This window comes from Mauremys reevesii, linkage group 2, assembly GCF_016161935.1.
Source record: "Mauremys reevesii isolate NIE-2019 linkage group 2, ASM1616193v1, whole genome shotgun sequence".
NCBI classification, from domain to species: domain Eukaryota; kingdom Metazoa; phylum Chordata; order Testudines; family Geoemydidae; genus Mauremys; species Mauremys reevesii.
In genome coordinates, this window is record NC_052624.1 from 221452667 (window position 1) to 221587054 (window position 134388).

General features: G+C 41.7%; 3 protein-coding genes across 9 annotated transcripts; 1 reads left to right on the forward strand and 2 right to left on the reverse strand.

Moving 5' to 3' along the window:
* Window positions 1-10953: 10953 nt before the first annotated feature.
* Window positions 10954-12273, reverse strand: MOS (MOS proto-oncogene, serine/threonine kinase). Its single transcript, XM_039526767.1, has one exon. The coding sequence runs from the start codon at window positions 12185-12187 to the stop codon at window positions 11138-11140; it is 1050 nt and encodes a 349-aa protein (XP_039382701.1). The 5' UTR covers window positions 12188-12273; the 3' UTR covers window positions 10954-11137.
* A 17389-nt stretch (window positions 12274-29662) lies between these two features.
* Window positions 29663-87423, reverse strand: PLAG1 (PLAG1 zinc finger). 4 transcript variants are annotated; one of them, XM_039524075.1, is made up of 5 exons: window positions 87208-87423; window positions 51690-51806; window positions 37474-37573; window positions 34188-34546; window positions 29663-33642 (listed from the first exon to the last, which is right to left on the reverse strand). In XM_039524075.1, exons 4-5 carry the CDS (start codon window positions 34427-34429, stop codon window positions 32379-32381), a joined length of 1506 nt encoding a protein of 501 aa, XP_039380009.1. In that variant the 5' UTR covers window positions 34430-34546; window positions 37474-37573; window positions 51690-51806; window positions 87208-87423; the 3' UTR covers window positions 29663-32378. The 4 variants fall into 4 exon arrangements, with proteins under 4 accessions (XP_039380009.1, XP_039380008.1, XP_039380010.1 ...); XM_039524074.1 differs by lacking the exon at window positions 51690-51806; XM_039524076.1 differs by lacking the exons at window positions 51690-51806; window positions 87208-87423 and adding an exon at window positions 73189-73230.
* A 180-nt stretch (window positions 87424-87603) lies between these two features.
* Window positions 87604-93637, forward strand: CHCHD7 (coiled-coil-helix-coiled-coil-helix domain containing 7). 4 transcript variants are annotated; one of them, XR_005593955.1, is made up of 4 exons: window positions 87604-87761; window positions 91249-91322; window positions 92004-92134; window positions 93449-93498. XR_005593955.1 is itself a non-coding variant. In XM_039524078.1 (4 exons), exons 2-4 carry the CDS (start codon window positions 91269-91271, stop codon window positions 93551-93553), a joined length of 258 nt encoding a protein of 85 aa, XP_039380012.1. In that variant the 5' UTR covers window positions 87605-87761; window positions 91249-91268; the 3' UTR covers window positions 93554-93637. The 4 variants fall into 4 exon arrangements, 3 of the variants coding, with proteins under 3 accessions (XP_039380012.1, XP_039380013.1, XP_039380014.1); XM_039524078.1 differs by having other exon boundaries at window positions 87605-87761; window positions 92036-92134; window positions 93449-93637; XM_039524079.1 differs by lacking the exon at window positions 87604-87761 and adding an exon at window positions 88070-88251 and having other exon boundaries at window positions 92036-92134; window positions 93449-93637.
* Window positions 93638-134388: the final 40751 nt, after the last annotated feature.

Here is a 134388-nt window from a genome sequence, read left to right on the forward strand (position 1 = left end):
TGTCAGGGGTGATGGAACAGTTTTTATAGTGGGGGTGCTGAGAGCCATTGAACCAAACTATAAACCCTGTATATAATGGAAACCAAGCCAGGGGGTATAGCAGCACCCTTAATTCCAGCATCTATCTAGCTGGGGTTGGAAGGAGCTGAACCTTACTTAAGCCTCCTTATATTTCTGAAGTTTTAGAAGATTTTGCAGTGTAGAAAACAAAACTTCTAATTGCTAAAAGAAAAATAAAACAAATGAAACTGACAGGCAACCATCTCCAGGCACCTCATTGTCACACTATGTAGCTCTGCAGATGCAGTGCTCTCAGGTCCCTGTTGGTTCTTATAAGAATTTACTGTCAGGCCAGAACACTAAAAAAAATCCCCCTCCCCCAGTCCATACTCTTTGTGGAGTCTATTTATTAAGTCTCTTATGGTATTTCAAGTTAGCCTTTAGTGCCTCAAGCCCATCCTTTATTCCCCTTGACTCAGGGTTCCCACTGTCCTTTATCTGGGCCTGGATGATTCTTTGGGTAGGTTTCCCCTACTTGAATCAGTAGAGCAGGACAAGTAATGGACTTTTGTTCCCTAGCACTTCCATGGGAAAAAAGTTTTGGATCAAACCAAAAATAAAAATTTTAGCAAATCAAAAAAGGGAACAATTTTTTTTTTAAAATGAGATCACATAACTTAGCCCAGTGGTTAGGACATCTATGGGGGAGGCCTGGGTTCAATTTCTTTGTCAGGATTACTGGCTTAGTGGATGGGGAGAAGCAGTAGATCTGATATCTTGATTTTAGTGTGGGTTTTGACAATCCCACATGACGTTCTCATAAGCAGACAAGGGAAATGAGGTCAGATGAATTTACTATACGGTGAGTGCACAAGTGGTTGGAAGACAGTCAAAGAGTAGTCAATCATTTGTCAAACTGGGAGAGTCCTGGGGCACCTTATAGAATAACACGTATTGGAGCATGAGCTTTCGTGGGTGAATACCCACTTCGACAGACGCATGTGGTGGAAATTTCCAGAGGCAGGTATAAATATGTAGGCGAGAATCACTCAAAACTAGGAGTGGCCTAGCCACTGAGCTAATCTGATGGGGGTCTTTTTCAATCTCCCCCATGCACTTGTTTCACTTTGTGTACACAGTCATGGCTCTAAGGATCAGAACTAGGGTCTCCCACATTGACAGGGCCAGACATTTACTCTTTCCATGGTCCACATGACTAGTCCTTGACATTCTAAATGACTACGAAGTGCAATGAATAGGCATGTGAGGCAGAGAAAGAAAGAAAGACAGACACCCTAGGTATCCAGGTTCACAGTGCATTATCTGGGCTCATGAAGATACATTTTCACTCTACCTGCCATGGCCACCTCAGGATTTGAGCCCATGACCTCCTGCATTAGGAGCAAGAAGCCATACCCCTATGCCACCAGCAGCAAAACTGTAGGTAAGCTTATTTTTTGAGTAAATAGAAGTTTGCTGCTGGTCTCATAAGACAAGTAAAATGCTTAAGAGTTCTATGGAATGCCCATTCTTAAAGTTACCCAAGTTTCTATTTAACAGGGTACAAGATAGAATAACCAGAACAGTTTGCAGTTCTCCAGTAATTTCTTTTTGCCATATACCTATCTGCTCAGTACATGTAAGTAAGTAGTATTTTAAAATAAAGCTTTAGTATATGAGAGATGAATAGATTAGTATCCACCAACAATACCTGAATACTCTATTTTTCAGTCTGGATGTTTGTCTGATCACCATGTTGCTGAGACAGTTATCAGAGGATATTGTATCATGTTTCTTATTTTCATGATATTATAACCCTAATAAACATGGCCACAAAAATATTTTTTCTGATCAGGCAATTTTAGGGATACAGATACTCAATATTTATTTATTTTATGGTATTCCTAGAGCTTTCAAACAGGACATTTCTTTCTGGAGTCTTCTCGGTTCTGAGATTTAAAAATGAGTTTCCCCTCTCCCCAGACAAACTCAAAAGAAAAGAAAAAATACAAGTCTAGTCTTACAAAAATCCCACTACTCCTTATTTTAGTCTGTCCACTTTTACCTAGTAAGCCCACGTTTTCTTTAAAAAAAATTTTAAACAGGGAGGTAAGGAATACTCATGTTCCACAATAACCTTTCACTAGTTGTGACTGTTCTAAAGCTCTCCCAGAGTGTACTTCATTTCTTCATTGACCTCCTTTCTGAAAGCTTCCAGCAGGCACATTTCCTGTTCAAAAGAGGAGTCCCTTGTGTGCTCACATGAAGAACTGCTTTAAATATATTCCTGTTAAAAGATTCTGACTATGAGAAGAATTCTCTAGTTTTGTTCTTGAAGGCAAATATGCATACTAGACCATGTAAGGATACAAAGCTTGAGTCACCTTTTCAGATGGAAGTAGAACTTTGTAACTCTTAAAGTCCTTCTTTTATATTTATATAAATATTTATTTAAAAACTCAGTTTCATCCCCCGCCCCCTCCAACCCCATGTCCCTCAGCTGTCACCTCTCTTGGGTGGAGACCCCCAACCCCATCTCTCCCTCTCCTGATCAGGGATTTTCTGGGCTGCCCAGTACCCAGCCTACACTGTGTTACGCCCATCAAGCCAGACTGCCTAAACAGGCCAGAATCTGCATTTTACTGTCCTCCCAGAGGCTATAAATGGCATAATTGCCAGTTATAAGCTGCCACACAATTCTTTCTAAGCAAGCACGTCTATTCTAAAGGTGAAAGCTTGAGAGAAAACATTTAAAGCAATAAAAACCTACACACATACTAATAAGCTTACTAGAGATCATCCTCCCTGACCCAGAGGTCCAGAAGGGGCTCTGGTAGGCATCAGTCCTTCAACCCTCACCAAGGGATTTTCTGCAATTATGAATTCATAACAGCTTTATCTCAGAACAAACACGCCCCTGAATAGGTTAGTTTTTCCTTTATATGGCTTGGGGCTTTGATTTTTAGATTCTGGGAACAAGTAATCAGCAGACAATCATCCCCTCCTCAGGGCATAGCTGCAAAAGTCTGGGTTTTTTGCATAACTGGAAGTGGGAATCTGCATTCACCTCTACTAGAGATGCCACTAGTCAAGCATCTCTTGATCCTGTTTATCCCCAAAGTCCATTCTTGTCTGGCCCATTGATCAATACAGTCCTCTGAAGTTCATAACACTTCCCAGGGCTCACACTAATATGTAAACTTTGCATTTAATACAATGGACTCCAAAGATACTTAATTCAATAAGGTTTTTCAAGAATATTGCAGGAAATTGCCATATCTGTCACACTAGTGTCTTCTATTAATTGGATGGGCTACTTCTAGCAGTATCTGAAATTCAGGTATGGGACACCACACTCTTGCTATCCACATAAGTATAGCTTACTAATTCATTATTTCTGGCCGTTCTGATTATCCATTAATATTTTGTTTCTACTACATACATCATTATATTGCTTGTAGGTCTCACTATTAATAAGGTGCAAGCTTTACATTAATTGGAAATTTGTAATTGACCACATGAAAGAGTTAAAGTGAGATTTGCAGAAGTGCTCAGTTTTGACCTAACTTCTCCCAATGCCGATTATGGTAAAAAACCCTTAGATCCCATATGTAGGCCCTGATCCTGCCAAGACAAGAGTCTAATTTTTCTACTGTGAGTAGTCTAGTTGAAGCCAGTGGTGGTAAATTTAAGGATGTTTGTACATCTTGGCAGGACCAGGACTTCTTGTGTGCTGGTGAGGCAGTATGCATGATCAAGGAAAAATAATTTATTGTTCTTAAGCAACAGTAGATTCTTTACAAGATAAGTTTCTAGTTATGGTATTTATATCCAGGGGAACCCCCTGAAAATTGTATATTGCTTTAACATGACATGAAAAAGCAGAAGCTTAGTCCATTAATTCCAGCTGATCTTGGTTACACCACCAATGCAGATTCCAATTTTCACACTTCCATGTAAATACACCACTTGATATATTTTCCCCAAAACAAATTTGATTCTTGTATTCACAACAACTGTTAGCTCCAATCATACCCGCTGTACTTCTGCTTCACAGAAGGAACACAGGCAGGTGCATCCCCTACAGTAGTGAGCTGCACAGTATCTTAAAGTGAAAACCACATGTGGTGCAGTTAGGGTCTGTAACACATGCAGCTGTAACTTAATGATTGGATACCCCCAAAGGAACTATAGCACATGATGATTTTTCCTTTGTCACCTTGTACTAACAAAGCCAGTTTGTTGGTTTTATCTTAGACTGCAAGCTTTTGGGGCATGAAAGGTATTATCTATAGAAGGCATCATGTAAATTACAGCATTTTACCAATAAAACGTTTTAAACTATTTTAAAAGATTGTGTTTCTCTTAAGAGGAAGAGAGAAATTTAGGTTTAAAGTGTTTGTCTAAGCTTCAGATGACAAGATCCATTAGCGCAGAAGAGCATTCACAGCAGTGACTGGGGAAAGGAAGAGAAAAATATGCAGCATTAGATCTCTTAGGGATTCATAATGGAATACAGAGCCTTCCACCATTCTGCCCAGACAGTAGTGACTAAAGGCTATTACTATCTGATGGTGGTTAGGTGACCTACCTGATGCAAGTCTGTGATCTCAGTCCAATCCCCAGTAAAAAGGAGTCCAAGGAACCCAGCTGCTTGGAAGGTTTGCATAAAGACCGACTCTGTCCAATGGAAATGTACCTACCACACCCTCAAACACAATTTTAAAATTGGAATTTCTGTTAAGAACCATTCTGAACATACACTCCCAGTAGGAGAGGGTTGCTGGTTTGTGCCACCTTGTGTGACCTGGACAATTTTTTTAAAATGCTGCTTGTAATTGCAGCAATTAAACATTTTACTTTTTCAAAGTTCAGTACAAACATTACATAGTCAAACCTAAAGAATATGTTTTCCAACAAAAGTTTTGGCCTAAGAGATTTAATCCTTGTTAATAGGACTGGTTTTATTTAGTAAATTAAGAAAACCCTTTAATTTCTCACTTCATTCACTTTATTTGCAGAAGTGACATAACCAGGTGTGTTTCTGGTGAGGTATCTCGGGGACTGGTTCTTGGACGTACACTATTTAACATTGTTATCAATGACCTGGAAGACCATCAAGCTTTCAGTGATGAATTTTTAGATGACACAAACATTAAGGAAGTGGTAAATAATGAAGAAGAGAGGCCACTAATATAGACCGATCCAGATCACTTGGTACATTGGATGCACACAATATACATTTCAATAGGGTTAAATGTAAATATATACATCTAGGAACAAAGACTGTAGGCCATACTCACAGGATTGGAAACTTCATCCTTGGAAGAAGTAAGTCACTTTGAAAAGGATTTGGGGAGTGTGGTGGATAATCAGGCTGAACATGACCTCCCAGTGCAACGCTGAGGCCAAAAAGGCTAACAATCTTGGATCCATAAACAGGAGAATCTCAAGTAACAGTAGATAGATAATTTTACCTTTGTATTCGGCACTGGTGTGACCACTGCTGGAAGCCATTGTTCAGTTCTGATGTCCACAATTCTCAAGGATGTTGATAAATTGGAGAGGGTTCAGAGAAGAGTCACAAGAATGACTAAAGGATTAGAAGACATGCCATATACTGATAAGGAGCTCAATCTATTTAGGTTGAGTCTAACAAAGAGAAGGTTTTGGGGTAACAATTACAGTCTATAAGTACCTACATGGGGAACAAAGATTTGATAATGGGCTCTTCAGTCTAGCACAGAAAGGTTTAACACAACCCAATGGCTGAAAGTTGAAGCTAGACAAATTCAGACTGGAAATAAGGTGTAAATTTTTTAACAATGAGGATAATTAATCATTGGAAGAATTTACCAAGGATTGCATGGTTTAAAAATTGCCAGTGATGGAAAATCCAAGATTAGATTTTTATTTATTTATTTTAAAGATATGCTTTAGGAGTAATTTTGGGAAAGTTCTATGGCCTGTGTTATACAGCAGATCAGACTAGATCTGGCCTTGGAATCTATTAGTTTTGTTACCTTATATTGGTTACATACTTCAGTGAGATACCAGCAGACAGCTGTCAGCTGGATCTCTCTGCAGTGACACATTCAACACCACAAACTTTTTTTAAACCATTCATTTTCACTGTGGTTTAAACTGAACCACTGGAGAAAACATGCAAGGACAAGAAATTAAATGATATTTTATTACATGTTTTGCTACCAAAACCAGCTATTATTAAGAAAGCAGTTCCCACTTTATAAAGCCTCTGTTTTTAAACTCATCTTTTCAGTTGAAGTTTTCCATGTTTTTCTCTGAAGATGTTTGTTGCTGAAAGTTTAAGCATAAGTTTTTGAACTAAGCAGGAGGGAAAAAACACCTCTAAATAAATATGTAAGATTATATAATATTTCTCACATCCCTTAGTCCCCTACTCAGGAGAATAGCTTATTAACAAACAGCTGAACATTTAAATTTCCAACTTATGTACTTCATTCTTCATGGCCCTAGCACATGTGCAATAGAACAGTCTGTTAAGTTATGAAATATGCACCACATGTACTGTACCAGTGGCTCTCAACCTTTCCAGACTACTGTAGCCCTTTCAAGAGTCTGATTTGTCTTGCGTACCCCCAAGTTTCACCTCACTTAAAAACTACTTGCTTATAAAAAAAAAATCAGACAAAAATACAAGAGTGTCACAGCACACTATTACTGAAAAATTGCTTACTCTCTCATTTTACCATACAATTATAAAATAAATCAACTGGAATATAAATATTGTACTTGCATTTCAGCATACAGTATACAGAGCAGTATAAAAAAGTCATTGTATGAAATTTTAGTTTGTACTGACTTGACTAGTGCTTTTTATGTAGCCTGTTGTAAAACTAGGCAAATATCTAGATGATTTGATGTACCCCTTGGAAGACCTCTACATACCCCGAGGGGTACAGGTACCCCTGGTTGAGAACCACTGCACAAACAAGTGCAGCCATTTAACTCCTTAGCAGAACATTTGGTCCCATTTTGCTCCCTGTCAGGCCTGGCTGCTTAACAACTCAGGAATGTGTTCTGGGAAACGTAGGCTCTGAAGTTGCTTTCCCTATCAAAATACTCCATGTCTTAGATGGAGCACTAGGTTAGGAGCCAGTAGACTTTTTATTCCCACTTCTTGTCTGAACTGAAGAACAAACCAACCCCATTTCACCATGAGGCAGGATAACAGAAGCACAGCAGTGTTGAGATGTGTCCAAGATTACATAGGATATTTGTGGCAGAAACAGCTGAAATAATTTGCCTTTTAACATTTTATAAATAAAATATTCATTGTTCCCCCCACCCTAACTCCATTATTACTTCCAGTTATAATGGAAGAGTTAAAATTAGAAACCAGAACCGTGATCCTGCATACATTTTTGTACCAGCTTAACTCTAAGCATGCGAGTAGTCCAGCTGAACTCTCAAGTGATATGGAACGCTACAGAACAAAAACATGGTGCCTACCCCAAAGAGCTGATGCCTAAACTTCGTAAACATGAGTAGCAATAGCTACAGAAGAACAAGCCAAAGTAATACAAAGTGACAAAATTCACTGTATTCAGTATTGTTGTAGCCCTGTCAGCCCGAGGATATTAGAGAGACAAGGTGGGTGAGGTAATATTTATTGGACCGATTTCTGCTGGTGAGAGACAAGCTATTACTATGTGATGGCAGTTAGGTGACTTACCAAAAGCAAGTCAGTGATCGCAGTTCAATCCCCCAGTAGAAAGGAGAGCATCTCTCACCAATAGAAGTTGGTCCAGTAAAAGATATTACCTTACCCACCTTGTCTCTCAAATTCACTATAGACACTCCATTTCCAATCTGATCTCTTCTTCCATCCATTCTCATTCTCCTTACATGTTTTGTCACTGCAGTTCAAGATAACCCATGGAGCTAAAGATATATGAGTTTGTCCAATTACAGGACAAAATTGGAAACAAGTTCCATAGAGAGTCTATGAAGTGGTATTAAGATTTTGGCCCCTGTGGAATCCAGGGTTACCAAACAAGTGTATAACATCTGTTGTAATGAAGACATCTGACCAAATTTAATTGCCATTAGCATGCCAGAATTAAGTGAAAGGCTATTGTTATATCCCCAATTTATGGTTAATTATGTATTGATGATTTTGGGGCATGGCTTGGGAAGTAGATTATCGGAACAAAAGTGTTTTAAAGGATCTGCTATCTACTTGTATGGATATAGCAAGATGTGGATAAAGGAGCTAGAGCCCCACAGAAACAAAGGGTATTTGGTAAAGTAGGGTGGGAGTGGAGGGTTTCCAAAAATGAAAAGAATCTAACACAACTTTTAGCTGTTTATGTTCAAACAGTGTAAGTCTCAAACATAGCCCAGAGGATATCAGAAACAAAGTTGCAGTTGCATCACTTTGTGGTTGTGGTACAGTTTTTCCACACCAACAGAGATGGCAATAGAGGGAAATCCCCTTGAATGATCACAAGTCAAATTGCTATAAACCACCCCAAAATTTCTACAAAAGCTAGTAAAGCCCTTTTAAGTGACCAGTGGCAGCCCCTCAGGAAATGAGAGGATGGATTGAGTCACCATATGGCCTCACCACTCTGGCAAATGGAGAATAGCACCATCCTTCCTGTTGACCAAGCCCATAATTCCAAGGTCATCTCAGACTCCTTTTCCCCATGCATCCATACTGTATCTGAATCTTGTCACTTCATTCATAAGATTTCTAATATCTATCAGATCGATCTCTCTTTCTGTTCAGGCAGCCACAGCATTTGTCCAGCCCCCTCATTGTCTTGCCACACTGACTTGGAATAATTTGTGTGTGTGTGTGGTGGGGATGGGGGCAGCTGCTTACAGTCTGAAAGGTTTTTGTTTTTCAACTTGATACCTATACACCCTGGACACGTCAGTCTATATAGACAAGTCTTTTTAAAAAGACTAGTAAACATTTGTACAGTACCTACTGCAAAGGAGCCCCACTCCTGACACAAACTATCAGAAGCTACTGTAATACAAGTTGAGATCCATTAGTCTTATGACAGTCTTATGGTGTTCTGCATTCAGAACACTAGGTGTCACTTTCTTAAAATTTGATGTCTGCAGACCATTAGTCCCATATGTGGATAGTTTGGTGGGGATTATATTCTAAATTAGGTTTTACATTAAATGCACTCTGGTCAGCACATTTCCAAGACAGCCAATTGACTCAATATGGTAAACCCATGTTAAAATTCATAAGACAATCCCAATTTATAAGACATAAATTGTACTGTATTATAGGGCAAGCCACAGTGATCAGGGTATGCTGTAAATTGCCACACACAACCTCCATAAAGAAGGTTTTGAAGGAAACAAGAAGCATGAAGAAAAACCAATCTAATATTTATCTTTAGGATTTTCTAGACTTCAGTATACTTTTCAAAGCCCTCCTAATAAAATCATTTAAGATATTTAGGAGTACCTTTTAAATAGGTTCATTCTGTGATCAACAAACTACAGACGTTTTCATATTGAAGACTAGAATTTCCACCTCAAAATTCACAATCACCCCTTTCCAAGACTTCATGAGACATGAACAGATCAGTCATTTTCTGACTTGTGAAACATTAATCCTTTAAGGAATGGAGATGAGTGAGAAAAAACAAAATTGGACTGAACCATCACCACTTTCCCACTTCCAAAAAATGAGGCATAAAGGGAAGAGCTGAAAAAGCACAAGCTATAGCAGTCTAGTCTTCATAGTTCTAAATAAGAGTTACATTCTGGACAATTAGTGCTGTAATAATCAGTTACAGTGACACCAATCAAGGCTCCATTATGCTAGGCACTCCACAGACATAATTAAAGACAGTCTCTGCCCCCGAGAGCTTACAGCATAGGTTATGAAAAGACAACAGATGGATAAGATGAAGGGGAGATAACAGTAAAGCAAGGAAAACAAGTGAGATGATCTAGTGTTGGTAGTTTCTCAATTAGAATATCACTAAAAATGTTAATGTTGTTAGAACAGCTGGGAAAAAGATGCCCTAAATGTCTTCCTTAGTGACAAAACAACCCCAAGTATTTAAAAGTTGAGAGTCAGGCCCCCCTCAAGTCATGAGTTTGGCTTTTAAAATGTTGGGTTCTTTTTATTTCCTTTCAGTTTTTTGAGCCTTTAGGGTTTACCTTTTCCATGCTCTCTGCAGCATGGTGACTAGAAACAAACTATTTTTTAATATGTGAAAGCTGTGATTCTCTGATAACTCCAGGGGGTGGTGCTTTAAGTAAACCATCAAATACAGATAGATTCACCATAACAGTTGGCAACACTGCATCTTTTTCTTAACCCAATACACTTGCTAATACAGCATTTGTAGAGTCCATTTCTTACCTTGAAAACCTTAGATTGATGAAAAAGCCACCTTATTTCATTGGGAGATTGCTAAACAGGCACACAAGCTACACAATATCTTTAGTCCTAACCCATTTCACATAAAATGAAATGACGTTTGAGGAAGTGGAGGAAGAAAGATTTCAATTATACTCAATGTTTCATTGTTCTCTGTACATCTGTTCATAGGATGTATGATCAATATCTGTTTGGGGAAACTGGGAATGAAAAGGAAGGCCATTAATACACAAATATAAGAAGTGTATTTGAGACAATTTAAAATGCTGCCCCGATCTCACATTTTGGTAATAATAAGCCAGATTATTACATGACTTGCATCACTCTAGTATGAGGCATTTATAAAAATGTCTTTAAAAAAAAGACCACAAGGAGGACTTAACACACCCTTATACTTCACCCCTCAAAAAACAGAGTTCGAAACAGACTAAAAGTCCAGATTCATTCTCTAGTTTCTCCTGAGCAAGGCAGGACAGAGCCCAGTCCCAGGACAGCAGACTTATTTCGGATAGTCTTACCTCCATTCTTTTCTTCAACACTGACCAAGCTGGGTTTAATCACTTTATTTATAGAAATCTCACAACAGGTAGTTTTTTTTTTTAAACCCTTTGGGAGAAACAAGGGTCAGATCCACAACACACTAATGCAGCAACACACAAAAAAAGAAGGAGAAGGAAAAGAGTCAGCAATAAAAGGGAAAAAAAGAAAGACACTGCAGAACCTGCTACATTGCTACAGTCTATCCTGCAGGGAGTGGAGGCTTTGAAGAAGCAGTTCTGCGTTGGGACGCTCCTCTGTATCAGATCTCCAGCAGCTGCAAATGACAGTCTCAAGTCTTTGGCCCGAGGCTGACTCAGAGAAGACTGCAGCAGCCAGAGATGGACGTAAGTTATAGGCCACCACGGCATAGAGCACGTACTGGCGCTCACCCAAATAAGGCTGCTCTCGGGTAACCATTTGCCATAAGGTGATAGCAAAAGAGTAGATGTCTGCTTTGGGGGTGACCTGCTCCCCTTTCAGGAGCTCAGGGGCACGGTGGGTATATGTGCCCCCCTGCTGGTAAAGCTGGGGACCTGGAGACACACTATCCTCCAGCTTTTGGGAGCACCCAAAGTCTCCAATCTTACACACCCCCTGCTCGGTGATGAACACATTAGCAGGCTTCAGGTCCAGATGCACAATGCACTGTGAGTGGAGGAAGGCTAAGCCAGTCACAATGTCAGAGCAATAACCCAGGGACTCAGCTATGCTTAGGGGTTCTCTGCCACATCCACCCCCATCATCTTCTCCCTTTCCCTGCAGGCAGCCAGTGCCATAGATGACATGGTGCAGCGTAGTGCGGCCCGCGTATTCCATTATGATGGTGCCCAGGCTGTCTTGGCTGGCAGGGGCACATGTGCTGGCAGCTACAACACGTACCACATTGTCATGGTGTAGGCGGGCCACATTCAGCTCAGCCCAGAAACTTTGCCGTGATGCCAGCCGATTCTTGCTGCACTTCTTCACCTGTTTCACAGCCACTGTCTCCCCACGGTAGGTGGCCTTGTAGACAGACCCAAAGCCCCCAGAGCCCAGGGGCTGTAGGAAGCACAATTGATCCCAGTCTATAGAGCACCAGGCCAGGCGTGGAGGCAGCCGACGAGCCCTTGGTGAAGGAGTTCCCCCCAAGAAGAGTTTTCCACCTTTTCCAGGGAGTACCAAGGGGCTACTGCAGGGCCGCAGGTCCACAGAGGGGGAAAACTCCAGGGGCAGGAGACGATTAAGAGGGACAGGGGAAGGCATAGTGAGTTGGGAATAAGAACAGGAGCTGCATTAACAATAACAAACAAACAGAAAGACTGAGAGCCTCCTGAAAAAGAGGAGCTTAGCATTCCCCCTCTAGCCTCTTTTATGCTCTCTCTGTCTCTCCAAATGAGTTGCATCTGTCACCAGGTAGCTGAACCCCAATCAGTTTCAGCTGCCAACATTTTTCTCCAACACTGAAAACTAATTGCACTCAGGAAAACAAACCAAGGCTTTTAAAGAAAGCTCCTTGATACAAATGGGGTTTAGGCTAAAATATGTTAACTCACATTATGGGATACTTGCCTTTTGTATCATTTCTCATCACAAGATAAAATGTTATTTAAAATATCCACAACTGAATGTCATTAGAAAATATCCCAAGAGTAAATGGACCACAGTGATCAAGTAAAATATTTCTCTGTAGGCAAGAATGATAGTCACCAGGTGCATTAACTACTTGTCAGTTGTTATTGGTGGAAGCAGTTGACACTGAGAAAGCTAATATTGATTAGTTAGTTAAGAGAATGATTTGTTGCCACCTAAATATAATTGGTACAAAACAAAATTACTTGGATGCCCAAGTCAGTACAGAGAGAGACAAGGATAATATCAGGGTAAAAGCAAAATGTTGTAACGTTTCATCTATTTATAAGTAGTAAATAATAAATGAATAGTGATTCCCTCTAGTCCCCCCATAACATTTCACCCCACCCAGTCAGCTTAGTAGGAGGATAAATGTTTTATTTCTAGATCCTGTGTAGTAAATAAGTTGGAGGAGTTACTGGAGCTGCTCTGTCAGGAAAATAAAACAACACTTACGCAGAATTATAGTTAATAAATACAATAAAATGAACAAAAAACTATAATTGAAAAAGAAAAAAATCATTTATCTCAGGATACAGTTGTGCTGGCTCCCCACTCTGTGTTCTTGGGCACAAAGTCAGGAACGCCTCAAGCTCGAAGTTCTAGAACCATTGGTTTTAGCACAAGGCATCTTATATGCCCTGGAGTGCATGAAAGCATCCACAAGTGTTCCCCACTAGTTCCTTTTGGACTTTGGTGAGTGAAGGTGCTCCAGTGGGTAACTGTGACAAACTGGGACAAATATTCTGCAGTGCCTTGGGGCTTTGAATCTCTTGCTCTCATTTCTTCAGAGCATTTTGTGCCAACTGTTTCTGTTCTAGATACCAGCTATATTCACTGATGCATTGGGGCATCTAGGGCCAGATTTCCAAAGGGATTTAGGTGCCTAAAGTTGCAGCTAAGTACCTAGTGTGATTTTCAAAAATGCCTAGGTGCCTAACTCCCATTGGTTTAAATTAGGTGACTAGGTGTTTTTGGAAATCCCACTAGGCTCCTATCTGCAACTTCATGTATGTAAATACCTATGAAAATCTAGCCCCTAGTTCTTAGCACCTACTTCCTTGAAGTGCTAGTTCCTGCTTCCTCTGAGTTGGGCTTTGGCCTGCACTAACTCTGTTGACTGATGCTGCTCCAACAGTTGTTGTAGTTTTTGTGACCCTTTTTCTTTTCAGGATGCACAGGAAGCAGCCTAGTGGCTTCAAGGGACATTCAAAGTGTAGTGAAGACCACGCCTCTCTCAGACAGGTACAACCATGCATTCTCTCCCTCAGAAAGGACCATGACTGCATTTACAGATGTCCCTGTGAGCAGTTGGGTCCAGGAGGGAATGCCTGATATCCCCATTGGCCTCCTCTGACCCTACCTGAACTCTGGAGTAGCCAGCCAAGCAGGCCTCAAAGACTTCAGTCTCTGGCAACCCACAAATAAGAGCCAGCTTAGTGCTGGGACTGCACGGGTGCTGCCTGTATCAGCGTTAGTCTGTCAGGAGAGAGATCTGATTTTGGAACATCCTAGTTTCAAGCAAACATGGTGAATCTGGACCAGAGGTGAATGAGAATGGGGTTATCTCCTGGCTCTATGGAACAGCAGATTCCTACTGGGAACAGGTCAGTTGGGAGGGATTTAGACAAACTGGTTGGGATGGCACAATATGGGGTTGTATCATGTTAGTTAGACAGAAAAGAGCCAGGGATGAATGAGGCTCTTCCAGCATCTCTTGTCCCAGATGGAGCTTCCCTGGGACACAGGACCCCAGTGGCTTCCTCCCCCCACTCTCCCTCCTTCTTCTTATGACAGCCTAGCAGCAGGAGCAGCTTTGGAGTGGCTTGAGGCTACTGTTCTCAGTGCTCTTTCTAGTCCAGAATCAACACAGGGTGCAGACAGTAAGACAGGGCCTACCAGAGGGCCCCCATTACCCACCGGTCCCAGCAGCAGCTACCCAAGGCCACTGGGTACCAATGTCAGCTTCCCAAGGAGCTGGGTCCCAACTCACATCCTCTATGTGAAAACCCAGCAGCAGAAGGAGCCCTGGGGTAGCCTGAAAGCCACAGATCCCTGTGTAGCTGAGTAACCACCACCAACAGCGAGAATGGATGTTTCACCTTCCTATCCCCAGCAGTATCCTAGTGTCATCATCATTTTTCGCTTGCTGGTTGACAGACTTATTGGTTGTTTAGCTCCCATCCCGCTCTGATTCCCTCTCTATTCACTGTGATTCCTCCCACTCCCTCACCTCTGCGCTTATCTTCTTCCCTTCTCTCCCTACCCGTTTTCTATCACCTCATCAATACTCTATTCCTTTCCGCCCTCTCAGGCTCTCTCCCCACTTTTCTTCCGTACCTTTTTGAGCTTGCATAGTCCCTTTCCTCTCTTCCTATCCCACCAAGCCCCCCTTCCACAAATATCTTATTTTTAATCCTATTTTCATAAAATAAAACGGATAGTAAAACCACAACAAACAGGCCCACTTCCTCTGGGTATGGAGCTCACTACTGTGTTCCATGCCTTTGCCACCTTGCAACAGGTTCTCTGAGGAGCTATGTATTAAATCCATCGAGCCACTGAAGCTGATGTGAAAACTTGGTGGTTCACTTGAGTATCATGGATCAGCATATAACACCAGTGCTCCACATTCTGCAGATCTCTATTAGCTTCTAAATAGACTTCAAGGTGTTAGTTATGACCTATAATGGCCTAAATGGCCTGCCTATTTGTGAAATTACCTCTCCCACTGTGCCCTGCTGCCACACGTGTGGTCAGTAAAGTCACTTGAGCTCATTATAAAAGATAGGAGGCTGGGTCCACAGCGATCTCGGGGGGAGAGTTGCCTTAACTTTGGAACTTTAATTCAAAATATCCTAAAGCTATGGCCTTAGGGCATGCTGCAAAGCCTATATCTTTCCCCTGGCTTTTGGTGAGGAAGAAGAATTATGATGGTGGTGAGAGGGTGGAGTGTGTGGGGGGGATGGGAATGTGGTTTTTGTTAGGGAATAACCAATGATAATAATAGTGTCAGGGCACCCTAGAGCAATGGTTCTATGCTTTTATTTGTGTTTAAATCAAAATAAAATAAACAACAGCAGACAAATCAATCCCCCGGCAATATGTATTCGACCCCTAAAGCAAAGTCATGACCCTATAATTATAACCCTTGTCCTCCTCTTTCCCTAGCCCACTTCCTTTGAGTTTTGTTTTCACTTGTCTCATGGTGTGTTTAGCTACAGTGTAAGCTCTTTAGGGCAGGGACACATAGGTGCTGGAACTAGGGATACTGGGGGTGCTGCCACATCCCCTGGTTTGAAGTGATTTCCATTATATACGGGGTTTACAGTTTGGTTCAATTGCTCTCAGCAACCCCACTATAAAAATTGTTCCAGCACCCCTGTAGGAACTTGTCTTTTATTTTTCTGTAAAGTGCCTAGCAGACTTTGGGTGCAATTCATAAATTAGGCATAAGGCATGTTGTTACCTTCTCAGTGTTCGGGTAGTGAATGCCACCTCCTGTGCAGATACCAATTTTAGCCAAACTGAGGAGATAAGGTGGAAGAGATGTGGACAGTAAATAGAGGAATCTATAATGTAGACAGGAGACTTTAATTAATTAATTACTATTTTTCTCTTATGGCAGCCCCTACCAGCTCTAGTAATGTGTCACGGTCCCACTGTGCTGTCACCTATACAGACAGTCCCTGCTTTTGGTTCTCATGGGACTCTGGGATCTTTTAGGTGGGTGAAACCTGTTTGCTACAGATGCTTTCCAACATACCAAGACATCTTGAATGTTGGATGAGAGGTTTGAGGGGTTATATAGAGGAATATTTAAATTAAGAACATTCTCTTCCTCAAGAATGAGGATTTCCCTTTCATGTGAATTCTCCCACTCCTCTTTGTCCTCTCACCCCACCCCCATGTTTCTGTTTTTCAGAGGTACTGAGCGGCCACACCATATTGACCTCAAAGGTCACTACAGGCCAGGGGCGGCTCTAGCTTTTTGGCCGCCCCAAGCAGTCATGCGCGGGAGGCGCCCCGGAGCTGCGGGAGCAGCGGACCTCCCGCGGGCATGACTGCAGAGGGACCGCTGGTCCCGCGTGGCTCGGCTGGATCTCCTGCGGCTGCGGACGGCTCGCGGGTCCGGCGGCTCCGCTTGAGCTGCCGCAGTCATGCCTGCGGGAGGTCCAGCCGAGCCGCGGGACGAGCGCCCCCTCCGCAGTCATGACTGCGGCAGGTCCGCCGGCCCAGCCTGCCGCCCCCCCCCCGGCCGCAGGGGACGCCCCCTACATTTTGCCGCCCTAGGCACCAGCTTGTTTTGCTGGTGCCTAGAGCCGCCCCTGCTACAGGCACTCAGTACCTGTAAAATAAAATAACGTCAAGCTTCTGGTTTTTGTGCCAGGAAAAGTATTAGACTAAAGAACAGGAGGAATAAATTTAAGGGCACCAATTTCTTAAAATCAACTCATTTAAACACATTACACTTTTTGATTAAGCACCTTTCAAGTAGTACACCCTATTTTTTTCTTTTAAAAGTCCTTTTCCAAGTAATTTTATAAGGAATTTTCTGCTTGGATGCTGATGGTTCAGGTTCTTCTCCCCTCCACTCATTTATTTGATTTGCCGTCATCTTCAGTGTAATGTTAGACAATTATGATTTCCACATTGATGATGTCCATTCGTCCCCAAAACATGAACACACAGAGAAAGCAAACTGCATTATTCTCTTGGTGTCCCCTGAATTAGATTTTGGTAATGAAGAGGTATACGCTAAAGCTCTTTAGGTCCCCAAATGTATTTTCCCTTGAGGAAACTAAATCCTATGCATGACAGTAGTTTCTTGGGGGGAGGGTGCAGGGAATGAGGAGGGATCCTTGGCCTCTTTCAGTCTGAATGTAATTAAAGCAGAATTTTAGAAAGAGAACTGACTTTTAATAGCTTTGATTTTCATATAACACAGTAACATTGCACAATACATTACATAGCACATTAGTGAAGAGTGTCTTTTTTATACTTATTCCCAAACCCCTCCATTGTTTGGGCCCAGTTACCCAAGTACAGAAAAGAGAAAGAGATTGCACCCGCCTGAATATGCCTATCTATTCAAAAAAAAAAAAAACAGGAGTACTTGTGGCACCTTAAAGACTAACAAATTTAAGCATGAGCTTTCGTGAGCTACAGCTCATGCTTAAATAAATTTGTTAGTCTTTAAGGTGCCACAAGTACTCCTGGTTTTTTTTTTTTTTTTGCGGATACAGACTAACACGGCTGCTACTCTGAAACCTATCTATTCAACCATTTTCTATATCTGGTGGCATGATCCTTATTGACCAGGAGGGGGAGCACTCCCCTTTATTTAATAAAATTCCCAGTACAGCAGTTCTACTGTATCCAATGCAATTCCTCCAAAGGAGCCTTTCATAGCAACCTATGTCACCACGTTAGCGCACGTGAAGAGGAAGCACAACCAGACCAGCAACAAATGGCTTCTCTTTCTAGACTCGTGCAAAGAGAGAGGAAGCTGCATAACTGCAAAGCATCAGTGGAAGTTGTGGGTACAATTCAGCTTTAAACTCTTAAGGTGTCATAAGGAACAGATACGTAACAAGGAATTTTAAAAACAGGGTTTCATGGTTTATCTTTAAAATGACAATATTGCAATATATGTCCTATTTCATGAGAGCTGCAGTATAGTACGTGTGAAATAATCTATGGCAAAAAATTATTTACATCTGGAAGATCAACCCTTTGTTAAGTGCAATATTTCTAAAAAGTAACAACTGATACTGCATTTGGGGCACACCCGAGCCTCCCTTAGGAGTCAGGGAGAGTTCCAGTGCAAAAGGAATGCAGGATCAGCCCCAGTGAACATTGCTGTTTGCCCTCAGTCATATCTAAGGACATGTTTATATTTGTTATTACAATTAAATTCTGACAATGTGCTTGTTGCTGTACAAGAGAAAAAACAAACCATCACAGTCCCTGTCTGGAAGGGCTTACAGTCTAAACAACAGACCCAGATAAGATGTGACGCTGTAGGGAATCCATAGCAAGTTATTAGCAAACATTTTTTTAAAATGATCAATTGTTCCCTTTCTTTAGGTGGAGTTGGAATTTGATTAATGTGCACTAGTGTTTGTGGGTGTAGAGAAGTGCGTGCTTTAGATGAGTATGAAATACTTTAGGCCTCAAATGTGAAAACGAGCACAAAACTGACATTTCAAATTGATTTTACCTCAGGGAATTTAACTCTGTATAGTTTGTTGTATTTCCCTCCCCACAAGAACTCTCTGCATTTCTAATACACCCAAGCCTGTAGTATCTAGTTGCTGTATACCTTCCAAGAAGAGATTTATAGAGGTTTCTACTGAAAAGCTTTAAAATCATGCAAAATGATTCAGATTTATCATTTTAGGATTTGAATTAGGATTTCCAACTTTGTATTTGTAGAAAAATGAACACCCTTGCCTGCCCCTTCTCTGAGGCCCCACCCCCACCCCACCCCCTCCCCTTCTCCAAGGCCCCACCACCACTCAATCCACCCCCCCTCCATTGCTCGCTCTCCCCCACCCCTCACTCACTTGGTTATTTTCAGGGGGCAGGGGGTTTGGGTGCCGGGGGGGGGGAGGGCTCCTGCTGCGGGTGCAGGCTCTAGGGTGGTGCTGGGAATGAGGAATTTGGGGTGCAGGAGGGGGCGCAGGGCTGGGGCAGGGGTTGGGGTGCAGGAGGGGATGAGGGCTCTGGCTTGGGGTGCAGGCTCTGGGGTGGAGTCAGAGATTGGGGGATGGGGTGCCGGAGAAGGCTCCAGGCTGGGGCAGGATGTTGGGGTGTAAGAGTGGTGAGGGCTCTGGCTGGGGTTGCAGGCTCTGGTGTGGGGCTAAAGATGAGAGGTCGGGGTGCAGGAGAGGGCTGCAGGCTGGGGCAGGGGGTTGGGACATTGGAGGGGGTTCAGGGTGCAGGCTCCGGGTAGTGCTTACCTTAGGTAGGTCCCCAGAAGTGGCAACATCTCCTTCTGGCTCCTAAGCAGAGGTATGACCATGTGGATCTGCGTGCTGCCCATGTCTACAGACACCACCCCCTCACCTCCCATTGGCCATGGTTCCAGACCAATGGGAGCTGTTGAGCTGGCGCTGGGGCAGCGTGCAAAGCCCCCGTGGCCGCCCCTCCACGTAGGAGCCAGAGGGAGATGCTGGAAGCATCCTGGGAGTCGCATGGAGCCGGGTAGGAAGCCTGTGACCAGACAGCAAGTGTGAAAAATTGGGATCAGGGTGGGGGGTAATAGGAGCCTATATAAGAAAAAAAAAACCAAAATCAGGACTGTCTCTATAAAATCAGGACATCTGGTCACCCTAGAAGCCTGCCTGCGCCAACAACCAGACTTTTAAAAGGCCGGTCAGCAGTGCTGACTGGAGCTGCCAGGGTCCCTTTTCAACCAGGCATTCCAGTCAAAAACCGGACAGCTGGCAACCGTAACTTGAATTGCAGTTCTACTCTGAAAATCCTTTTGTAAAAATGTCTGTAAGGTTCTACATTTGTGATTCAATTATTTCTAGATCAAATTTGCTCAGTTTACAATTTAAAATACTTTTTTTTCTTCAGTCCTTGCATCCTCAGTCTGGCATTTGAAAGTCAAGCTATGTTCTTTCTGATTCATGTATCATCACCCTTAATAAAGATTTTACAGTCCAGATACTGCCCTCAGTATACAAGCTCATGGTCCTCAGATTGTACTAATTTTATAGTCATGAAATCTTTTTGCCATCAGTAGGATTGCAAAAGTGTAACTGATGGCATAATTTGAGGACAATGGAGATACACAGGTTATCTTGCAATTGAACAGTTACAATTGTTATCAAATTCTGTGGATGAACACGAGACAGTTCAGTAGTCCAGAGCTTGGGTGCTTCTGCAGGACAGATGGGATGGAGAAGCAAATAGTAAAACATTGCAAGTAGTTGTATGTGAATTTGAATGCGCTCAGTGAGCACATCTGCTACAGCTGTCACTACTTTATTTTTTAACAGCCATACTTTTTTTTTTTTTAAATCCAAAGTGGATGTTTTTCAAAAACTCATGCTCTTGTTCAAACAGAAATTAATACAGGGATGTCCTATGGCCTGTGTTGTACATTAGTCAAAACTAGATGATCCCAACTGGGTTTACAATTCATGAGTCATATATGTTGGGCCTGACTTTCAGTCAAGGTGTTGCCTAATAGATGTCTGTTTGGCTTTCTGTCTCTCTTTGTGGCACTAAATGAACACTGTGCTTACAGAAGGCTGATCCAACCCAGGTTATTCTTGGGAGCTGATGACCCTTTTTCATCATCTCCCCCTCCTAGCCTGAGAGTGGAAGAACATAAGAACACCCTTATTCATGTTCAAAAGATGACTTAGAATATTTAGCTAGCCCTTTGCTTTTCTACATTTCTAATTTATTATGTGCCACCCTGCCATGGATTGCACACCGGTCAGATTCTGTGGAGACAAGCCACAATAGTGTCAAAGCCTGTTAACGGTATGAAGATGGTATGGTGTGAAATAAGGGCATTGTATGGCAGACAAATTCAGGTAACTGTACTGGAAGATTTAACTGCTAGCCCAATGCAAATATTTGATAATGGACTCCTCAGTGTAGCAGACAAAGGTACAACAAGATCTAATGGGTGGAAGTCAAAACTGAACAAATTCAGAGCAGAAAGAACATGTAAATGTTTAGCAGTGATGGTAATTAACCCTTTGCTTATCGTAGATTCAACATCATTGGAAATTTTAAAATAGAGATTGGATGTTTTTCTAAAAGATCTGCTCTGGTTCAAACAGGAGTTATTTCAGGGCAGTTCTAAGGTCTGTGATACACCAGTCACACTAGATGATCCCTTCTGGCCTTAGAATTTATGGCCCAGATCCTCCAAGGTATTTGGCACCTAATTCCCACCAAAATCAATGTCAGCGAGGCACCTAAATACTTGGAAAGCTAATTAATAGCCCATGGGTTCCCTACTTTTCCAACAGGGCAGCTGAGAGATAAAGGGCAATGCTGGATTTTGAAGCTTGTAATTTAGGGGTAGGATCATGGTTTTCCACAGAGCTAGCTGAGTAAACATGAGACACACACTACAATGGGCTTGAGAATGATGTCAACAGGCTTCCATCACTTACTGACTGCTCCTTGTCCTAGTACAACAGTAATAATGGTGGTGACTGGGATCTGAATATTGCATTGTAGGCGAGAGGATGTTGGATAGTAATGAACAAAGTGTCACCGAGGCCTACCATCTTCCAGTCCTATGAACAACCATGAACACAGGTCCATCTCCTGCTTCAGTTCCAGCACTGTATCTGTATCACAATGAGCATGATGGCTCCCTTTAATAAATGGTACAAAGTATTTTGGGATGTCCTCTCGCAATGAGATGGAGAGGTAGGAACACTGGCTAATCCCATAATACATTACTGGCATGACAAGCATTCCACTGAAGTATAAAAAAGGAGAGCGCTTTCAGCCATCTGTGAGAGGTAGGTAAACCTGCCCAGCATAGGATTTCAGTGAGTTTAGGGTTTTATTCCATGGCTAGTTGTCTTGTGTCCATTACATTAGTGTTCAATTGAGGTACAGTCCCCTGCCCTGGCATATTTTGCTGGTCTGTTCCCACTTTAAAATTGAACACTGATTCTGTGAGAAAAGGGAGAGAGATGAAGTTACCTATAACAATATCATATAATGTCCCTTATATTTAATTTAATTATAAAAGCAGTAAGCCAGAAGGTGGGCTTATGTTCATAGTCACCGCCTGAAGAACTTTCATGCTGAAACTGTATCCGTCAAAACATGTAAGGGTCTGACAGGTACCTTCCTGGCAGGACTCAGTACACTCTACAAGCAGTTGCCATCTCTCTTAGACAAATCAAATATTTGTGAGAAACTCTTCAGCCCGCTTGGAAATTAGATGTAGAAGCTTAACGCATATGAACCTTTGGCTGTCTCACCCAGTTTGGGCTTGTAACAAACAAAACAAAAAAACAACCACCATTTATTTTTTTAATTAAAAAAAAAAGCCCAAGAACATAGCTGGTGATAAATTACTTTTCCAGGGTTGGTTTGTCCACATGGCGTTTTTTTTGTTTGTTTAAATTTGAGCAAACAGTTCTAAATGTGTGTATATATTCTATAACATCAGTCTGTATAACATCTTCTAGTACCCTGTACTACTCTGTGTATATCAGAGTCCACAGAAGTGATTTATATGAAAAAGGACACACTACCACCATTTTTACACAACATATTATAGATTAAGTATAACAGTTTAGAGCAGTGATACTCAGCCTGAAGCTCGTGAGCCGCAACTGGCTCTTTAATGTGTCTCCTGTGGCTCTTTGCAGCATAATATTAAAACACTGTGTGATTTCGTTACTAACCACTCAGGATGCTTTTACTATGTTATTAACCAATTGCAGCTGATAAAATATTTGGTCAGTCATTTTGCTTGAGAATCTATCTATCTATCTCACATACACACACAAAATGAAACAATGAATTCATACTACTGTGGCTCTTTGGGGTAATATTAATCTCTAATTTGGCTCCTGAACCACTAAGGTCTGAGTATCACTGGTTTAAAGTAATAGTGAAAGTCAGTGGCATATATAGCCCACCCAGGGGTAATGCAACAACGTGGTGTGGTCTCCCCAACATGTTTCAATCTTTTTTAACCACCAGAAGTCACTTAGCTAAAAATGTAAGTATTTTTACAATTAACTGTCTTATAACATGAGCTGCATAAAAAGAAGGCTGGGCTGCAGGTTGAAAAGAAATTGTACAGTGACTGGCTGTTGATTACATTTTAAAAATACGCATCACAGAATTTATCTTCCCAATTTAAGTCCTTGAAGACACAGTGAACCATTATACCAATGAATTAATATAATTATGCACAAATGAAACATTTAGAAGATGCTACACATCAATCTAAAGCAGTAGGGAACATCTGATACTGCATTACCTGATACAGGGCAAAGATCATGAAGAGACTGGATTGTAATGCACATGCACAAGGGGGCAACCTTGCCCTGGTTACTTCCCAACTGGAAAATATAATTGTGCAGCCTGAATATTCTGTTTTATTACAGAACATGCACACTAGGCAGAACTATTTTATTTCAGAATCAAAATATTAAATACTTAAAACTTACTGGGTTTCCCTTGCTTTTATCATTCTTTCCTTTATCATCCTTCACACTTCCTTTCCTTTCCTTCTGTTATATATCCTAGTGTTCTTCCCTCTGCTTCTCTACACTTTTCCAGTCTCCCCCTTCAAAGATTGTTTTTTCTTCCTTCATGTACTTACTTTCAATTTTTTTCCCTTGGCTTCTCATCTCAATCTCTTCCCCATTTCTTTCCTTTCCCCTCATCTTCTCTAAACCCCCACATCCCAAAACCCACTTACTCTCCACACTCCCAAACCACCCTTTCTATCTCTATGACACTCCACCGCCCCAGGTCCATTTCCCTAGTAATAATCCTCCCACGGCGTCCAGTCTTTTCACCTCTCCACTGCTACTTGTCTCAATGTTCAGTGTGGTGCAGTGAGGGGAACAGGCATGCACGTGGAGTGAGTCCAATGATCTCTCTCTATTCCTGGTGAGAAAGAAGAGAAGGGTTACTCCTCACAGCACATTCACTCCTAAGTAAAATGAGTTTTCTCTTGCTTTGTGTGCCTACAGGGGCTAGCTTGAGGCAGGTGGGCAGGGGAGAGGAGGAAGCGATCCTTGCTGTTCCTGGAGCATTCTGCCTCTCCAGGGAGTTCTTACTCCTATTGGTGTTCCATTTCCAGACAGAGTAGATGTCAGCCAAGGACACTGTCATGTAGAGATGCATCATGTGCCTTTTAAATGACCACAGTTTTATTAGCACCTTATTAAAAAACAAACCCGTCTTGATATTTCAAGAAGGCGGGGGGGGGGGGGGCAGTGAAGGTACATGCAAGCAGCATCTCTGCTGCCCACTAGAGGCCTATGAACTATAAAGATCACCACTATGCTGTAGCATATACTACTCCAAAGACATTCATCCCCTTCCCCCCCCCCCCCAAAGGTAAAATGTATCACAAGATAAATGCACAAGAAATGCATCGGTTACAGGAAGTCAAAAGCTAGAATGGAAGCTGACACCACACAAGCCTTACAAAGGACAAAATGCACCCAGGCCTTTCACAAGTCATGGCTTCAGTGAGGAATACATGAGAAGTGAAGATAACACTGTCGCATCTATGAAGAAAACTGCACTGCCTTCTCTGAGGACCCCGGGAACTTATTGTCTAGGACTTGGAGATGGTTGCCACGCTTGCGCTAACTTCTGAGTGACAATGATCAAAGTAGAAGTATGAAGAGAGAATGCCAGAGAAGATTGGCTAGAACTACTACCACTTTCTTGCACGCTTATAGCCGCAACATCTCCATCCCCAATACAGTTATAAATCTGGGGATGAGGCGTCACTAGTTCTTTGCCTAAAGGCTCTGCTCAATCACTATAAGCAAGGGTTAAATCATTTAGCACGCCTTCTCAAACTTTTACATCGCATGGACTCTACTCTATTACCGAGTATCTTGTGGGCCTTCTGCCCATTTATGACAACATAACATTCCTCTGGCAATTACAATTGGCAACATAGAAAATTAAAAGTAAACTTGCACCTGACAATAGACTATAGCAACTGAAAATGGAGAAGCCAACATCATGTGACCAGTCAGCTCACTCTCAGACCATCAGTGGATCACAGACCATAGTTTTGTAAACGTGTTCTAAATCCTCCCTCCCGACAAAGCAATTTTCTTCATATTAGGGAATCCACGGGAAGGAGGAAAAAAAAAAAGAGAACCCAAGTGGGCTTTTCCCTCTAGTCATAAGGAAGATAAGGAAGTCACTAGATGTATTGCTAAGAAAAATAGTGAGCCCCCATCTCCTCTCATTTACCACAGATATTGCCTGATAAATAGTAGGGAGTTCCAAGCTACCTTTTAGTTTAATATAGCTGAAGTGATAACATCTCTGAACTTTTCACAGGGGTGACTCAGTAACCCCTTCTCTGTATGTGGGGAAGACAGACAGAGCTGAGGGACTCAAAAAATAAAATATATCCCAGATCCCTGAAGCTGGCAGTGCTAATACTTTACAGGAACTGAGATGGTGGCTGAACATAGTGCTCATTTGGTACAACACAGTAAGTTAGTATTTACTTCTGCACTCCCCAAGCTAAAAATAATGAGGACATGCTGAAGGCAGGTGACAAAAAAAATACCCTCCCCAGCTGAGAGGTCTTTAGCAGTAGGGCCAGGCTCACAGGAGGTATAAAAGGGCTCCAGCATCTGGTTACTCTAAACAGTAGTCCCATGAGGAAGTAGAACCCTTGGTACCTGTCCCCTACCCTTGGAGAAGGCAGCTGGAACTGCCAGCCAGAGGAGAAGGGACCATGCCATGGGGCCTTTAGAAAGTATTAGTCTATCATCCATTTTACAATACCAGTCAACCATCTGTGCCCCACCTGTCCAACCATTTATAGAACTTGCTCTATTTCTCTGGCAATGTCAGGTTGGAAAGGAGGACATGTTAGGCCAGCACGGGTGGAGACTAGGTGAGGCTCCTGGACAAAGGATTTCTTTTTTAAATGGGGGGAAAAGGTGGTTTAGGGGGAAATGTAAAAAAAAAAAGTAACTAATGTGACATTTTGTTTCTATGTTGCCTGTTTAGTTAATTCAGACTGTAAGCTTTTCAGGATGGGGAACATATCTTTCCATGTATATAGAGCTAGGCCCAGATTCTCATGTGTCATTTGGCACTACTGCACTATAAACAATCCTCCCAAGCAAATGAGAAACCCATGGTACAGAAGTGATTTTTTTTTTTTTATTGACACTAGCCAGTGCAGGGGGGAGAGATAAATCTGAGACAATGAGGTTTAAAAAAAAAAAAAGAAAAAGAAAAAAAAAAGAGGAAAGAAAAAAAGAAAAATCTCAAAGTAGGTGAAACATCTAGGTTCATAGTTCACAGGAGCAGAATCTCTTTCCAATTCCTTTCTGCCTTTTCTTCTTTTTTCCCCTCTTAATATGGGAAGACACATCAAAAGCAGGAAATGTAATCAGTGGTGAGGGTTTAGCTATATACTCCCAGAGACATAAACCCAAATACACTGTTGAGAATGGATGGAATATTAATTTAACCCTTCTGTCAGGCAGCTGTTAGTCTTTTAGCTTCCAAGTAGATATTCACAAGTTAGTGGAAGTATCTACTTGGAATGGGAGCAAGGGGAGACAGCAGCAAGGCAGGAATAGGATTTTGACTGGATTCATAGTACTACCATCTGCACGCACTAGCAGCTGAGTCACTGACTGTTTTTAGTGAGGCCTTAACTGTAGTGACTCATGCGTATGTAGTGTTTTGGCCCCACAGAACTTCCCAGGATGGTTTTTCATGGAAATGAGCCAACAGTCTTCTTTAAAGCATAATTTCCAATAATTACAAATAGCAAGTGTAAAGTCAACATGAATTGCCCAGATTTCTGTCTGATCATGCAACACATACATCACAATCTCCTGTGCCCTAAGAAGTCTCAAACTCACCTGCCAGTTTCTCACAGCGGGCTTCAACATGTAATGTGGCAGCTTCCTCAATCCTTATTTTCAGTGTAGAGATGCCACTACCACAGTGCAGTGAAAGTAGGATCTTCCAATTTGTCACGTGGCTAAATCATGTACTGCAGATGCCTATGTTTTGTTTTACGAGTCTCTGAATAACTGCCATCCTACCAGTTTTAAATCAGACAAGTTGTTAAATCCTTGCAGAATGAAAATAAATGTGTTTAATGTGTCAGTTGTAATTTATGATCATTTTCTGAAACCCCACACATGCAACCATGTTTATCTATTAAAATGCCAGCCATACGTTATACATTAACTAAAACCATTCTGTAACTTTATTGATATATTTTGTGGAGTTCACATATTTTTGTACAGCAAACATAACACTGTAGCTGCAGCACTATTGTTTAATAGCAGCAAGGTATATTTTATAATCTGGGTATGTGGACAATAAATAGTCTGTTTCTTTGGATGTGAATGTTTAAAATGAAGTTCTGCTGCAGCTTCATAATGTGATTGCTATTTTACAGAGCTTATACACAAAAATATATATGCAATCTTTTTGTCTATATTTTATACAAATACAACAGTAGTTTGTGAATACATTTTAAAGTACATATACATGATAAGCAATTCAATTTCCCATATCACAGGATAGCAATTTTAAATGCAAGAAACATATACAAATTCAGTCTGGAATGCAGGGGTGGTTTTTTTGTTTGTTTTTTTGCTTTCTATTTTTGACTCAATCTTTATCATTAAAACATTTTAGCATACAAGTCCAAACATTTTTTTCCCCACTAGCCAAAAATACAATTTCAGCAATCCAAGTCAGGTTCAGGTGCGTCATCCATTCCCCAATATAGTTTTCCCAGTTTTTGTCTAAATTCAAAGGGCTCTTAGCAACATACAGTATGTTCTTCACTCCACACCATAGAAAAAGCCCACATTTCATTTTAACTAACAGTCATCCTCTAGTTTTGTGAACAAAAGTCGGGCTTGTCTGGGTATACATTTGCATGTCCAAGATTTTCCTTTTGCAAGTGCATATGAATACATTGTGGTGTTGTACAAAGTTCATTAATGACAAATTAAGTCACAGTATAAAAATATATCGTATACCTACAGGTCTAGTATAGTCTTTTTTCTAGGGGTAAAAGTACATCTGAATGAGACAGAAAGGTTTGTAGCACCATGAGAGGAGTTGTATCCCAAGTTACATTAGCAGCATGATCCAATATAACAATATTGCAGGAGTGTTTCTGAGAAGATAAACATTCATTCTGGTTCAACTGTACCACTGAAGCTTATACTGAAAAGTGTTTACATATGATTAGCAATAGTTCTGTGTCACTTCCAGGGCTAGATAACTGCTATCAAAAAACACTGCCTTCCAACAAAGTAAGACACCCTTATTGTATAAGGGCTTTGGGACTTTCCAGATACACTTTTGAACTAGAATGCATTACTTTATTTTGACTTTCTGTGTAATGTTAAACAGGTGGTGGTTTTAATTGTACGCTAGGAGGATTGCAGGATGGGTAGCTGAGTGTCTACACAGTTTATAGCAAAGTACATTTCATAGGCCTTCTATAGACTGAAAAGTATGTAGAATGAGCTGCTAAACCAGTGTATGAGACAAACAGACATAACCAAGGGTGCAGTCCTGCTTCCCTTTAATTTAATGGTGTAAGATCAGGCCCTATATTTACTTCAGACAGCAGCATAGCTAAGATAGGATATTTTAAAATTCGATGACAGTTTACCATCCAAAACTCCAGAGTGCACAGTTTATAATTGGTGAGGAACGCATGACTAATTTTTTTTATTGGTGTTAAAAATGGCAGTAGAAGACAGTGTAGTTTGAAACTTGTAAACCTAGTAAAAAACCATTGTAAAAGCCTTAAGAAAGACACACTGGTTTTGTGCAATATAGCAAATTGATAAGAAAACACTGTAAAAATGTACCTGTTTAAAATTACGTCTACCATTTTGTACACAAAGCATTATACCAAAGTCCTACATATATGTAATCTAATGGCACTTGAAACAAGTTATAATAAAAGTTTTTATAATAAAAAGCATAACCTGTAAGAAATTTTCTTAAAAGGTTTAGGGTTTCTTTTTGAAAGTGCTATATCTTGTAATATGTGTAACATAGAGGTTGAACAAGCTTTATTTTAAAAAATATTGGCCTATAATACATGTATAGCTCACTAGGCAAATGATCCTGAAAATATGTACTCTTAACATTCATTATTAGCTTAATAAGCAATCAGCTCTGGCTCATGTTTCAGTCAGTATATGGTTTTTAAAAACCGCTACTGTGAAATTAACAATAAATCACTCTATTCCACAATTTACTACTAAATAAAGCACAAGCAACAAGTACACAAAAATATATGTATTTAAAAAAAGACATACTAGAAGTTTAAAAGTTGCACAAAGAGTGGTGCATGATCAGCCAGCCTCCCTCCCTCCCCTCCCCTGAAAAAATAAAAATCAACTCGGTAACAAGAAAGTAGGGTTTAAAAACTGACATTTTAATAGTGGCCAATAATAATTCTGCCTAAAATATACTCTAAAGCACTAATGTGTTAATATTGCTTACAGTGTCAATCTGCTTCCACATATTCATACATCCTAGTTCAGTAGCAAACATACATCATGTAGCCACCAACTGAAGCCCTGACTGAATGAGGTTCAATATCTTGTCTGAGGTCCCTATTTCTGAAGTGAAATGTCAATCCCTTTTTACAAAGCTAAGGCACTACCATTAGTAGTAAAGATTCTGGTTATATACTAAGAAAAAGGATGCTGGCAAAAAAAATTTCAATCAAGTCTAATCAGAACTAAAACTGATAAACAAATGGCACTTTTTCTAAATGCTAGATACACACCACTTCCATCCCCTTAAGTAATGGGATAGGTCTGTCAGAATGTTCTGTGTTGGCAGTTAAGATTAAACTAATTTGCAACACTAACAAGTGGCCTTCCCTGCTGCCAGACTAACAATTCACTGTAGTTCTGAAATTGGTGATATGCATATTCATTTTCCAACAGCTGCGTATATTGACAAACACAACCTAATGGAATTGTCTGTCTCCAATCGCCTTTTCTGGGTGACAAATGTGGCTATGAAGGGTATGATTCTGTGAGATTCTGTGCACCCAAAACTTTTCAGAAGTTGAAGATGCTCAGTTCCACATACAATATGGCCCATTAAGGAATGGAATCCATTTATCTTCAGCTCAAACTGGTTAAACAAGATCCAGAATAAAGTAACTTCTTTCCACTTGCTTTTTATCTTATGCTTGCTGGTTTAAACTAGTATTAAAGTGTTTCTGTTCTGTTTATTTTGTGCTCTTTTCACACAATGTTTTTCTTTCCTTAAAATGCTTGGGGTGGAGGAAGGAGGAAGCAATACTGAACACATCATTCAACTAAAGATGTAGGTAAGCAATCTGTTTCATAGAAACTAAAGGAAGCAGTCATGAAGCAGAGCTAAAGTCCACTTTGAGATAATATGCTCCTAAACTCAACATCTAGGAGTAGTTTGCAGAATTTGAAAAGGTATTATCCTTATTAATACATCCTTATTTTAATGCCTTTGGAACACAAACACATTTATAAAAACATTATCTTTCAGTAATAAAATTTAAATACATATAAGTATAAAATAGTAAAACTACACCTGCATATTGCTCCTAGAGAAAAAAAAAGTAGGAGCTAATGATAAAATACTGGGAGCAAAAGCTCCTTCAATGGGAGCAACTTTTGTTTCTGTGAAGTATATTTATTTTAACCACTTAAAACCTTGTATGCATCCTCACTACTGAGTGATACTAATGTATTTCATTTTTATTTTTTAATTCCTTATCCAAAAATGACAAGGAAAATGAATATTAGTATTGCGTTAAAGCAAATCTAGCTTGCATTTACACATCACAGTTATTTCTCTTTTGGTTATTAGGGGTATATCAGATTAGGTAAAAGTGGTGTAAGCAATATGCTTTTACTTCACTCCTAAGAGTCCTGTCTTTAAACCTTGGCAATGGGCAAAAAGTCCCTAGCCAAGTACCCAGGTGTAGTAAGTGTGATTAACATTTAACTTGTCGCTTAGGAGGACATAACACACCACGTCACACAACTGAAAAGATCCACTCCACTTTAAAAAATGAAAATTGATATCTGCAAATTTACATTCACTCTCTGACTGCAGACTCACATTGAACTGACACTAGATATAAAACTTCTGGCTGGACTTGACCCACACTTTGGCTGTGGCAGCTGGGAAAGACTGATGCCTACAGATGTGAATATAAAATCTGAAGACTCCTATGCAGTACTTTTTCTATACTAAAAAGAAAAACAGCAAGTTAAGAATTAAATAAAAAATTGTGACAAAACATTCTGCACTACTAAATTACAAAACTCCTATATTTCAGGGTCAGCCATTAATTTTGCCTCTTTTCCCTTCACCAGAGTCACAAAAACACAACACAGTTCCAATTTTAACTGGACACATTGGCCAATTAAGCAAGAATAATTTTGTCGCTGAGTAATTAAGTTAAATTGCTTCTTATCCAATCTTGATACAGGGAGCAACAATTTAAGCCAGAAAATAGTAAGTTCTTAATACCTTTCATAATGACTTTAAGTCAAAATGAAAAGTATGTACACATTTCCAACAAGGAAGTTTGAATTCTATACTAATTTAAAAAAAAATATTTCAGATTATGGACCAGATAAAATACCACCATTTAGTTCATTTGAAGATCTTCAGGAAGCTGTGTGTAAAATTAAAACCTAGGATTCTATTACAAAATGCACAAAATGTAAAATGGTCGAGCTACCATTTACTTGGCAAAACAGAATGACTGATACATTTGAAAAAAGTTTTAAACAAGGGGTGTGTGTGAAAGTTTAGTAGGAATTGCTTTCTATTTTTTTTATCAGTGTGTCAATTAGCAGTGAAAATTCAAACAATACATTGAGACTTTTTTAAAAAACCAAAGTAAACACAGTTGAGAATAAAACACTTTCAAAACATGTAAAAGTTAATTTAAATTTCTTACTGGCTTCATGAGATTGGTACTGTACAAAAGCAGAGGATTTGTAATGTCTTATAGTAGGCACTAAGTTAAAAATGATTACCTAAGGCATTTCTACAAATAGACAGTAATAAGCCAGCTTTGTACATCCTATTGGAAAGCTTGATGAAAACGTGGTAGGGTGGTGGTTGTGCTTAGACTACTTGCGAAAGCTGCTGACAATGAGTGCAGGGACCCAAGACCTATACTATTGCTAGGATCATGAGGATCCTGTGTTTGTGGTGGAAGTTGAGCCATTGAAGAATGTGCCTCCTCCTGTGTATAACTCATTCCAAGATTTCCCACTGAAACAGAAGGGTTATAGGGAGGGCCATTTACTGGTATGAAGCTGAACAACTGAGAAAAGTCCAACGGTTGGGTATTTAGAGGTTCACTAATGGAAACAGAGCTTTTAGAAAGGGAAACCTCCCCAGATCCATCATCTAGTGGCCCTACTTGAGGATCCAACCCTAATTTAGATGAAGATGCTTGAGAATCCTGGGATGAAGAAGGTATACCACTTTGCAACTCCATTAAGTAACTTTCAATTTCCCCTTTCAATGGCTGTTCTTTTTCAGGCATAGAAATTGCATATGAGGTAGAACTGAGTGGATATTTCAAAGATAGCTGGTGAGATGGGTGGACAGACTCCATATCTATTGGACAAGGCATTCCCAAGGGTAATGATGTGGTGACCATTTGGTGTGCAGACGCAGAACTCTGCATGGACTGAATTTGAGTGTTGTAGAGATTCAATTGTAAAGTGTTTGTAAATGGCTTTGATGTCAGCTCACTGGAAGGTAAAGACATCACTGGAAGCAGCTCATCCTTTATAGGCACAGAAACATTGCAGGTAAAGGGATCTAGAAGGTCCATTGGCTCTGTTTTGACCTTCAAAAGTTCTTGGTTGTGACTTTTCTTCATATGGCGTGTTAGGTGATCTTTCCGCCCGAATCTCTGTGCACAATACTGACAGAGGAAGTCCTTTCTTCCAGTGTGCACTACCATGTGTCTACGGACATCCTTTCGGGTGTAGAACCGACGATCACAGTGTTCACACTGGTGCTTTTTCTCCTTTACTCCACCCGATGACTTGCCTGCATGAGTTTTTAGGTGCTCCAGCAGCACTCCCGTGCTTTCAAATGTCTGCAAACATACCTTACAGGTGAGGTCACCGCTTGTTGCAGCATGCAAAGCCAGGTGACGCTTAAACCCAAGCTTGGTATTGTAGTTCTTTCCACATTCTTCACACTTAAAGGCCTCTTTGTTGGGATTGTGTGTATGTAGGTGATTCTTTAGGTGATCTTTTCGGTGAAACATTTTCTCACAATAATTACACTTGTGGGTTTTCTCAGGAGAATGAGTAGCCATATGCCTTTAAACACAGATATATTCTGTAAGTAATTATTTTGATCAAAAGGTACAAGTGTTCATTTTTTTTAATGGCAGCTAAATACTACACTAACGTTTCTTCACAACAGAATCTTTTTTAGCTGACAGCAGGACACTACAAAGATAGTTTGACAAATTTAAATATAGCAAAACATGAACATTACATTTAAATTGACACTTTAGTTTTTGGTGGTTTTAGCTACTGGAACACGGATATGGGCAAGTATGAAAGTACTTGTGTAAATGTCCATAGCCAAAATTTTCTCAGTCCACACACTTTTCTTGTTGCAACTCCTAATACAAATGAAAATTCTATTCTCATTTATAAAAACAAACCCAAAGACATTAACTGGTAAACTTACATACTGTAATTTAGAATTCTAGAAACAAACCAATGTCTACTTTAATTAACATTTCCTCTCTGCAAATCAGCTGAAGAATGTGTACACAAATATATACTTTTACAAGGCTTAAAATGGCCAACATAAAATAGATAATATAATCTGAAAGATAAATAGAGTTTAATACCTTAGTAATTTGTACTTAGAAACAAAGGCCTTGGTGCAGTCTTGTTGTGTGCACTTGTAGGGCCTCTCTCCTGTGTGAGAGTATGAGTGAACCTTTAATTTCTCAACACTGTTAAAGGCCTTGTCACACAGTTGGCAAGGAAAGTTTTTTCTTGGTTTGGTTTCACCACGCTTACGTTTCCCTGAAGGGACTTTCTGGGTATCTCTTACTTCTGACAAATCACCAGGGATGACAGTGGCCATCGCAGCCTAAACCAGGCCTTCTTGTTGGACACTTGGGAATTGCCCAACTCCACTAAATGATTTAGCTTTAGATGGCTTCTCAAGTTTCATGTGGTCGTAAAAGAAAGCAAAAGGGGACTGGAAAAAAAAATAAGAAACAACTAGTTTGTAACTAAACTTAATTTTGAAGTTTACTTGCTATGTGATGCTTCTGAATAAAACTTAATAAAATTAGGTTCAGCTGGTCTAATGTAATACCTGTTGGCTTCTTTATGCTATTTGTCACAATTCTTAAAATGCATTGCTCAGGATGAACAGATCCACATGTGCCCTGACACTACACCTTGTAACTTTTCCTTAGGGCACTGATGGAGAATAGCAATGTTTCAGAAAGATTACAGAAGGCATCAAAAATAACTTTACTCAAAACTATACAGATAAAGCTGACTTTTGGCAGCTGCAGATTTCACAAGGGATTAAACTGTACTTGTGTATATATAAATAAAGTATACACAATGTTCCAGTTAATGCCTAGTGAAATTTTCCTGCAACTGTATACTGTACTAAGTCAAAATTGATATGGATAAAGATATCTATAAATTAGGCTTTTTTCAGCTCAACACTGGAAATATCCATCCTCCCCAAATAATTCCTACATCATAAAATAGAGAAAATGTTGAGAGTTGGATTAGATCAAGATGGAAACACTTATTCATTCATTCTAGCAGGATCACAATCTAGCTTGAGGTATTAAGATCTATGAAATACATGAGAAACCCACTCAGGAGGAGGTCTATCCCATTGAAATTGTCTGTTGGAAAGAGTAGCTCTGAATTCTTAATCTGGTAATATACGGTAGCAACTGATTTTTGGTGATCTCACAGTGTTTTACAATCTTTTATTGCCAAAAGTACTACAGCACTATTTTAAACATCAAAACTCAACTGCGATTTGAAATACCAAAGGATCCAGTGTGACATAGATCAAAAGCTGGATCTACAACAGCCTGGGAAAAGGCAGCATGAGAACACCAGAATGAATGACAGAGTTCAATATAAAAGGCAGGCAGGATTTGAAGGAGTTGAATTTGGCATTTCTATCGCAATGAGTAATTTCCAGGTTTTGAAAATCCAATGCACAAGTACCATCAGCTCAGGAATTCTGGCTGAGCAACTGTTCTAGATGCAGTTTTGCCACAGACACCAGAGATTGTTGTCAATAGCCTGAGCTGATGGTTTTGAAGTGCAGCTCTCTGTTGGCATTGGAGGGCACTATTCCCAAGCTTGCTGCCTCCTTCAGTATCTCAGCTCCCTGCTGTGTGCTTCGGCATGCTTGTAGCTTAAAAGAAGCAGCTGTTGGGACAGGTGGGGAAGAGCAGCCAGGAGTCAGGCAAAGAGCACCAGGCAACAGCTGCTCCAAGCTAATGCCCCCTCCCCTAGTGAACAAAATGAACTGTCCCTAGCTGGCGGTGAAGGGAGGATAGCTAGCTTCCAAGGCAGCCTGTCCCCTGGATCAGCTGTCCTCTCCTCCCCATTGCCACTGGGTTTCCGTTTAGGGGACAATGAGGTAGCAAACATTGCTTGGAAAAGGGACTTTAGAACAATCCCCAAGTGAAATGGGCTTTCAGCTTGAAGAGAAAAGCAGAGGGACCTTGCAAAAGTGTCCAGGACATACCACTTAGGAGAGCCGGAGAGAGCATGAAGGAAATTGTCTCTCCTGTTGGTCAGGAGGAAAAGAAAGAAAGGGTCCTCCTTAAAACGTGTGTTCATTTTATGTACATTTCAGATTGAATTTTAAACCGAAAATGCATTGAGTGTGTCTGCATATGCCTCCTCTCTTAAAGGGTAAAAACATGAATTGACAGACCAAGAAGGTATTATTCTATTTTTTAAATCTCATGATATTTTTGCTGTTGTGCTTTTTTAATTTGAAGGATTAGCAACACTGCAACCTTAAACCATCAGACTGAAAATTTATTATAAAGCTGTATCAGTGGTTAACTACAGCATTATTTTTTTTAAGTTAACCAGTAACGGAAGAGAGGTGTCTTCAAGAATGGTGATTCTTCAAGAGTTGCCTCCATACATTCACACTCATGAGATGGGAGCATTGGGAACCAGTTCCTGAGTGGGAACGTACATAGGCATCAAAGAAGAAGCTTAGTTTCAGCCCTCCTCCCCTATCAAATGATGAAATGAATCAGTCAATTGGAAACTTGAGGCCAAATTCTTCTTCACTTACATAAGGGTAAAAGCCCAGACCAATTTTTCCATGACTTAACTGAGTTATTTCTGATTTATACTGATATGAGAGAAGGATCTGGCCCAACAACTTTAAAGTTAAGTTAAATTTGTGGACAAAAAGATTTACCAAAGTCCCTTTTAATCAGAATTTGAGAAATAAAATTAAACTAACTTCACTGCAATTGAAGTCACTGATCCTCTATATGTACTATATTTCTCCCCCCCTTCAAAGCCTCTAGTTCTCTAACCTCTGTCTCAAAAATAAAATCACAGAATGCTGAAAAGGATCAAGCAGAGTTAATAATGTTTAATTTTCCTATGATCCAAACGAATTAAGATGATTTTGAATTCATTGTGCTAAAAACGTACCCAATATGCATTGTTAAAACAAATTAAGAGTGGATTGACCCTATGATTAAGATAGTGATTTGTTTAAAAATGTTGTTCTTATTGCTATTCCTAGGGTATTTTCAATAGTTAATGAAGAACTTCAGAATTATCTTTCAATATTAAAAAAAATTCACTTTTCACCTGTGGATGTATAGACTGAGCAATGAAGACAAAGTTTAAAAACACTGATGCTCAAATATTACATTTTCCGAAGACCAGCTGAACGAATTTTATATATGAGTAAAAACGCCTGTTTGTGACTCAACATATCACTTAAAATTCTCACTCTCATTGGTGCTTTCACAACTGTAGGATGAATGATGATATACACTATCAAAATCTACTGCATTACATACATCATACATTTTATACCATTTTAAAAGAAGTGCGTACTTAAAAATGAATTATGGTAGCCTTTGTTTTAATGCACACCTGATGGTAGCCCAGTAAAGTCCTCAGATTTTGGTCTTAACCAGTTCCGCTGACTCTTCTTGGAGGAAACCAGAATCCAGTACTTCCCATTTTTGCTGGTCTGAAAAACAAGGAAGAAAGAATGAATAAGACTTTAGTGAAACCAATATATTCAGAAAGGCGGAGAGGCGGGAAGAGGGACGAAAAGGGAGCAGGTGGTACAGGAAGGGAAAATTAAAGAGGTAGAGAAATAGCCCAGGTATAGAATTAGATCTAATGCTGATTAAAATTCAATGGATTTATTGCATAACAAGTATCAATTAATGACTAAAATTTACATAAGTCCACTTATAGAACTTCAGTTAGTTCTGCATTTGGTAGTAACAATAAAAAGAAAAGATTACATATCAGCAAAGGATTTATCTAAAAAGTAAAAGAATGATTGATTGATTTGGAAATTAAATAAATCCCTGAAATATTGGGCCTAGCCTTAAAGTCCTCACACAGTACTAATCTTAAAAAAAAAAAAAAAAAAGCTATCTAAGAAAGGACTTCTGGATGGGCCCAACATTGCAAGAACGTAACTCTTTCATCCTGCTTAATTATACAGGAAATATCTCCTTCGAAGTTAATCTGCAAAGGGAGGAAAAAAATAACACATTCTTTTTTGCTTCTTTATGGTGTATATAAATAAGCCATGACATTTTTTTTTCTAGGGATGTCAAGCAATTAAAAAAATTAATTGCAATTAAATGCACAATCTAATGCATTGTTCAACAATAATAGAATACCATTTTATTAAATATTTTTGGATGTTTTCTACATTTTCAAAGATATTTATTTCAATTAAAACACAGAATATAAAGTGTACAGTGCTCGTTTTATATTTAATTTTGATTACAAATATATGCACTGTTAAAAACAAAAAAAATAGTATTTTTCAATTCATCTAATACAAGTACTGTAGTGCAGTCTCTTTATCATGAAAGTTGAACTTACAAATGTAGAATTATGTACCAGAAAAACTGCATTAAAAAATAAAAGAATGTAAAACTTTAGTGCCTACAAGTCCAATCAGTCCTACTTCTTGTTCAGCCAATCACTCAAACAAGTTTGTTTACATTTGCAGAAGATAATGCTGCCTGCTTCTTTTTACAATGTCACCTGAGAACAGGTGTTTGCATGGCACGGTTGTAGCTGGCGTGACAAGATATTTACATACCAGATGCGCTTAAGAGTCATGTCCCTTGATTTTTCCAACCACCATGCCAGAGGACATGTCCATGCTGATGACGGGTTCTGCTCAATAACGATCCAAAGCAGTGGGGTCCGACATATGTTAATTTTCTTCATCTGAGTCAGATGCCACCAGCAGAAGGTTGATTTTCTTTTTTGGTGGTTTGGGTTCTGTAGTTTCCACATCAGGGTATTGCTCTTTTAAGACTTCTGGAAGCATGCTCCACACCTTGTCCCTCTTAGGTTTCAGAAGGCACTTCAGATTCTTGAATCTTGCATTGAGTGCTGTAGCTATCTTTAGAAATTTCACATTGATATCTTCTTTGCATTTTCTGAAATTTGCAGTGAAAGTGCTCTTAAAATGAACAACGTGCTGGGTCATCTGAGACTGCTATAACATGAAATATATGGCAGAATGTGGGTAAAACAGGGCAGGAGACATACAATTCTCACCCAAGGAATTCAATCACAAATTTAATTAACTTTTTTTTAAATGAGCGTCATCAGCATGGAAGCATGTCCTCTGGAACGATGGCAGAAGCATGAAGAGGCATATGAATCTTTAGTGCATCTGGCACGTAAATATCTTGCGACGCCAGCTACATCAGTGTCATGTGAACGCCTGTTCTCACTTTCAGGTGACATAGGCAGCATTACCTCCCATAAATGTAAACAAACTTGTTTCTCTTAGCGATTGGCTGAATAAGAAGTAGGACTGAGAAGACTTGTAGGGTCTAAAGTTTTACATGGTTTTGTTTTTGAGTACAGTTATGTAACAAAAAAATCTAAATTCATAAGTTGCACTTTCATGATAAAGAGATTGCACTATGGTACTTGAATGGGGTGAATTGAAAAATACTATTCCTTTTGCTTATCATTTTTACAGTGCAAATATTTGTAATAAAAATAAATACAAAGTGAGCACTGTACACTTAGTATTCTGTGTTGTAATTGAAATCAATATATTTGAAAATGCAGAAAAACATTCAAAAATATTTAATACATTTCTATTGGTATTCTATTGTTTAACAGTGCAATTAATTTTTTAAATTGAGATTAATTTTAGTTAATCATCTGAATTAATTGTGATTAATCGACAGGCTTAGTTTTTTCCTTATAAATATCAAATCTCTCTTCCTGTTTCTTACTGCAAGGCTTCCTGAATGATAACGATGTATTGCAAGCTTACTCAATCCCTAACTGTAAGGACGAGGTGTTGAATCTCTCCATCTGTTTTAGTTAAGTAGGTATGAAGCCCCATGTTTTCTGTGGCACACTGTCCCTGAAAATTCTGTGACAGGAACCCCAGGAATTATGTAGCACTCTCATACCAAACCTTCTCCCTCTGTACTACCTTGTCCACTCCAGTACAGTATTCTTTATTCGGGTATCCAATTCAACTTCACACAACCCCAACTTTCACTGTGCTGCAAAGTTTTGTATGGAAAATGCGTAACTGCATTAAAAAGTACTTGGGGGAGGGGGCGGAGGAGAGACTGAAGGTTGCTGACACCTGGAAAGGAATATTCGGGGCGTTTCATATCCAGGAAGGTGGGAGAAGCATTTTGGTATGAAGGAGGGAATACAGCTCTTCTTTCCCACTCTTTCAAGCACAGGTTACTTTAAACGTGGGGAACAAGATTTAAATTCCTCATTTCCAATCCATGTAGACCTTTACAACCAGCTACTCTAACTTTACCCTGTATTAACATCTGACATTACCAAGAACCAGGAAGAGAGTACATTAAAGGGAGAGATAGCTCATTGGTTTGAGCATTGGCCTGCTAAACCCAGAGTTGTGAGTTCAATCCTTGAGGGGGCCACATCAGGATCTGGGGCAAAAATCAGTACTTGGTTCTGCAAGTGGAGGCAGGGGGCTGGACTTGATGGCCTTTCAAGGTCCCTTCCAGTTCTAGGAGATGGGTATATCTCCAATTATTATAAAAATATATATATAATCTACTAAAATGATCTGCAGTGAAATAGTTAACAGCTCTCTGCTATCAGAGCTATTGTTTCAAGCTGTCTGCAGACAAAAGCAGATATAATTGCATAGATTTACAGAGAAAATAAAATGCACTTCTGAAAGTAGTGAATGCTATAGAGAAGGTAAGTCAGGTGCACTTATTTACCCACTCTATAAAGAACAAGAACAAGGCAATGTTCCTCCAACAAGAAGAATATTTTTAAATTAGGGCTGTCAATCACAGTTAACTCACAAAAATGGATCACGATTAATTGCAGTTTTAATCACACTGTTAAACAGAATACCAATTGAAATTTATTAAATATTTGGGATGTTTTTCTACATTTTCAAATATATTTATTTCAATTACAACACAGAATGCAAAGTGTAGAGTACTCACTTTATATTATTTTTATTACAAATATTTGCACTGTAAAAATGATAAACAAAAGAAATAGTAATTTTCAATTCACCTCATTCAAGTACCATAGTGCTATCTCTTTATCATGAAAACTTTGATTCTAGATCACAGTGACAAGGCAAATTCATGGAGAAGAACAATTATGCTGCAACATGCATAGCTGCACAGACACATTACAGTAAGGGCTTTGTCGGAGTGTTAAACAAAAACCCTGATAATAAAATTAACTGCACTCAAATTTACCAGATTTTACTTTCTTGGCACTGTGATGCTATAATTCTACTAGTTCTCCAATTTTTGAGAATCTTCCCAGGCAGACAAGACTTGAATTTCTAATATTTGTATTTAAAAAAAAAATGGTACAAATCCCTGTTTGCCCTTTACAGGTAACTTAACAGTTTGAAAACTAATTGCATTTTAAAAACATTTTTAAATGACTTGAACTCCAAAAATCTAGGCCAAGACAATTGAATTATTTGATTGAAGAACCAGACAAGATTCCTCAATAGGGCTTGCAGCCTAAATTATTATTTCCATAGGAATTTCAATTGTTACAAATAATTAGTTTCACTACTTCTTTAAAAAAATATTTATTTATTTTAATATAATTAGTGAGAGTTAGGTCTCCTGAATTTATGAAGGGATCTAAAGGAGATGAAAGAACCTACCAGTTTGTAAACTAGACTTCAGCAGGGGAAAGATCCAGGAAACATTAATTAGAGGTATAATAAGGATGTAATTAATGATACAAATCATGGAATTATAGCAACATGCCATATTTGAAATATTTTAATGGTCTGAGGAACAAAAGAACTGCTAGTTAAAGAGGTTGACATATTTTACTTGAACATCAGGATTCCTAGATATGCTAAAACTACAATTCAAAAGAACCCTGCTTTTGTGGATTAAATACTAGTATATATATATAGTGTGTGTGCGTGTGTGTGTGAAACTGCAGTAAAATGGCTACATATGGGTTGGAGAAAAGAAAACAAAATCCAAGCACATGGGGAGATGAGTAGTATTTGAAATTCATTGTAGAACAATTAAAAAATCTGAGTGAAGAATGAAAATATATTCAATGATCCTAAGAAACAAAAACAGGAGAATGACCTATAGACAGTGAGAGATCAAATTTATGCCTCAGGCAAACTACTTAATAGATAACATATTCCTCTTCCTATTAGGGAATATATAAACATAGATATCAAAAGTAAAACAGAGAAAATCATTCTAGAATTATATCAGGAAGTAGTGAGAGCATGTTAGCAAGTACATTACTGGATGTATAATTATGGTTGTGCTGTTGTTAGTATAATATCAAGTCAGAGTAAGTACAAAATACAGGGATTTTAGAATTTCATTAATTCAAAATTACAGAATTTAAGCCTTTATTACTTGGCAAAAGAGAGATTCACAGTAGACAGAAACAGGTTGAAGTGCACAAGATTTAGGAAGAATAGGAGCTGTGTCTCTTTCAAGCTACGACAAACACAAGTAGCAAGAGAGCACCTCTCTAAGCTGAGGAAAAAGCTGGATTCAAAGTGGCAAGTAGACATCCCTTCCCCCCCCAGAGCTGGTAACATGTAGCTCGGGCTACCAAAGTTAGAATAGAAATAATCTTATGACTAGTAGTTAAGCAAGCCTTTGCCACCAAAATCCTAAAGTTTTCTATCCTAGCCATGAAAGTATTGGCAAGTTTAAAAAAAGATATTAAGCTTGTTGAACTACAGAGCACCATCTTTTTATGTTAGAAAACAACTCATTTTTACTCTACGTTATAGCAGCATAACAATGAATACTAGCACAATGGTGTACATCACCTTTTCTGAACACAAAGAACATAAAAATTTTGCTATGCATATCTTATTTAGTTTGTGGACATGTAAGAAACGAACTTACCAAACTACCATGAGCTAATATGTTATTATTTAAAAAGCCATAATATTGAAATCTCTTTGTGTGCTTTCAATGTTTAAAATGGACCTAAGTAATTTGAAATCTTCAGAGCTCAGTTTGGGTTACTAGATATCCCAAATTATATACTGAATTAAAGGAAATGAGTTGATTATGGTTAACCAGTCTGATCCCTGCAGCGTGTTATGTGGTTTTTTTTGTTTGTTTCTAGGATTTCTCTGGCACCACAGGGATGCTTTTCTGAGAACTTTGCAAAGACTATGGTGCAAACAATTTTGGAGCTGTAAACAACTCCTGTCAATGTGCCTAAAGCCTGTATACAAGTGGATTTTTATATTTCAAGATCAAATTAAAAATAATTTGCACAAATTCATGTTTAATATGGTGGAACTTTAATTCGCTAACAAAGGCAAAGAAACTGCTACTGCAGCAGCAAAATGTTATTTGCATGTATGAAAATGTCACTTTATATACAGAACAAATGATAGGCAATGGTGAATTTTGTATATGCATAAATTAGCATAACCAGAGTGCACAGTAGTAATATCAGAATCAAATTCATTTATGTAATTGATATTTTCCATTTATTATCTTTCACAAAGTGTAATACAATCTTCTCAAAATCTCTTCAGCTTCTAATAGCCATAAGCTATTCATTTCAAAAGAAGTTTTATGTACCTGTATGTTTGAAGTTTACTGTTTAACAAGTATAATTAGGTTGCAGAGCAAGGCAAAGTGGTATAATAGGTTAGCAATAACTTTTCACTTCTCGTGAAGGGGATTCTACTCCTGACCTGGTGCTGAATGCATTCAGTAGTCAATAAAGTCAAATGACATTTTGGTTGTCAGGTTCTAGTCCATTGGTAGAAAGTGAAAATGAAATTGATGAACTCATACTAATCTTTCATTCATGCACTTTATGGCATATAGCAATAGTGGTTTTTTGCTTTTTGTTTTGTTTTTATTAAATAATTTAGCACAACTGACATGTCTCTTCTAGAGGCACCCAGAGATGGAATTGCATGGAAAAATGCAGCTCCCAGTCATATCACTTCTCTGTGTTCATTTGAGCTGCATTCATAACCATGTGCTGAAAAGTAGAACGTACCAATGATTTTAGCAATTTCACTTTGAAAGTCTGCTATGCAGGCAGCACAAAGGAACTGGCTGTGCTGGAAAAGCTAGCAGGATGCCAAAAGGCAGGGCCAGTTTTTAAGTAGCATGGTCTGAAGAATTAAGCATGGGACTGGGAATGAGGAAAGTCTTGAATTCTAATTGCAACTCTGCCAATAATTCACCATGTGGGCAAGTCATCTTTCTGTCTCAATTTCTCCAACTGTGAAATGGGGATAATATTTACCTTCCTGCCTAACAGGGACATTGTGAGGATTAGCTATTTAATGAGCACAAAGTACTATATAAATGCTAACTAGTAGTATTGAACAGGGCAAGAACAGTACAATGCCCTACACGGGAGAGGTAGACACACTGCTACAGAAAAAGTTCCCATAGATTTGGGACAACTGTACAATTCACAAGTGATAGAAATAACGCTACAAACAGAAATTAGTTTTTACAACCCATGTATTGAATGTACATGATACATATAAATACAACAGTCAAAAAAAGTGTACTAAGGGCCCAGTTCTGCCCTATGTCAGATGGCAACTGAATACTTCTCTGACTTCATTAAGACTTGGTGTGCACTTAAAACTTACACTGACGGTGCTACAGTGCTCAGACTGTGAAAAATCCACAGCCTGAGCACTCTAGCTATGCCCATTCAGAGTGCTGTAGCTACGCCACCACACACTCCGGCATAGACACAGATAGGCTGATGGAAGAATGGTTTGTTGACCTAGCTACTGGCCCTTTGGGAAGTGGAGTTCCTACAGCAATGGAAAAAAACCCTTCCATTGCTGCTGTCTGCATCTACCCTACGGGGCTATGGCAGCATAGCTATGGAATTGAAGCTATGCCCCCATAGTGCAGACATGGCCTATGACTGCCTGGGGTGCAAACTGGGGCAGGATTTGGAGAATAGCCTTGTATTTTAGTATGTTTTCTCACTGAAGCTATTCTCGTTAGAACACTGCGAGAGAAAGGGTGTATGAGTGTCTAAGATTTTCAGTTGCTATGCAGCAATAAATGTCCTAAAAAACACTCCACTCTCCAAGAACCTGCTATTCTACCCAAAAAGGAAATAACTTTATAGAAAATTGATGATTTATATTAAAGAAAAATTTTCACTTACATTTATTCAAGATGGCCATTGCTACTACTGCTGGAGCTCTGATGCTGGCTGAGTATATCAAGTGACCCTATGAGCTAAAATACAGAAGCCTTAGGAGAGCATAACTAAAGATGCAGCACACTTAGGACAACTCCCCACCCCCACCCTCACCCCACACATTTTGAAAGAGTTCTCATGGCTTTTGTTGCTTTAAATCTCAAGTAATATTCAATTAATAGTTTAATTATTTTTTTCTATTAAACTTTCGTGGCTTGAATGGGGATTAAAGGGTAGGGTTTGTAAAGAGGCTCAGGTTTCTGTTGCATGCTAAATTGCCTTTTAAAAGGTGAACAAACCACAAAGCTGGTATCAGCAAGCCTTTCTGAACAACTCAGAATATAGTAAAATTTTGGTGCAATTCAGTCAAACACGTAAGTAAACCATCATCCCTATTTTCAAGCAACCACCACCCTCTTCAGCTGCTACTTATATCACCTGTGCACCCATTTCGAAGTTTGTGAAGAAACAAAAAAACTACTAGTTGCCCTAGTGCATCTGAAGTGCCTGGGAATACTTATGATACTGCACTGCTGAGACGAGAACACAAATTTGGGTTTTAAACAAACAAACAAACGACAAATGAGGGATATTTTTCATGCACTGTTTCTTTCTTTGAGAAAAGCCTTCGTCCCAGCACGCAACCTGAATATATGAACTGTGCTGTGGAAAAGCTATGTAGGAGGTGAAGGAAGTAGAGTCATTCACACTCCCAGACTTTTGGATCCACTTCATGACCACTGCTACAGATTGAGGGCTACTGTAGCCACAGCTTTCCGCTGTGCTTTCTCTGTTCCACCAAGTTGGGAAGCGGGATGTTGGAGGGATCCATGTATATTAACAGATCCCTAGTCCCTGTCACAGCCCCACCTCCTAAATCCCTCCATGACTGAGCACAGGGAGCCATCACTAAGAAGTGCTGCATGGCACACAGTGGATGCTGGCTCCCTGCCCTTTCCTGAGGAGCTGCATCCAGACTGGCTGCATCCAGGCTGCATCCTTGTTAGGAATCCATTCCTGCTGAAGCCTGAACCAGGAACCATGGGCTCCTAATGTGACATTGCTACCTATTTCAGCTATTACAAAATCTTCACTGTTCATCAGTAGCCATGGCACCGGTATGCTCTTCAAAGTTTTCCACCACTTTAATAGAGAGATCAATGCAATAGCCCTCAATCTTGAATTGCAAAAGCCTATTTCCAAGGCTAGAAGCCACTTGTACATCCACTATTATTTGTTTTGTTTTATTTTGCTATTAGCTTTTATAACACTGGGATAAACACTGAAATTATAATGCTTTTATATAATTCAGTGGTGTGCCTTCACCTAAAATACAGTGTGCATTTATAGTCACTCCATCTCCAACAGGCTCTAGCAGAAACAGAAGAGACTGAAAGCCAGGCAATAGAATGAGGTGGTGCATAAAAAAACAAACCAACAGTTCATGTTAAGAGACTGAAAAGATTGGGACTGTTTATATTAGCTAGGAGACATAACAGTATACAAAATAACTAATAGTATAGACCAAAACCAAAGAGTCACTCAATGAAATTAAAATTCAGCAAATTTAAAATAATAATAAAAAAAACTTGTTCACACTAAACAAAATTAGCCTGTGAGTTTTATTACCACAAGATATCATTATGATCAAAAGCTTATTGGGATTAAAAAAAGATTGGACATTTACATAGATAACTAGACTATCCAGAATTATAACAGTAAGGATTATTTTAAAAACAAGTTTTTTTAAAAGGGCTATAAACTCTCATGCTTCAGGGCATAAACCAAATAAATGTGGGTAGGGAGGGAACTTTCCCTTGGGAAGGTTATCCCGTAACAGCCTATTGCAGGGTTTCTTGTATCTTCCTCTGAAGCATCTGGAACTGGCCACTATCAACATAGGATGCTAGACTAGATGAAACACCAGTCTGGATTCCTGTGTCATATAATATCGACAAGCCAAATTGATGGAGTAATACCATGTAAACGTATGCATGGAACCCCAAGTAGCAGCCTCGTATCTCCCTGGAGTTTCTTTTGAGACATGCAGTTGAACCTGCCTTGGATATAGTTGAATACGTTTTAAGACCTCAGGCACTGGGATACCTGCCAGATGACAACAAATATGTATACATAATCTCATCTATTTAATCTTTCAGTAGAAATACTCTGCCCTCTAGATGTATCCCTGTAGGCTATGAACAGCACACGTGTTTTACAGAAGACTTACTCCTGTCCAAGTAATAACTGAGAACTCTTCTCGCATCCAAACAATGCAAACTAGCTTCTCCCAAAATGAAGACTGAATGAAGATTGAAAATCTAGATAAATTACTTACTAAAAACACTTGAAGAGTTGCACAGAACCATCTTATCCTTATGGAACAGTCGGGTGTGGGAGGGGCATAGGAGATTGGATCGTGCACTTTTCACGCTTATGTGATAACTATCAAGAATGCAGCCTTTTTAAAGCAATTGTAATGAAATTAATATAGGAAATCACAAACTGAATCAGACCAATGGTCCACCTAGACCCATATCCTAGCCAACAGTGACCAGTACTGGGGAGGAAAGCATAAGAAATTATTGAGTGGACCATTGCGGGATAATCCATAATGAGATGGTAATGTTTTTGCAGATAATAAAATTGCCTAGGATTAGAGAATACTGTGATGAAATGCAGAGGGATTTAACAAAATTAATTGAATAGGTGGCAAGATGGCAGATGAAATTCAGTGTCTATAATGCAAGGAAAGAAATAATCTGAACTATTCTCATACCCATTGATGAGTTCTATATTAACTTTAGCCAGTGTGACAAAGTTTCTCCTCTACCTTGGTGGGTCCTGCGCTTATTGGCGGATTTGTTCGCCTCACAGATTCACCCTGTGGGTCAGAAACAGCCCAGAGACCTTCCCTTCTGGTAGAAGCCACAGTCCAGGTCAATTCCTCCGGTGCTTGATCAGGAGTTGGGAGGTTTGGGGGGAACCCGGGCCTGCCCTCTACTCCGAGTTCCAGCCCAGGGCCCTGTGGACTGCAGCCGTCTGGAGTGCCTCCTGGTACAGTTGTGCGACAGCTACAACTCCCTGGGCTACTTCCCCATGGCCTCCTCCCAACACCTTCTTTGTTCTCACCACCAGACCTTCCTCCTGGTGTCTGATAACACTTGTACTTCTCAGTCCTCCAGCAGTGTGCCTACTCACTCTCAGCTTCTTGCACACCTCTTGCTCCCAGTTCCTCGCACGCACTTCCTCTCCTCTGGCTCCCTTTGGCCTGACTGGAGTGAGCCCTTGTATAGCATCAGAGGGGCCTTAATTAGAGTCAGGTGCTTAACAGCCTCACCTGATTCTTAGCAGGTTAATTGGAGTCAGGTGTTCTAATTAGCCTGGAGCAGCCCCTGCTCTGGTCACTCAGGGAACAGAAAACTGCTTATCCAGTGGCCAGTATATCTCCCTTCTACTACTCTGCTGTTCCCAACTGGCCTGGGTCTATCACACCAGTCAGAAGAAAAAACCCCAGGGTGCAATTTTGGACAGCTCAGTTAAAACATATGCTCAATATTCAGTGGCAGTCAGAACAACAATCAATATTAAAACGTACAAAGATTGTCAACTAAATAAGTCTATATAGAAATCTATAATGCAGCCTTGCTTGTAATACTATTCCGTTATGGTCACTCCATCTCAAAAAGAAACATCAGAAATAGAAGGGGTCCAGAAACCAGCAGTGACATTTAGAAGAATACACAGATTTCTGGATAAAATATTCTCCATCAGCACTGCATTTCTGCCCCACACAGGTCCACCTACCTATTAAAACCACCTAGAAAATTAATACAACATACTTTTGTTCTGAAGCAAGGAACATTTAAGGCCTAAAAGTACATGCCCTCTTCTCCTTCAACCATAGGTACGTTATCATTACCACAACTGTAATACACACATTACAGACCACATGTTGCAAACTTAATTCTGCCCCCTACAGATACCAATCTTTAATCCAGTTAAGTTCCTTTCACCAACACAACCAATTACCACATCAAACATCCACAACTATTGTGGAAAAAAACAACCTTATAAAGGGATGCATGCAAAAGAGGCAGAGATAAGGTTATCAGAAGGAAATGGAAGAGAAAGTTCAGTGTTTATAGGAGGAAAAGAAACCGAGGTCTGATGATCTCAAGGTTATCTTTCTGAATGGTTTGTCTTCTCATTGTACATATGGGCCCTCAAATGGAAGGTCCTTCAGAGAGGCCTCTCTTAAATGAGACCCCAAAACACATCAGTCACATTGTTTACCTGCTGCATCCGCAGGTTCGGCCAATCATGGCTCCCACAATCGCTGCTCCAGGCCAATGGGGGTGGCGGGAAGCAGCGGCCAGCACATCCCTCACCCCATGCTGCTTTCTGCAGCCCCCATTGGCCTGGGACGGCACACCACGGCCTGTGGGAGCCGCAATTGGCGAAACCTGCGGATGCAGCAGGTAAACAAACTGGCCCGGCCTGCCAGGGTGCTTACCCTGGGGAGCCGCGTGCCAGAGGTTGCCAATCCCTGGTATATGTAATATCTGTTCTTAGAGGCAGAGATGCCAATGAAAGTTCATGGCAAACTGATGCATCAGGCACAATTGGGGATCCAAGTACAGGATGTGAATGGCATATTCAAAGGCTCTCTCAGGGATAGAATAGATGGGGTCTGTCCTCTTGGAAGTAGATATGACTTCGGCAGAGTTTAGTCAAAAATATTCTGCAGGTTCTAAGATGCTTCCATTATCTGGAATGGCCACCTGCCTACATTGTCCTAGGTTACTGTGAGACTCTAGATCAAGCACCTTTGAAAGCTGTCCCAAGATTTCCTCCTTGAAGCTTCTGACAGCATTAGGTGGAGAAGTTACACACTGCCTCATCCTGGACAGTTAAAGGTGGTGAACCCTCAGAAGACTCTTGCATTGCGCCCCTCTCATCTTCAGCATCCCATAAATCTGATCAAAGCCTAGGGAAGAAAACACCTGGGAAGACAAATCTGGTGGAAGGCAACTCTTTCAGTGATGAGAATCTGGCTGAAGTCTCTTTTATGATTTCTCAGGAGGCCATTGTCTAAGCGTCTGACCTCAGGATTATTGTGCTCACATTGACCAATATGGACAGCAGTCCCTGTTGACAAGGGAGATGAAAAAGAGACACCTCCCACCCCTCTCCAGGATCAGAAGATTGCTAGGCAGTTACGTGGGTCTATTGCAAGACCAGAATACAGACCATCATCCTGACCAGAGAGAGCAAGTCAGGAGGCATAAGCTGCACCTGGCATCTCCAGGTAGTAAAAGACCCTAGAAAGATCTTCAGTGTCTATCACCCAGGCAGTTCTTGACACAAAATCTAGTCTTCCTGCAGAAGAGGGCCCACAGTCAAAGTTTGGATTGCAGAAGTTTCCCTGTTCAGAGTAACAGAAGATGAGAAAGATAAGAGCCAGATACATTATATTAAGGAGAGTGTTGCTTCACCATCTGTTAGGACACCTCTGGGACAAGACCAGAAGGAAATATCAATGCCAAAGAAGCCAATGCTGAAGGCTGACACCTAGGCCTCAAGAATGGTTGAGTCCAAGGAGAGCAATACTGTGACATCTCCCACACTAATGAATTGGTTTTGGTCTTTTTTAATACTGTGGAGCAATCCAGCACTGACAGATATGGCATAGATGATCACTGGATCCTCTGCTCTCAGAATGGCAACAAAGCCAAAGAGGTTCCACATCTGATATCAAAGCTCTCTTTGCAAAAGTCTATGCTGAGGCAGCCTCAGTATAGACCTCCTGATCACCAGTACTGGACTTCAGCACAAAGCTGCTCATGACCAACTCACCTCTCCACCTTAACTGCTACTTAAACATCAAGAAATCCCTTAACACTGATGTCACCAATCAGCACTACAGCTAGCCAACTAGGACTTAGGCCACATCTACACTACAAACTTACATCGGTATAACTACGGCTCTCAGGAGTGTGAAAAATCCACACCTCTGAGCAATGCAGTTATACCAATCTAATCCGCAGCATAGACAGCGCTCTGTTGACGGGAGGGCGTTTCCCATTGACATAGCTATCACCTCTCAGGGAGGTGGATTAAAGTACACCAATGAGAGAAGCTCTCCCACTGGCATAACAGCATCTTCATTGAAGTGCTGCAGCTGTACCGCATTTTAAGCAGCGTTTTAAGTGTAAACCTGCCCTTAGACTCTTTAGAATCCCTATATGTTGATCACATCAAGGGCTTAGCACTGGACTGGAATGAAGGAGTCTTTAAAGCTTCCTCAAACAAGGGCTTCTTGAGGCACCTCTGTTTGGGGAGTTGTAAGGACCCACAGGGATTATATCCCTCACCACAGTAGATCAAGCACTGGATTTACTCACCTGTCACCAACATTATAGCTTCAGATGAAGCACTGATCTTAGCAGTGGACATCCCAGCTGCTGAGAGCTAACCAACAGGGCCAAACTAAGTCCACATCAGCACAAAGTGTATGTTGTCTAAAATAAAAACAAAAAACGATAAACCACCTACATCAAATGCTATGCCTAGAAAACCCTACCAGATGCCCAAGAGATCAAGGCAATGGACAGTCCTCGGTTCCAGCTTGCTGCTTCTAAGGCTGTAAGAAAGGACCAAAAGTTTCTAAGCTTCTATACCGAAGGCAGACAACTACAGAGCATGGATCTCAATACAGGGAATTCTCAAAGGCATTAAGCTTTCATTAAAAATAAATAAAAATAATAATAATTAAAAAAGACATCTAGCTGAAGAAAAGCTTCCAAAACATGAACCAAATGTAAAAAGATGCAGTAGTGTCTTCTTCTGTCTGCAGACAAATTAGGCCAGTGCCTTTACTGCTGCTCATAGTCTAGCCAAGTAGTAGCAATGCCATGAAATTAACAACTCTTGTCAGTTTCACACCTGTTACAGAAAGCCTAGGTGTTTGTGAAACTGTCAGTCACTTCAATTTCTTCTTGTTTCTGCAGACCACAGCAGATGTGCTAGAGTTATTCACAGGGGAAGGAGACCCAAAAACAGAGGCTTGGGAAGAGGAAGAATTCCCTATAGCAGCTAGAAGTGTATGCCTTCTAGTGTAAAAGTGTAGAAGTGTAAAAGTGCCTTCTAGTGTAAAAGTGTAAAAGTGGAGAAAACTCCTTGTTCCTTCCAGGAGCCAAAGGGATGAGTGATGTTTGAAGTTGGTCAAATATCTAATAACCAGAGTGATAGAAGAGACGGAGCTCCCAGGCAAGAACCAGGGACAGCACACTGTTAAAAAGCCAGCATTTTCTCCATTCACAAAAAGACATGGTAGCAGAGAAGGGAGATGGGGAGCTCATCAGTTATGATTCCTGAACTTCACTGATCCTGGAAACCACCACCTAATATTCCTCATCTTTTCTATCTACTTAAGCTAGGAGTTTGAAAAATATTTTTCTTTTAACATATTCATAGTTAGGACATTAACCAAGTAAAATTATATTCCATAGCAACAGTTCATTAGGACCAACTACAAAAAGCAAAGCTCTTAAAAATAAACACCTTGAGGCTAAAAGTTACTAAAGTCTCAGCCTGATGATGGTAATCTGCTAATCAGTATACATCTTTCTCAAACTGACAAAATCTCACTGAAATAATACCGAAAAAATTCAGAAATTAATACATTAAGAACTGCTTACTTATAACACAAACAATATCCAACGCGAGAAAAGGCATAATGAACAATTTGAAAAAAATATTTTTAGTTAAACCCAAACAAAAAAAAAGTTACCCACCACAAAAATCTTGTAAAGATCCAGTTTGTTCTACAACAGAGCCTTTATCCATAATTACAAACGTATTTGCATGGTGTCTGATTCAAGACAAACATTTTTGCATGATAATTAAAAAAAAACAAAAAAAACCCCAGTGTTATTGTTTTTTAATTAGCCTAAAGCTGGAAATAAAACTGAAGCCTTACAGCCAAATGACACAAATTCCTGACTTAAGCAATGAAAGATTTTTACACTGAGAATGTGTAGTTTAGTTATGCCTGGAAAATGTTTTATGTCCTATTTGTGCCTATAGGCTGCAAAGAGTTTTTCTGAAGAAATATCATTCAAAATGAACATCAATTGAAAACTTTTATCAATCTTAATATGCCTTTGAGAATCAGTATATTAACATTTTAACCCTATGCTTCTAAAATGAAAGGGACACTGTGTCAAATGCAGCACTCAGAATGGTTCATTTAACACCTTGATCTCACTGGACATTTCACTGCCAAATGGAAGCAATCCACTAACAGCATCCTCACGCAAATTGATGTGACATACTGGGAAGAAATCTGCTGCTAACCTCCTCACAAGCTCTGTGATGGCAAAAAAGTGAAGGTGCTCTTCTGGAGTGGGAACAAGTGTCATTGGAAGCCTTTCCCATGCAGGTGGGTGTGATGAGAAGAATGCACTCCACTAGTGGTCTCCACACAAATATTAGGGCTGCAGGAGATGGAAACGGGTAGTTGGCAGTCAGGGGCGGCTGGGTGGCTGCCCGCAGGCGGGGCGCCGCGCCGCGCGTCCCGCGGCCCGTCCTTCCTCCTCGCGGGTCCGGTTGAGCCTCTGCTCTGGCATGCCTGCGGCCGGCCGGCGAGCCCGGGGCGGGCGAAGCCTGCGGCCTGCTGCTCGCGGCGGAGCTCAACCGAGGCGGGGGGCGGCGGACCCGCGCCGCGCCGCGGCAGGTGTCCGGGCCGCCCCTCCGCTCCGACGCCCGCGCCGCGGGCGGCGCGGAGAGGCGAGCCAGCCAAATGCCGGAAATGGCCCGCGCCCAAGCGCCTGCTTGGCGCGCTGGTGCCTAGAGCCGCCCCTGTTGGCAGTCTTCCCAAGTGAAGTGGACTAACAGTAGCCAGCCTGAGGTACATGAAATGGATAGCAAAGGGATTCAACATGTAGCCATCTCAGACACCAATGTTATCAAACCATATTAGGTCCCAAAATTCAAAGAAAACGGTTTTGATTTTTAAAAATTTCCTATTATAAGACATCCTAGTCTTTAATCAATCCAATAAAGAACAGTGGTGTGAAATGCACTGTGCTTCATCTTGCCTCCTAAGAGGACTGATAAGCCCTGACAAAAAAAGCTTGTTAAACTTTAACTAAAAGCAGGACAAAAGACGGTTACTCACCGTTGTAACTGTTGTTCTTAGAGATGTGTTGCTCATATCCATTCCAGTTAGGTGTGCGCGCGCTGCGTGCACACTCGTCGGAAGATTTTTACCCTAGCAACACTTGGTGGGTCGGCTGGGCGCCCCCTGGAGTGGCGCCGCTATAGCGCCAGATATATACCCCTGCCAACCCATCCGCTCCTCAGTTCCTTCTTGCCGGCTACTCCGACAGTGGGGAAGGAGGGCGGGTCTGGAATGGATATGAGCAACACATCTCGAAGAACAACAGTTACAATGGTGAGTAACCGTCTTTTCTTCTTCGAGTGATTGCTCATATGCATTCCAGTTAGGTGATTCCAAAGCCTTACCTAGGCGGTGGGGTCGGAGTGAGACGTGGCAGAATGTAAGACTGCTGAGCTGAAGGCTGCATCGTCTCTGGATTGTTGGACCAATGCATAGTGGGAAGCAAAGGTGTGAACGGAAGACCAGGTAGCCGCCCGACAGATTTCCTGGATGCGAACATGGGCCAGGAAGGCGGCAGAAGAGGCCTGAGCCCTTGTAGAGTGAGCAGTGAGATGGCTAGCCTGAACCTGAGCCAGCTCGTAGCATGTCTTGATACAGGATGTCACCCAAGACGAGATCCGCTTGGAAGAGACTGGCATGTCCTTCATGCGGTCCGTTACTGCCACAAAGAGCTGGGGCGAACACCGAAAGGGTTTCGTTCGCTCTATATAAAAAGCTAGAGTACTACGGACGTCCAAGGTATGAAGCTGTTGTTCCCAGCGCGACACATGCGGTTTCAGGAAAAAAAACAGGGAGGAAGATGTCCTGGTTTACATGAAAAGCCGACACCACCTTGGGGAGAAAAGAGGGGTATGGCCGAAGGTGCACCTTGTCTTTGTGGAAGACCGTATAAGGTGGGTCAGCCGTCAGGGCGCGAAGCTCTGAGACTCGCCTCGCCGAAGTGATAGAGACAAGGAAGGCCGTCTTCCAGGGAAGATATAAAAGGGAACACGTGGCCATAGGCTTTGCCCCATAAGTTTGGCTAAGACCAGGTTTAAGTCCCAGGTAGGGGCCGGGCGCCGGATCTGTGGGTACAACCGTTCTAGCCCCTTAAGGAACCGGGAAACCATCTGGTTAGAAAAAAATAGAACGGCCACCCTCGCTGGGTCGGAAGGCCAAAATGGCTGCACCTTTAAGGAGGAGACCGCGAGGCCCTGCTCCTTGAGGGACCAAAGGTAGTCCAATATCTTTGGAATAGACACCAGGTGAGGATCGAGGGCGCTCTGATCGCACCAGTGGGCGAAACGCTTCCAGTTGGCGAGGTAAGTTGACCTAGTGGAAGGTTTCCTGCTCCCCAGAAGCACCTGCTGTACCGCAGCAGAACAACTCCGCTCCGCCTGAGTCAACCACGCAGGAGCCAAGTCGTGAGGTGAAGGGACTGCAGGTCCGGGTGGTGAAGCCTGCCGAAGTCCTGCGTTATGAGATCCGGCCAGAGCGGCAGGGGAATTCGTTCCGCCACTGATAGGTCGAACAGCAGGGTGTACCAATGCTGCCTCGGCCATGCCGGAGCAATGAGAATAAGGTTGGCTCTGTCCCTCTGGAGCTTGAGCAGCACTCTGTGAATGAGGGGAAATGGTGGAAAGGCATACAGCAGGTGACTCGTCCACGGAAGGAGAAACGCATCTGAAAGGGAGCCCGGGGAGAGTCCCTGGTAGGAGCAGAACCTGTGGTATTTCCTGTTCTCCTTGGAGGCAAAGAGGTCTACTTGGGGAAAACCCCACCTCTGGAAAACTGTGTGAATGACATCGGGACGGATCGACCATTCGTGAGACAGGAATGACCTGCTGAGACGGTCTGCCAGCGTGTTCTGTACTCCCGGGAGAAAAGACGCTACTAAGTGTACAGAGTGGGCTATGCAGAAGTCCCACAGTTGGATGGCTTCTTGGCAAAGCAGGGAGGAACACGCCCTGCCCTGCTTGTTTATGTAGAACATTGTTGTTGTGTTGTCCGTGAAGACGGATACACAGCGTCCTTGTAGATGGACTCGGAACGTCTGGCACGCCAGGCGGACTGCCCTCAGTTCCCTGACATTGATATGGAGGGCCAGTTCGTGGGGTGACCAGAGGCCCTGAGTGTGTAAGTTGCCAAGGTGGGCACCCCACCCCAAGGCTGAGGCGTCTGTGGTCAGCGCTATGGAGGGTTGAGGAGGGTGGAATGGGACTCTCGCGCACACTACCGCTGGGTCTAACCACCAGTTGAGGGAGTTGAGGACTGACCCCGGAATCGTGACCACCGTGTCTATATTGTCCCTGTGCGGGCAGTATATGGACGCAAGCCATGTTTGGAAACTCTGAAGCCTGAGCTTCGCGTACAGGGTCACGGAAGTGCACGAGGCCATGTGACCTAGTAGGCTGAGACAGGTGCGCACCGACGTTGTTGGGAAGGACGGACGCTTCGAATGATTGAAGCCATGGCGTGGAACCGGGGCAGAGGGAGGCAGGCTCTGGCCAGACTGGAGTCCAGAACTGCGCCGATGAATTCTATCCTCTGCGTTGGAGTCAATGTAGACTTTTTGGCATTGACCATAAGGCCTAGCCTGTGGAAGAGGTGCGTGACCACGCTCATGTGCTGAGACACCTGGTGTTGGGAAGTCCCACGGACCAGCCAGTCATCGAGATACGGGTAGACGTGTATCCGACGATGGCGGAGGGCTGCAGCGACCACAGCCATGCACTTGGTGAAGACTCTCGGCGCCGTAGAGAGGCCGAAGGGGAGCACCGTGAACTGGTAGTGCTGGTGACTGACGACAAAACGAAGGTAGCGTCGATGAGGCGGGTAAATGGCGATATGGAAGTATGCGTCCTTCATATCGAGGGCGGCGTACCAGTCTCCCGGATCCAGGGAAGGGATAATGGTCCCCAGGGTCACCATGCGGAACTTGAGCTTAACCATAAATCTGTTGAGCTCTCTCAGGTCTAGGATTGGTCGTAGACCTCCCTTCGCCTTGGGGATTAGGAAATAGCGGGAATAAAAACCCCTTGCACCTCATGCCTTCTGGCACCTCCTCTATGGCACCCAAACTCAAGAGAGTCTCGACCTCTTGCAAGAGGAATTGCTCGTGAGAGGGGTCCCTGAAGAGGTACGGGTAGGGCGGGTGGGAGGGAGGGGGCGAAACAAATTGGAGGTGGTATCCCGCTTCCACCATGCGGAGGACCCAGCTGTCGGATGTTATCTGGGACCAAGCTGGGAGGAAATGGGAGAGGCGGTTGGAAAAAAAATGGGGAAGGATCCAGTAGCAAAACTGGTGGGCCATCCTTGGGCGTCCCATCAAATGTTCTGCTTCGACCCCGAAGCAGGTTTCGGGGGCGGCTGGTTTTGGTTCCCCTGGTTGCCCGACTGTCTCCGCCGGTTCACCCTGCCACGACGCCTGGTGTCTGGTCGTGGCCTGGGCTGATTGTAGGGGCGGTACGGCGGGGGCCGGAAGGATCTACGTTGGGTCACCGGGGTGTGCATACCCAACGAGCGCATCGTAATGCAGTTGTCCTTGAGACTCTGCAGCCTTGGGTCAGTTTTCTCCGAAAAGAGACCTTGAGCATCGAAGGGCAGATCCTGAATTGTTTGTTGTAATTCAGGTGGGAGAGTCGAGGCTTGTAGCCACGATATGCGCCTCATTGTTACACCAGAGGCTAAGGTCCTAGCTGCCGAGTCCGCTGAGTCCAAGGAGGCCTGGAGGGCCATTCTGGCCACCTTCTTACCCTCTTCCAAGACGGCTGTGAACTCCGGATGGGAGTCTTGTGGCAGAAGCTCGGTGAACTTGGCTACAGACACCCATGTATTAAAACTGTATCTGCTTAAAAGGGCCTGCTGGTTGGCCACCCTCAATTGAAGGCCGCCAGCCGAGTAGATCTTACGGCCTAAAAAGGTCCATGTGCCTCGCCTCCTTTGATTTAGGTGCCAGCGCCTGCTGGCCATGCCGTTCACGTTCGTTGACAGACTGGACTACCAGCGAGCAGGGAGCAGGGTGAGTGTACAGATACTCATAGCCCTTTGACGGGACCATGTACTTTCTTTCCACTCCCCGAGCAGTCGGTGGGATGGAGGCCGGTGACTGCCATATGGTATCTGCATTATTTTGAATAGTCCGAATAAACGGCAGGGCCACACGAAGGGGGGCATCCGCCGTCAATATGTCCACCACCGGGTCCTCAACTTCCACTACCTCCTCAACCGGCAGGTTCATATTTTGGGCTACCCTTCTCAATAAGTCCTGATGTGCCCAAAGGTCAATAGGAGGAGGGCCCGAGGAGGATGTTCCTGCAACTGCCTCATCAGGGGAGGAGGAGGAGGAGGAGGAGGAAAGGCCCAGTACCAGAGGGTCCTGTGGTGGATCAGCGAGCGGCGGAGGAGCCTCTGCAGCGAAAGGAGCTTCAGGTTCCTCAGATGCCAGTGGCGCCTCTTCCACTTCTGTGGGAGGAGGCCTGCTAACAGTGGCTTCTGGAGCTCGATGGTTAGAAGGCCTTGAGCGCTGAGCCGCAAATGGGGCACCTTGCGCCTCGTGGTACGCCCACGGGATCCAGAAAGCCCATTGAGGAGGGCCTTGGTCCTGGCCTTGAGGTTCGGTCTGCTGGTAAGCAGCACTGTCGGCGTGGGAGGAGACGGATGGTTGTCTCAAAGGCCATGGTGGTGCCGAGAAGCTGTGTGACGGTGACGCCGATCCAGCCGTTCGGTCCCGAGACGGTACCGGGGAACGGTGCCAGTCTTGTCGGTGCCGGGAATGAGATCGGGACCATCTACCATGCCGGTGCTGGGAGGTCAACTGGGATCTCGAGTCTCGATGGTGAGAACGGCTGCGGGACGAGCGGTGCCGAGAGCGGTACCGAGAGCCGGACCGGTGCCGATATCGTCTGTCCGGTGACCGGGATCGGGAGCATCTCCACGAGTACGACCGGTACCACGATGGAGAGCGGTACCAGGACTGCGAGCGGTGCCGGGATCGAGATCGGTGTGAGCAGGAACGTCTCCGAGATCGAGATCTGGAGTGACGTTTCTCCTGATGGCCAGGGGAAGGAGGCCTCATTATGGCCGGCTTGCCCACTGATTTGACAACTCGCACCGGCGGTACCGGGGGTTGAGGCTGCGTTGGCTCCGTCAACGCAATCAGCTCTCTTGCCGTCGAAAAGGTCTCAGGAGTTGACGGGAGAGCCAGCTCGACCGCGGTGTGCAGAGCGGAACCGGACTCGACAGCCCCTGCAGTGCCGGAGTCGATGGTACCGCGCTAGGAGCTTGGACTTGCGGTGCCGGAGTTGGTGGTGCCGGCGTAGGTGCCGAAGTTCGGCCTACAGGCCTGGATGTAGGGTCCTTTTTGGATGACGTCGGCGCCGCCTTGCGTTTCCCCGAAGGGGAGAGGAAACGGTGCCGGGGAGCCGGTGCCAGCTGTTGTCGATGCCGGGCGTCGGTACCGGAGTGAGCTGGTGCCGAAGGCGCGCTCCTCACCGAAGCAGACTGCAGGGCGGTCGGTGCCGGCGCCGCAGGGCTAAGTGCCAACTCCATTAGGAGCTGCTTTAAGCGAAAGTCCCGCTCCTTTTTTGTTCTAGGCTTGAATGACTTGCAAATGCGGCACTTGTCAGGAAGGTGAGACTCTCCTAAGCACTTCAGGCAAGATTCATGAGGGTCTCCAACCGGCATCGGCTTCTGGCAGGCCGAGCATGGCTTAAACCCCAGTGCCTTGGGCATGAGCCCGCACCGGGTCGGGGGGGAAAAAGGGGCTAGTCTCCCAATTCCCCGGTAAACTATACACTAACTACAACTAAACTAGTAAACTAACTCTAACTATACTAAAGTTGAACTATATACAACAACAAGGTAGAAACAAGAGCGAGAAGGTAGGGTTGTGGAGGACAGCGATGCCGCACTCCACTGTTCCAACAACCGTCACGGGCGGTAAGAAGGAACTGAGGAGCGGATGGGTCGGCAGGGGTATATATCTGGCGCTATAGCGGCGCCACTCCAGGGGGCGCCCAGCCGACCCACCGAGTGTTGCTAGGGTAAAAATCTTCCGACGAGCGTGCACGCGGCACACGCACACCTAACTGGAATGCATATGAGCAATCACTCGAAGAAGAATAATTCTTATACACCTCTATCCCGATATAACACTGTCCTCAGGAGCCAAAAAAAATCTTACCATGTCATAGGAGACATTGCATTATAGCGAACTTGCTTTGATCCGCCAGAGTGCGCAGCCCACTCACCCTCTCCCGGAGTGCTGCTTTACCACATTATATCCGAATTTGGGTTATATTGGGGGAGAAGTGTACTATCTTACACAGGATTTCACACTCAATAATATTGATCCCACCTGCCAAAGGCTCAGAAATATCAACCCACTCTATTATAGGCTTATTAAGGTTGACTGGCACTTCCCATTATAAGACCCTATTTTCAGTTTCTTTTAACTGTTAAACTATATGGTTGAAATCTTCCAAAAAATTAAGCCTGAAGGCATACACCCAGCATGGCCAATTTCAGCCAAAACAGTTCAGACATTTCCAAGAATGAGGCTACAGAAAAAAAATGTTAAAATTCTGGTGCCTTTTCTTTGAAAAGCTCTTAGCATACCTATGCTTTGGTGTACAGAATTGAAATTTGGCAGGGCGTGGTCTTTGCACCAGTGATGGAATGTGATATAACCCCCTGGAAATATGCCCAATTTGATCTAGTGATAAGCCTTTCAAAAGTTACAGTTCACCCATGATCAGTAGAGACTTCTTAGATTTTAAGATCTGAATTCCCTGAAGATTCTGTCTGCCCTCAGGATGTTCCAGCCTGGGGATGAGCAGGACTTTCCCAGCAATTGCAGGTGTCTGCTATAGGTAGGGCCCTACCATATTCACAGCCTATTCTGGTCTATTTCACAGTCAAAGGATTTTTAAAAATCATAAATTTCATTTCAGCTATTTAAATCTGAGATTTCATGGTGTTGTAACTGTAGGGGACCTGACCCAAAAAGGAGTTGTGGGGAGGTGGCAAGGTTATTGGGGTGGGGGGGTTGTGGTACTGCTACCCTTACTTCTGTGCTGCTGCTGGCAACAGCTCTGCCTTCAGAGTTTGGCAGCTGGAAAGCAGTGGCTGGGAACCCAGCTTTGAAGGCAGAGCCACCACCAGCAGCAGCACAGAAGTAAGGATGGCATAGTATAGCATTGCCACCTTTATTTCTGCACTGCTGCCTGCAGATCTGGGCCCTCAGTCAGCAGCCGCCATTCTCTGGTCGCCGGCTCTGAAGACAGCAGCACAGAAGTAAGGGTGGCATGGTATGGTATTGCCACCCTTACTTCTGTGCTGCTGCTGGTGGGGTGCTGCCTTCAGAGCTGGCACTAAGCCAACATCCACCACTCTCCAGGAACCCAGCTCTGATAGTAGCGCAGAAGGGAGGCTGGCAATACCACAACCCCCGCCTAATAACCTTGTGACCCCTCTGCAACTCCCTTTTGGGTCAGGACCCCCAATTTGAGAAACGCTGGTCTTCCCCCATGAAATCTGTATAATATAAAGTAAAAGCACACAACCAGATTTCATGGCCCGTGACACATTTTTCATGGCCGTGAATTTGGTAGGGCCCTAGCTCTGGGCCATGCCAAGCCTGAGCTCACAAAATGAGAGCTGGGACACACCCCAGAGCGATGCAAGTTTCAGAGCTGTAAAGTGGCAGTGTAGACAGTACACCAGCACGAGGAGCGGTAGCTACTCCCCTCATGGAGGTGGTTTTTTTATAGCACTGAGAGCTCTCCCCCAGCACTGGTGCCGCGACTACACAGGCATGTTAAAGCGCTGCCGAGGCAGCACTTTAACACTCGTAGTGAAGACATACCCTAAGTGACTGAGCACTCCTCAACTCCTAATGACTTTAGTGGGAGCCACTTTCCAGATAAAGCCCTTACCATTGTATTCTTAAAAACAAGATGTTTCCAGCCAGAAACCTGAAAGAATGAAACCAACTAGGAACATATATTCATAAAAGCAAAGGGGGGGGGGTGTTAAAATACAGAAGACTAGTGTTGATCTCAAGAATCATAATGGACAAAAACAGACATTTACTTTAGGACTTTTCTTTTGTTTAAAGATCCTTTATTTTATTCAGAATTCAGTTAACTGGTTTTAGAGGTTTTCTTTTTGATTCTTGATTTAAGTTGTTTAATATCTTGTCCTAACAGGTAACAATGTCTAAAGTTCACTGGCAAACAATAATGGTAACAATAGCTTTAATTCCTATGCCCCAATTTATCGTGGGTGATTATATAATGTGTTAAATCTTTATAACTAGACATTAATAAAATTTGCATCACTAACTAAATCAAGTTAGTTCCACCAGTGCAAACTGCTGAACAAGTGCAAACAGATGAACTGCTCTTGCACAGAGGGGGGCATATACCACCACCACTTAATCTGGCAGTCAATTATGTAGCTCCACAAGTGCAATTAAAAAAATATTTTAAGGCCTAACTTCTACATGCTTTGGTGATGTAGGCTATAGAAATTAAGAGTTAACAGATAAATTTGCCATGAACTTAAGTGATAAAATTATAATGCAAATGTACATTTTAAAAATAAAAAATAAATAAAGTCTCAAAACAGTATTTGCTTTTCCATGATAGAGAAACTGAAAATGTCTGAATTCAGTAATAGAGCCTGGAGGTGATCTGCTTTGCCTTCATTCCGCACTTAGAGAAGCCATTATCGAAGGCCACTGAAGGTCTTTGTAGACCAGGGTTTGGCAACCTGTGGCCCGTCAGCGAAAGCTGCTGGTGAGCCAGAACGGTTTACCTGCAGCGTCTGCAGGTTTGACCGATCGCAGCTCCCACTGGCCGTGGTTCGCCGTCCTAGGCCAATGGGGGCTGCTGGTTGCCCTTCCTGCAGCCCCCATTGGCCTGGGATGGCAAACTGCGCCAGTGGGAACTGCGATTGGCTGAACCTGCAGACGCTGCAGGTAAACAAACCATCCCGGCCCGCCAGTAGATTTCCCTGATGGGCCGTATGCCAAAGGTTGCCGATCCCTGCTGTAGACCATATTTTACCCACTGGTGGCATTTTTAGTTCAGCCATATCCAAGCTAGTCAGTCTGCCTCTGAATGGAACAGAGTGCTGGTGTCTCACTCTTTGGGGGTGAGAAGCAGGACAGAAGAGGAAGAAAAAGGGGAGATGCTACTAGTTAGATTACCTCAGCATTTCCCTAACTGCTAGATGTGCCCCCCCCACCAAATGGTGTACAAAAGATAAGCTGGGGTATTCTTAAAATATATAAATTAAGACAGGTAGGCCTTTAACAACACATGGCACAGTTGGGGGAAAGGGGAGGATTGTGTGTGGAATTTGTTTCATTTTCCTGAAGAGAGGCTCAGCTTTCAAAACATTTGGAAAACACTGCCTTGTTTGAAGCAGCTTGGTTGACTGAATATTTCAGTCCCTGTTCTTTTCTAATATTCACCAACACGTGAGAGGTGAGGTATAGCATATCATGCACAGAGTTATATGTTGCAAAAAATAATTTAAAAAGTAAAGTCATAATATGGTGGATTTGCATACAACACAAAAAACAGCTCCTTCCTTGGGAACACTTTCTCTGGGGATTTCTTCTTGACTCTCCATAAAACTGGGTTGCCTTCTGATAGAAAGATATTCCTAGCATCCCTTTCTGGGAATAACCCTTACATTTAGAAGGCATAGCTGCAGCTTGAAAGCAGCCTTTTGGCAACTACCTGTTTGTTTCACTTCACCCTCTTCCAGTTGATAAGTACTCTTGAAGAAATGACATTTTTTGAGAATGTACCACATAGAAAAAAAATTATTTTTCTTCAAAATGCTCCTAGATTTGTTGAACTTATGGGCCCAGTCATCCTGTCAGTTGACCTCAACAGTTGTTGTTCAAGCATAACTGATGGAATTATCAGATCCCTTAATTAAAAAATTCCTGTCAAAATGTAATAGAAATTTGATTCCTAAAAATCAGAAGTGCCATTCACTTGAACCTTCGGGCTCAGTCTTGTCCTGCACAGTGCACATGCACTAGGATGTTTTCTAAGAGGGTAGGATGCAGAGAGCCCAGGGGAAAGGACAGACAATCAAGCTAGCTGGTGAACCAAAGCTCCAAGGAAATATGTTCTGTTGCCTAACGGGAACAGTGAAATCCCCAGCCAACTACTGCACAAGCTCTGATCTGCAGCACACCCTTGATGGGATTCAGGCTGTTTCAAGAATCATCTGTTCACACCCTACTGTATATCTTCCCTCATAGCCTGGGGTTTGACAACTTGGATGTTATCTTTTTTCTAGAAGTGACTGAATTCTCACTTCTGACGTTACTTGTCTCAGCAGACCATTCTAGTTCTTCACAACAAAGTTTCCCTCCAGAAAATTTTTTGTTCAGAATCCTGTCCTAGTGTCAGATGGGAGGAATGATGGTTTAGCTGTGTATTAGTCAGGGATAGCTGATTTTATTTATTTATTAATTTTTGGTAGTTTCAGTAATTGTCAAGCAGTACAATTACTGCAAAAGTACTGTAAGTACTTTATTTTATTACCCTTATCTTTCTTCCCCATGTTTGTTGCATCTAGTCTCACGATTACACTGTAGTGTGACGTGTGTGTGTGTGTGTGTGTGTGTGTGTGTGTGTGTTTTTGTACAGCGTCTGGCACAATGGATCCTGATGGCGGCCTGCAGGCACTATCACATTAAAAATAATAAAGGATTCAAGCCATAAAGCAAAGGAGAATAGGTGTATCCATATTCACCACACCCACCAATGTGGTATTTGAGTGTCACTTACACTGGAGAACACCATTCGAGACTATTTAGTCCAAAAAAGAGGATACCTCCTTCTGATTAAGAAACCTGAAGTTTCAAAAGTATTATTAAAATTAGTCATTTGAGAGTAAACAATGAGTTAGGAAGTTATTTTTCCCAATTTTAGTGGGAATTTCCATATGAATGTGCAACAGGGATCACCACACACTATTTATCTGATTGTTTGCATGGTGTTCTTGGCAATTACTCTATACAGTAAATTGGGTGGAATATTAGCTCAGCAGGCTCACAGGACTTGGAACTAGGTGGAATGATTTTGTGGCCCACACTCATAACAAATGGCAGTAAAAAGTCCAGACAGCAAGCAAATAAAATAAGAATGCTTATTACCTCCAGGCACAAATGATGAAGCACACGCAAGGCTAAAAATTAACACTGATGTACAGGCACTTCACACTTTTCTCAGCCATGATGTGCACAAGGTGACACGGGCAGCCCATGGGGTGGGGGGAGTGGCACAGGGGAAAAAAAAAAGACAGCTGTTGCTCTCGAATTAATGCTGCAACACCCTTGTGTAAGCTCATTGTGACAGAAGCACTATCACTTCCAAAAGCCAAACAGGATTTTCCTGGTCTCCATATCTGGATTCAGAGCTGAAAAATATTCTCTCCAGTGGCACCCTCTGGACATGCTGGGACCAATAGCAACCAGGTGATCACTTTACATTTGCTGTAATCAAAATGTCAAACCACGATTGGGAACAGCTTGCTGGTGTCTGCTTCACTGCTGCTATCAGTAGCTAGACTAAATGGTGAACGCTTTCTACTAGATGGTTTACATCATCATTTGCCATCTCTTTGATGATGGCTGTTTTTGTGTGTGTACATTCATATTTTCTGGCAATTTCGAAATCAGGAAATGCAATCATATCTCAGATTTTCTGAAAACTGCTCGCCACAACTGGCAAGTTATGCCTGATGAGGAATCCTGTTACCAACATTCTAGTATAGAGCATGCTGTTGTCAACTTCCATGGTGAAGAACTGCTTTATTATATCTGTGCTCTCCTAGCCGCTGTTTTTGCAGTTTCTACGTGCTTCTTCATGCCAACGTGAATTTTCGCATAGTTATGACCGGCATGTACAACAGTTTGTCCATGGGACAAAGCTGACAGTATACATATAATCACTGCCCTTTCTTGACGGCTTAATCACATTTGGTTGTATAGTTCATTTTTTAACTTCTGAAACCTTTGAGTGTTTTTTTGGCATATTTGGCTCATTTTTATCACCCGCCCAGTCGTTTTGATTAACCACCACTGTTTAGCTTTGGGGCAAGTAGGGTGTAGAAAGAAAATCGTGCCTACTTGCCCACATGGCACTACTCTCACCAGAGATGCAATCCGAATTTTCCCCATTGCACTCTTCACCCCAAACAGGGTGAAGGGGAGGATTGGTCTCAGGAAAGCTGCCTTGCTAGGACGTCCGGTGGAATCTCCAGTGAGGTTTTTAAGAACAGGTTAGACAAACACCCGTCAGGGATGATCTAGTTATTACTTATTCTGCCTTGAGTGCAGGGGGCTGGACTAGATCAGTGGTTCTCAACCTGGGGCCAGGGGTCCCCTGGGGGGCTGCAAGCAGGTTTCAGGGGGGCTGCCAAGCAGGGCCAGCATTAGATTTACTGGGGCCCAGGACAGAAAGCTGAAGCCCCACTGCATGGGGCTGAAGCTAAACCCTGAGCAACTTAGCTTCACGGGACCCTATGTGGCATGGGACCCTGGGTAACTTCCCTGCTTGCTACCCCCTAACGCTGGCCCTGGCTTTTATATGCAGCAAAACAGTGGTGTGGAAGAAGTGGGCCATGGAGTTTTTATAGCATGTGGGGCGGGGGGACGGGACACTCACAGAGAAAAAGGTTGAGAACCCCCGAACTAGATGACCTACTGAGGTCCCTTATAGTTCTACACATCTATGATTCTAAGGAGGGAGCCTGAGAGGCGTGGGGGGGGCAACCTTCCTAAGGCCAAGCCCCCCCATTGCACCCTGAACCCCAAACTGAAAGAAGGGGAGGATTGGTCCTAGGAAAGCCGCCCTGCTATGCTACCTAGGTTCCTTAATTACCTTGGCCAGCCCCAGGCCCAGACCTGCTTCCTGGGATGATGCTCTGCTCCTCCCTCCAGTGTCCCATTCCCTCTCTCCTCCTCTACCACAACTGCCTCCTTCTGCCTTTTTGGCTTTTCCTCCCACAGAGACTGCACAGCAGTATATCTGATAGTAGGCAAGCCACAATGATTCTGAATTGAGTTTGAGGCATGGGATTCACCACCCAAGTCACAGGTGGCGTGTTGTGCTCTAACTGTCCAGTGTGGATCCTGCCGGCATGCTCTACAAGGTATCTAGAGCACATTAACATAATCCAACAAGTGCACACGGCAGCTAAAGTGCAACACCCAGCCTAGGTGATGGATCTGGCACATCAAACCCCATTCAAAACCGCCACTGTTTGCCTCCTGTCAGACCTGTCACTGCGCAGTCTGTGCATCTGCCATAGGGCTGGTGGTGAAGAATGGTCCCTGCAACACTATTTGCTGTGTTCATCAGACCCGGGTCATGGGGAACGATGCAAAAGTCATAGATTTAAGGCCTGAATTCATAATTACATGTAAAAATTGGGAAGATGACAGAAAATTCAACAGGGCTGGTATCTCCACTATTCCTAACCTACCGCCTCCTAGCCATACTAAAGTCTTAGCCTGTCTCTCTGACATCTCCTTGTGGAGGTCTAGCTGTTAGCTCAAGCTCAGCATGACTAAAACAGAGCTCTTAATTTCCCCAACTAGCCATTCCTCATTCACTGTGAACCTCATCATCTTTCTACCTATCACTCTGGTCCATAACTTTGGCATCATCTTGGACTCTGACCTAGTTCTCACATCCAGACGCTGGATTCTTTATGCATAGAATTGCTAAAATATGGCCTCTCCTCTCCACATAGCTAAAACTCTCACCCAGGCTCTCATCTCATATCTTGATTATTGCAACATCCTTTTCTCTAGCCTTGACAAATGCAATCTTGCCCTGTTCATATCCTTTCAGAATGCTGTTGCAGATATTTTCCTAGCACATCACTTTGAACGTGTACCCCTCTCTCTGCATTCCTCCAGTGGCTCCCTCTTCTCTATTGACTCAAATATAAGTTGCTTGTCTTCACTTTCAGGGCCCCTTCGTGACCGATCATCCATCATTCATTATCAAGATATCTACTCCCACTTTGATTGGCCCATGATTAACTCACGTGATTAACTAAAAAAATTAACTGCGATTTAAAAAATTAATCGCTTTTAATCGCACTGTTAAACAATAGAATACCAACTGAAATGTACTAAATATAATTGATGTTTTTCTACATTTTCAAATATATTGATTTCTATTACAACACAGAATAAAGTCTACAGTGCTCACTTTATTTTTATTACAAATATTTGCACTGATAAAATTGATAAACAAAAGAAAATATTTTTCAATTCATCTCATACAAGTACTGTAGTGCAATCTCTTTATCGTGAAAGTGTAACTTACAAATGTAGATATTTTTGTGTTACATAACTGCACTCAAAAACAAAACAATGTAAAACTTTAGAGCCTACAAGTCCACTCAGTCCTACTTCTTGTTCAGCCAATTACTAAGACAAATAAGTTTGTTTACATTTATAGGAGACACTGCTGACGACTTCTTATTTACAATGTCACCTGAAAGTCAGAACAGGTGTTTGCATGGCACTTTTGTAGCCAGTGTTGCAAGGTATTTACGTACCAGATATGTTAAACAATCATATGCCCCTTCATGCTTCGGGCACCATTCCAGAGGACATGCTTCCATGCTGATGTTTGTTTTAAAAAAAAAATAATGAATTAAATTTGTGACCTAACTCCTTGGGGGAGAATCGTATGTCTTCTGTTCTGTTTTATCCACATTCTGCCACATATTTCATGTTATAGCAGTCTCGGATGATGACCCAGCACATGTTCATTTTAAGAATACTTTCACCGCAGATTTGACAAAATTCAAAGACGGTACCAATGTGAGATTTCTAAGGATAGATACAGCACTCGACTCAAGGTTTAAGAATCTGAAGTGCCTTCCAAAATCTGAGAGGAATGAGGTATGGAGCATGCTTTCAGATATCTTAAAAGAACAACACTCTGATGTAGAAACTACAGAACCTGAGCCACCAAAAGAGAAAATCAACCTTCTGCTGATGGCATCTGACTCAGATGATGAAAATGAACATGCTTCCGTCCGCTCTGCTTTGGATCATTATCAAGCAGAACCCGTCGTCAGCTTGGACGCATGTCTTCTGGAATGGTGGTTGAAGCATGAAGGGACATGTGAATCGTTAGCGCATCCGGCACATAAATATCTTGGCGTTTGCATGGTACTGTTGTAGCCAGCATCGCTGTTCTGACTTTCAGGTCACATTGTAACCTGTGGGCAGCATTATCTCCGGCAAATTGTAACCAAACTTGTTTATCTGAGCAATTGGCTGAAGTAGAACTGAGTGGATTGTAGGTTCTAAAACTTTTACATTGTTTTATTTTTGAATGCAGTTATTTTTTGTACATAACTCTACATTTGTAAGTTAACCTTTCATTATAAAGAGATTGCACTGCAGTACTTGTATTATGTGAATTGAAATATACTATTTATTTTGTTTTTACAGTGCAAATATTTGCAATCAAAAATAAATAAAGTGGGCACTGTACACTTTGTATTCTGTGTTGCAGTTGAAATCAATATGTTTGAAAATGTAGAAAACATCCAAAAATATTTAAATAAATGGTATGCTATTGTTTAATCACACAATTAATTGTGATTATTTTTTTTAATTGCTTGACAGTCCTAGTTACACCACTAGACTGCAACAAAAGCAGCTGTACTGCTCCTACAAAAAATCCAAAACAGTACTGCATAGTGTTTAGCACTATTTACACACACACAAACACACACACACACACCTACCTCTCTTTTACATAGCACTCCTATGACAGGCAGCACTCTGGAGCTAAGCAGAACAGAAATCAGGGCCCTAATTTTTTTCTTTTGAGAGGGAGGAGATAGTTATACTCTCTATCTGAGCAGAGGAAAGAAAAAATGAGATAAGCAAACTTTCACAGGAAAAATATATACATTAAAACACAAAGGTAATAATGAAAAAAAGCAATGGAAACGGTGAATTTTTTAAATTATATATAAATAGAATATAAAGGATGAATTGAGGAATAAATGGAAATTTACAAAATCAAATATTTCAGAGAAATATTGAAGACATTGTTTCTTGATGATTATATCTATGTAAAAGGACGTAAAAGAAAGATCAAGAGGAGGAGAGGTTTTTTAAAACAAAAATTCAAAAAAAATATCAATGGATGATGTTTTGAAAGGGCAGTTTAGGTGCTGACAAAGTTGTTGGACAGTTTTACCCTATTTTATCATTTTCCCTGTTTAGTATATTAAAGGTATGTATGCAACGGTCAAGGAGGAAAAGGTAATAGGTCTTGGAATAAAGCATGAAAGAATAATAATGTATGGAAAAGAAGTCATCACTAAATAAGGAAGAGAAAAGAGGGAGAAACTCTCAGAAGCAGCAATTAAGTAGCAAAGAAAGAAAAGCAACCTGTTCAATCCACATTAAAAAAAACACACACATAAAACAAAACAAAAACTAATTTGTCTTCCTGGTGTTCCCTCACTACAATGAGTTTATTACAGGCGTGAACTGTTGCCTGTCATGTCTTGTTTAAATATGAACTTTTTCAGTAAGTAGATTCTTGTCTTTAAAGCACAGTTCTGCTCTGAAAATTGAGACTAAAAATAGCACTGAAGCCTCCCATTCATGTCCTATTTTCTGTCTCAAACTTAGTCAAGTAATAAGTAAAATTATGGGTTTTTCCCCTGAGCTGCTAGCTCTTTTCTTGTTTGTGCTGTTTATTAACTGCAAACTCACCCTGGACTGTGACAATCAAGCTATGTCTTGACTGAAATTAGTTCTGGTGAGGTGTACAGCAATGGATTAAGGCCATTATTACTTGTACAGACGTATGTAACAATATGGCAATTTGAGAATAAACCCACAAATACTAAATTAAAAATCTATACTTAGTTGCAAAAATATTAGATATAAAGGGCAAGGTATTTAGAAGTATTTAACAGTTTTCCTAAGAAACAAGTTTCTTAGTTTAAATTATTTTTATTATGATATTTTTAAGGTAAGGAAATGTTGAAGAATCTCTGTAAAGATAATACATGTTATACTAGCAAGGATTAATGTGTCAGGAAACTTTGAGGACACATTAACCTCATAAATTCATACTGATTGGGAAGCCCATCACGAACAATACTTCTGCAAAGTAGCAAGTGAACAAGTAAAAAGAATCTGTGTTTATTTTCCCAATTTTTGGATCATTTTAATAATATTTCATGATTTAAACATACCATAAAGTATTTTTTAAAAAAAAAAACAATCAAGTCTTACTATGAAGAAATCTAATTCACTACAGTGGTCAGAAGTCTTTCCTGGTTGGCAGAGACACTGCTATTTGCATGAATTAGCGTCTGCAAATAAGCAATAGTTTACTTTAATTTTCTATAAGATTACTGAGAGTGTTTGAGAGATGACAAAAGTCCTAAAGAAGCTCCTGAGAGAAGTGAGTCAGTCTTAAGTTTCCTAACACCTCCTGCCCCTCAACAGAAACAAAAAAGAAACCAACAAGCCAAGCAGACAGATAAACCCTCAGCTACCATTCTAAGTTTATCCAATATCATGCTTTTATTGAGTAAATGCACTTTAGTTATTTTTGGGGAAAGCTTTGATTTAGCATTTATCCTGTCTGCTTAGTAAGGGAATGTGCATACAGTAGTTCTCTGTAATCTTGCTGCAGAGCTGATAATTGAGGTAACTCCACTTGCTGCTTTAGGGAGCTACATATACACCACTTACTAATATTAGGGTTTGTCTTCAATGGAGTTAGTTCAAGGTATAACTCAAGTGTTGCCCTTAACCCAATCCTGTCCACACACAAATATCTCTAACTCAAGCTAGCTGGATGATAAAGGAGCATAGGCTGAAGTTTAAGCGCAGATGACACTCAAGCTAGTAACGCAGTTGGGACACGGCTACTCTCTACAGTTAATCCAATTACACTGTGCTGCTCGAGTGTTATTTTGCAGTATGGCCGTTCTCATTTTAGCTAACCTAACTAGAAAGGAGTTAATTTGAGTGTAGATTACTGCAGAATTAGCTTGAGTTAAGATATAGTCTTAGAAGAACCAAACATCCTACCTGCTAGAAAGGTTAGCTGCACAGCTTTGAAACAGAACAGCTTAATGCAATGGCTTTCCCATCAAGACTTTAATTGTAAATATTCAGAATGTGTATTAGTAATAGCCTTAGCCCAGGTCTACCCTAAGAATTTACATTGGTAAAACTACATCACTTGGGGTGTGAAAAAGCCACACCTGAGCGATGTACTTATACTGACCTAACTCCCCAGTTTAGAAGAGTGCTATGTGAACGGGAAGGTTTCACTACCTCTTGCGGAAATGGATTATGCTCTCCCATTGGTGTAATACTATCTTCACTGAAGCACTACTGCTGCACAGCTGTATGTGTAGACAAGTACTATTTCAACAGCCTATTTAAAGACATTTGTTTTACATAGGTTTGTTTTGTTAATAATCTGTCTTTTGCTATTCTTCTGCTATAACACCATGATATTGGTTTATAAAATGACAAAGTTAAAAATATTTAAATTATCTATATCCCTCTCAACACAATTTAATAAGTATTTTCATATATAACAGATACAGGATTATAGCAAAATACTTTTTAGAACAAAATTTCTTAGCTTGTCATTATTTTCTCAGTAGGGGCACTGCAGCTTTACCTTTAAATGTTTATCAATACTTCTATCTCATCTCCCATGTTTTCCCCAACCCTCACGGTTCTGTGATTCCTAACTGAGTGGCAAATGATTGTAGAGGAAGGTGATCACTAATTCAAAACACCCATGCTGTGAATGTAGGTGCAGCTCTGAAATAAAATAATAATGAAACATTGTTGAGTTTTTTTTTTTTTTTTTACTTATTAGCAAAATTTGTAAGGCTTATTTGAAATTTTCTTCAGTTTAAGAATGCACTGCTCTTATTTCAAAAGAAGTACATTAGTACGCAGTATATGTCAAATTCATCCTTTGTGTAATTCTGCTGGTTTCTGTGAAGTTACAATAGGGCTGAGTTTGGCTCTATATGCTCCTCAGACCTCTTAGCAATAGCACACCATTGGGGATAATATGACAGCTCACCAATCAGGCAGCAGGAAGACTTCCAAGTTTACTCTGGGGGAATTCTGCACCACTGCGCAAAGCAGAATTGGAACCGAAATTAATGTTTTTTGCACAGAATTTCTGCCCCCCTGAAATGGGCTGCTGACCACCACTAGGGGGCACTGGACCCTGCAGAGCCTAGCTCACAAATAGAAGACACTGCCAGGGGAAGAGGGAGGGAGCTGGAGGGTTCCTGGCAGCTGCAGTTCCCAGCACGCTCTCAAGGAAGGAGAGGGTGGGGCCACGCAGGTAACTCCGTACAAGCCCAGAACCCAGCATCAGGCTGATTCTCCCTCTGGCTGCCTGGGCTCGGAGGGGCGGGGGAGAAGGGAAAGAGAGGGGGAAGGGGTGTGAGTATCTGGGCTGGGGGCCTCACAGATGGGCTATGAGAAGGGGTGCAGATATCTGGGCTGGGGGCACCCCGCCGCTGGGCTCTGAATGGTGGGGGGTAAGGGGTGCATGTGAGTGTCTGAACTGAGGGAGAGGGGGACCGTAGCCGGGCTCTGGAGGGGAGGAGCTGTAGGTATCTGGCCCTCCTGCTGGGCTCTGGGGGGAGGCGGTACAAAAACAGGAAGTGGGTTGTCATAAGGGTTTCCTTAACACTCTACTCCTGGAGGAATTTTTTTGTGTCTGTGTTGTTACAGACATAGTTGCTGATAGGTATTCTGAAATTTATTACCAAAATAATTGACACTGGTGTGATTATGTAGTGTTATTTTGACAAATAAAATATGCAGAATTTTGCAAAATCTTAAAATACTGTGTGCAGAATTTTTAATTTTTTGGCACAGAATTCCCCCAGGAGTAAAGTTATGTACTTTAACCTGTGATTTAGTATGACTAAATCCTATAGACAGCCTACTACTACTATCAAGAAGTAATAACTAATTGAACATTTCTCAGATATTCTGCCTTTTGCTGTTAGATAATTTAGAATGAAAACTGTTCTTGCTAAACTCCTTCAATAGACTTTGCAATCTAAATTAATGTAGGTACATGCTAATGTCCTTGTATTAAACAGCTTAACATCTTGCAGGTTCTAGTTTAAAGGGACAGTCATCTTAAAAAAGAAAGGCACACCAACTCCATTTTTTAAATTTACTGTTGTTACAAGTAACACTTAAAATTACTGAAGTCAAAAGATGAGGAAAATACCTAATTTTGTACTTTATCCATTTCTCAGAATTTTGTGCATAGTCTGTTTCACTGTTTCCCCATGATGTTTGTTGAGGGTATTTTACACAGCAACAGAAGACACTTTTACAAAAATTAAAAAGAGGAATATGTGATTGAAAGAAACAAAAATATGGAAGATGAACTCTGAGCAGGATCAGTAACTCTACTTCAGATGAGCCTCCAAAACTCTAATATTTCTGGAAAAATTTTAATATACAATATAAGATATTTGGTTTCAGGAATATAACTTATTTAAAATAAAACAAACACTTCACTGCTCACCTGAGCAAAGGTACAAATAGTTGGCAGAATCTGAGTGTCTACCAGCAGCAAGTTGCTATTTACAAATTTAGCTTTTAAAAAAATACTGGTTTTAATAACAATTTTGTTTGCAATATCCAGAATGCCTTAATGTAAGCCAAACTACACTGAGCTATACATTTCATACAATTCCTGGAAACACTGTTTAATTGGCACTACTACTCACTGCACCCTATTGAGACCCTGTAACATAATTCTATCCCCATACAGTTCAAATGTTATAAGTGTATTTCTGTAATAATTTGAAACCACCCAGACAAACCGTTGTAAGCGACAATTGCCTCAGTTTAAAAACATTCCACACAGAATGATGTATGGTTTAATAGATTAGCACATTAGACTTAAAAGCATAATCTTTGATGTGGCTATTTTAAAGTGGTTTTAGCAAAAGTATAAAATATTAATCCTGTTTTCCAATAAACATAACTTTTGATCTGATGAATCAGTCATGCTACATACAATAATCAGAGAGGGAGGACAATGTAATTAAATTCATTTGGGGAAATAAGACATTAGCACAATGCTGTATAAACTAAAAATGATGCAATCACAGAACAACATTCCAACAAAGGAAAATACACTGAGTACAGTAATTTTAACAAACAGAAGTTTTTATTTTATGTTCAATCCATAGTATTGTGCAATCAATTCAAGCTATACAATACATATATTAAAATTTGCTTAGAAAAATACTCAGAGTATACAGTGTATTTGTTAAGTGTTTCTAACTTTAATAACGCCACTCAATATTTCCTTTTTATTCTGAAATTTGAAAAAAAAACTAAAATGATTTCAAAAACAATATTAAACTTCTTGAGTATTCTTAAAATACAGCATTAACACATGGCTAGAAAGGTTGCTGTAGCAATATGTAGCTTCAGAATTCAGCAAGTATTTTTTAATTAATTAATTTACTCTTTTTAAATAAAACAATTTCAGGGATATATTTGCTAGGGGAATTATGCTGTTTTGGTTTAACTGTGATGGTTTTCCTACTGAAAACTCCTATACTTTTTCTTATTTACAAAACAACCAAATTCCTAAGAGCAGTTCCCCACCCATCACTGGTGCCCTCCTGAGTCATGGCTGGCATTATACCAAAGCTCCTTGGTCCAAATGGCAGGAGGTGACCCAAATTCTCTGTGATAAAAAGATGCCAGTAATTTGACCCATCCTAATGTACAGAACAGAGAGAGATGGCCAGCCACAAAAAAGAAATCAGTATACCCTCCACCACGGAAATGAAGATGTTCAGATGGTCAAATGGTTGGACACTCCAATATAGAAAACAAAATGAGATTGGGAGGGCCTGCTGCGGCTCGCCCCAACTGAGGACAAGTTGAGGAAGGCTAGGCTACACTGGTATAGATATGTCCAGCGGAGACCTCAAAGTTATATTGGTAAGATGGCCTTTACAAGGACTGTGGACAGAAGACAACCAAGGGGGAGGCCAAAGACTCAGTACATGGACTGGATATCAGCAGACCTTAGAGACACTAATTTGCATACAATTATGAGTTTTGGAAGAACGCTATAAAAGTCACCACTGAACAGGGAAGTGGCAAGAAAGAAGAGGAGTCCCTTGCCCATCACTGTGGAAAGAGGTAACCTGTTAAATTATTTACTAAACAAGTTGCTGTGTTCTGTTGTTGGAAGCACATGACACCAGTGTTCCTTGATTTGCCCTGGCTGATGATTAGGTTCACAATGTAGTCTGAAGTACTGGTATTGACCCATAAAGCCCTAAATGACTTGGTTCTTGCCTACTTGAGACACGACTTCTCTTCTCATGTCAACAATCAGAAGACATGCAAATTGGAGTCCCTTTGGTATAAAGAGAAGGGGAGCTGTCATGAGAGCGTTCACTATTTTGAAACTAGTTCTTGAACTGAAACAGCATGAAACTGTTGATCTGCAGGGCATACTGTAATGACTATGAATTTACTTAGAGTTTGGGAATGAAAAGGGGAGAGTGCTTGTGAGGTAGGGGAGTACTGGTTGGATTTAATTGTGGTTGGATTTTTTTGGCTTGCAGTGAAGAACAGCTGCTGGCTTTACTGCTTGAGGGGACGAAGGGAAACTACGTATTTTTTGTCTAAAAGTTCTGTAGATCAGACCATATATTATTCTTGCCACTGCACCTTGTAAGCAGTCACATGAAACAAAACTGCTTAAGCTACTAACAAGCCTATCCAATGCAGAAAAACATATGAAATAGACTCACATCTAAAGGCAACAACCTCAGTTTCCTGGGCAAAGGGCAGGACAACTGGGCTAAAGACCTGGGCACCGGTCATACACTGCATGGCTGCACACAACAGGCTGTGGATATATTTTGTTCTCTGTCTTCCAATATAAATATCTGAGTTGATATGAAGTCACAGCATGCATTTACAAATCTGTATAGCACATTAAAACTTTAAGAGAGATGCAAACATCATTTTGTCTTTAGTTCCTTTAATTTCTTGCAAAGGCCTCTGATACAGAAAGGCTGGATATACATGTTCTGGGGAGTCACTTCATGCAAATAAAGTGCCTTTAAAGCTTTTTTTTGGGGGGGGAGAGAAAAAGTTGGGGGCCACCTATTTACCGTGTGTTGGGAGGGAAGAATTCACAAGTCAGCTAAGCCCTACATTCTGCAATGCACATTTCCCACAACTGTCATGAGAGCTGAATATAATTAAGTTTAAGTACTACTTAAGGAGCTAGTTTTAGAGTATTCCACTTCTACTCAAAGAGATGACTGTCTTATTTTTCTTTTCTAAAAAACCATAAATAAAGTTATCAACCCTTTCACTAAAAGGACAGTTTGATAGAAATGATTATTTCATCATTTTCAAGGTCAGCTTAACAACGGTCTTAACATGAAACTCTGGACATAAAAGAAGCCTCTTAATTCAGAGAATAAAGAGATTTATCACTAAAATTGGTTATCTAACATAATGAGTTAATTCCTTCAGAAAACATGTACACATATCGGAAGAAAGCATAATACTGTATAATCTATCTCAACGAAGAGGTGTCCATCTGCTTGTCACTCACCCCTATGAGGAACAAAGAATACAATCCTAAAGTTATTACTGAGACAAAACTCTTAGTGACATCAACTTGCCCAAGCAGGGTTTGTGGACTTTGACCCAAGCTAACTGAATATATTGAGAGCTTTATGGCTGTAACTAACAGTGTGATTGAAGTAGTAAAAACTGCTGGGCCTCATTTTTCTCAAAATGTCTATCCCTACCAGATTAAATAGCTAGAGTGCCCTCCCATCAAGTGTCATGAAAAAAATCCAACCTCTTTTTATATTCAATATTTTAAAAACTTCCATGAAAATATCTTAAAAATAGAAGAGACTCATAAATATGCCAAACAACCCCTACTTCTTTTGCAAACAACTGAACTAGTAAACTCTTCAGTTAAAGATTACTCAAAAATCAACTTTCCTTTCAGCATATAAATTTAACCAAGAGAATCAAGTTAGATTTACATGAACACACTGACTTTTTAGTACCATCTGTATCTACTTGTTATCCAAGATATATTTAGCTTACTTTCTCTCTTTAAAAAAAATATTGTAGAGTGGTCCAGTTTTCAAAGGTAGAAAAATTGATTACATTTCAGGGAAACAAGTTACCTATACAAATGATACTTACCAAGTAATGTGTTTCACAGTGCATCTTTTTTTAAAACCACAATCTATTTTTCTGTTTGCTTTCTACAGCAGTTGGTACCAATGAGTATGCTCAAGTATTTCCTATGGGAAATGATACTACATCATATATTTGATTGCAAAGAATACTCCAAGTCTGCAAGAACTCACATCTCTTTCTCAGAGGCTACTATCAATGTTCATCCAGTCTGGGCTTGCTCCCATCACCCAAATACCAGTGATAGTTAGTCTTTAATATTAGCTTACAATCCAATTTCTATATTTGTAATACTATCAGCACGAGTGATGTCACGCGTAGGAAGAAACTAACAGAGAATAAAAGTCAAGACCACTTTTTGACTTTGATTTCAGGACCAAAGAGAAACATACATGAACGTATTACACAAAGCAACATCTTCAAAAATTATTATAAGGAAGCAATTACATTTGAAAAGCATAAAGAAAAAGTGTAACACTAGATAATTATTTTATATGAACTCTTTATGGCAGTTTCTACAGTCATGAACTTTACAGCAAAAAGAACAATCTGAACAACTAGATTAACATAATATGCTTATCGATAACGTCTTAAGTAACAAATCATGAAGTTTTATCACTTAGGAATAACTTTCCTCTCGATTTCATTGTATTGGTATGTTTATACTTGTATTTAAACACCATTTAAAACAGTATGTAGTAATATCATGCACTCATATGTGCAACAATATTTGTATTACTCTTTCTGAAACTGAAAAGTAGCCCATAATATATTAATTAGAATGGTTTAGTCTATACATAATCCCAGTATTAAGACACTAAAGAAAATTATGTCAAGTCACTAAGAAAAATCCACCAGATTCAAATTAAACTGGCACCTATTGCGATCAGCCATGTTTGAGCTGTTTTTTAAGCTCCATGGTTCAGATTTTCTTAAAGTCTCCTGGATGAGATCAATTAAATCTGCATTAACTATAATATCTTCCAGTGAACAAAATCAGCTTTGACAATATCTGTATTTGGCTTTCAGACAAAGTGACTACATTCTAAGGGCTTTTTCATGTATTTTGTTCTCATTCGGCTTAATATTCATTTTGTTTAAAATACTTTTTGGAGGAAATGGACAATAGTAACTGATAATATTCAGCAATCACAGTATATGAACCCCTTTGTAGTATACCATTTTACTAAACACACAAGAATAGCTGCAAGCTGTAGAGGTTAATTTTTTCAACTTTAGATATTGAGTACGAAAATGTAAATCCATACTTACAAGTGATGAATACTGTACTCGCTAGAGGTTAAACAATTTTATTAAATGTACAATTAATATAAATAAAAATTCCTAAAGTGATATTAAGAGTTTTAAGAAATAATAAAAATTTACCAAGTCTTAAATATATTTTATTATTAAATATACAGTCTTGAAGTTTATTAATAAACTGCCAGAACTCCTTTACTTCTGGGATAGAATTTTCTTTTTTCCTTTTTTTTTTTTTAAATGGTCCTTTTCAAAAGGTCTGTCTTAGTAGTCTGGAATAGTTTCCTATATTACACATAACAACAACTGCAACATCCTCCCTAACAGATCAGAAAAGTCTCATTTTTAAAGAAATTGGTAACAGTCATGATGAATACGTATACCATATTAAGCACTGGCTTATTAAAAGTAGTATTGTAAAATCTCACTAATTTGCATACAAGAAATGGTCTTTGCACTTCTCAAAGGCTTAATAGCATGATGTTGTAGTGATGTCTCATTAATTCAGACTTGAATGCTTTCTCAAAATATGTTACAGAACATTTACTAGGAAGTTAGATACACCAAAGTATGCACTTGTCAAATCAACACACAAGATGAGCTTTGTGATGCGATATCCTTGCTTTTTGTTTGCTTACTTTATGATTTGCACAATTCAGTAACTGAGAATGGGATCCCTGGTCAATGTGAATAAGCAAGATTCTACTATGCAAATTTTATTAATGAAAAATCTCAAGTTTTTGACAGTCTAAAAATATTAAATTTGACCCCACATTAAAAGACATAAGACTGGGTATGTATTACATACACAGAGTAGAACTTTCCATTAATTTTTTTTAAATTGTAGTATATGTGATAGTAAAGATTTGAAAAGACATTTTTTGAAAATCCTAGGTCACTATTAGCATGCAAACTACACAACTAGATGACCTGTCTTTTACAGAAACATGAAATTATTTTTAGTTACCCTAACATTACTCAAAACAAGTATGATAAAGTTCCCATTAAACACTTTCTAATCTGATTTCTAGGGATATTCTCCTCAGAGAGGCATTTGGCATGTTAAGTGCAAAAGAAGATTATAACAATTCAATTTACTGTAACAGACACTTTTTGTATTTTCCAAGTTCTTTACATATTCATTTCTTTCTATGGTCCCATTAAACTTTGCTCTTCTGAGTCCCATTTAGCTTCTTACAATTCAATAAAGTTAGTTTACTTCATAGTTTTGAATGACTGTTCTATGCATTATTAACTACCTTGCGTACATTCACTTGTTTTACCTATTTTAGTCTTCATTTTTATGCTATATTACTTTGACAACTCTCGCCATCACTTTAAAAAAAAGAAAATCATGAACATCGGACCATACTCTACCCTCATTTATACCTATGCAACTCCACTGAAATCAGCAGGGTTTTATGGTGCAGCTGAGAACAGAATTTTATCCATTTACTTTTTATTAAAATATACTGGAAAAAATTATTCAGATTCTAAACAGATAAGTGTACTTTAAAGGTAATAAGAGATATTAGGACAGCTTACAAAACAAATTAATTTATCCTATTAACAGGAGTATAATTGCATAAGCTCTCTCACTTCTCAATGATCAAGTGTGCACACATAGTTCATATGTAGTCATCTCAGATTCCCCTCACTCACTGTGGGAAGTTTTAATACCATGATCCAGCAGACAAGTTATCCAGGGACTATTTAAATATTAACAATTTTAATATATTCTGTGAGAATGCCTCATCTTTGTAAGCAGTGTCACATCACGATTTTGGGTTTTTTTACAGTATTACAGCATGTCTTGTCAACTTTTTTTTTAAATATGAAATTGTACTCGGAGTTTCTGCGAATATGCCCTAAAAAGATGAGAATGACAGGTGTACACTTTGAGGGTGGCGGAAGAAAAGAATCCAATTAGCAGATTAATATATTTGAAAACAGAACTTAACATGGCATTATTATGATCAAGTCTATTCATTATTAGGTTCTCATAGTTGCAGATTTCTAATTATTGTAATACAAAACAATTAGAACTCTTTTCATATTTGGTGTAGTTATGTTTGATGTTCTGTGGACAACTTGTCATTTAAAATCCATTATTAATTGAAATCTATTCAACTGCAGATAATAGATAATTATGTTCCCCATTACATTAAAATAATTTAAAGTATAGGAACCTGCATGAGCAAGTCTAATGAGTTATAAGTAATATGTTTTAAGTTCAAGCCCCAAGTTTGCACAATTTATAAATCAATAAACATTTGACTAAGTCCTAGATGTGATTTTTGATTAACAGAAAAAACACACATTATTTTATTAGCAAGATATTTTACTAACTAAATGCAGCAATCTTCTGCCATACATTAGAACTCCAAAATACTCACTTCACAACTGATCAATATAAAAATGTTACTTTGTTCTCATATTTGAATTATTTTGAAATAGTTCCCTAAAGCTACCTAAACATTTGGTAATTGGTTAAAGATGGTTAGCAGTTCACTAGGCTGATAGAAATATGCAATATCAAAAGTAAAGAAAGTTAAAAGTTCACTCTTCTATTTCAAGAGGATATTCTCACTAAGTATTCTGTCACCTCAGAAGAGGCGGTTGCTAGTTCCTTTTAACACTACAATGCATCTGAGGATGATTTAAGCACTGTTACATGTTTTACATTTTCCAAAATATTATCCTTTGGTAAACAAATTAACTTGTTTAGGATGCCTTCCTAACAATATTTCTCTAATCATGAAAGCTAGTTTTTAAGATCTAACATGCTATAGATACCAGATAAAAACCTTAGGTTTTAGATTCTGAAATAAAACAAGTCTTTCAGTAAAATCATTTAAAACCATTACAATACTGGTTAATACAGAACATAAGTAGTACACTTTATCACATTCATTTTATAAAACATCTGCACTGCACTGAAAGGCGGAGACTTAAGGGCACCATTTTGGCTCAATAGCTCTGGAGATGGATGACCATTTAAAGTAGTTGAACTTTGGATGCAGTGAATTTTTGTATTACATAAAGTGAAAAACTTGAAAAAAATTGTAATTTAGATTTCAAAGATCTGTGCTCGGGGAAACTCATTTTTCAGGCTAATTTACTAAATAAAGTGTGCATGCCAAGAACCATACTTAGATTAAGTGTGCAAGAAACGTTTAATGTATGAGAATCTATATTCTTGCATTTGTTGAACAATTTTAGAATCAGTGTAGCTAGTAAAAACTATGCAAACATTATCTGATTGGACAGATAAATGCCTACAAAAGCTTGTAATGCATTTAGAACATTCTAGTTTACCTACAGAAACTACAACAACTTTACCAACAACAAACAGCCCACGAACATTTATTTCCTTAGGTACTTAGAGGGCAAATTTTCAAATGATTTATCATGTATCAAGTCAGAGCTATAGATATTAGAAAAAGGAGTATCTAAATTCTAAAAGCTTCAGTTCCCTGAAATGTTACTTTTATTTCTACCAAATATCACCTCATCACTCTAAGAATAATTCAGTATTCTACAAAATGAGAGCAACTAGGGATATAAAGAATACTATCAAGTAACATTTACCATATAATCAAGTAGAATAATAGAATATAGATAAAACTCAAATTAGAGTGTCTGAATATCTTCCCCCACTGAATTTTGTACTACACTTGGGTGGACTGGATTCACTTCACAATAAGCAGTTGTGAGTCAAGAAAGATACTCAGCAACTGTTACACCACACTTGATGTTATGAACAATGCCTATATCTATATCCAGGATTACAAAAAGTAAATGATAATTTAAGTTTCCAAATAAATGAAATGTCTTACATTAAATACTTCCAATTATCATCAATGCACCATTAGTTTAACTTTTTTTTTTAATCTTGTTTTCAGTATAATAAAGTTACTCCTGTATAACTAAAGAACTAAAAAATTGCACTACACTAAACAAACATAAGACACTTCAAGGATTTTGTCAAATTTCTGTTTTTTTCAAGTCAGTATAACTTTAATCAACAAAAAAGGAAAAGGTTTATGGAAAAATAATTGGAGAGGCCCTTCTAAATTTGAATTCTTTTGTAAATATATGAACACTCTCTAAAACATGGAAAGACAGTTTTGTAAAAATGTACAATTTCATTCCTTCATGCTAACAGATTAATCCTTCCCCCTTAATGAGCTTTTTTCTTGCCTAAGAATAGTTGATGTGATTTAATTTTCAAAGCTGTGAGTCACTGGAAAACTTTGTGATTTCTTCCAAATCTGTAACCACAAGCCTATCCCAGTCAACAATAGTTTTATAGTCACATTTACAATAAAGGTAAAGATTACTTGTAAGCAAAGGCTATTGAACACAGTGGGCTATAACAACTTATATTTACTGTCTATAGGGTAAAAGCAGCCATTTGCTGAAAAGGCTTCCCTACAAGTTCAGCCCTTCTCCTATCTCTAGAAGTGGATTCCTTGTATTTAAGTTTTAATTTAGAATTAAATATAAAGGCTACACAAACAATTGTAATGAAAAAAATTAATAATTTCTGATAAAGATATCTAATTAGTATATTAAGAAGTTATGCTAAGAATTTTAAGTTAGCTGTCTTACTGAGAACTAAAATACATACAAGATAACAGACATATAGACAAGTTGAACAATTCACATCATAGTAGTTAAATATTTACAAATTAAATATACAGCAGGAATCTGTACCAACTACCATACTGATGTTAAATGTATACATATGGAGCTTGAGTGTCGTTAAGATTCTGTAAAAAACTGAAGGTAACTTTTCAAGAGATGTTATAATTACACAACTAAGGTGTACATGTAAAAAGTCCCTAGTCTGGCCAATTAAAAGCAAACAGATACTGCACTATTTTCAAAACCTTTTGGAACTGTTCACAGGTTTTAAATACAGAAGAAGCTTTGCACTGCTTTTCAACGGACAGCTATATGTCCCCCATAAAGCTGAAATTACTCAAAGTTAAAATTATGCACTTAATAACTTTTTACAGGATGGCTATGAAATTTTGTTACATAATAACCTTTAGTCTCCTTTCAAGGAATTGAGAAGAAGTACACTATTTTTATATTAATAATGTTAGACTTTTTAATTTCTGCAACATCCATTCCAAAATCGTTTCCAAAACACAACATTTTAACTAATGCATTAAGAAAACTCTCCTGAAGGCTTGCTACAACAAAAGAAATGCTTGGATCCAAACGAATCTGCAAGTTTATCCCTATTATGTGGCATTAATTTATCATACACAAGTCACTTTAATGTCTTTATCTTAAAAAAAACGGAACCACCCCTTTACTTTAGGCAGAGGTTCTGCATAGGTGATAGCAATAAGAAAAGAGAAGCTGTCTCTTTAAAATGCCCTGCTCTGTCCCTGATCCCACGTGGAACCAACATCAGCAGCACTTTCGCATTAACTTCAATGTGATGCAAGATGAGGCATCATTTTATATAAATAAAACGAAAAGGCTGCTGAATACATTCTTTATGGGACACAAACAGGTGAACTAAGCATGCCAGTGAAATCACCAGGCATCTCCAGAAGAGGTGCCCTTACTCTGCGCCCTCTACGCCAGATGAGGTGCCCTTACTTTCTCTCTATGAGGAAATGTTCCAATCCAACGCTACACTGAAGAATCCAGTTTAAAAAGAGGATGGAGTCACAAGTAAAATTTGAATTTCAAATGCAACGAAAATGTACTTTATAAACCGGAAAGGTTTACTCTTTCCTTCACACATCCTAATTAGATCAGGAAAGTGACACTACAAAGGCATTACATTCCGGCCAAAAAATAAGAAAAAAGAGAAACCAAACGCACACAAAGAGCATTAAAAAGGAAGTTATAGAGGAGCAAATATAGCATTTATCTTATCTAAAAATCACCCCACATTACCCCAAAGTTATGTTTCTGCACTACCATCTCCCCCTACCTCTCACATCTGAATGGGATTTTCACGTTTTCTTATTGTCGGTGGCGAGTTATAAGAGGCTTTTGCCTTTCCAAAGAATTCATCAACAAAAAAAAATAATAAATATTAACTCCTTGCTCCCTGAAACGTAAAAAGGGGCATGCGAGGACACGGGGTTTATTCCGTTACCCTTAGGAAGAAAAGGGGGATCAGCCCCGCTTTTTAAGTATTTTTGGGAATTTTTTTCTAATTTTTATTTTGTTATATGCCTCAGTTCTCCCTCCATTTTGGTTGTTTATGATACTGACAACAAGCTGTCCCTGCTCTCTCTCTCCGGATCTCTCCTGCTTTCAGTTAACAAACCCCTCTCCCCAATGCAAGAACACTCAGCACTAACTTGGATTCACACTTTCCTCTAAACATACTCGAATGAGGGAAGCAAAAGGTTCCTGGGCGACTCGAAGGGGGGAGAGCAGATAAATTATTTTTCTTTATTATGAAAGGAAAAACTTTAGTCTTCCCCCCACAAAAAAAAAAACCCGAAGGAAAGGGGGGCTGAGTTCCCCAAAGTGACTCCAGATCCCCCCAAAAGATTGAGCTGCCTACTTCCTAGGACAAACTCTGGAGAGTGGGGTCCACCCAGGATTTTTTTGTGCAAAATGCGCCTGGTTTGATAGTTCGGGTGAATTTATATTAATTTTTCCCTCATTTTTGGGCAACACGGTCTCTAATGTCTTCCGCTCCTTCTCGCTGCTGTCACTCTATTCACAGCAAAGACCCTGGAGAAGGAGGAGGGGGTGCTAGACGATGGGGGAAGACTTCTGCAAAAAAACTTTTCAGAACTCCCCAACGAAGCTAAGGGGTGAGGGAGAACCCTTCTCCCTCCTTAAGTTCCCCAGGCAAACTTCTCTCCCTCTTTAACTACTACGGTGCAGGAGGGAAGAAGGGGGGGGGGGGGAGGTGGACTAAACTCCTAGGATATATTTTTATAAAATACATTTTCCGGGCTATCTATTTTTCTCCCCTACTTTCTGCCTTGGGGTCCCCAGAATAATGGTGGGGGCAGCTCAGAGATGAGAGGGGGCGCGATTAACACAAACTTTTCCTTGCCGCTGCTTGCTGCTCCTCTCTCCGCTCCCCCTCCTCCTTCTCCTCCTCCCCCTTCATAATTTAAATAACCCTGATATTTCCCTGCTAAACCCCGGCGCCTGCCCCCCAAACCCGCAGCAGACTCACCGCGGGAGCCTCAGCATCCTCTCTGCGCCCCGTTTCCACCCTTTACAGTGTTCTCCGATTTTTCTGTAATTTTTTCCCCATATTTCGGGCTGGACGCGGCGGGCCTGGAAATTGTTTGCTTTCCCCTCTTTCCAGCAGCCATTGTAGTGTATGCGCTGCGGTGCAGCCCAGCCTGCCGCACACGCCGCGCCCACACCGCCCGCCACCCACACGCGCCGCGGGTTGGCCGCCTCCCCCCGTCACTCAGGGCTCCGGCCGCGCCCCGCTGGAGGCGCCTGCGGCCCGCGCCGTCCGCCTGGTTGGTGGAAGGAGACGCCGCTCAGGCCGGAGGAGGGCGGGGCCGAGCGGGGATTGGCGGCCCGGCCGCGGGCTCGGCGCTGTCACTCAAGCCGGCCGGGGAGCCGGGAGTGGGCGGTGGAGGTGTCAGTCCGAGGGGAGCCGCGGGGCCGGGAGCGAGCTAGGCTGCGCCCCTACATAACTGCTGCCGCCCGAGCCGCCGCTGACGTCTTTCGAATTGGAGACGGGGCTCGCGCGCCTGCTTAGCCGCTTGGGAGGTAAGTGCGGGGCCAGGGCGCCGCGGGCCGGTCTCCCCCGCCGGGACCTCCGCGCCGCCTCCCCCCCGTAGCCTGGCCCGGGCGGCTGCCGGGACCCGCCGCTCCGGGAGCGGGGCTTTGCCCTCCCGCCTCAGGGGCGGGGAGCAGGAGCGGGGCCCGCTCGCTTCCCCGCGGCGGCTGCCCTGGCGACAGGGGGCGCCCCCGGCAGCTGGGCCCGGGCGGGGAGGCGGGCGAGCCTGGGCCGGAGTTCAGGCCTCGCTGTCACTGAAACGGGGCGGGGGGTGGCCGCTGGCCGCAGCCCCTCTCCGCTGCGGGCAGCGCCCTGCTCCCCCCCCCCCCACCTCAGGAAGCGGCGCCGACCCTCTGCCGGCGAAACGGGGGAACAAACGTGTAAAAGGCCCCCGGGCGCCCAGCGTGTGCTGCGTGTCCCCGGGGCCTCCCGAGACCCGCCAGGTGCCCGGAGCGCAGCGCCCGAGAAAGTGACTTGCCCGTAAGCAGATTTTTGGAGGCACCTTCCTGTCCCCGCTTTGAGACGGGGGAGGGGCAGCCCCCAACCTACTCTCAGCCCCCTATTGTAACCTTCTCCTCCGGTCTCACAGATCGAGGTGTTAATTCAGCCCTCCCCGTCAGTGACAGTTTTAGGGCTTGACTGTACTAGTTTCCGCTGAAACACTTAGCAATAGTGGGAGCCCTGGAAAATAGCTTGATAGCTCTTGAACTGAAAGTCTGCCCTAGGGTTAAACTGTACTAGGAACACGTATTTTCCGTCTGTGCTATTATTTACAACTGTTCATTAGTTTAGTAAAACATAATTCAAAACTGTAGTATAAACAAACCCTTGATGTGTTTGTGGTTGGCCCTGTATTTCCAAAGCAGGAGAGTCAGTCTGTGAATGTGTAAAAATCAGGGGGGGGGGGGGGTGAGAGGAGAGATTACTTCCTGTTAACTTAACTAAATCAAATAGTAGTAGCATTTGCATGTGACCTACCTGCCTGTCAAGCTAGATAGTAGGTTATGTTCCTAATGTTGTTGAAGCACTTCATAAAAAATTCCGTTCAGGAGCCATCAGATTATTTTCCAGGGTGCCCTTACCTGTGAAATATTTTTGTAGTAGTGCTTAGTATTTTTGCAAATAGATAAGCATATTTAAGTTTTTGCACATTCTAAACCAAATTACTAAACAACTTCATAAGTAGGTTTTGTTCTTTTTAAACATCAGGTTGACAAACAGTACACTTTCTACATTTCATTGTCAATTGGACTTGACAGATTGACAGGCACTGGAAATATCTCTGCTTTAAATCAGCTATTAGTCATTTGTGTACTGACTGACATTAATAGTGTAAACACTAGACAAAATCTGCTTCCAGTAAGTGACCTTTGGCCTCTTCATTGAAAGGTCACTTTCATGGAGATGTTCTTAAAAGTATACCAGCAATGTGTCCTTATTGATCCTGCTTTTCTAAAATAAATGCAGCGCACCAGTTACAAGTAATACTTGGGCAAACCTCTGAAATTTCATGTTAATAGCAATTATGTACATGGGATGTACCATATATACCTGTTCATAAGCTGAATATTTTTGGTAAAAACGTGACGCATCAAAGAGCGGGGATTGGCTTATAAACGGGTCTACACCAAAATTTGATTATTTTAAACTCTATGGAATCATTGAATTGAATATCTAATACATCGTCATTTTGTTTACTGGGAGCATCTGCAGGCATGGAGCCTCTCAGCTCCCTGTGGCAGCAGTTCACTGTTCCCAGCCAAGGGGAGCTGCAGGAGCCACTTCCCGCAGCTCCTATTGGCTAGGAACAGCTAACCGCGGCCACAGGGAGCTGAGGGGCTCCATGCCTGCAGATGCTCCAAGTAAACAAAATGTCCCGACCCACCAGCAGCTTACTTTGATGGCTGGGAGCCAAAGTTTGCCAACCTCTGAAATACAGGGTCGGCTTACGAAAGGGTCATACAGGTTTTGCTGTTTTTACCTAACCATCTTAGGGGGTCGGCTTATAAATGAACGGGCTAATGAACGAGTATATATGATAGGTTCTTTTGGCCTTTTCTGCAATCCCTGGTTATCTAAAAACTAGCATTAGTGTTAGTGTACATCCATTTTATTTTTAAACCCTGTGTGATCGAAAACACTTCCTCTAGCTAAGAAACTAAATATTTAGTTCCAGATAGCAAAGTTACAATATAGCTAAAATGTCAAGCTCACTGTGAAAACAGTTACTGAAAGTTTTTTTAGCATGTGAATTAATATTTATAACTTATGCTGTCTTCCCTCAGCACTAAAATCTGAGCATTCAAACAAACTAGGAAACCAAATTCTGCCCTCAGAAGCACCTGGGCTACCTAGTTTTCAGAGAGGCTGCCCAAGTGTAACTAAGGGCAGAATTTGGCCTGCAATTGAAACTTAACAGTTCAGTTCATTTACAAAAAGTAATAGAATCCCACTACCTCCTATGTATTGGCTCTGCAGTGGTAAGAACACTACAAAGGACTAAACAGATTTGTTACTGATGTAAGCAGAGTTAGTACAGGGTGCTGTTTTTACTATAGATACTCTTAAATGACATTTGTATTTCTAAGCTTGTCTTTAACAGCAGCTTTTTGCAGAAAAATATTTGAGATCAAGTAGGAAGCTCCATGTCAAACGGAAACTAGTTTTCTACTTTATTTCACACTGGTTTAGCAATTAGAAACTAGCTTCAATATTAGTATGTAAGCATTGTTTAAAAATCTGATTTTTTTTTTTTAATGTGGGTTAAGTAGGATATAAGTGGACATTTCCCTAAGGAACCATTTTTATGTCGCAAACATGTCACTAATTGGTAATATAGTAGTAGGTCTAGATGTTTCTGTACTCAAAGCCTAGTTTACATTATGGCCCTGATTCTTGTAGACTGGCCAAGAAGCACTTGACCCAAGCTAGGAGGGGTTTGCATGTGCACATTACTTCTTTTCAATTCTGTGCCTTCTGGGTGCTAGGCTGGTCACCAGTTAAAATTAGAGCAGTTTGAGAGTTCTCTAAATATGTAGTGGCTGTTAAAAGTCCCCAGGGCCTTTTGTAGTATCTGGGAAGTTTGGGGGTGTAGGACTGTGAGACATACTCCTTTCCTCAGCCAAATCCCAACACTAATAGTCAGGAGTTAGCTACATAGTAACTCCTATGCCAGGAAAATGGAATTCTAGTGGCTTGCTAAACTGGTCTGAATTGCTTTGTACTATCAGAGTAGCATGAAGCATCCTAATACAGTAGAAAAACAGGCCTCTTGTATGCAGAAAACCAAACAAGTTTCTATATTTCTGTTTTTTCTAAATTATATGTTTAAAAAAATCTCTGCCAGATCTTGCATGTATGTACTATGGTAGAGGTTTCTGTGTTAAACCACTTAAAATGGAAATTCAAACTGAGACTCTTAACATTAATGGCACTCGTGGGTCAAATATAAAAAAATTCTTTCTTTCCTGCTTCTAGCTGCAGTAAGACATTTTAGGATGTCCAGAAATGTGCAGCGACTTAGAGACCACGATACAAATCCATGTCTAGCGGTAAGATTGGTCAGTTATGATTTAGTCTGAAGATGCATTACTGTAGGGGTATGAAAACTACCCAAATAGTTCCTTCTAAAAGCAAGTAGTTTATAATGCTTTATCTTCCTTCTGAAGGGGTGTATGTGTGGGTAAGCATCAGAAATATTTGGACCTTTTAAGTTGAAAATATTAAGTTCAGAAACTAATAGCTCTTCATGAATGGATGGGGTAGGCTTCTGGTTATCAGGTTTGGAATTCTGATTGTGGTTTCAAGGACAGACTTAAATCCTTGTAGCTTGGATTTGTTCCCCTCTCTTTTAATTACCTAAAAAAAAAAAAAAAAATTGTTTTGCAGTTTACTATGTTGGATACCTTTTGAAAGAACCAAACAGAACTTCTATCTGTGTTCTGCAGAAAGATGACTTGATGATTTCCTCCTCATTTCTTCCCCCCACCTGAGGTGCTGAGCAGCCACAACTCCTAGTTAAAGTCTTTGCTTTCAGATTCCCTGGCCCTTTTTGTAAGAGCAGGAGTTTGCCCTCGTATCCTTGATGCAAAGTTTCTCCTATTTCCCCAACTATTGTTTGTAGCACTCAGACAGGTTGGCTGCCTCCCTTAATCTTAATTTATAAAATACTTTGGGGATTTTTTAGAATGAAATAATACACTAAAATGTGTAAATATATTTATCCCCACCAGCTCTTAAGTGTGACATGTCTTCCATATTAAAGGAAACAGATGCCTCTAGACAATGTATGGATAACAATAACTACAGAAAGGATATGTGTGCCTCTTATTTTTTAAAGTACAAAAACTGCAGAAAATTTTGGGTAAGTAGGCTTGAGCAAAATTCTCAATCAAACAGAATATTTTTGTTTAACAAAACAGTCCGTTGGGTTTATCCTGGTAACTAATGCCTAACACTAATCAAACTTTTTGCACTAGATTATACCAGTTTATACTGTCAATACTCTGACATGTATTGAGATTCTAGTATTTTCATTTCAATAATGCTAAAATGGTAATGGAAGAACAAAAGTAATTTTAGTTTTGCCTCAGTGTAATTTTAAGAACAATGACTAACTATACTAAGTAATTTTCAGATGTTAAAGTAATTCATATGTGCAAATCTTAAACTGCTATATTTGTCCTTTTTTTACAAATCTGAGTGGGTCTACTCAAATGTTTTTTTGCAGTGTTAAATACGCCCAGTCTCCTTCTGAATCCTCAGAATTTAGTACTGGTACTATATCCTGACCCAAATCTCATGGATATATTAGATCAAAAATTTTAAACCATATAATCAGGGAGTTTTCCTTCCTATGTTAACTTCCCTCACCATTCTATTCACTTTCGCCTGGTCTACACTTTGCAGGGAATTGAGCTAAGTTTAGTCACATAGCTGAAGTCGACGTACTTAGATCGACTTACTGCGGTGTCTTCACTACAGTGAGTCGTCTGCTACTGCTCCCCTGTCGACTCTGCCTGCGCCTTTCGCTGAGCTGGAGTACAGGAGTCGAGTCGATGGGAGAGTGCTTGGGAATCGATTTATCGCATCTAGACTAGACATGATAAATCAGTCCCCACTGGATTCATTGCTGTCCGCTGATCCGGCCGGTAGTGAAAACATACCCTTTGTCTTCCCTGACATTGTTCTCCTATACTTCATTTTGCCTAACTTCTTCTTTTTTAATTCCCCCTCATGGGATGTTCTGCTGCTGCCACTAACGTTTCCTTCTAACTCCAGCTTTTTCTTGTTCAGACAAAACATTCTGCAGTGGGAATAGCAGCAGAGAAATCACTCCTCCTGTGCTCTGCTAGCAACACCCTTTAGCTAATGACTTGTCTGCAAACAGTTTTTTGGTGGGTTGCACAATTATGCAGTTAATCTGACATTGCCAGGAGAATACTGTAGTTCTTTAAAAGTATTTGCTTTCACTGTCTACTGAAATGATGAGGTGGATTATCTGATGTTACTTAACTAATACCAGTGCATTTAACTGAAGTTATCAACTAATCAGATTTTAAGTACCTAGTTTCTGCTATAAAGTACTTCTGAGAAGTACATTCACTAGGAGCTAAATCAGAGGCAGAGACTTCTGAGAAATCAGTGTGTTCTCATACTCACTTTCTTCTGTTTACAGCATGCCATTATGATACAAAGGAGAAGAGATGGTGTGAAACCAAATATGCCTACAGCAGATGAGAGAGAGAATATATTGAAGTCAATAGGAGGAACACCATACTGATCACACAATCTTTATTGTTTACTATTTAATATTATGTACATATGAAGATTTCTGTCAGCTAGGCATTAAATTTTTTTAACATTGCCTCTGTTTATTTAATCATAAGATGTTGCCAACTGAAAAAGAACATTACCTTAGATTGTAAAGCCCTGGGGGGGGGGGGGACATGATGCGGCAGGGACAGCTTTTCTTCTGTTTGTACAGTACCTAGCACAATGGGGTCCTGGTCAGAGTAGGTTTTCTAGGTGCCACCATGATGCAAATAAATAGTAATTACTATGTGCCTAAAAGGGTCACTACAGACATGTACAAAGATGGCCTCGAGGCAGTTATGGAAGTAATTCTTAAACTTTCACTTAATGCTGAATACCACATAACTGGCCTTGATATTTGATGACAACTTCAAAGCAAGTTTTGGCATAGACATATCTGTGGCAGGGGACAGAGCAGCTGCCTAGAATGAGAATTACAGAGGAAGAGGAACTAAGAAGACTTGTTTGGTGCAACTTAACCAATAACTACTACTCTTATTGTTTTGCATAATGGTTAAAGTAGCAAGTCCCTATTCTGGGTTTTTTCGTATTTATGTACAAATACCAACGTTGACATGAGTCACACTTATCACCGCTCTAATTGGAGGCATCTGCCAATACAATCACTGAAGTTACAACTTAAAAAAAACAGGTTTGTACAGTAGCCATCTGCTTCTCTAGGGAAAGGCTTGTGAGGGAAGAAGTTGAACTCCATTGCTCTTAATAACGTGCTTTCTGAATAACTGTTTACCTTTTAATGAAATACTTTTTTTATACCACCACCAGTAGTGGATAGTAGTAGATGTTAACAAATAACTGACTGAAAATGCTTAACCTACATTTACTGTAAGATAAGATATTAAATCTTATTTGGGCATTTAATAGCACTGTGGGTATCCAGTTCCTCCTCTCTATGGAACCTTCAAACAGCACCAGAAGCATGTTTTTATTAAAAAAAAATAAAAATAAATCTGTGAAGCCACAACTTGAGTATGTATAGTACATAAAAGCACCTGCCTAATCAACCGCCTTATCTTTCCACATTAAGTAAATCCCCCAGTGTTGGATTTAAAGTGTGAGCCGTGATCCCATTCTGTCAGAGGGAGCAACTTCTACAATGTGGAATCGTTTGTTAAGGCTCCTGTTGCAATGGACTTAGCAAGAATATCTTGGCTGACTTCCACTCATGCTGCATATGTGTTCCAGTTGATAGGATGGATGCTTTTGTCTGTAATGTAATGTATCCTGGCAACACTTCATGGTCTCCAGTTTCTCCCTGCAATTGGCTGCTGTTTCTCACTACTCTTCTGTTAGAAGCCTAGCTCTTCTTCATCCTGGCTTTCTTCACATTTGCACGGTTAATGCCTGTCTGATATGTCCCATTTTTGTGTGCCTTTGAGTGTATTAGTGACCCTTGCCTTGTCTTTGCTAAGCATTGCTCTTACTGTGTGTATTTCCTTATCATCACTTCATGTTCCTGGATGCTGCTTGTTCCTTCCCTGCATTTGTCTGTTTGGGGATGGAGGATAATGGATGTGATTGAACTGACTAGTCTGCAGCTCTTAATACCTTTCTCGCTGCCTTTCCTCTTAGTGCTATTTACCACATGTTCTGCTGCACTTTGCTGCCTCCTCACTCCCTGGTATCCCAAATCCACAGCTTTGGTTGTTTGCTGTTGCTAAGTTGAAGAGCATTTCTGCTAAGAGTCCAAGCTCCCATACAGCCTTTCTGCCCTATAAGCTTGCCTTTTTTTAACCTGATAACACTGTTCCCTTTCTAAACAAGTCTACTCCTGCATCTCTTCCCCACCTTTGACTCAAACTTCACCATTTTTCACAATAGCTTTTAGGATAGAATTGACCCTATCCAGAGAATTCTCCTGGTTGTAGTCTACCACCACCTCCAACTACATTTTAGTGTCCTTCCCACTTACTAACCTTTTCTTTTTCCCTGCTTGTTACCAACTTTCCTTCCTACTACCTTCTAGCCTTTTGACCTCCTCTGTCCTCATTCCACTTTTCTCCTGCCCCTTTTAGGGAAAGAGGATACAAGGACATACTTCTGGGGACCTATGTGGCCTCTCCAATTGTTGGACCATTTCCCTCTTGCCTTCAGTGTGCTTGTGCATGTTGCATACATGCTTTAATACTCGCTGTCTCTCCCTCTCTTGGTTTACCTGAGAGCTGGGTTCTGTTCCCTTTGCTAGTCACACTTAACATTAGCACTTTGCCTCATAAGGCAAGGGCCTTGGGTTGGTACTAATCTTCCTGTTTGTCCACAGTTTTGAAAGAGTTGACTGCTCCTCTTGGCTTTGTCATGTAAGCTGCCCTGGTCCACTAAGCTCTTCACCCATTTCTTCAGTGTTAAGTCATCTTCCAGTGTGACCACTAGCATTTTGTCATGGCTTCTCCACTCTGTTTGGGCAAGATGTATCTGCTCTTATGGCTTCAGCTACTACTTTCTGCACTTTCCTCTCCCAGTCAGTGCAGTCTTGTGTTTTGAATTGCCTCTTTGCTGCCATCTGCTATGTTTTACTAGAATTTTATCGTCAACATAGTTTTTCCTCAAAGAAAGACCAGGACATTTTTCTCACCTATGTCACATACAACTTTCTTCCTCATTCCTATAGCTTAAAACCCTTTCACTAAATTATGATCTCTTCTCTGCCACCCTGCTTCAGTTAATACAAAACCTTGCTACCCATCTTACTCTTCTTTAAATGCCATTATTGATTTCTTCTTGCCTTTTGCATAAAGTTCAGCTTTCTCATAGTTGCCTTTACCTCCCCCTCCTGACTTAAAAAAAAAAAAAGGCTTGAAGTTTGGATCTTCAGTAGCTATTTGTGTCCTACTATGCCCCACAAAGCTTGACAACTGAATTAAAAAAAAAACAACTTAAGAGACAGATTGTTGAGAGCACATGCCCCTCTCTTCCCCCCTCCCCCTTGCCAATTGTATTATTTGGATGGCTGGAGACATGACCTAAGATGGCTTTTCAAAACTGAATAAAATACTCTTCATGGTTTGTTGAATTAAAACACCAACTGTAAAACTGTGTTTTGTGGGGTTTTTTTTTTTTTTTTTGCCAAGGGCTATATATTACATTTTAAAGTGATTTGGGCGGGAGTAGTGTCTGCCTCTTTCTCTTCAGTATCAAGCAAACCACTGCTTAAATGTTTACTTAGCTCTTTTGGGACTCCACTAATAAATTTGTTTCTAGTATTACACCAGTGTGCTAGGTGCTTTCCAAACAGAAAAGAATGTGCTGTCACTGCCCTGAGGCGCTCATAAAACAAAAGGCAGACACAATGTAATGGAATGTGATAGGACATAAGTGGCTAGTTTGTTTTTGGTAATAAAAGGATTGTTGTAGACATCCCAATTATCCATCAACTATCCATTGTGGACAACATAGCTTCTTGGAGGTGTCATGGCAAAACTGGATCTACAGGTAAGATTTGAATGCAGAGACTGTATCTACAAATGACCTTGTAGAAGATAGCCAGTCATCACTTCTAGAAGTATGATATAGTGATGCATTGAGGTGTCTACCACTAGTTATTGTCAAGAAACCGCCTAGATTTTTTATATGAAAACTGCTTGAAGAAATCAAATGCTTTTACATTACATTATGCCTTTCAATAGTTCTCCATAAGTTTAGTCTCACTTGTGATATATATTTCCTCACCAGGGGCTGCTGTGTTCTTTTAATGCAGTAGACTGATGAATTATGTACGCAAAACAGCCTTGAGTTTGAGATTTTCCACTCATTTTTGTTATGTGATTAGCTTTGATGGTGAGCCAAGGATATTGGCCTTTTCTTTACATGACAAAGCTTACATTCCATTTTTTAATTAAGTGAGTTAGGGCATAGTGTTGGGGGTGGAGGGTTAGGTTTTTGGTTTTTTTAAATATAAACCAAAATAAAGGGCCATAGCATGTTTGCCCCTGCTTTTAACTGTGTCAAGTTCTAGAAATGTGTTTTGAATTTGTAGTACTACACCCTCTTCTCTGTAGTCTATTTTTACTCTGAAAAGTTATAATGTCTAGAAAGTGCTTTATATTTAAGATGTTTCACCATTTTGTTTTATAGCTGGATGGTGCTGTTGCACAACAAAATAACAAAGTCCTAATAAAACACCCTTTTATATTGTAGTATTAACTCCTTAAATATGCTTCCATGTCATGTAGTGCAAGGCCTCAGATGTGAAAAGATCATACATTGGAAATGAAAGTGATGCATAAATTGATTAAAATGTCATTTAAAAAAACCTCAATGTGGACAAACTTGTAGATGCTCTAAACATTTATATGGCTTGTGTAAGACATGATTAATTTAGCAAACATTCCAAACTGCAGCATGTATAGTAATGTAATATCAAAATGATCAAACTTCAAAAGGGAAAATAAAAATATGTCCAAGTAAGCTCTTTATTCTACAGGAATGAGCCTTCATAGCACACCATTGTAGGCTTTGTATATTGTTTAAGTTAATATCAAACTATAGTAAGATATTATCCATAACTGATTAGGACTAGATAAAAGCTGAATTAGGCCACCTTCACAATGCTGAATGAGTAATAGGGAACCAACAGCTTGGGTTCTGTCTCCTCTTTACATTCTTATTTCTGCATGACCTCATAATTAATACATTTTACAGTGATGATCCATCGAATCTCTTTGTACCTCTGATGACTTCTTCCCCTCTGTTTAGACTCAAGTATGTAGCTATCTTTGATATTCCTTCTTGGATGTCCAGTTGTCAACAGATGCTGAATATAGTTAAAAATGGAATTCCACATCTTTCCTCTCCCATCTTCTCTTCATCATTTTTTAGTAATTCTACCTTTTTCATAGCAGAATCCTCTTTCCTATCCATGCTCCTTCAGTGGGGCTGGTGCTAAATACTCTTCCATGCCATCCCATGTGCTAAAATATTGGCTTTCTTGCCTCAGCTACTGCAGCCATTTCTGTTCTTCTGGTTTCTATATTATGTCCCCAGTAGATGCGTCTGTTTAAATATACTACAACCAAAATTGTTCTTGCCTGCCACTGCAGCTGCCATTCTTTACCTTGAATCCCTGATTTCCCTTTGGATCAAATTCAAGCTTCTTATCCTAGAGGTTCTGCTGCTGCCTATACCTTGCCTCTTTCTTCCCTACTGTTCTTTTTGTAAAGCTTATATGCAATCTTTTAAAGCCATCTAATATCTTTCTGATTCTCTGTTCTGCAACCTCATTTTTCCTCCTTCATATCCCTCCATAGCTTTTTTTTTTTCCAACTAGCCTTACAGCACTGATCTCCATGCCTGCACAACTCTGCTCCTTCTAGCTAATGTGAACATTATGGTAGCTTTACATTTTTATATTAAAAAATCCTATTTGTATGCACGTATGCATACAAAACATTAACTGTGTGCATAACAAAAGCATATGATTTTTTTAATTATTATTGTAGCCCTCCTACTTAACAAACCTTCCACCCTCATTTGTCATACCGTCTGGGTCAGTCTGCCTAATCTGGATTGTCAACTCCTTAAACAAGAATCTGCCATTTCTTATTAGTTTGTAAAGTGCCATATATAGCTGTAATACTGTAGAAAAAATAAAATTAGTTAAGTACACTGAAGACTGGAACAGATTTCAGAATCTTTGACATTCACAAGTAATGTGTCAGATATCTGGGTGCTTGTTAGTGGTCCCTCCAAGGGAATCTTGCAAAGAAAAGAAGGTGGAAATTATATTAAGTGCTCTCTCTCCCCATAGTCATATGGAATGGTCTGATTCAATTGAAAAAACTATTCTTGGGAGTTTATGCAAGTTTAAGAGCTGAAATAGCAATAGCATGTCCCATTTACCATAAGCATGTAGGTAAAACTTCAATCTTGGTTTTGTTTTGTAAGCTGAAGCTGGTAAAAATTCCACCTAGCACTTACACAGTAGACTTTTATTTTATGGAAGGTCATTTTTGTATGCATTATGTATTCAAGATTTAATTTTTTGCTATTACTGAGCAGACAGCTTATTAAGAAATTTACAATAAGTCTTTGGTCTTTTTCTTTAGAGGATCATTCATATGCAGAGCCCATCAGTTTATTGAGTAGTGGGGTTTTTTTTTGCTAATTTGTATTACCAGTTAAATTTCATCTGGATGTGTCTGATGCCCAAATCCATCTGGCATTTTTCCACAATGCTCAATTACTGCCAACGCCTCAAATTTATCATTTGGAAATTTGATGTTGTCACTGTACTTTTCCTCTAAATGATTAATTGAAATGTTTTTAGAAGTCCCAATACCATCATCCAGGTTACCTATCTACTTATCTTACTCAGATTAGGAAACACCTGTTTACTACTTATGTTTAAACACATTTTAATACATGACAGGACTTGGATCCTTACCATTGTCCCTTATGGTCCTTCAGAAAGATAATCAAAAATCTTTTAATAAAGATACTGTCCCCCAGAGAGTTGTCTTTATTAGACTTTTCCAAAGTTCAACAGGCATAATTTTCCCATTACTGAAGTCATGCTGGCTGCTATTAGAATAATCTTGTAACTATCCAAGTGTTGTACTACTGTATTCATAATTACATTGTCATTTCCCCTTAACTGAGGTGAGACTCCATGATATAATTCCTAGGATCCCCACTGGTTTCTTTTTCTGAAGATGAACACCATACTAGAGATGTTTTTAGGAACAGGTGCTGTTTTTAAGGATTCTCTCATATTCTTGCTATTTCACATCTCCTTTAGATCTCCTTATTGGGTTTCATCCGGTGCTAGTGAGTCAACTGTTTAAGTCGCTTCATAACTTCAGTTTCTGTTAAAGCCATGCTCTGATTTCACATGAAAAATGTCCTGGGACATAGACTAACCATTTATAGTAAACACTGCTACAAAATTGCATTCTCTGCTATCTTATCATGCTCTAATTGTCCCTCTTAGTCCTTTCACTCCTTTGTAATGAGGAGAGCTTACTGCCTCTAGTATTTATTTATTTAGGGATTTTTTTTTAAATTAGCTTTGGCTACCTATTCTTCATGTTTATCTCTCTGCACTGTGTATTTTCAGTATAACGCTACCCTGATATATTGTGTATTCTGCTCTCAATGGCTACTGAGAAGAGTTTTTGCTTTTTGAAAGGTGCCTTTTTAACTGTTAAATTCCTGTATGTCAGCACTTAACTATGCTGTTTTTTTGTAAACTTCAGATGACAGTTCCCCTGCTCAAAACAAACACACACCCCTTGTGCCAGCAAAGAACATTGCCACAACTCACTGCCCTATAAAATAAGCATGACTACAACCCTCACTGCAGTTAGAAACTCTCTTTGACTTAGCCAAAACCCACCTCTTTCACTTAGCTTGGTGGCAGCAACCTTCTCAAACCTAGCCACATTCTCACACTTTATAGATTTTATTTAAAAAAAAACATTTAAGGTTTTTCCAGCCCTGCCAGCAAGAACAGAGAATTTTTTTGATTTGTTTCTCCTGGAATGCACTCAGATACTAGAGTACAAACCTCGATATAGAATGTAAGCTCTACATCGATGGATAGCACTTTGCAGCAGGGCTAATCTTTTCGTTGTTTTTATGTACCATATCTACAACAATGGGGCCCTGCTCCCTGATTGGCATGGACTGTATGTCCAGACAATCTTGTGTCACATAATGGCTACAGATGACAAACTTGAAAATATACACACACACACTCTCTCTCTCTCTCTCTCTCTCTCGATAATTGTTCCCAAAAATCAAAAACAAAGGTGAATAATAACTCTGCATGCAGTACTTTTTTATCCTGGGCAAAAGCAAACAAGCAACTATACGTTCTGTGTGCCCAAGAAGAATATCGTATAGATCAAAGACAAATTAAATATAGTGAAGTCAAGTAATGCCTCTCAAAATAAGTTAGACCAACAGTGGAAATCAAAAGCATCATCTTGAGCTTGGATGTTGTAGCAAGCATGAGAGAAACTTCAGTATTCTCCCTTGAAGACAAAGAACTGCAGTTGGTTTGTCAATAGCCTCACCTAAATTTGCAGATAATTGTTCTCATTAAAATATTAAGGTGTAATTTTTTTTTTACTATTGTAGGTCATCTGTAGTAATGTCTTTCTTTGTCATCAAAGCATGCTGAGTCCTACACAATCTTAGGCTCTATTACTGTATATGTCTATTTGAGGAGTCCCACTGCGAGCTAAAATCATAGAATTTTGGTTTAAAAAAGTCTCCTTGAGAAATGGTTTTCACCCTGACTGGCTATATCTTGCACTGCGGGTCTGTGCACTTTACAGTAAAGTATATACTTCATTCTATGGGTAATAATAGTTGAGGTTAAGGATAAAGAGCCAGATTTTGATGTAGGACATATACTAGTGTAAATCTGAAGTAATTCCATTAATATTAATATTCAGTTCCTCAGCTTTAGGAAATTTAACTACAAGTGGACTAAGTTAGGGCGAAATGATTGTCTGGAAGGGACAGCAATACACTAGCATTTTTTATCCAGTGGGCTGATGGAAGCACTTATTGTGAAAAATGTATTTTTGATTAATTTTAAAGATAATCCCATGATGGTTTCTCAAATCAATATGTATTTTTACCTGCTGTAGCCAACACAAAGTGTGATCAGTAAAAAGCAGCATGAGACTTATTGAAAGGATCCACCTGTACATGCATCAAAAGCAGTTTTCAAGAGTAAATATTTGCCATTTCAATTTTATTTTAAAAAATACTAGATTTGATTACACCAAAAAGTGGAATAATATCTCAGTTGATTTGTAGTATTGCAACACCACCACCAAAAAGTTTGCAAAACGTTGTTTTTACATGTGTAGAAAAATTGGTAGCCAGGGACTGGCAGAGTGTATCTGCCCCTCTCTTTGCCAATTGGCCCCCAATGTGCCCACTGCAGTATGAGCTGGGATAAAGTTTGCTATTCTGGCTTTAAAAAAGGCAAATATTCCCCATGCTCAGAGAATCCATAGCTGCCCTACTTTGCATTGGTCCAGTAGGACAGGTTGACCTGTTGTGACTATTGGGCATACAAGGTGTACCTCTATTGTAAGTAGTATTGAAAGTTCATAAGATGTTACAATAACCATGAAAAACAGTCCAGTTGTTTATCACTGTTGAATACTGTTACAAGTGCAAAAGACCTGGACAAAAGAAGCCGAATTAGTCTAAACCAAAAAGGCCCCCTGGATGTAATTCAAAGACTGTTAAAATTGTTTGGTAAAAACAGAAAATGTGGAACTAGAAATTAATAGACCTAGATTGGTGTGATGAATATTAGGCCTAACTGGAGGACAAAATAATGAGGGAAATGAACTGACTACCACTTCCCCCCTTTTTGGGTTCCTTAAAAACAGACTTTGAAAAAAGACATGATCAATTCAGATCAACTCTCCCTCTCCTCCCATCCCACCTTGCATCCCAGTCATTCCCGCCTGTCCCTCTCCCCCCCCCCCCCCCCAGCACTGCAATTCATCTCAACTCATCTAACAGACTTTTTTTTCCTGAGAAGAAGGCTAGCTGGCCTTAGTCTTGTTCAAAGAACTTCGTTTTCATCAGTGAGTACTGAAAGTCACCACATCATCATGACATCCAATCCTCAGCCCATCAGTAGGGAAATCTAACTGCCAGCACTACAGAGGCATGTAAGATCCTGCATTGTTTTCCCTTTCCTTGTGTTATTTTCTTTCATTCTACCATATCTTTCACTCTCTCTTGGCTTTTCATGAAATCCTGAAGTCAACTATTTATCCAAGCTTGTCTTGTCTAAGAAGAAAAGATCCAATCAGATGACCTCCCTGACCAGATTGTAAACCAGGATCCAAGCAACAGGTGCTTGGGTTGACTTGCCAACCAAAAAGCATCCCCTTGTAACTAAACAGTGGTCCAGTAATTCAAAGATATCAACAAAAGCTGTATTTTGCCCATCTTTTCTATGCTGCCTCTCCAGCTTTTGTCTGTTAAGAACAGGATAAGTAAATACCCTCTATGCATCAGAAGAGAGAGTGAAATTAACCCTTTCCTTTTCATCGAAGAAATGTTAGTCTGAAAATAAAACTGATTTTGCTTCCAAAACGAGAGAGGCTTTAAAGGTTTTGATTGTTTACTTTGCATAATCACTCAACACCAGTCCCAACAAAAATGCCTGTTTTGATTTCTTGGTTTTTTTCGTTGTTGTTGTTTGTTCAATAAAACTTTTAATGTGAGTGAGTGCTTTTGGGTGTTTCCCAAGTAACCGAGTAAAACCCCAAGGTCTCTGTTTTAAATGATCTGGAACCTACCTATCACTGTTTAAAGTTGGATAGGAAAAGAGTTTAATTTTAATTGTTTGAGCCTTTAAAATCAATATCCATAAAAATATATTAGGCTAGATCCCTGGCCCTGATAGTGAGTCTGTTTATTTTATGGATATTTTGTCAATCATTATTGCAAAATGACCTCCTAAAATAATAAGCAGTGACAGATAGACATTGTTCCTGTTATTAGCACACACACAGAAATTACCTGCTTATTTGAAAGACATTGCTGGATTAAATTATGGTTAGGCTTGGCAGAATGTGATTTTTATTTTTTTTATAATTTTGTCATAGTATCTATGTTAATTTTTAATTTTAATGGATTTAAATTTTCACAGTTGTGCAAAATTATGAGTTTTAAATTGACAAAAAATGCTTAACTTTTCACGGTTGCAGGAAATTATGGGTGAGTCAAACAATGGGGAGAGGAGTCAGAGTAATTATTTAATGACAGTAAATGTTGAGATTTAAAAAGTTAAAGTTTTATAACCATTAAAAGTTATCAACACCACGTATCAAAATATACAAAGTAAATAGTCTTAAACTAAGTTCTCAAGCAGCATTTTTTTTAACTTTGCCTGTCTGTAAATTTTTATTATCAATGGAAATAATTTTGGTCAGTTGTATGTTCACTGAAATTGACGGTTGCCAACATCTGCCAATAAAAATTTAATCCTTCCGAGCCTAATTATGTTTTGTTTGTGTCCTCTACTAAGTGCAGTTGCTGGACACTTGTATTGAATTATTTGGCTTAATTTTTTTATAATAGTTTATCTTATTTTTGATGATTTGTTTGCAGCAGTCTCACTTTGTGCTAGGTTCTATACAATCATAAGAAGTCACATTTCCTACCCAGTAAAATTTGACATTTTTGATAAAATTTACTTCTTAATGCAGCAGGTTTGCAAAAGTTCCTTTAAAAAAAAAATTAAGATTCTTTATACTTTCACAATATGTTTGGTATTACAAATAAATACTGTATATGTATTCAACCAATTGTAGTAAATTTAATAAGCCACTTTTCATCAATTTACTTAAGGCAAATTAAGATAGATTAATTAAAATTAAAAATTTAGTTAAAAGGCATTTCTTTTTATTAGCAGAACATTATGTAATCATGAAACAGTTTCTCTCAAGTGTAATATTCTTGAATTAAAAGAGCTGCATTGTCCGTGTTTGGAGATTTCCTACCAAAAGGGGCCATGATCTGAATCGCTCATCTAGAGGGTACTGTGTAGCATGCTTCATTCATCTTGTCATTACCCGATGATATCCTGGTACGTGCTAAGTCTTTTGAAGAGGAACAGATGCATTTACAAATGGTCTGTGATAAGGTCAAGAATGCCAATTTGAAAATGAACCCGAAGAAATGTGAGCTATTTCAAGTGCCCAGATCACCTTTTCCAATTGATTAGTGGAGCAGGAATTTTGATTGACAAAAAGAAAATTGAGGCAATACTGGCTCAGATGTACTGAATTTTCAAGGGCTCTGCTCCTATTAAAGATTTCTTTCTGGGTTTGCTAACAGCACAAATCCATTTCCTAAATTAAATGAAAAATAAACCGCATTAAGCGGGCATGGATGCAGTTTGGCATTTGCAGAGTTCAGAGCTACTGCCCTTCTTTCAAACCCCTTACATATCTGAAACAGATGTAAGTGCTTTCAAACTGTGAGCAATTTCTCTGTAACTCCAAAGAATCAGAATAGCTGGAAAAGGTAGTGGCCAGATTATAGCCAAAGTGTCAGTTCTGCAAAGAGAAATTATTGCACTATTGGAAAGAAACTTTAGGCAGTAATTCCATCTCAGTACTGCTTTCACCAATATTTGTATAAGGAGAAAATTGTGTTCAGAATGGGCCATGGATTTTTACAGTGGCTCTTCAAATCTGGGACTGCTGTTGATGTGCTTAGAATTGTGTGTGACCAGAGTCTGTCAGGCACCAAACAGATACTGTTTACCTGGCACTATTTAACCAAACGGCCTAATGTTGACCCAGTAAAAAAATATAGTTAGGTTATAATTATAGGTGAAGGACACGTACAGCTTTATAATTTCAAAAACCAGATCTGATGGGTTACACACAGATTAATTTTCTTTGAGAGATAGATCCCCCTCTTTTCACCTAGCAGGCATTACAGGCTATGTAATTTACCTGGCCTTGTTTTGTGTGGTGGCAGGATTTTGTTATTGTTGCTATTTCCACTTCTATTGTGTAATGTGTGAGAGATCCCAGCAAGCGCCCCTTCCTGGTCAGCCTCTAGAATAGCTGTGAGGGAAATCCAAGACTCTGTGCTCTGGATTCCCTGAGGGTGTTTTAAGCTCCTGGAGCCTGAACAGAGTGCCACTGCCCCAGTCTTGCAGTTACTAGGCACAATCTCAGGGCATAGACCTTCTTACTAGCACCCCTCCCTTCTGAGTATTGAACCTACTGTCCAGCTACCTAGCCCTTCTGGGCACAGTGCTGACCCTTCAGATTCCCCAAAGCTCCACCCCAGAAGGTATGATGCTTCTGGTTTACAGTTTAACTCTCTCTCAGGGGTATGCACCAATTGTGAAGCAGTCAATGCACGCACCACGCGCGCACACACACACACACACAAACATTTTGTTCAATCTATCAACTTTATGTTCTTTACTTAACAGATAAAGCACAGGAGAATACAGCTCATGCAACACAATAAAACATCCTAAACACAAATGTCCCCCACTAGCTCATCCTTCCCTTGGGAGATCAGCTGTGTTCTGGCAGGTAGGCTCTTCTGCCCTTTGCCTGCCTTGCCCCTGTAGCAGACTCCCTCATTTTAATCTGGTGCAAAATGGCACTCTCTCCCAGTTCCCCTCTGTAAGTCCCTTTGTAGACCCCTGCTGGGGTCACCTGTCTTTTTTTGTTCTATTTGGTAATTTTCCATTGCTCCCAAACTCCCTCCCTTCAGATAAGAGGAGGACATTTTTCTCCCAGGTAGAGCAAACTTATTGTCCCCAAGGTGCTTTACTTTGAATAGAGGATAGTTGAGCACTGATCATTCACCATTGTCTCTGGCTTGATGAAGACAATAGATGCCTTAGAGTGAATAAGTACAGAGGGCTCCATGCTCCCACATTGCTTATTAAACATTTGCATTTTTATGGTCCAGTGTGGCTTTCAGGAGCTGCAAAGCAGAAAAATCCATAGATTTAACCAAATTTGCTATTTGTATGTGGTCTCTGCCTCCCTGTCTTTCTAAAGTACTTGGGAATCTTGAGTTTGTATTTGGTGTTTTGTAACTTTCTCAGCATATTTTAAAAATACAGATCACAGTATAAAGCAGGGGCCTGATAGGTGTCTGGGTGGGTTTCCGCATGTTTTGACGCCATTCCAATGGTAAGGTCTCGAACAGGTCCTGTACAGCCATGACTAAATTCTGCTGCTGGGTATTTACCTAGGATGCTAGTACAGTCAGGACCTGACATTACTTTTTTAGGCTGAGATAGCAGCTAAAAGTACCTTATTTCTTTATTTACAATCACTTAAGTACCTGACTTCTAGCTCCAACCGCCAGCCCAGTCAAGTGGGATGGTGAGCCATCCTGTTCAGCTGGGGGTAGTACTAAGTCTTGCTTGGCATTCTGTGGAATATTGAACAACTATGCTCAGTTCCTCCAAGCGCTGAACACACAATATTGAGCCCCCCTCTCTCCATGTGACTGCAAAGAAACATTCAGCAGGAATGGCCGTAAGATGAGACCATTCGAAACCCTTCCGCTGAGAGCAAGCATTATTTAAGACCAAGATTTAAGATGTGCACAAGAACTCCCCATTTTTGTTTGAGCATCAGAGCGAAGCTGTAAATGAGCTTTGAGGCAGTTCACTTCCTAGAGCAGGATATTGTCTGTAGGCTTCCCCTACCCCACAATAAAAAAATAATCCTACAATTTACTTTTTGAAAATAGTATCCCTTCATAAGAACTACAAAGTATAGGAAAGACACCAAGCTGAGAAGATTTCTTTAAAAAGGACTAATTTCTCCATTTTATTGGCTGTAGTGGCCACTCACGATTAGTAAGCTATTGAAATGCACGTTGTGTTAGAGGACTGAAGTTATACTGTAAAATTCATTGTGTCTTGACTAGACCAGTTTGCAGAGTTTATCTTTGGACTTCTCAACATATACATTCTTCTGGTTGTTCCATCATTTCCTGGTGATTGAAGCTGAAACAATGCTTTTTTTGTTCCTGGTTTTTATTAAGAGGGACCTTTGATTTTGTTCTCTGAAAATCAGAAGCATGTTTTGATTAAATTTTAGTTATTTTTTAAGTTTTAAAGTTATGTTGCAGAGTTGCTAACACACCCTCCAAAAGGAGACTTTAGAGGGCCCACAGGTCTTGTAAAACAACAAACAAGCAAAAAAAATCTTTAAGCAGAGTCATTCTGGTTTAATTTCTCTCCTGTCTCCTTTGAAAGTGGTGTACCTTACTGGAACTTCTCGCTGTATTGGGTTACCACCTTTATATCCCTGAAATGGTTTTGACTGACGCTTACATTTGTATTCCTATGATTATAAATCCTAACTAAGGTTCTGACCCTGCAATGTGTACTCACACAAGTAGTCTTTATTCGTACAGCCAGTCTCATTGACACTGATGGGTCTACTTGCATGAGTAAAGATTATTGATGTGAGTAATAGCTGCAGGATTGAAGTTTTATTTATGACTCTAGTAAGGGCAAGTTTACTGTCATAAAATTAATGCAGAAAATTAAACCCACCAGAAATATATTAATAGTTTTAAAAATTGTATTTATAGTTCAACATGGAAACATGAAAGGAAAACCTGCCCAAGGTTCTAGGAACCCTGACAGAATTAAAGTACCTTCCAATTAAGACAGAAATGGCATTAGCAAGCTAACAACTTTTCTATGCAGAAAAGAAGCCAGTCCCAACCTCAGCTCCTGCAAAGCGCTAATCTCCCTCCTGAAACCCCCACGTTTCAACACTCGCTAAACTCTTACCCAAATAGATGAGTATTCTGCAAAATCTGAAACGTTAACAAATCTGGGCTATTTTGGAGAGTAAATCCCAAAACCATCAACGGACTCTCACAGAAAATATTCTACCAGCAGCTCCCTCTGTGGTATGCTAAGAGAATTCCAACTCTAGCAGCTCTATGCATCTCAAAGGTGGCAGGCTCACATCTGGAGAAAGGCAGTTCCTCAGATAGGGATGCGGATGTATCAAATAATTGGTGGCTTTATAGGACACAACGAGGCTTGGCAGAATGTGAATTTTTTATAATTTTAATGGATAATAAAATTGATATTTAAGACTTTAAAATGCTAGCGGCAGAAAACTGCTTATTTGTTCACTCTCTCTGTCAGATAGAACATGTCCAGAAGTTGCTTTATAACTTGGCAGTGGTAAGTTCAACATGTTGAATGCCACCTGAAAACCAACAGGTAGCCAATGTGCACACTGGAGTATTAATGTGCACAAGGTGAGATACACCAATTAATGAGCAGACTACCACTGCCACTTACTTATTAAACAACCTCTGGATTTGTTCAGTATGACACGGAGAGTGAACAAATAAGCAAGCAGTTTTCTGCTGCTAGGATTTTATTTACTTTGTGCAATTCTACCACCTCCATACTACCCAAACATTCTTGAATACATTTGGCAACCGCAATGTAACAATCATAGGACCTGATCCTGTGACTGACTGCATGATATACACTTCCGCATCACTGCAGAGCTCCACTGAAATAATTGGTTACATAGGCCCAGAAGCACAAAGGTATTTAGGTATTCAGTGGAAGTTAGGAGCCCAAATACCTTTGCAGATCTGGGCCTCAGCAAATTGCAGGACTTGGGTCAAACTAGGGAGGAGACAACACTAGGCTTCTGTAGGGATTTACTTATTTGGAAGTTATATGGCCAAAGTGTACCAGGATACAGTAAAGAGAACAGAGTGCGGTGCAGGGATGGGGAGACAGAAGATAAATAGACAGAACATTTAATGAACTTTTCAGCCTTTAAAATATATAATTTTTTAATGAAAACTGAACTGTTTTCTTTAGTTTAATAATGTGTGTGTGGGGGGGAGGGTAATTAAGTTTCACTTTAATTTCATTTTTAAAGCCATACCAATCATATTTATATTATTTTATAAACCAGCTGCAAAATACATGTAGTTAAGATGTAAGTGAAATAAAGCAAATAATTCTCATAGGTAATATAAAAATGGAATTGTCTTTAAGTTCCACCATCCTCTGGTACATGCCAATAAAGTGACATTATTTGAAACTGCTTTTTTTAAAACTAGCTCTAGTTAATGCATTTGCTTTTTGAATGCTTCAGGTGACTTTTTTGTGATGTCTTTTATAAATTGGCTTATGCCTTTCATTGAGTATTTTTATTGCTGCTATAAAAGCCAGCTTTCTTCAAAGATGCATATGTAGGCTACAATCCCACAAATGCTTGTTTACTTGAGTAACTTTAAGATGCATGTAGTCCCAGCAAGTTCCAGGAAACCACTAGTAGCTATACAATTACTCAGGTGTGCACTTGTTTGTAGCATCGGGACCCAAGGTTGTATGTTAGCAGATAGGTAAAAATTTCAAGATTAGTTTATGGGTGAACTATTTCAGGCCACAATTTTTCCTTTTTCAACCATCTGAAAATGCTACTCTTTGTTTGTTTGTATATATCAGATCCATGGTGATCTCTCACTTCCATTTTCCTGCGTTCATCAAAGCCCTGTATTGCAGTGACTTTCCTTCCAAAGGAGTATGGCTCCATAGAAAACTGTGTGTCCATCTATGCTATTTTATGTGTCTTCCAGTTAGAAAAATCTTTTGCCACCATCTATGTGCCTTTGCAGAAGTGGAACAAAGCTTACAGCCCTGCAGGGTTGGGAGCCAGGGACCCAGTTCTAGCCCAGGACTTTTGTTTAGTTTGAATCTTTATTTGTAGAAAAACTTTACTGTGTATTTAATTTTTTTCATACTAAAAAACTCTGTTCTGAACCCAAGTCATTAGCCATGAATGTTAAGTGTCTAATGAAATGCAAAGGGGGTTCTTTCCTGGTAGGAACTACAGAGCAACAGAGATTTTCAGTGTTTACTGCTTTCTGTTGTATTTTAGAACAGTGGTTCTCAACGAGGGGTATGTATACCTGTAGTGGTATACAGAGGCATATTCAACTCATCTAGAACAGTATTCTTTAACCTGGTGGTTGCAACCCCCAGGGGGGCTGTGGGATGGGTTTAGGGGGGTTGCAAGTGCAGGCTGGCATTAGGGGGTGGTAAGCAGGGCTTCAGCCCTGCCGCCTGGGGCTTGGGCTTCAGACAAGGTTCACAAGTGAAAACCAGGCTCAAGTATTACACTGAAATGTAAGTACAATATTTATATTCCAATTGATTTTTTATAGTCATATGGTAAAAAAGAGTCAGCATTTTTCAGTAACAGTGCTGTGACACCTTTGTATTTTTATGTCTGATTTTGCAAGCAAGTAGTTTTTGAGAGATTAAACTTGGGGGTACCCAAGACAAATCAAACTCCTGAAAGGGGTAGTCTGGAAAGGTCAAGAACTGCTGTTTTAGAATACCTGGTTAAATCATTGTGTGCATTGCCAAGGAGGCTCCCAGAATTGCACCACAGGATTAATGAATAATTCAGTGTATACATTTACTTTCAGTCTGCTGGATAAGTTGATATTTGATAGTTTGTCTCACCAGAAAAAAACCTCATAACACTGTATATTAACAGTGCCATGTTCTTTTTTTTTAAGAATGTGTCTTAAATAAATAAGATGCATACACAACAATTATCTCATAAATAATTCCATATAACCCTAGCAAATCATTGCATTACAAAAATAAATATTAAAGAAACAAACATTCATGAGATACATTTACTGAAGCTGAACCCAGAACATTAGTGAGATTTGAAGAAAACAAATGATAGTAATTCTAACAAAGAATCTCCTTCCCCACTGAACTAAAGTAGCAACCAGCACTCTGCACACAAATCCAGCACTTTGCACACAAATCTGGGGGCCTTCAACTGTAGTCCCAATCCTGAGAACACTTACACGTGTTTCATTTTACTCATGGGAGTAGTCCTATTAGCTTCAATTGGTCTATTCACTTGCATGTTTACAGGATCAGGACCTATGTTGTGAAGATAATAAACACAAACTTAGCTTACGGGCCATATATTCTGTGGCCCTGAATTCTATGGGAAAGTGGCACAGCGAAATAGAAAATTATTTTTAAACTGAATTCTATATAGCAGGATAGATTGTGTTTTGAATCTATTAAAAGCCACTTGAAAGGGTGTTTCCTCCCCATGTTTCAGGCTGCCACTTAATTTCCAGTTTTCTTCAGAATGACTGCATGCCACGAAGCACCAAGGATGTCAGGGGTGGGGATGGGGATGCAGATGGAGTATAATGGGATATGGCACTCAGACAGTGGGTAGGAAAACAGCACTGAGTAAAAGTGGGAAAGAATACAGAAAGAGGAGCAGTTTGGAAGGGGAGCAGAGCAAAAGGGAAACAAGGAACTCAGGGCTAGTCTTCACTAGAAGTGCTACACTGATGCAGCTACATCACTATAGTGTGTCTGGTGAAGAGCATCAGCATAATAAAACCATCTCTGCAAGTGGCAGTAGCTATGCTAGTGGGAGATACTCTCCTGCCAACATAGTGCTGTCCACACCAGCGCTTAGTTCAATGTAACTTACGTCGCTCAGGGGGATGGCTTATTCACACCCCTGAGTGACATACGTTATACTGACATAAGTGGTAGTGTGTACTGGCCCCCAGGGGATGGAGATATAGGGCAAGTCTACACTACAAAATTGTCGACATAAGTTATGTGAACATATGGCCATTGAAATACTTAAATTGCTTTTACACGTTCACACCATGCTCCTTGTGTCAGCGGTGTATGTCCTTACCAGGAGCGCTTGCACCGATTTAACTGTCAGTGTGGGGCATTGTGGGACAGCTTCTGAAAGGCAGCAAAAGTCGATGTAAACAATGCAGTGTCTACACTGACACTGTGTCGACCTAACTACATCGCCCTAACCCCTACACCTTTCGTGGAAGTGGAGTTATTAAGTTGGTGTAGTGGGCGAGTTACATCAGCGGGAGCTACATTTTAGTGTAGATGCTTAGAGTTAGGTCCACATAAGGCAGCTTACAACAACCTAAGTCTGTAGGCTAGACCAGGCCATAGAAAGGCTTCATGGAGCATGAAGGTAGAGAGACAAGATGGGTGAGGTAATATCTTTTATTGGACCAACTTCTGTTGGTGAGAGAGACAAGGTTTCAAGTTTACACAGAAGCTCTTCTTCAGGTCTGTGAAACTAACTCCATGTTACTCCATGTCACAGCTAAATACAAAGTGGAACAGATTGTTTGTTTAGCATAAGTAGTTAACACATATTTCAAGGAACCATTCAAGGTGAAGTGGCCCATTAACACCCCTCCAGTCATAGGGAGGAAAGGAAGAGGGCCAAGGGAGGGAGGGAAGAGTTGTCAGTGTTACAGATTGTTGTAATAAGCCAGGGGTAGGCAACCTATGGCACCTGTGCCGAAGATGGCACGCGAGCTGATTTCCAGTGGCACTCACACTGCCCGGGTCCTGCCCACCGGTCCAGGAGGCTCTGCATTTTAATTTAATTTTAAATGAAGCTTCTTAAACATTTTAAAAACCTTATTTACTTTACATACAACAATAGTTTAGTTATATATTATAGACTTATAGAAAGAGACCTTCTAAAAACATTAAAATGTATCACTGGCACGCGAAACCTTAAATCAGAGTGAATAAATGAAGATTTGGCACATCACTTCTGAAAGGTTGCCAACCCCTGTAATAAGTAATAAATCCAATGTCTCTATTCAGTCCATGGTTTTTAGTGTCTAGCAAAATTATGAATTTAAATTCCAGGTTCATTTTTTGAAAGTGTTGTGCAGGTTTCCTTTGAGGATGAGGACTGAGCAGTCAGATATAGTGTGATCGCTTTGTGAAAAATGTTCACCCGCAGGTGATCTGGTGTTTTTGTCTTTTACCATTATCTATTTGAGAGCATAGTAATTGCTTGGTTTCACCCATATAGTTGTTATTGGGGCATTTAGTGCACTGGATGAGGTACATCACATTTTGTGAGATGCATGTGTAGGTCCCCTGGGTCTTGAAAAGTGTGTTGTGGGGTGGTGTTGATCATTGTAGCAGTGGACAACTGTCTGCAGGTTTTACATCTGTTGTTCTGGCAGGTTCTGGTGCCACTTTGAGTTGGTATGGCCTGGTCTGTGGGAAGCTTGCTTCTGATTATGAGCTTAGTGAGGTTGGGGGGTTGTTTGAATACCAGAAGAAGGGGTTCAAGAAAAAATTCTTTCATATGGGGGTCCTCATCAAGAATGGCTTGTAGTTGTTTGATGATACCCTGTATGGGTTTCAGTGTAGTGTGGCAGGTGACAACTCAGGGTGTGTGGTCAGAGGGGGGTTTATTTCTATATTGAAGCAGGTTCTTTTGTGATATTTGGGTATCCAGTCTATGATGGGACCTACTTCTCTGGGGGGAGTGTCCTTGTTTGGTGAAGGCAGTTTTGAGTGTATACCCTAGACTTTCTCTGTGGAGCATATTCTCTTGTATCTGAGTGCCTGGTAGGGTGACCAGACAGCAAATGTGACAAATTGGGACAGGGGGTGGAGGGTAATAGGAGCTTATATAAGAAAAAGATCCCAAAATCAGGACTGTCCCTATAAAATCGGGACAGCTGGTCACCCTAGTGCCTGGCTACCTGGAAGGTAGACAATCTAGGAATGGGGGATGGCCAGCAGTCACAGTTTCTCTGCCTATGCAACTTCTCCAGCCTTAGGCTTATCACTGATTAGTGATGACTCATGGACGTTAAAAAGAGTTGAACTCCCTCTAGAGGAAGATAGAGGTAGACAGGCAGAGGAAACCAAAATTGCAGCAATGGTTAGATAAAGCTGAATTTCCAGGAAGACTAGATTTCTGTAGCTGGGGAGATTTCTGTGCTCGCTAGCCAAATGATAGATTTTGCCTCTGCAGAATTTAGAAGAGCTGGCTAACCGCCCTCATCTGTATGGAATATATATTTTCCACACAGATAGTGAAAAATCACAAGTCTCACTGAATCATTGAATAATCAAACTCTTCCAGTGCAACTTCTTACTCAAGATAGTGAAGCCAAATGTGTACTGTATGGCACACTAGATTTTTCTTAACAAAATAGCAACCCTTGAATGAGTTGTAATTGGAGAGGGCATTATTTTCTACTTGGCCAATGGATCATAATGGGACATCTCTACGTGAACTCAAGGTCCTTTGTGATTGCCACTTAAGAAATCAGTACTGAAATAGCATTCTGATAATTGGTTATTCCAATCATTCAGCTGAGTTTTTGTTTGTTTGGTTGCTCTTGTTTTGTTTTTTGCGCATGGGGGAGGGAGGACTTGAGAAAACGAGGGAAAACTCAGGTCCTTTCTTATGTTGAAAACCTGCTTGATCATCTGACTAGGGATGAACAACTGGTAGGTATGGAGAAAAGCAAGGAGAACATAATATGATAATTATGTAATCTGTCCAGGAGCAAGGAACAGCTCTTTGCTAACAGAACAGCAGATCCAGAAGAGGGCTACTACAGCCACAGCTCATTTCTAACTAATTTGATCAAGGCACAGGTGTTTTTCATGGACCCACCTCCATCACAAGCTATGTTTTCACAGACTCAGCAGAGCAGCACCACCCTAGCTAGCTCTCTGTCTTCAATAGTGGTGATACTGACTATCCCTGCAGACAGATCAGCAGATGTTGTGAAAAGTTTATGCAGGATGGTCTCTAGGTCATTCAACTGAACCTGCAATCTCAGGAGGAGGGAGTGCATTCTGTTCTGCACCTACCAGGTGGAAAAATCACTGAAACCTTACAAGGGGACAGCAGATAATTTTTTTCACTTACTGGTGTTTTAAAGGAAATTTGGTCAGCACTTGCAGCTTTAGCCACTAAATATCTTGGCTACCCACTCTCTGCTCCAAAAGACTAATTTGTCAGTGACAAAAGAACAAGACTGAAATTGGAAAATGTGCAGAAAAATTTACCTTTCTGAACATCGTTTTCTATTTTTGCCTACCAATGACTTAAGGCCTCAGTCCTGCAGGTTGCAGAACACCCAGGCTCCAATCCAGCAAAACACTTAAGCACGTGCATAACTTTCATGTCAATAGCATTGGTCAATTTATGTACTTAACATTAAGCCCATTCTTCAATACTTTGCTGGCTAAGGGCCAGAGTACTCAGCATAAAATCATAGAATCTCAGGGTTGGAAGGGACCTCAGGAGGTTATCTAGTCCAACCCCCTGCTCAAAGCAGGACCAAACCCAACTAAATCATCCCAGCCAGGGCTTTGTCAAGCCTGACCTTAAAAACCTCTAAGGAAGGAGATTCCACCACCTCCCTAGGTAACCCATTCCAGTTCTTCACCACCCTACTAGTGAAAAAGTTTTTCCTAATGTCCAACCTAAACCTCCCCCTCTGCAACTTGAGACCATTACTCCTTGTTCTGTCATCTTCTACCACTGAGAACAGTCTAGATCCATCCTCTTTGGAACCCCCTTTCAGATAGTTGAAAGCAGCTATCAAATCCCCCCTCATTCTTCTCTTCTGCAGACTAAACAATCCCAGTTCCCTCAGCCTCTCCTCATAAGTCATGTGCTCCAGCCCCCTAATCATTTTTGTTGCCCTCCGCTGGACTCTCTCCAATTTATCCACATCCTTCTTGTAGTGTGGGGCCCAAAACTGGACACAGTACTCCAAATGAGGCCTCACCAGTGCTGAGTAGAGGGGAATGATCACATCCCTCGATCTGCTGGAAATGCCCCTACTTATACAACCCAAAATGCCATTAGCCTTCTTGGCAACAAGGGCACACTGTTGACTCATATTCAGCTTTTCGTCCACCATAACCCCTAGGTCCTTTTCTGCAGAACTGCTGCCCAGCCATTCGGTCCCTAGTCTGTAACAGTGCATGGGATTCTTCCATCCTAAGTGCAGGACTCTGCACTTGTCCTTGTTGAACCTCATCATATTTCTTTTGGCCCAATCCTCTAATTTGTCTAAGTCCCTCTGTATCCTATCCCTACCCTCCAGCGTATCAACCACTCCTCCCAGTTTAGTGTCATCTGCAAACTTGCTAAGGGTGCAGTCCACACCATCTTGCAGGATCAAGCCCCAAATGAGGAATCCTATGACCCTTATAAGTGCACTTAGTCTCAGATCATAATTCACAATTTTATATGGCATAGCCCATCTTATTAGAGAAATAGCAAAATCCAAAATTTAGGCGTGCACTCGCTATCTCTCTCTGTGAATCCTAAATTAGTTTGAATCAGCTATTTTTATTGAGACAAGATCTAACAAGTGCCCTCTGCAGCATTTCCAGTCATCATACCTACATGTCTACTTTAGCCCATGTCTTCAATATTAAAAGCTGTCTGTTCCATGGTCTGGGTAACTGGCTTTGAGAGTCATCATTGTAATGATCATGGGGTTTGTTAAATAACAAGCCAGTGAATCAATGAGAGAGGAATACAGCTTTAATAAAACAAGCTGGAGAGCTTCTGCAGTGAGCTGCTGCACACAGCCATGTGATGTTCCCAACCTCTGCCTTCGGGGCACATCTCCAAATTTCTATGTTCACAATACTGTCCTTATGAAGGAGCATCTCTAAATGATAATCTCCTGCAAACATATCTCCACATCTTCCTTCTTAAAGAAAAACAAATTAACTATTCTATACATATATAAAAACAGCTTTCTCCTTTGTGCGCTGATGATAAAGGATCAGTTAGATGGGAAATGCCAGAATCCACATCTACTAGCAGTGTGTTGGAACTTTCTGGGATTACTCATAGAGCCCTTTGATTACATCAAAATGGTCCCCTGGTCGGTCTGGACTATATCAGACCTTGGAGGCAGCTATTCTTTAATGGTACCCCTTTAGCCCCAAGTATTAGAGGTGTGATTCTAAAAGCACACTCCAGCACCTGGGTTAAGAGATGGGAGAGCAAGGGCCCTTTCGTCAAAATAATATTTCTGCTTCCACCTATGATTTTCTTTCATTTTCCATAAGGTTTCATTGTTATGAGATTTCAGCAAGTTATCAGTGATTGGAAAATCAGATCTGATCCTTCTTCCCATTAAGAGGTAAGCTGGAAAAAGCCATTCTTCAGAAGTGTTCTTCAGTAAACCAGTAACTAGGTTGTCAACTTTCTAATCACGCAAACCTGAACACCACTGCCCTGCCCCTTCTTCAAGGCCCCACCCATGTCCCACCCCTTCTCTGAGGCCCTGCCCCCACTCCCTCCATCCCCCCTCCCTCCATCAGTCATGCTTCCCCACCCTCCCTCACTTTCATCAGGTTGGGGCAAGGGGTTGGAGTGTGGAAGGGGGTAGGGGCTCTGGGCTGGCATGCAGGCTCTGGGGTGGAGCTGGGGATGAGGAGTTTGGGGTGCAGGAGGGGGCTCCAGGCTGGGACATGGGGTTGATGTGTAGGAGGGGTTGTGGGGTCCCGGCAGCGCTTACCACAACTCTGAGGAAGTGGCTGCCAGGTCCCTGAGGCCTCTAGGCACATGGGTGGACAGGTGACGTGCTGCCTTCGCACCCATAGACATTGCCCCCTGCAGCTCCCAATGATAGCAGTTCCCAGCACTTGGGACAGGGGGCAGCACATGGAGCCTCCCAGTCCCTGCCCTCCCTAATGCCTAGGGACCGCAGGGACCTGGTGGCTGCTTCCAGGAGCAGCACAGAGTCAGGGCAGGTAGGTAGCCTGCCTTAGTCCCGGGCCCCTGCTGCGCCGCTGACCAGACTTTTAATGGCCCAGTCAGTGGTGCTGACCAAAGCTTCCAGGCTCCCTTTTCAACTGGGCATTCCACTTGAATACTGGACCCCTGGCAACCCTACCAATAACGCTGTATACGAATCACCCCCATTGTCAAAAGTCTTTTTCATAAGGTTCTCTACTGTCTGTATAGACCTTTCCACAAGTCCATTTGATTGGGGGTAATTTGGACTTGATGTTTTGTGATGAAAATCCCAATCAATGGCAAATTGCCTAAAATCTGCACTGGAAAATTGTGGCCCATTATCGCTAAAGACTTCATCTGGAATTCCATGTCTGGAGAAGATTTCCTTTTTGCTGGCAATCACTGACTTACTATTAGTACTGTGCAGCGTGCACATTTCTGGATACAGAGAATAATAATCTGTGACTGTGACAGGATCCCTGGGGTGCAGCCTGGGACTGTGGGAACGCTGTGCCCCTTTAACTCTCCAGCCTGGGCTGTTTCTCGCAATGCTTTGCTAGTGACAAGCAGCAAACCCCTCCAGGTGTTGTTATTACTCAGTACAACAGATTGTGGAGCCCCACACCCAGCTAGATGCATGAATGCTCCCAGAGCTACTCAGGAATCACACAGAGAAAGGCACCAGCCAAATCCCCCCAACTCCCAGCCTCATACCTCAGGAATATACCATTTTGCAATGCTCATCCTGAGCAGTGCAAGTTTATTAATTGGTTCACCACTTCATCAGTGGAAAATGGCTATACACCAGCCTTTGCAAACCTGAGCAAAGACCCTTACCAACATGTCAGGCAAACTCACTGGTAAAGATAAACAGTTAAACAAATTCAAGCTGTCAACTGCTTTAGCACAGGGAGTCCACCCCCCAACTTTCTCAGTAATCTACCACAGCTCATTCTATAAAGTCACTCGCTATCTTTAATTACACATATATTATGCTTTCCTCCAGGCTGCCTGTGGTAGGTTTACACACACTTATTTTCAAAATAGTTATCTTAATTAGGTGCAACCTTTATTGCTGTGTGGGTTTACCAGCAGCTACTTTATCTCTTTCAGAGATGTTTTTACACACACACACACACACACACACACACACACACACACACACACACACACACACACACACACACACACACACACACACACACACACACACACACACACACACACACACACACACACACACACACACACACACACACACACACACACACACACACACACACACACACACACACACACCTCTCAGTGGTTTGAGCATTGGCCTGCTAAACCCAGCATTGTGAGCTCAATCCTTGAGGAGGTCACTTAGGGATCTAGGGCAAAAATCAGTACTTGGTCCTACTAGTGAAGGCAGGGGCTGGACTCAATAACCTTTCAAGGTCCCTTCCAGTTCTAGGAGATATAGGTATCTCCATACATTATTATATTTACAACTCAAATTTAACAGTGGTAATTGGATGACAGCCATAGAATTACCAGAAGCTTTGAGAAGGATTAGAACCACCAGTCAGACAGCATCCACTGGGCTGCTGAAAAATCAGTGTGGGACAATTATGCCCTTGGTTAACAGATATTATCAATGCCTACTACACAAAAGCAAACCTGCCAGCCTCCTTGAAAAATGTAATAGTCTTCCCTATAAAAACAAAGAAACCAAAAGTCCCCCCCCCCCAAGCCCACTCAAAACACAACATACAGTGCAAAAGACGTTTCCAACTAAGGTCCTGTATCTGACCTCCCCTTATTCCTTGGCACTGGATTGGTTTTCACTTGTTTCACATTTTAAAGATTATATTTCTAGCCCTAATGGTTGTGAAGACAATTAAAACCAACCAAACAACTAAGTATAGATTGTGGAGATCAGGCAGCAAAGGTTAGATTCAGAGGCAAATTCTGTATCTTTGAAAGGCATGGGGATTATAACCAAATATATAAATAAAATGCATCCTTTCTTTAATAGTTTTTGGTCAGTCACAGAGGAAGATGCAAGAAACCTTACATTAGGCTGCTGTGGGATAATCTTATTAGATCTTCTCCTAAATCCTTTATTTAGAGATCGGCTTAAATCCTTATACTGCAGTACTCTACTCACTGCTGGGTGATGCCACCTCCTGGCAATTCTGGGGATTAACTCCATCCAATTCAGCTTCTCTTCCACTGTGCAACTCTCCTCCCACTCACCAAGTCTCAGTACTGCTACCTTGTGACTTGACTCGCCAGCCAGGTCATACTGTAATTTCCCCTTCTGGAGAGAGCAGATCTTTCAAAGTTTCTCTGCACAAGCAGCATCAGGCAGTCCTCCCACTCTCTGCCCTGACTATGTCACTCCCACAATGACTCAGTCAGTCTTCCCATTCACTGCCCCTACCAGTGGTTGATAGGGGAACCCAGGCCCAACCTAGCGTTGCCAACTTTCTAATAGCAGAAAACTGAACACCCTTGCCTGCTCCTGCCTTGCGCCTGTCCTGAGGCCCTGCCCCAGCCCTCCCACTTCTCCGAGGTCCTGCCCTGGCCCTCCATCCCCTCTCCCTCTGTCCCTCGCTCTCCCTCACCCTCACTCACTCGCTCATTTTCACTGGGCTGGGGCAGGGGGGTGGGGCATAAAATGGGGTGAGGGCTCAAGCTGGGGGTGCGGGCTCTGGGGATGAGGATTTTGGGGTGCAGGAGAGGCTCCAGGCTGGGGCCAAGAGGTTCAGAGTGTGGGAGGGGGCTCTGGGCTGAGGCAGGAGGTTGGGATGTGGGAGGGGGTGTGGGCTCCAGGTGGCACTTTACCTCAGGTGACTCCCGGGAAGTGGTGACATGTCCCTCCAGCTCCTAGGCGGAGGTGTTGCCAGGGGCTCTGTGCACTGCCCCCCAGCATGGGGGTTGCAGAGCCGGTGCTTGGGGTGGGGGCAGCATGTGGAGCCCCCATGGCTGCCCCTTCACATAGGAGATGGAGGGACATGCCGGCCCCTTCCTGGAAACAGAGAGCCTGCCTACCCTGCTGTGCTGCCAATCAGACTTTTAACGGCCTGGTCAGCGCTGCTGACCCGAGCCACCAGCGTCCCTTTTCGACTGGGTGTTTCAGTTGAAAACCAGACACCTGGCAACCCTAGCCCATCCTCGACTCTCAGTTCCAGTCCAGGGCCCTACAGGGAGCAGTTAAAGTCTGGTATTCACCAATCTCGCTGTTCTCTTCCCTGGAGTACTTCCTACTGTGCTTCGTTAAGATTCTCCTTCACCAGCCTTCCCAGTCAGGACACTCTCCAAGGTCTATTAGCTAAACCTCCTGGATTCCTCTCCCCCTTCCTTCTCCCTTATCTTAGGAAGGGAGACTGGAGGATTCCTCCAGCCACCCACCACTGTTGCCGGCCTCCTGGCTTTATAGAAGCCCTGCCTGTCCTGTCACAGATGAGCTTCCTTCTAATTAGTGCCCTCCACACAGCCTAAATCTCCCCCTTTTGCAGCTTAATTGGCTGATCGGGCCCACCTGGTCTAATACAACTCGTTGAGGGCAGTGTGAGGAGTACATCCCATCACAATCATGAAGCATGAGATTTAATATTAATTCCAAAATTTATGTTAGCATTAACTATCATAATTATCTATGAAGTTGTGTCTTTCAGGGACCCATTTCACATGCGAATAGAAAAGGCTCTATTTGAAAAATTCAGTACAAAAGAGACTTATGTTAGGGCAATGTCTGCTAAAAGTTTATTCACATCCCCAGATACTAGCATATCAAGATAAAGAGAAGCCTAGATCTATACAAGAAAACATTAAACAGACCTCCACACGCAGAAAATAAAGCAACAATTCCTATTTTGGAAATGAAAATCTGTTGCTAATCTGTGACATACTGAAAAATAATGGCTAAAAGACTAGCATAGTCTCTGACTAAACAGAAAAAAAACAGTTACTCACCTCATAACCGTTGTTCTTCGAGGTGTGTTGCTCATGTCCATTCCAATTAGGAGTGCATGCACCACGTGCAGTTGTCAGAAAGTTTTTCCCTTAGCAGCTCCTGTCGGGTCAGCTGTGGAGCCCCCTGGAGTGGCTCCTTCACGGCACTGAATATATGCCCCTGCCAACCCGGCCCCTCTTCAGTTCCTTCTTGCTGGCTACTCCAACAGAGGGGTAAGAGGGTGGGTATTGGAATGGATATGAGCAATACATCTCAAAGAACAACAGTTACTAGAAGGTGAGTAACCATTTTTCTTCTTCGAGTGATTACTCATATCGATTCCAATTAGGTGACTCCCAAGTCCTACCTAGGCGGTGGGGTCGGAGTAATGGAATCGCTGACTGGACCACTGCTCTGCCAAATGCTGCATCATCGTAGCGTGCTGGATGATGGCGTAATGAGAGGTGAACATATGCACCGAGGACCATGTTGCTGCCCTCCAGATCTCCTCTACTGGAACCTGGGCTAGGAACGCTGCCAAAGAAGCCATAAGGGCTGGGGATGGAACCTTGGCTAGCTCGTAGTACGTCCGGATGCAGGACGTAATCCATGATGAGATCCTCTGAGATGAGATTAGGAGCCCTTTCATCTGGTCCACAACCTTCACAAACAGCTGGTTCGACTTCCTAAATGGCTTTGTGCGCTCAGTGTAAAAGGTTACTGCCCACCGAACATCCAGAAAGTGGAGCCTTTGTTTTAGGACATTAGTGTGAGGTTTGTCCTTATAGAAAACTGTGGGGGGAGGGGGTTGGAAGTGAGGGCCTTTAACTCTGACTGAGGTAATGGCGACCAGAAAGGTTACCTTCCACGACAGGTAGAGAAGGGAGCAAGTCACCAGTGGTTCAAAAGGGGGACCCATTAGCATGAAGAGGACCAAGTTGAAGTCCCACGCAGGGAGCGGTTATCTAATTAGTGGGTATGACCACTCCAGGCCCTTGAGGAAATGGGCAACCATAGGGTTGGCAAAGATTGAATGTCTGGCCGCTCCAGGGTAGAAGGTCAAAATGGCTGCAAGGTGCACGTTGATGGATAGTGTGAGACTGGGCTGTTTCAGGTGCAGCAGGTACTTCACGATGATTGGTATAGGCGCCTGGAGTGGAGACGTGCAATGCTGAGCACACCAGAATGCGAACCTTTTCCATTTTGCTAGGTATGTGGCCCTAGTAGAAGGTTTTCTCCTGCCGAGTAGGACTTCTCTTACCAGTTCCAAGCACAGGAGCTCCATGGGGTTTAGCCATGAAGCTTCCAGGCCATGAGGTGGAGGGACTGGAGATTGGGGTGATGAAGGTCAGGTCAGGGAGGAGTGGCAACATGATCGGGGCATCCACTGACAGCTCCAGGAGCTTGGTGTACCAATGTTGGCGAGGCCACTCTGGTACTACCAGAATTAACTCCTCCCTGTCTCTGTGGACCTTGAATAGGACCTTGTGTACAAGGGTAATCAGGGGAAAGGCATACAACAGGCGGCCTCCCCAGGGTAGCAGGAACACGTTCGTGATCGAGCTCAGGCTGTGTTTCAGGAAGTAGCAGAACATTGGACACTTTCTGTTGCTCTGGGTGGCGAACAGGTAGACCTGGAGACAACCCCACCTTTGGAAGATGGAGTGTATGACATCCGGTCAGTCGTCCGGTCGTCATTCCGGAAAGATCTGCTGAGATGGTTGGCTAGTGCGTTCTGGTAGATAGGATGCCTCCAGGTGAATGGAGCAGGCTATACAAAACTCCCACAGCTGGAGGGCTTCCCAACAGAGGGGAGAGGAATGGGCTCCTCCCTGCTTGTTGATGTAAAACATGGCAGTGGCGTTGTCTGTCATAACTGCCACACACTGTCCTTGTAGTCGGGCCTGAAAGGTTTGAAATTCTCAGGGCTTGCTTTATGAACTGCGGGGCCCGATTCGAATACCTGGCGGTGATCTGGGGCTTTGGCAGCACTTTGGCGGTGGGAGATCTGCTCCAGGTCTTCCACAGCACCGAAGGACCCCCCCCCCGACCGCCGAAATGCCACCGAAGACCTGGAGTGGACCGGGTGAGTAAAAAAAAATTAAAAAGGCGCCTAAGGTGCGGGGCCCGATTCCGGGGAATCAGCCTAAAGCCGGCCCTGGACATTCTAGTCACACCGCCCTCAGCTCCTTGATATTGATATGGAGTGAGAGTTCATCCTGCGACTCCAGGCCCTGCGTTTGGAGGTCTCCCAAGTGTGCATCTCGTCTCTGGTAACTGACGCATCATCTCTGGGATAAGGAGGGCTGGGGGCTGTTGAAGAGGACTCCCTCCCACACTGCTTGAGGGTCGAGCCACCATCGGAGGGACTCAAGCACCTGTGGAGGCACGGTGACCACTGAGTCCAGGCTGTTGCTCTCCGGATGATCGGCTGAAGCAAGCTACGCTTGGAGGGGTCTGAGCCTCAGTCTGGCATGCCAGACCACATAAGTGCAGGCTTCCATGTGGCCGAGGAGACTCAAGCATCCCCTTGCTGTAGTGGTCGGGTACCTTTTGAGGCCCTGAATAATGTCTGTCATTGCCTGGAATCAGGCCAGTGGCAGAAACGCTCTTGCCTGTACCGAGTCCAATACTGTCCTGATTAACTCTATTCTTTGGGATGGTGACAAGGTTGACTTGTTCACGTTGATGAGGAGACCCAGTGTCTCGTACATGGCTCTGACCAATCAGACCTGAGACTCCACCTGCTCCCTCAGTCATCGAGGTAGGGATATACCTGCACTTGCCTCCTTCGGAGGAAGGCTCCTACGACTGACATGCAGTTGGTGAACACTCAGGGGCTGTCAACAGGCTGAAGGGGAGGACCGTTAACAGATAATGTTTGTGGTCGACCACAAACCTTAGGAATCATCTGTGTGCAGGCCAAATGACTATGTGAAAGTATGTGTCTTTCACGTTGAGGGTGGGGTACCAGTCTTCCGGAGCCAGAGAGGTGATGATTGTACTTAGGGAGACCCTGGAGAACTTCAACATGAATCTGTTGAGTCCTTGCAGGTCCAGAATGGGTCTGGGACCCCCCTTGGCTTTGGGGATTAGAAAGTATCAGGAATAAAATCCACTGCCCCTGAGGAACCTCCTCCACCGCTCCTATGGCGAGAAGCGCCCGCACCTCCTGGAAAAGGAGTTGCTTGTGAGAAGGGTCCCGAAGAGGGACGGGGAAGAGGGGTGGGAGGGAGGGGAGGAGCAGAATTGGAGAGAATATCCCACTTCTACCATGCAAAGAACCAAGCGGTCCAATGTTATTTGGGACCAAGCACAGTAGAAGTGGGATAGACGGTTCATGAAACAGGGGGAAGGATCCAGTGCCGAGGCAGGTGCGCCATCCTCGGGTGCACCTTCAAAAGGCTTGCTTTGAGTCTGATGATGGCTTGGTTGGGCCATGGCTCTGCCTGGGTGGGGGATGGGAAGGCTTGTGCCTGCCCTTCCTGCCCCTGTAACTGTAAAAGTCCTGCCTCAGGTGAGGAGGATAGGGGCATTGCTGCTGGGGTTACAGCTTAAAAGGCCTGCATTGGGTTGCCGGGTGTGCATAACCAATGATTTCATAGTTACCCGGGAGTCCTTTGGGCTGTGCAGCCTGGAGTCTATCTGCTCTGAAAAAACTCTGCCACATCAAACAGTAGGTTCTGCAGGGTGTGCTGCCTTCAGGGGGCAACCCGGATGCTTGCAAACATGAGCCCTGTCTCATGGCTATTCCAGAGGAAAGGGTGCAGGCGGCAGAATCCGCAGCATCTAGCGAGGCCTGCAAAAAGTTCCATGCCACAGCCTTTTCTTCATCAATTATAGTCGCAAACTCAGCTCTGGAGTCTGGTGGAATCAGCTCCTTAAACTTCACCATGAAGCCCACAAGCTGAAGTTGTATCTACTGAGGATAGCTTGTTGGTTGGCTATCCTCAGCTTCAGGCCTCCCAGTGAGTAGACCTTTCTGCCGAAACGGTCCATTCGCTTTGACTCCTTCAGCTTGAGAGTTGGTCCCTACTGCCCGTCTCTCCTTATTAACGGTGGCCACTACAAGGGAGCATGGCTGCGGGTGCGAGAATAAGTACGTGTACCCTTTAGGGCACAAAGTACTTACGTTCCACACCTTTAGCAGTAGGCGGGATCAATGCTGGGGTCAGCCACAGAGTCTTAATGTTGTTCTGAATTGTTTTTATCAGGGGCAGAGCTACCCTGGATGGCCCCTCTGGTGCCAAGATGTCCAACATGGGGTCATCAGGTTCCATTACTTCCTTTGCCTACAACCCCATGTTGTGGGCGATCCTCCACAGTAGGTCCTGGTGTGCTCTGTGGTCTATCGGGGGCAGACCCGAGGTAGATGCACCTCCGGGGGGATGAGGAAGACGAGGCCAGAGGTAGCATGGGGTTCTCCTAACCCGCTAGCTCTATGACCTCCTCCTGCTCAGTGCCGGGGGCCTCTGCACTGACCGTTGTCCCGGTGGCTGTGTCCTGGTTCGGTGGTGAGCCTTGTGCTGATGCCATCTCAGTGGTGGCCTAGAAAAGGACCCCATAGCCTGTGGGAAAGCCCAGGGGATCCAAAAGGGATACTGTGCAGGTGGCTGCCACTGTGGGTGCCAGGGTACCACTCCTGCCTCATTTCAGCGCCTGTCAGATCTGTGCCGGCTGCAATGGGAGTAAAAGGAATCCCATCAGAGTCCGACGAGACTGACCTCGACCATGATGACCACGGCGGTGCCAATGGGTAGTGCGCCGGGGACCGATGCTATGCATCTGGTGCCGAGGACTGGTACCGAATTCACGATGCTAAATTGATCATGTGGGTGACTGGTGCCACTCCATCAGTGCTGGGGACTGGAGCTGCTCCACCCTCACTGTTGGGGAAGAAGATTATCGCCCCAGTGGTGCTGGGGAACCCCGGCTGGAACCTGTCCCAGTGAGCGGTGCCTTGATGATGGCAATCGGGAGTGGTGCAGCGGGGAGCAGTGCCAAACTGCAGAGGGCAACTGCCGCATCATGGCCAGCTTGCCTCTAGACAGTGCTGGTCATGGCAGCACTGGAGGCTTGTCTTTGACTGCCAGCGGCTGAAGTGCCATCATGGCAATCAGATCCCTGGCAGCTTCAAAAGTGACTGGGGAGGAAGGCAGCTCTAACTCCTCCACTGGCACTACCAGTCTGGAGAGTCACTGGGCGCTGGACTTGACGGTCCCCTCAGGGGAACTGAAGTCGACAGCACCGACTCCTGCGCTCTCGGTGCTCAGTGCTCCTGTGTAAGATGCACAGTTGTTGCACCTGCCTGCACTGCTGTCTTCGAACAGGGGAACAACCTCTATCAGTTTTCCTATGCCACTTGTGCAGCACTGAGGAGTGGGAGCGGTGCCAGGTTGTCTCCGCAGCCTGCAGTGCCGGGGAGTGCCAGTGCCAAGGGTCTCTTAGATCAGAGTCCTTCCCTGGCACCGTGTCGTGTATGGAGGCTGGGGCGCTCTGCACGGACATGCTCGGTGCCAGGTCCTGATGGTCCGCAGCAGGCTGGGAGTGAAGAGCGGAGTCCATCAAGAGTTGTTTTAGATGGAAATTGTGTTCTTTCTTCATCCTGGGGTGGAAAGCTCTGCAAATTTTGCACCTCTCTGGTGCACCTTCCCCAGACACTTCAAGCATGAATTGTGGGGGTCGCCTGTTGGCATAGGCTTGCTGCAGGTTCTGCAGGGCTTAAATCCTTGAGACTGAGGCATGCCCCAGAACCCAAAGGAGGGGTCAGGGATTGGGGAAACCCCACTCCCAAACCTTCTCTATCAACTATATAACTATAACTAACTGTGAACTGGAAACTACAACTACAAACTAGAAGATACGCTAAGGGAAGCGCTTGCTATTTCGCAAGCAACCACAGTTCCGACGATTGTCACTGGCGGTAAGAAGGAACTGAGGAGTGGCCAGGTGGGCAGAGGCATATATTCAGCACCATGAAGGCGCCATTCCAGGGGGCTCCACAGCCCCCACATTCCAGGAGCTCCACAGCCAACCCAACAGGAGCTGCTAAGGGAAATACTTTCCACCAACTGCATGCGGCGCGTGCACACCTATTTGGAATAGATATGAGCAATCATTCGAAGAACTGATTTCAATATAGAAAGGTGGGGGTCCACAAGGATTTTAAAAATTAATACTTGCCACTCCAGGCTTGTATTAAACTCCCAAGGTTACAGCTTTTCTTTGACCTTGGCTTGGTAAATGCTGCCACCACCCAAATGCAAAAAAAACCAACAACAAAAAACCCCCCTTTGGAGCCAGGAAGGAGCACTTGGGAATTCCTTCCTGTGGGGTACCCTCAAGTCCTTTCACCCCCCTCTCTGGGGAAGAGCTGAGAAAGAAAACAAAGAAAATTAGCTGTTGCTACCAGCTACTCCGACAACAAGCACAAACCTCTTAGGACACCCGAAACCCAATCCTGTTAAAAAAGGTGAATTTTATTAAAAACAAAAAGAAAGAAAATATACCTGGAACTTAGGCTTTTGCTAGATTCCAAAAATTAAGCACCCAGAATAGCTTTCTTGGGGGTTCAGCTTAAAGGTTACAAACAAACAAAAGCATCTGGGGTTAGCACAGAGGAGATCCACAAGCCAAATAAAGGAAGAAACTTGATCGCATCTAGCTAAACATTCCTAATTTACTTACATATTTGGGTGGGTTCAAACAAGTAATTCTAGGTATGATCTGATGAATTTTCATACTTGGTTCAAGCCTTACACAGCATTCCTGATTATAGCATTGCTGCTCCGTCCCTCCAGCCCAGAGAACAACAGACAAAGGGAAAGTTTCTTTCCCAATTTTAAAAAGTTTTACCTTCCCATTGGCTCTTTTGGTCAGGTGCCCACTTCTTTTCTTTTACCTGTGGGCAAAAGGGCCAAGTTCCCAACATAAAACTTTCTCTGTCCCATAATGCCATTCTTATCTCATATTTTTCACACTTTAAAAAAAATGCCATAAACCTATGCAGCACCTTTTGCTGTCTGCCATCTCTGACAGATGCATGGAGCCTGCACAGCCCTGCACTGTTATCATGAAATACAGTTGAACTTGCCCTGAATCGAAACACTGTGGTCTTGTTATATTACAACAGGGATCGGCAACCTTTGGTGCTGGCTGCCGCTTCCCGCAGCCTGCATTGGCCTGGAGTGGCGAACCGCAGCCAGTGGGAGGAGCCACGATTGGCTGAACCTGTGGATGCGGCAGGTAAACAAACCGGCCCGGCCCACCAGGGGGCTTACCCTGGCGAGCTGCGTGCCAAAGGTTGCCGATCCCTGTATTACAAGTAATGTGTGCTTTTGAGGAGCACTAGGTATTCTGCACTATATGTTATCAAGCAATAAAGATGAATTTATTTCCAAACAACTACAACAACTTATTGCATACCAAAAACAGTGCAAAATAATTATGTGCAATTAAAAACAAACAATATAGTGCAAACTTAAAAAGTTACAGGACAGAACCTTAAAAATAGAATGGAGAATCGTGCCATTTCAGTCCCTTTCTGCCAAACATACAGCAACCATGGCTCTCACAGGTGTGTGTGTGTGTGTGTGTGTGTGTGTGTGTGTGTGTGTGTGTGTGTGTGTGTGTGTGTGTGTGTGTGTGTGTGTGTGATGGAGTTCTCCACTGATTGTAAAGGGAGGCAAGCACATGGCTGTTGGACCTGTAAGTCAACAAACGCCTGCAGCATTTGTGTTTGCTGCCTGAGAAGCGCCATTATGTACTGGTGCAACTCCCTCTGCTTTTCCCGCTGGGACTCTTGGGCCTCTCTCCAATCCGTGCTTTCCTTCTCCAGGCTGTCTGCTATATTCACTCTCCAGGCCCTCTGTTCACAATCGGACGCAGCACTGGCTTGCAGGATCTTGGTGAACACGTCTTCCCCAGTCCGCTTTTCTCCTTCTCCTCCTCCTCAGGGTCAGGCATTCCATGGGTGTGGAGGGGGCACCCCTCAAAGCTGCAATGGCAGCAGCTATATATAAAACAGACAGATGTATCATCGTATTTACAGTCACAATGGAGAGCATTTAAACAAGACAGGCTCTGCACAGCACTGCTTTCCAGCCACAGGCACGGTGAGTATGTGCCGCCACAGGTGAGGGCTGGGGAAATGAGGAGGAAATTGTTTGATTAAAACAAAATTTAGGCCTCTAGTTTCCATGGGCATGAATATAGGCAATAGCACTGAGCAGTGGCACTATTTTCCACAGGCATTGGTGATTTTAGCTGATATCTCACTTCTGAAGGTCACAAAGGCACAGAGCACACAGGTACCCAGTCTGTATGCCACTGACCTGTTTACTGCAACGGTGCCTGCTGCAGTCATTGCAGAGTGGCATCAGAAAGTGTTCCACCAGAGGAAGAAATAAGGTAGCTGTCAAGGTTCCTTCCCCACTCTGAACTTTAGGATACAGATGTGGGGACCTGCATAAACACCTCTAAGCTTAACTACCAGCTTAGATCTGGTTTCGCTGCCACCATCCAGATTTCTGAGTGTCTTGAACACCCTCTTTCCCCCAAAAACCTTCCCCTCTCTGGGTAGCCTTGAGAGACTTCCTCACCAAGTCCCTGGTGAACGCCGATCCAACCCCTTGGATCTTAACACAAGGAGAATTTAACCATCCCCTATTCCTTTTCCCCCCCAATTCCTGGTGAGTCCAGATCCAATCCCCTTGGATCTTAAAACAAGAAAAAAATCAATCAGGTTCTTAAAAAGAAGGCTTTTAATTAAAGAAAGAAAGGTAAAAATCATCTCTGTAAACTCAGGATGGAAAATAACTTTACAGGGTAATCAGATTCAAAGAGCCCAAAGAAACCCCCTCTAGCCTTAAGTTCACAGTTACAGCAAACAGAGGTAAAATCCTCTCAGCAAAAAGGAACATTTACAAGTTGAGAAAACAAAAATAAAACTAACACGCCTTGCCTGGCTGTTACTTACAAGTTTGAAATATGAGAGACTGGTTCAGAAAGATTTGGAGAGCCTGGATTGATGTCTGGTCCCTCTTAGTCCCAACCCCCAAAACAAAGAGCACAAACAAAAGACTTCCCCCCACCAAGATTTGAAAGTATCTTGTCCCCTTATTGGTCCTTTGGGTCAGGTGTCAGCCAGGTTTCCTGAGCTTCTTAACCCTTTACAGGTAAAAGGATTTTGGTGTCTCTGACCATCAGGGATTTTATAGTATTGTACACAGGAGGGCTGTTCCCTTCCCTTTATAATTATGACAGCAGCCATCCCTAGAAACCTTCAGGAGAGCACTGCAGGGTATCTCCATGAAAGTTTTATCAAGCTCACTCAGGAGGATACAAGGGACATCCCTACATGCACAAACAAACTGTTCCACGTGGTCCCACCACCTAATCCCACAGGGGAATGAAAAACAGATGGGGTAGAGTTGTTTGTATGAGTAAAGCGATGAAAAGTAGATACCGGTGTCCCTGCTAACCTGGGGTTGGGCCAGGAACCATTTCTACATTTAAACATTGTAAGGGAGACGTCATGCACACGCTTACCCAAGGTTTGCTCCTCTGGATTGAGCTTATCCGTGCTTGGCTGGACTGGCTAGACTCTGGTGGAGGCTCAAAAAATCCTGGCTCACAGAATTAGCTGGACTGCCTCCCTCCTCCCCCTCCTCGTGTCCCACCTCCTTGCTGTTCAGAGCAGAAGTCTGTGTCTTGGGTTCCTTGAAGGTATGCCTAGTGGTCTGCAGGATGCTGGTGGGATCGTGACCACATACGGCTTGCAGCTCATTGTATAAGCAGATCTGCGGTTTGGCACCAGACTGACTGTTGGTCCCTCTGGCCATGTGTTATGCCACAGCTCCTTCGCTTTCACGCAGCACTGGTACTGATCCCTGTTGTTCCCCTTTGCCTGCCTCCCCCCGGCAATCTCTTCATAGATGTCCACATTTCTATGACTGGGCTGTAGCTGTGCCTGCACAGCCTCTTCTCCTCATAGGCCCAGGAGACCCAATACCTCCTGGCTACTCCAGGCAGGAGCACGTCTAGAGCAGTTGAACAGTTGCACACGACAAGGGAGAGCGGATAGGTGTGCTCACCAAACTGGGCACTCAGGAAAAGGGGTGGCTTCCAGTCTCCGTGACCCCTGGGCAGTGTAGTTCACCCTTGTGACCAAACTGGTTACTGTCAGGCATTGTGGGACTGCTACTTGAGGACCCTTAGGGTTGCCATAGGTTACAGAGTGTCTACACTCACTCAGTGTCTACCACAGTATGTCAACTATAGCTCAACATTGTTTGGGGAGGTGGTGTTACTGTGTTGCCATAATGGGATACTTAGATTGCCAGGAGACAAATTTCAGTGTAGACACACAAATAGGTAGATGCAAGGTGACTTTCATTGACTTACTTCTGTAGCCTAGACTAGATCTGCCAAAGCCTTTAAACCTAAATCTGCAAGTTTTGTACAATTATAAGTTAAATCACATATGTTGCATTCTTTGTTTTACTAGGTATTTTGTGAAAATAGACTTAAATAATAACTTTTTTGGTTTTGGATAGTCAATTTAAACTATTAGCTCCACACTCACTCTCCTACTGAAGATTTAGATGCCATAACCATGAAGTGATAAACATTTCCTACAGGATGCTTTGAAGGAGAGCACATCACACAACCCACTTGGCTTTCACTCTAACTTTGAGTAAAACTGTAAATCATCTGAAGTACGATTATGTAGCATTGGCCGCCTATCCATATAAGCATACACCTTTTTGAATGGATACAGAAGCATACACCTTTTTGCTGCAAAAACAAACGAACAAAGCATTGATGCCCAGTCAAATTTAGAACTTGATTAAGTTTCTGGTCAAATGGTGCACTTCATCTCTGGGATAACCCAGTTTTTTTCCTATAAGCCAGTCCTTGTTTAAGGTGAAACGTGACTCAGATTTGTGTTTCTCTGGTATGTTTAAAGTTTACTACCAGTGGGAACAAGTTTAAGCTCTGCAGCTGGTAGTCTACACCTTCAGAAGGTTCACATTTACAGAAGAGGCTTTTAGTTTCATAACTAGAAGGCCACTGCAAAATACTGAGGACAGATCATCCTTCCTTCCTAAGTTTTAAATACATGGTTTCTTAATTATCTAAACTTTGGTATGTCTACACCGCACACTCTTTGGCACCCCAGGGCCAGCACAGGTATAAATAGCTGTGTACAGCTTAGGCAAGTAAAGACAATCCTGAACTCTGGGTATGTACCCTGCAGGGCTTTCTACTCCCCTAAGGAGAACCTTCCCATCTACACTATTTTTAACAGTGTAGTGTCCTGCTGTTGGAGTCTTTCCCCATCACAGGGGGAGTCTTTCCCCACCACGGGCAAAGGCTCAAGCAGCTGAGAGGCAGCAAAGAAATATAGTGCTCCCCACTACCCCCCCAGCAGAGCCTTTCACTGATACATGTAGCTACATACCAGTGTGGACGCGGCCTGTTTTTCATCATTGCATGTAGTTACACCTACCTTACATGCTGTCGCAAGAGGTATACAGCAGTGTTGCCTCTAACTTTTTACGTCCATGTGTGGAATGAGTTTTATTATGTCCACCAATATGGAGGTGGTTTGGAGTGTGGGAGGGGACTCAGGGCTGAGGCAGACGGTTGGGATGCTGGGGGGGGGGGGTGAGGGCTCTGGCTGGGGATGATGCAGGCTATGGGGTGGGGCCAGGATGAAGGATTCGG

Bases quoted from the DNA above. Each gene is read 5' to 3' on its own strand.
- PLAG1 (XM_039524074.1), bottom strand. From the start codon at position 34,429: ATGGCCACTGTCATCCCTGGTGATTTGTCAGAAGTAAGAGATACCCAG. The intron at 33,643-34,187 runs GTATTAAACTCT...CTGTGTTTAAAG, and splicing joins TCTAAGTACAAATTACTAAG to GCATATGGCTACTCATTCTC.
- CHCHD7 (XM_039524078.1), top strand. From the start codon at position 91,269: ATGTCCAGAAATGTGCAGCGACTTAGAGACCACGATACAAATCCATGT. The intron at 91,323-92,035 runs GTAAGATTGGTC...TCCATATTAAAG, and splicing joins ATACAAATCCATGTCTAGCG to GAAACAGATGCCTCTAGACA. The intron at 92,135-93,448 runs GTAAGTAGGCTT...TTCTGTTTACAG, and splicing joins AAAACTGCAGAAAATTTTGG to CATGCCATTATGATACAAAG.
- MOS (XM_039526767.1), bottom strand. From the start codon at position 12,187: ATGCCTTCCCCTGTCCCTCTTAATCGTCTCCTGCCCCTGGAGTTTTCC.